General features: G+C 42.4%; 3 protein-coding genes across 5 annotated transcripts; 1 reads left to right on the forward strand and 2 right to left on the reverse strand.

Moving 5' to 3' along the window:
- Positions 1-3,435: 3,435 nt before the first annotated feature.
- On the reverse strand, positions 3,436-18,382 carry LOC142501148 (protransforming growth factor alpha-like). 3 transcript variants are annotated; one of them, XM_075610592.1, is made up of 8 exons: positions 18,049-18,382; positions 16,239-16,350; positions 8,858-8,926; positions 6,090-6,137; positions 5,341-5,461; positions 4,548-4,697; positions 4,226-4,287; positions 3,436-3,929 (listed from the first exon to the last, which is right to left on the reverse strand). In XM_075610592.1, exons 3-8 carry the CDS (start codon positions 8,886-8,888, stop codon positions 3,922-3,924), a joined length of 420 nt encoding a protein of 139 aa, XP_075466707.1. In that variant the 5' UTR covers positions 8,889-8,926; positions 16,239-16,350; positions 18,049-18,382; the 3' UTR covers positions 3,436-3,921. The 3 variants fall into 3 exon arrangements, with proteins under 3 accessions (XP_075466707.1, XP_075466706.1, XP_075466708.1); XM_075610591.1 differs by having other exon boundaries at positions 17,980-18,382; XM_075610593.1 differs by lacking the exon at positions 6,090-6,137 and having other exon boundaries at positions 17,980-18,379.
- SGPL1 (sphingosine-1-phosphate lyase 1) lies at positions 18,311-56,637 on the forward strand. Its single transcript, XM_075610589.1, has 14 exons — positions 18,311-18,602; positions 27,121-27,286; positions 29,738-29,805; positions 31,118-31,265; positions 37,151-37,230; positions 37,909-38,037; positions 42,751-42,839; positions 44,499-44,604; positions 48,250-48,348; positions 48,709-48,855; positions 50,459-50,697; positions 51,706-51,852; positions 52,308-52,428; positions 53,505-56,637. Exons 1-14 carry the CDS (start codon positions 18,591-18,593, stop codon positions 53,643-53,645), a joined length of 1,692 nt encoding a protein of 563 aa, XP_075466704.1. The 5' UTR covers positions 18,311-18,590; the 3' UTR covers positions 53,646-56,637.
- On the reverse strand, positions 56,419-64,359 carry PCBD1 (pterin-4 alpha-carbinolamine dehydratase 1). The gene is made up of 4 exons (XM_075610594.1): positions 64,251-64,359; positions 59,016-59,147; positions 58,573-58,653; positions 56,419-57,400 (listed from the first exon to the last, which is right to left on the reverse strand). The coding sequence occupies exons 1-4, from the start codon at positions 64,251-64,253 to the stop codon at positions 57,302-57,304; spliced, it is 315 nt and encodes a 104-aa protein (XP_075466709.1). The 5' UTR covers positions 64,254-64,359; the 3' UTR covers positions 56,419-57,301.
- Between the last annotated feature and the right edge of the window lie 79,820 nt (positions 64,360-144,179).

A 144,179-nucleotide genomic window follows, 5' to 3' on the forward strand; every position in this document is an offset into this window, starting at 1 on the left:
AGGCACCAAAAACAGATTGTAAGCTCTATGCCCTGCAGGCACAGGTCCTTGCAAAATATCTCTAAAGTGCTACGTAAAACTAGCAGCGCTATACAAGAACATTCTATTATCGTGGGGATTTACATCAAAAGATCTCTATACTCATTTCCCTGTGAGCCTCCCACCTCATGTTTTCTGCATTTATGTGGTTGCAACCTACAGACCTGCATGGTATATTTAGATTCAGACATTAGTCTTTGAATACCTGCCTAAATAACAAGGTGTATACAAAGACATGTTTCCGATTGTCTGCAGGACCTGGGAAGGGGTTAGTCTTATATACATATGGTCAGCTAGCAGTGGCACTACCTGTGACTAGTTCACGTTACTGTATTTGACTTTATGACCTGCCGGTTGTGATTTCATTGGGTACTTTGTCCCCAATGTTATCTTTAATTCAGGTGTATCTGTCTAGTTAGTTACTTTTTGTAGTACCTTATTGTAATTGTCTGTGTATATGTATTGTACTTTTGGAAGTTTAAGCCTGGTTCCATGTGTGTTATTTTAGATTGTTAGAGGTAGTGTATTAAACAAATTCTTTGCCTCTGTGTTTACCAGGGAAGAATCAAGTTCAATAGTAGTGCCGCAGGAGGAAGCCACAACCTCCATATTAATGAACAATTGGTTAACTGAGGAAGAAGTTCATAAGTGGCTTGAAAAAAATTAAGTAAATAAGGCACCTGGCCCCGAAGGCATACATCCAAGAGTTCTCAAGAAGTTAAGCTCAGTAATAGCCAAACCATGATATTTAATGACTCCATTTCCACAGGCTCAATACCACAAGATTAGTGTAAAGCAGATGTGTTACCTATATTTAAAAAAAGGGAGCAAGGTCACAACCGGGAAATTACAGACCGGTAAGCCCGACTTCAATAGTGGGGAAACTACTTGAAGGTTTAATACAGGATAAGGATAGATCATGTCAAACTAACCTTATTTGTTTCTTTGAAGAGGTAAGTAGGAATTTAGACCAGGGTAATGCAGTTGATGTGGTCTACTTAGATTTTGCAAAGGCTTTTGATTACGGTTTCACATGAGGTTGGTATACAAAATAAAGAAAATTGGACTCAGTAATAATATATGCACCTAGATTGAAAACTGGTTAAAGGACAGACAACAGAGCGTTGTCATAAATGGAACTTTCAGGTTGGGCTAAAGTCGTGAGGGGAGTACCTAAGGGATCGGTACTGGGACCCCTGCTTCTTAACTTGTTTATTAATGACCTTGAGGTTGGGAACGAGAGCAAAGTCTCCATCTTTGCTGATGATACTAAATTGTGTAAGGTAATAGAATCTGAGTAGGATGTAAATTCTCTTCAGAAGGACTTTGAGGCTGGAAACGTGGGCAGGTAAATGGCAGATGAGGTTTAATACAGATAAATGTAAGGTTATGCATTTGGGATACAAGAATAAAAAGGCGACATACAAATTAAATGGGGATAAATTGGGGGAGAAGGATTTAGGAGTGCTTGTAGATAGCAGGCTTAGCAATAGTGCCCAAAGTCATGCAGTAGCTGCAAAGGCAAACAAGATCTTATCTTGCATCAAACGGTCAATGGATGGAAGGGAAGTAAACATAATTATGCCTATTTACAAAACATTAGCAAGATCACACCCTGAATATGGAGTACAATTTTGGGCATCAATTCTAAGAAAAGACATTATGGAACTAGAGAGAGTGCAGAGAAGAGCCACCAAATTAAAAGGGATGGACAATATAACTTATGAGAAGCTAGCTAAATTAGATTTATTTACATTAGAAAAGAGGCGTCTAAGAGGGGATATGAACTATATACAAATATTCGTGGACAGTACAAGCTTTCCAAAGAACTGTTCATCCCACGGGTAGTACAAGGGACTCTGGGGCATCCCTCAAGTTTGAAGGAAAGAAAATTTCACCAGCAACAAAGGAAAGGGTTCTTTACAGTAAAGGAAGTTAAAATGTGGAATTCATTACCCATGGAGACTGATGGCAGAATAGATTTGTTCAAAAAAAGGTTGAACATCTTTAGATGGGGAAGGTATATAGGGATAAATCAAATATAGTTACATAGTTACATAGTAGATGAGGTTGAAAAAAGACGTACGTCCATCAAGTTCAACCTATGCTAAATTTAGACAACAGATACTTTATTCTATATCTATACTTATTGATCCAGAGGAAGGCAAACAAAAAACCCCATTAAGGGGAAAAATTAATTCCTTCCTGACTCCAAGAATTGGCAATCGGATTAATCCCTGGATCAACATCCTTCCCATGTATACTTATTTGGTATATCCCTGTATACCTTTCCCATCTAAAAAGATGTCCAACCTTTTTTTGAACAAATCTATTATATCTGCCATCACAGTCTCCATGGGTAATTAATTCCACATTTTAACTGCCCTTACTGTAAAGAAACCTTTCCTTTGTGGCTGGTGAAATTTCCTTTCCTCCAACCTTAAGGGATGGCCCCGAGTCCTTTGTACTGCACGTGGGATGAATAGTTCTTTTGAAAGCTCCTTGTATTGTCCCTGAATATATTTGTATATAGTTATCATATCCCCTCTTAGACGCCTCTTACTAATGGTCTTACTAATGCTTTGTAAAGGGGCATAATTATGTTTACTTCCCTTCCATCCATTGCCCGTTTGATGCAAGATAAGATCTTGTTTGCCTTTGCAGCTACTGCATGACACTGGGCACTATTGCTAAGCCTGCTGTCTACAAGCACTCCTAAATCCTTCTCCCTCAAGGATTCCCCCAATATATCTCCATTTAATTTGTAAGTCGCCTTTTTATTCTTGCATCCCAAATGCATAACCTTACATTTATCTGTATTAAACCTCATTTGCCATTTACCTGCCCACGTTTCCAGTCTCTCCAAGTCCTTCTGAAGAGAAATTACATCCTGCTCTGATTCTATACTGATACTAAATAAGTACATAGGAAGGATGTTGATCCAGGGATTAATCCAATTGCCAATTCTTGGAGTCAGGAAGGAATTTATTTTTCCCCTTATGAGATATTATCCAATGATGTCACTTGGGTTTTTTGTTTGCCTTCCTCTGGATCAATAAGCAAGTATGGATATAGGATAAAGTATCTGTTGTCTGAATTTAGCATAGGTTGAACTTGGACGTATGTCTTTTTTCAACCTCATATATGCAACTATGTATATGGATTAAAATTTTGTATTACTTTGGACACATCTGTTGTCTTCTACTTTTAGGAGCAGTAAATATTCCATTTTAAGGGAAAGAAGCCAAGGCCTTGCCAACCCGAGCACCACTATTCTACTGGAAGCAGGGCAGGATATTTCATAGAGGGCATAGACTCTTACAGAAAAGGTGTTGAAAGTGTCAATCTAGTTGGTTCATTTCAGCTTTGTTTAGATACCAGAATAGTACAGACACGTACAATAAAAAAAAATTGATTTAATAAATTAAAAACACATTTAAACATAAAAACAATTAAAAGTTACAATGTAATTTGCAAATGTGCATTCTTTCCATCAAATTACATTTAGTAGAAGTAGATACTGTACATAGGGATTTGCAGCTGCATTGCCCACCTGGCTTATTGAAAGACTGGATAATGGATCTTTATAGTTTATATTGTTAGTTCTCCCTCTATAAACAGAAATGGTGTCTCCATGTAAATAGGGGATGGCATTATTTACATGTACTGATATTTTGTTCATCTATTTCCAGCCTACCTGGTGCTATAATGTAACAGAGTGTAGTGTTCAATGCACCATCATTCCCTTCCAAATACATACTGTACAATAAATTTTAAAAAGCAGTAAAATCTACATAAAAAAAACTTAAACAAAATTCTAATTAAAAAAAAAAAAAAAAGAAGATATACTTCAGTCAAAGTGCAGTTTCTCCCAAGACAATTCTAAACATCTGGAGAGAAAAAAAATATATATATATTAGTATAATTTGCTATTGGAGCACAGATTAAGACATCTCCTAAAAATAGGACACATATTTGAGTCATGTCGACAGTAGATGTTCCCCATAATTGATGCCACTTTTTATACAAAACAAATACACAATTCCAGGGCTCCTTCCCAAGTTGACCAATTAGTGAGAGGTCTACATTTTGAACCCAAATCAAAGAAAAGGAGCAATTTAGTTGAAATTTTTTGTACAAGCCCAATACTGAGACAAAAGTACATTTTGGGCAAATTAAAACAAACCTTGAACATGCATGTTTTCCAGAAGGGTCAGCCTGCTTCGCGCTCTCTTCATTTTACATAAGCTACAGGAAACAGACAGATCAGGCTACTGTTTGAAAGTCATTCACATGAATAACCAATTCATTGGCAATAGAGGCACTTGAAAATGAGGTTGCACATTTCAATCTTTCAATGCTTCCTCAGCAATGTAGAGTTAATTTTGTGCTTCCAAACTATACATGGACAAGGAAGATGTTAATGCAAAGCTAGTTCCACAAATGTATGAAACCGCTGGACTAATTAAAGGTAAGTTAGCAGGAAGGTTAAGCATTTTTATACTCACTATATACCGAGGCATGTGCTACATATCAGAGACAACACAACCAGGAAAGTCACTGCCAATGCCACCACAGTGAAGGAGCGTGGATCTCCAGCCATGACCTGCAACAGGTCCACATACTGGCAACGGATACCAACATAACCTTTGAAGCACCTACAGAATGGGAGGGAGGTTGGGGGAGAGAAACAAAATAAGTGATTGGTTGGAGATTGTCAATGTTGCTATGTATAAAACACTTCAGAATATACACCTTATTTTAAACTACATTGCCTTTTGAGAAAAATTTAAACATGTCCTGTTCAGCCTATACAGGGTGCTTTATTGAACGCCAATTTAATAATATGTCTGCTACTCTATTTCATGCTGTATAATAGCAGAAATGCAATATGCACTTTTGTAGATATTCAACGTGAAAATTAAACTTGTCTTCTAAAGATATACTGTACATCTTAATTTTTCTATCACCAAGCAACGCGAGACAGCCAGATAATCTGGAGAGAAGCAGGGGTGGTCTATATTGTCTATTACTTTAAAGGAATGTACTATTTAGCTGAAGTGGTCACAGCACTTTGACCGTTACTATATTTGTAATGTAAAATAATTCATAATTGATAAGGAGACAAAAGGGCAATATTTAAAAACAGGCAACGAGAGCGTCAGAACAAGATTTGAAACTCAAATCAATATCTACATCATGGATAGAGATATAGATACATCTCTACATCTTCTCTTGCTGCCCCCTACATACAGAAAGCTATACAACTAGCCAACTATGCACGGGCCATGCTACACTTACATGCAAGAAGCTACCCACTCAGATACAAGGAACCGACATGTGCCGTGATAGCAGTAGGTTCTGTAGGTATCTGGACACACGGCAAATAAAGTCTGGGGTGATGCATTTGCCACCAAGGTTGCTGCAAAAATGAGAAAAATAAGAAAACACTACACATAGTACTAAATAAAAAATTAAAAAATTAAAAGTTTAAGTGAAAAGCACCGTGTTGGAAAAGCCAGCTGACATGGGTTAGGCTGTGTCCCTGCTGGTGCTGAGAATGTGATGGTTACTTACATATATAGATATATGCAAGTCCCTGCTCACAGTGCACGCAGGCACACGCTCAGGTAAACCAAAAAAAAAAATTATACTTTCCAGCACGCTCAGTGCCCCCCCTCCCCTCTGCATGCAAATGCCAGGACACCCGGTGCTCATGCTTAGAGCGCTCTCCAAGAATGAGTGCGGTCAGCACCAGCGGGGACTCGGCCTTAGTTGTTGGAAATACACTTTTCTTATAACTAAAGCATGCTCAGGTGTAGCTTGGGAGCCCGCACAAGATGAAACCTAAACCTTTAATTTACAGGTTATTAGCTGAAGCATTCCACACCTTTCATTAGAAAAACTGCAGGATTAGTGGTGAGGCTCACAATTGTATGTAACAAAACATTGCACACTAAACCGTGAACACTAAACAGTGAAGACTTTTAGATAGCCAGGATTACCTCACCAACAGATGCTTAAAGTAGTCACCAGATTAGGTTACTTACAGTTCTTTAATCCCGTACTGGAGATCTGACCCAAACAAGCTGAAATACCTTATTGGAGGAGGGGAAAAACACCACTTCAATCCAATACATAAACATTCCAGTTTGAATGCATTTTATTAGATTGAGACTTTGAAGAAGGAAGTAACCAATTTATAGAAAGTCCACAAATTATACCCTCTGTAGAAAAAAAAAAGTTAAATCGGCACAATAAAATAGGATTTTGTCAAAGACTACTGAAAATATATTCTAGAACCATGGGCGTCCGCAGAAATTTTTTCTGTGGGGGGGCATAATTTTAACGGCCAGTGCCCGGCGTGAAAGTGGTGGTGAGTGCACCGTGGCGAGCGAGCCCAACCAGCATAAGGGGGGTTTTCCCCCCGAGAAAATTTTGAAAAAAAAGTGGGCAAATGGTGCATTTTCAAGCAAATTTGAGAAAGCTTGAAGGTTAATAAAGCAATATTAAATATTAAAAAAACACCATTGCATGCAGTTGCACCACATTATTCATAAACACACTCTCCCCCCCCCTGCATCTCCCATCTCTCCCCCCCTGCATCTCCCATCTCTCCCCCATCTCTCCCCTCCGTCATCTCCCATCTCTCTCCCATCTCACCCCCCCCTGCATCTCCCATCTCTCAATCTCCCTCGCCCCCCCCCCCAAGCTTCTTTGCCCCCCCAACCTCCCCCCACCCCCAATCTCCCTCACCCCCCCCCCAAGCTTCTTTGCCAAATTGCCCCCCCAATCTCAGTCTCTCCCCCGCATCTCCATGCCATCTCTCCCTCGCCCCCCCCCCCCAAGCTTCTTTGCCCCCCCAACCTCCCACCACCCCCAATCTCCCTCACCCCCCCCCCAAGCTTCTTTGCCAAATTGCCCCCCCAATCTCAGTCTCTCCCCCGCATCTCCATGCCATCTGTCCCTGGTCCCACGTGTCCCACTCCCTACCTTATGCGATAATGCGGCCACACTGCCGTCTGCCGGGGTGCAGGAGGGAGCAGGGCCAGAGGGAGAGTCTGGGTGCCGGTCCGGATGGGGAGTTACAGCGGTCAGCGCGGGAGAGCACGTGGCGGCCCCCACCCCTGCGTGATTGCTGCAGCTAGCCCCGCCTCCCATCCAATCCCGGGCCGCGGCTCAGCTGCCTCTTCCTCCCTCAGCATATTTTATTAAATTAATGCTGCGACTGCGAGGATCCAGGGGGGGGGCAAGCGCCCCCCCTTGCGGACGCCCATGTCTAGAACCCTAGGACATTTCAAGACTGTTTTTATATGTTTACAGAAGGGCTGCAGTCATGAAACATTTAATAGGCATCCAAGCCAAACTACCAGATCAAGATGTGATACTGTATCATGAATTTTATATTACCCATGTGGTCAACAGCAACAGTTTGCATTACTGTTCCATTATAATGAAAGCATAAAATAACCCATCATAATAGTTGCACTTAGCAGTTGATTTTATTGAGCCCTGTCCTTTAGTCAGAAGTTTGCACAAACATTAGAATGAAGCCTTCAATTGTGCTCATTTGCATGTGATTACCCAGAATCCTTGGCTGTAGCAAAAGCACCGTTTGCCAAGCTATAATGAGGAAAAACAGGGCCACAGATTTATTAGACATGTAAATGCACCACAAGTGGTATTTTTATTTATTAAAAAAATTAATAAAAATATAATATAATACAAAGAGAAGCGCCAGCTCCATGGCATAATATTGTATGTAAGAGTTGACAATTTATTCAAATAGAGAGTGGCCGCCAGGACATGCACTCACTTCAATGGATTAAAAAAAAAAACCCCATTCATTGGAGACAATCTGTATGCCGTGAAAGACTGCAGGAGGTAGGAGCCCGGTATATGGTGTGAGAGTATACAGTTGGTAAGCAGTAGATGCTTAACAGTAGCAGGAAAATGGTCAGAGCGTCCCTTCTACATCAACAGATTCCTTTAAAAAAAGTCACTCACGTGACGAAACGCGTTGGACATCACGCCGGTTGAGGAACTGTCTCGAGGTTGCCAGTGTATACTCCATACGAGGAGGTTGAGCAGAGGATACTTCCGGGTTTGGCAGAGCCGCGTGCATCGGAGCAGGGTGTTCCAGTGACAGGTTGCTGCTATTGCGCTCTACACACGGGGTGTAACAGCATAGATCTGGACATTTTCTGCAGCCCTTAATACACCAGCTATCCGTGGACAACATCTTCCCCTCTGTTGATGTAGACGGGACGCTCTAACCATTTTCCAGCTACTGATTAGTATCTGCTGCTTACCAACTGTATACCCTCACACCATATACCTGGCTCCTACCTCCTGCAGTCTTCCACGGCATACAGATTGTCTCCAATGAATGTTTTTTTTTATCCATTGAAGTGAGTACATGTCCTGGCGGCCACTATTTTAATAAATTGTCAACTTTTACATACAATATTATGCCATGGAGCAGGTGCTTCTTTTTGTCTTTTTGTCATAGATTCCCTTGATCTGGCTAGATCAAGAAGCAGCCTACTCCATATTGTGACTGATTATTATTTCTGCATCTGGACTTTTTTCACTCATTACTGTATCCATCATTTGGACTGGTTTGTTCTTTATTTCACGTAAATGGTTTAATATTTATTTTATATTTATTAATGAATGTACATCTATAACCTAGTACTGTTATACTGGTTTTTATTTGTACATTCACAATTCACCATTATATTGAACTCATATCACACTGATATACATACATATCTCTAAACAAAACTAGTATTATGTTGAACTGCTGACACCATACCTGCCAGAACAAGAATAAGGCCTCCAAACATTGTGTCCAGTCTATTTTACCGATTATGGGAGATAGAATCTGCAAGACAGGAATTAACTCAGTTCCTGCTATATTACATCAGTATAGCAAAATAAACGGCAGATCTTTAAGAAAATAAAAGCGGAATAGAACACAAAAGCTATGTTTATAAACACTCCAGAATATACCACACGCATTTTAAACTAGATTACGTTTCTAAAAAAAAAAAAAAAAAAGCCGGTTCAATCTATCCAGGGTGATATATATGCATCTCAATATAATATTTCTGCCACTCTAAATAGGAGAAATGCAATATATGCTTTCGTAGATTTTCTAGAATCTTTGCTTCTAAATATATACTTTGTCATTTTTCTATAACCAAGCAACATAACCTTTGAAGAACATACAGAATGGGGGAAAGGGTGGGACTAATAAGAGCTGCACTTTAGTAAGAGATTGGGTTGGACCAAAACTGACTGACACCATTTTTGATTACAGCATTAAACAGCTATTCTAAGTTGGCTTGGTTTTCACATTGGCTTACAGTGTATTAGAACGAGTTGTATTCCATTAACACTAGGAGATGTATCACAATTTGTTTGATCCAAGGCTAAAAACAGCCTCATCAACTGCTACGGTAATTGTGTGGCTAGACTCTCGTAACATGCCATAGAGAGTCACCAACTAGAAAAACCCGTTCCACACATGATTTACTGCAGATGTAAAGTCGCCAAAAAATTGTTACTCTAGCAAGCTTTTTTTTTTTTTAATCAAAAACCTTTCCATATTGTGCAACTAAAGATCATATTACATACTATATACACAATTACACCTTTGTCAATTTGAGCATTAAATGAGTGGTTATTAGTGCTGATCTCAGGTCTAGTCAAGATTGAACACTGCTCATTTGTACCGGTTTTTTCACTATAAAAAAAATATAGTATTATTTATCCAACGTGAAAAGTTACTGACATATGCGAAAGACAATTGTTCCAGGAACAAAAAAAAAAAAAAAAAAAGTTACTTTGGTACAGCAGGATTATGAACATTAATAAGTGTTACTTTTGCATGTCCCTGGCTTCTGGAAAGGGAAAGAGGTACAGTATAACAAAATCTGAGTTCAGCAGCCACACTAGAGAACTTCTGGTCAAAGGGATAAATCTCCACCTTTCTGCCACAATGTACACTTGCAGTGCAGGGGCAAACAAAGTTACTCTAGGAGCTATATCATTCTAGGAATAGCCAACAATCCCAAAAGAAATTCATTTCCTTTCTAAAACCTGTCATTTACAGAACATAGTACAAAAGTCAAAAGTTCATTAAAGGTCAGGAGTATAAAGACCAAACAACTAGTGCTAATCCTTATGTTTTCCTGTGCTGGGCAGCAAGGATTTTTAATTTCCCCTAAAGCAGCTATGCATACAGTTGTACCATTTATAACAAAAAGTAACTGACTAGTTATAAAGAACCTTTCACAAAAATTTATACACCAACATAAATAAAAAAAAATAGCTGCCCAAGGCAGCATATATGTTATGCCACAAAGAGAAAGGACTAAATGTAAATGCAGAAACTAAACAAAAATAGCTCTCCAAATTATAATATAGCCCATCAACACAAAGTATCACAGTGGGGTGTAAAGACATTAGTATGCATTGGGAAAGCACCTTGCATCCTGTTATTCAAACTGCAGCATAGTAATAAGTATAAAACCATTAGTATGTATTGGAAAATTAGTAAACATAAAAATCCCTTTTAATTTTGTAATTCACCAATAAATCACAGTTGTATGTAGTCCCACACACAAAAAAGACACGCAAAGGATCCCCTCATGACTAAACCTTAACCCAACGGCCCCATATACACTTCTTAACCTGTTTATGCTGTCTTTTTGGGAAAGAACTATAGAGAGCACTGCCATCTGAGACTCTTATAGGCTTGTAGTTTAATTAACTGCTTCAATGCTGAATCAGCCTGCAATTAATAATCAATTAGAATCTTAATTAATAATTTAATTGATGTTTAACTTATAAACATACTTTTTTTTCTTCATCACAAAAAATAGCAAGTGGGGTTATATCATGGGTGGGCAAGTCCAGTCCCCAAGGGCCATCAACAGGTCAGGTTTTTCAGGTTTAGCTCTGCTTCAGAACAGGTGGCTCAATCTGAACCACTGATTGCCCTTGATGACTGGAGTTGCCAAGACCTGGGTTATATGCTAATCTTTTTAATAAGAAAATATTTGGTGAGTCATTTATCAAAGTATCCAGACTGCAAAACGAGTGCAAACACACACACCCAGATTCATCAGTCAAGAAAATCCAATTTCCTTATTATTTCTTTAATAAATCTGGTGCAATTTCTTTTCTCCAGTTTTGCAGCTGGGAAACTTTGATAACAACAAAAAAAAAAACCTTGGCCTACTCACGTCCATACAGCTGGGACCAATTTAACAACAAATGAAAGCAGACAACTCAATTATGGACAAACTTTTATTTCTGTAGAAGTTGTTAAGTGAGGGACTGAAAAGAGTACAGTATTTGAAAAAAAAAAAATACAAAGGCTGTGGGGGTTATTTTCATGATCTTCCTGTTGCTGGAAAGGAAAAACCACATGGGATATCAAATTTAGAGAAAAAAAATGTTTTAAGAAAACATCTGATATAGGTCTGAAGCAGGGACTCAGTGAGTAAAGACACTGACAACAACAACAACAACAACAGCAGCAACCACAGCAACGACAACAACCCTCAGTTTGAAGCAGGGGAGCCTGGTTCAATTCATGTTGTTAGCTCTTTGTAACCTTGGGCAAGTCACCCTAGCTCCATGTGCCACACACACACAAAAAACATAGATTGTAAGCTCATCTGGGCAGATGTCTATAAAAACACTGCGTACTATACTATAATTATGAAGAACTTTGAGTCCCATTGGGACAAAAGCACTGTATGAAATAAAATTGTAATTATTATATAAGGGTGTTCTTTATTAAAAAGTAGGAATATTTTTCTTTGACATTTGTTGCAATATTTTTGCCCTAGTTTTGCAGCTTGGAAACCTGGGTAAATAACACAATTTTGTTTACTGAAGATTAATATTGAAAACATGAATGTGTCTCTATAAGCATGGGAGAAAAGCAAAAATTACAAACAAATGCTCTACTGTGCATGTTACGTAATCAAGAACATGAATCACAGTTTAAATGTATTAAACATAGTGGTTTAAGATATTGGACATTTGCCCAAGCTAATGATGATGACGATGATAAGTTTTAAACTAGATGATTCATGCCTTACAAAAACAGATGAGTATAAGCATTTGTAAATAATTTAAATAATTTTGAATGTTATCCAGGCATAATTTATAAATATTGTTAAATATTTAGTGTGGTCTTTATCTCCTGCCGAAGATCATATTCTCTTTCTTAACTGTACTTTATAAGTAGGGAGTGTGCAAAAATCTGAACAACTGGGGTGAATGAAGCACACAAAATTCAAAATTAACTCCCTATTCAAAGGAAAACAAATGTAAGATTGCAATTAATAAAAACTGAAGTATCAGCTATAACTGAACTGTTTCTGAATTATTTCATAAAATTACAACTGAGTGAGAAAGGTCTAACACTGAATGTATCAGTGACAAAGGCTAATTTGTTAATTAACAAAAAGTTAGTGTTTTTAACTTTTTTTTGGTTAAGGAACCCTACAATTATATTATGAAATTCTGCAGAACCCCAACCCTCTCTAATCGTGTGTCTGAGATCAGATGCATTGTAAGGAACCCCAACCCTCTCTAATAGCATCTGAGATCAGATGCATTGTAAGGAACTCCAACCTTCTCTAATAGTGGGGCTTATGCAGAGAGGATAGAGAAGGGAAATAGCACCATATTTTGGAGAAAATACTTCCCAGAGAAGCTTCTCCTGCAGAGAACATGGAGAGATTCATAAAATTCTCCACAGCAGGTTTCTTTACTTTAAAAATTTCCAAACACGTGGAGAGATTGGTAAATTCGCCATGTTAAAATAGGGTGGTATGCAGGTAGCATAGATGCACTGCAACTCGCCATTCTGCCCTATATTATAGTGAGTTCAATCTAGCCAGAAAAACTTGGCAATTTTGAATCTCATCAGAAAAATTAGGTAACGCAGCTTTCTGCATACGACCATAACTTGCTCCAATTCTGTGGCTATTTTCTTGCCGTTTTCACATTAAATAACGTTCCTCTCTGCATAAGGCCCAGTGTGTCTGAGATCAGATGCATTGTAAGGAACCGCGACCCTCTCTAGTAGTGCTTCTGAGATCAGATGCATTGTAAGGAACCCCAAGTCTCTCTAATAGCGTGTCTAATATCAGATGCATTGTAAGGAACATCAAGCCTCTCTATTTGTGCGTCTGAGATCAGATGCATTGTAAGGAACCCCAAGCATCTCTAATAGCGTGTCTAATATCAGGGAAGAACTAGGACTGCTGCGGGGGGCCTTGACCCGTAGTGCAGGTCCAGGGACCATCCTCCAGCTGGGTATCCGAGCCATACACTGCATTGGGCAGACAACTGCCGTGACTGTGGGTGCTGACAGAATAAACTGTAACTGTTTCATATACCTCTGGCCTGGTGTGTGATCTTACTTGGGGGAGAGGTAACCGTTTCAATCGTAGGAGGTCGTCTCCATACACCTGGAACCTGTGACCGATGAAGGCGCTGCACTGATAAAGAATTATGCTGGGTATGTACCCCAGAAACCTGTCCCGTTTCCCCACAACCAACGGCTGACAAGTCAACCCTCCTGTTTACCAACAGGTAGCATGCACCACACACGCTGCAATGGCAGAATCTCTCATCGGGTGGGGGAAACACTGTTACATATGCAAGATGATTGGTTAAAGAATAATTATGACAACTATAATGAAATACACACTTGTGTTTATAGTGTAGTAGTAGAATTGAAATGATGTCAGAGAGGGGGGAAGGTACATAGCACTTATAGGAAGAGGTATCCAAAGCAAATACCACGTTTCAATGTTATATGGTGTCTCGTAGCTGCAAAATTGGGGAGAAAAAATAGCCCGAGATTCATCAAAGAAAAAATATTATATTGCTGTCAATTTGATTATTTTTTTTTTACAAAGGTGACGCTATTTTATGCTCCAAATTTGCAGCTGGTAGGCAATATATCCCTCAATGTTTACATACATTTGGAATCATTTCTAAAAGTAAATAAAATACCTTAAACGTCACAGACTTCAATGACCAGAATTGAAACCATTAAACACATCACTGCCTGCAGTTCACTTTGGTCCTACATAACACTGCATCTTTAACAGTCAAATTATTAGAATTTGTTTGTCTGCTGTTTTGTCCTGTCACACTCAGGAAAAATAGTATACTGGATATAACAGTTTTTCTTTTAACTTTTAATATTTTGTATTATGAAAATACGAGAAATAGAGGTTACTATGACATTATGGTATGCATATTATGACATTGTTATTCATGAAATGATATTTCAATTGAAGATTGTATGTTTGGGTTTTCCATTTCTAAATTAATGTAGATCATTACATGGACAATTCATATGAGAGTATGCTGTGATAAAACAAACGTAGTGCCAAGTAAGGGGTCAGATAGTTCTTATTCTGTCCTTTAGCACAGGGGTACTCAACTCCAGTCCTCAAGACCCCCCAACAGGTCAGGTTATAAGGATATCCCAGCTTCCGCAGAGGTGGCTCAATCAGCCACCTGTGCTGAAGCAGGGATTGATTGAGCCACCTGTGCTGAAACAGGAATATCCTTAAAACCTGAACTGTTGGGGGTCTTGAGGACTGGAGTTGCACGCCCCAAGCTTTAGCTCATGTGTTTAAATATAAGCTTGTTTCTCTTGAAAGTCAAAACATTGGCTCCATCTCAGGCCTGGAAATGATATTGATGCCCACCTACTTAGGGGCCCCACTGAAGTTAATGAGGCTTTCCGTATCAGATGGCACAGTTCGGCTAATGCGCAGCTTTTAGAATATACCCCAAAGCGTTGAAAACATGGAGTCATGTAGAAATGGTAAAAACTGGAGACTCCAGCAAGTTGCTTGAGATTTTTGTTGGCGCTTAGATAGCTTGGTGCACTAAATGTTTGCCTGACATTTTTTAGACCAGCTTTGTGCCCTTCTGCATCAGAAACTTTTTAATTACACGCAAATCAACAGGAAAGATGTGTTTTTGCAAAGTTAGTGATCAACCCCAGAAGCAACAATTAAAGGAAATTTATAGCAAATATTGATCTCTTTTTTTGCTTGTCATATTCTCCAAAGGCTTCATTCATAATTATGGATTGTGACTGTAAAACAAGTATTCCTAAAACCAGGACTAAGTTGAAAAACAAAAGCAACAGGGACTGGGAGGGTTGCATGAACTATATGGCTTCCACATGGCCCCCAATGGCTTCTCATTGTCATCTCTATGTTCTTAACTCCTCCAGAAGCTGTCAAAGGAAAAGTAAAGAAATTAACCTAGAAACTAAGGTAATTGTAGCTGGGCTTTGGCAATATGAAGGAGATTCACTAAGACCCGTTGTGGATGCAGATCCAGCGTTAATTGCCACTGACTAGAATGGCAGCTAACACCACCTCAGGTGCGTTAACCCGCAATAGACCTTAGGTGGAGAATAACTAAGTAGAAAATACAATTGTTTAAGGTTTTGGCCTAATATTACATATCACAGAACCCCAGCAAGCTCTTTTTGGGAACCCCTGAGCCCCCACAAAATATATATATGTATATGTGTCAAAATGGAGTGCTATTGAGCGTGGCATATGTATACAACAGACGACAGAGAAGCCCAATGCTACATCCAACATGACAGAAATACACAGTAAAATACCTATATATTCTCTTGAAATAGGGTCATTTAGTTTAACCCTTTGGCCAAAGCGTTGTAAGCTTGCGAGCCACGACAAGGCAGACACCCGTTTGCAAGGCCTAACACTGCCAGATAAAATACTAATATACCTCTATTAATCCTAATAGAGGTATATTAGTATTTTATCTGGTAGTGTTAGGCCTTGCGAACGGGTGTCTGCCTTGTCGTGGCTCGCAAGCTTACAACACTTTGACCAAAGGGTTAAACTAAATGACCCTATTTCAAGAGAATATATAAGTATTTTACTGTGTATTTCTGTCATGTTGGATGTAGCATTGGGCTTCTCTGTCATCTGTTGTCTAATATTACATATGTTTTATTTATTAAATTTGAAGAAATTATAACTTTGAAACCCAGAACAAAAATAAAGAGTCCTGCCTTCTGAATGTATGTGGTCCTTATTAATACTTTAGGGACACAACACAAGTTACACAACACCTTATCTGTTACACTATTACATTACCTTTGATCGATGAAAGAAGAAATCCTCTTTTTATAGTGCTGGTACATCCAAGTATCCCAGGGTACTGTGTGTAGGGTACTGTGTTTAGGCTATATTTAATGATGCAACTGATCTGTATGTTATAAAAGATAAAGTATTTGTGAAAATATACTTGCTAGGCTATAAGTGGTCTCTGAAATTACTTTCACAAAGGTAATAACTCTGTTTTTCACACATTCTTGCTTCACATCATCTTGTTTAGTACTATTGATTTACAAATGCTTACTATTGTTTTTCAATATTTTATAGCTACACGAACCACAAACAAATCCATACCAAATCACTACATATTAAATAATCCACGTTTATTGTTTTCATTTTTTTGACAGGATAGGAACGTGGGGGTCACCGAAACTGAACCGCGCTATTTCCAGCCCTGAGTTACTTACCAGTAAAGGAGCCCCCTCCCCAAAAAAAGGGGAGTTATATATAGGGAAGATTTAAGTAAAACAATGCATTTTCAAAGCCAGTATGCTGCCCTTACCTTGCAATGCATTGCTGGTGTCTCGTTTATTTTGTATTACTGCCAAGATATCAGTGATGAGGGATCATTTTTAAATACAGGTCCAGTATATTTAAAATATAATTATACACTACAATTATGTTATATTGTTTTATTTGACAATTATATTTCAATTTTATTTGACATACACTCCACACATATCCCCCTTCACACACAGCACACTCACCGTCATTCTTTATCATAAACACCATTCAGCCCGTTCTTTTACTTACTCCATGTACCTTCACCCACACTAACCTCTCTCTCCTCCACACACACAAAGCCATCACACCCTCTTCCCCACACAAAGGGCTTACTCTTTCCCTCACACCTCAAACATGTCAGCTGCTCTACGGGTGCATCCCGCGCTGTCTAGAGATGGAGACTGCTCGCACTCTTCTGTGGCGGGCAGTCTCTGCATCTCCAGGCCGCACTGGAAGCGCCCACTGGGCAACCAGCTGAGTTTTTCCCCTGGACCATGGCTCCCTTGGCAAAGGGTCACGGTACCCCAGCATCGTGGTTGAGAAACACTGCACTAGTCTGTGTCACTCACATAGGGTGACAGTCGCACTCTGTGGAAGTGTGTAACTTACAGCGTGTCACTCACAGAATGACAGTCTCACTCATTGGGCCTCCGTCACTTATAGTGCATCACTCACAGGGTAAACGTCTCACTCACTGGAGTATGTCCCTCATTCAATAACAATCTCACACACTGGGAGTGTGTCACTTATAGAGAGTGCATCACAGGATGACAATCTCACTCACTGGGAGTGTGTCATTTATAGAGTGCAACTAACAGGATGGCAGTCTCACTCACTGGGAGTGTGTCACTCATTGAATGACAATCTCACTCACTGGGAGTGTGTCACTTATAGAGGGTGTCACTCACAGGATGGCAGTCTCACTCACTGGGAGTGTGTCCCTCATTGAATGACAGTCTCACTCACTGGGATTGTGTCATTTATTGAGTGTCACTCACAGGATGGCAGTCTCACCCACTTGGAGTGTGTCCCTCATTGAATGACAATCTCACTCACTGGGAGTGTCTCATTTATAGAGTGTCACTCACCGGATGCCATTCTCACTCACTTGGAGTGTGTCCCTCATTGAATGACAGTGTCACTCACTGGGATTGTGTCACTTATAGTGTGCCACTCACAGGATGGCAGTCTCACTCACTAGGAGGGTGTCACTTACTGTATATAGTGTGTGCCACTTATATAGAGAGGGTCTCTCATTGAATGACAGCCTTTGCCACCTCCTCACCTCCCCTCTGCGCGACTCCTCCTCTCCGGCACTAGGTGGCGCTGCGCCTCAAGCCGTTACCAGCCCCCAACCCCCCCCTGCAGCCGTTGTTACGGAACGTGACGTTGGCGTCGTCTCCAAGGGGAAGCACCTCAGGGGAGAAGAGACGCGAGCGAGACAGAAAGGAGGCGGTGAGGTAGGAGACAGACAGGGACACGACACTTCCGGGGGGGGGGGAGAGGCGGAGTAAGAGACAGAAGGGAGGGTGGGAAGGAGGCTGGCAATGAGAGGCAGAGCTTTAAATCAGTGGAGGCGAACGGGTTAGAGACGGTTACGGGGGGAAAAGGGGGGGAGCGCGAGACGGTTTCGAAGGGGGAGAGCGCGAGACGGTTTCGAAGGGTGAGCGCGAGACGGTTTCGAAGGGGAAAGGAGAGTGCGAGGCGAGGACCCACTGCCCCAGTTATTGCGCGTCCTTGTCCCTCCGGGGGAGGAAGTTCACACCGGGCTCATCACTGTATGTCCCGGCGCAGTTACTGAGAGAGGAGAGCAGTCCGCCCCCCGAGATGGAGCTTCAGGTGAGGGGTTGGCTCGTCTTTCTGTCACTTAATGTGTCGCTGTCACGTTTGTGGAGAGTTTTTTTTAGTAGCTGGATTAGGAGGGGGGAGTGCAATTTAATGGAAATTGATTGAGGTGTGAGGGTCACTCACTGACAGGTGGGGTGAGGGTCACTCACTGACAGGTGGGGTGAGGGGTTTCGTTCGCTCGCTGGCAGGTAATCTGAGGTGGGGTGAGGGGCCACTCCCGACTCTTGCGTTCTGCTCAGGGATGCCTTCTCTCTACCCTCTTTGTATCTAAAGCCCTCTCCAGTCTTAAACCTTTCTCACTGACTGCCCCACACCTCTGGAATGCCCTTCGCCTCAATATCTGACTAGCACCCTCTCTATCCACCTTTAAGACTGAGTCTCCTGTGCCGGTGACCGTGTGGTGCTTGACGAGGTAAATGCTCTCTATTTAAATTTGGATGTCCCCGCTCATGTGGAGCGCGCTCGTGCGTGGGCACTGACGCTCGCCCACTCCTGGAGCTTGCGTAAACAAAAAACCTGTCTTTGAACCGTGCTCAGCTTGCCTGCAACGCCCCCCCTGTGCGTGCTTGCGAAATAGCGCGGACAACCGTCGCTCATGCTTTGAGAGCGAGCTCAGCGGCACAAGGGACTCGGCCTAATACCCACCTTAAGACACACTTGCTTAAAGAAGCATATGAGTAGCACCGTGGCTAATACTATACACGATGCATTAAGCCTGGCCCCTTCCAGACGCACTTACCAGAATGCCCTCCTACTGTCTCTATACGTTCTTTCTACCAATTAGATTGTAAGCTCTTCGGAGCAGAGACTCCTCTTCCGAAATTTTACTTTTATGTCTGAAGCACTTATTCCCATGATCTGTTATTTGTATTATTTGTTATTTATGTGTATTACTACTGTGAAGCGCTATGTACATTAATGGCGTTATATAAATAAAGTCAGACATACATACTCCTTGGCAGGCAAACTGAAGAGGGTTGAGGGGGTCACTTGCTGGCAGGCAAACCTGAGAAGCGTTGCTCAATACCCAAATTACTGTAGTTCCAACTTTTATTAAAAGGAAATTCTTTTGGCAAAACCTAATTCATTTTACTATTCCTGTTGTGGTCCTTTTTATAAGTTTTATTCAGTTTTATCCTTTGACCATGACAGCTTAGTTTCCAATCTACACAGGAGATGACCATGAAAGATAAATTACTTCTGCACTTATGACTAGTGTTCAAAGCAGTACAGATGCAATGAAATGAGGATTCAATCAGACGTTGATGGTGTAAGAGAAGTAGCTCTGTGGTTTTGTCTAGTCTCAGAACAAATACCCATTCCTGATTGTTGCAAACTTGCTGTGACTAGGTTTACAGGAACTATTTTTGGGGGGTTGCAGGACCCTTCGCTCTCCTAGTTCCAGCCCCCATGACTGTGACCTCTAATCTCGCCATCAAGTACTGAAAAATAGATTATGGCATGAAGAGATTATTCATGCATATATGTTTTACATTGCCCTTTTATATTGTAGAACAGCGTTTTTTTGTTTTTGCCACTAAAACTTTTACCTTTTATTTGCTGTGCAATGTGTTGCGGTTCCCTCTGCTAGCAACTGGGTTAGGATTAAGTTAGACACATTCATGGCCGTGCACAACATCAAGATCAATGTCACTGGAGCAGAAGATGTGCACTAGATATGGATAGTCTGTGACTGTCATTAAGTCCTGATGTATCATAAGGAGGATTCTATACTAATGGGCAAAGTGGTATGTTCGTAATGGCTGTTTTTCAAATGGGAGATACTGCCAGCTTCTTGTGACCTTGGGCATGTCACTGTATCTATTATGTTGCTGAAATATGTACAGTGCTTTGTACGCTGATGCTGTGTAAATAAACGTAAATTGTTATTACACAGATGCTGGGATGGGGTAGTATTTGTGATGCAACAGAATCATTTTTATAGTCTTTTATACTTAATTGTCCGAGCTCTAATTTGTTATAGACTGATTTTGTGGGGAAAAGTAGTTTAATACTTTCTAAAATACTCCTGTTTACTAATACTTAAAAAATATATATTTAAATAATATTGTGATGTAAATTCCAAGGTTTGAATCTTATTCGTTGCAATTTCCAGATGCGTCTTGACATATTATGTAGAAATATTTTTATGCCTATATCTGGGTTATTATTTTACAATTGCAAACTTGACCTCACTGGGGACCCACAACATCTGTGGAGATGGTCATTGCATATGAGTATATCCTGAAAACCCAAATTGAAGAGCCACCAAATTAAAGGGGATGGACATTCTAACTTATGAGGAGAGGCTAGCTAAATTAGATTTATTTACATTAGAAAAGAGGCGTCTAAGAGGGGATATGATAACTATATACAAATATATTCAGGGACAATACAAGGAGCTTTCAAAAGAACTATTCATCCCACGGGCAGTACAAAGAACTCGGGGCCATCCCTTGAGGTTGGAGGAAAGGAAATTTCACCAGCAACAAAGGAAAGGGTTCTTTACAGTAAGGGCAGTTAAAATGTGGCATTCATTACCCATGGAGACTGTGATGGCAGATACAATAGATTTGTTCAAAAAAAGGTTGGACATCTTTTTAAATGGGAAAGGTATACAGGGATATACCAAATAAGTATACATGGGAAGGATGTTGATCCAGGGATTAATCCGATTGCCAATTCTTGGGAGTCAGGAAGGAATTAATTTTTCCCCTTAATGGGGTTTTTTGTTTGCCTTCCTCTGGATCAATAAGTATAGATATAGAATAAAGTATCTGTTGTCTAAATTTAGCATAGGTTGAACTTGATGGACGTACGTCTTTTTTCAACCTCATCTACTATGTAACTATGTAACTATGTAATCCTGCTAGTGCTGAAGTATGGTATGATTTGTGCTGCTCTATTCATCAAGCAATGAGAGTTCACTACAGGCATACCCCGGTTTAAGGACACTCACTTTAAGTACACTCGCGAGTAAGGACATATCGCCCAATAGGCAAACGGCAGCTCGCACATGCGCCTGTCGGCACGTCCTGAACAGCAATACCGGCTCCCTACCTGTACCGAAGCTGTGCGCAAGCGGGGAGACTATAGAGCTTGTTACAAATGCGTTATTTACATTAGTTATGCACGTATATGATGATTGCAGTACAGTACATGCATCAATAAGTGGGAAAAAAAAGTAGTGCTTCAATTAAAGTACATTTTCGCTTTACATACATTGTCCCATTGTGTACGTTAATTCTAGTGTGAATACATTTACAAGGTGCAACACGGCATAAAGGAAATATCTGTTGGGACCTTTCTACTGTCTTTCAAATCTTTGATAAGTAGCCAAGAGTAAAATTGTGGCTATTTTGCAATGTCCATGTCATTCCATTTTGCGGCAAAGAAGTGGTCCCGTGGTCTCATTGGCCTAAGCAGCTGTTGAGAATATTTCTATTTGATCATCATACTGAATGCAGCCTACTCGGTTAGTGATACTACTTTGTTGATGCAGACTTTTTCAATTATATGGCCTTGAGGCAATAAAGATCTTGGATAAGACAGTGAGAAATTAAAAAAAAAAAAAAAACGGACTTTATTACAAAAAAGGTATTAACAATTTTTTTTTTTTTAAAGGTAAAACAAAAAACAATCCCAGCAAAGCAAACATTATTCTTTAGTAAACAATCTCTGCAAACAGAAATAACTTTACCCACCATATGAGTACCCCGCGTCCCGACTGATGAGATTACTAACTTTGAGGGGGCAGCGATGGTACCAAAGTCTGGTGTAAGTTGTCTTCTTAATTGAAACACTGGGCCTAAGGACAAAGGACCTAGGGTAGTCTGCAGGTCTCCTAAAGTCTTGACCAGCTGCAGTCCGGTTAGTCCTCTGGCTATTTGCCTTTGCCTGCATTACAGGGCACCTCTACATCTGCTCATGTTCTTGAATTTGTCCCTTACTGTACATCTATTTCATTAGGCCAGATATTATTCTTTCTATTTATACTAACATTAAATCCACTCCCCCCCCAGCTACCACATACTACGGGAAAGGAAATGTCCAAATTTAATACGTTGACTGTTTTGGGCACCACAGATGCGGTTGGTTACCCTCTTCTGGGTCAAATTACCCATTTCTTACAAACCTTATTATAACTCAATAATACAGTAGTGCATGTATGTGTACACACACACACTTACTTTGACCTGTCATGTTATGCTGGGATATGTTGTGATTATCTACATCAGCGGGGCACAAACTGGGGGGCGGGAGAATTTGCAGGGGGGGCTGTGGGCTGTTACAGAGGCCCCGCACTCTTCCCACAGGCATTTAATGCCGGGCCTCACTTACCTACTGGCTGCTAGGTCTTCGGCGACGCGTCGCCATCGCAACAAAGTATCAAACGACGCCGCGGGGTCATGTGACGTCATGCATCGCCATGGCAATGCATGTCAAATGCTGCGGTGGGGTCATGTGACGTGACCCACAACGTCATTGAGGCTGTGAATTCGGGGGAGGCGGGCACAAATGCTGCGGTGGAGAGGAGAGTACAGACAGCCCACGCCACAGAAGTCACGGAGCGAAGGCGGTGCGGTGAGCTGCGGCCTAATCCCTATCGCTCCTCATTCACTTGTTAAGTGACAAATGTTGATTTTACTTTTTTACGTTGTAAGTGCGCATTTCTAGCATTACCATAAAGTTATCCCTTGTACCATTGATTTGCACCATGTAGATTTCTTTCTATTCTTCCATGCCGTTATCCACCTGACTTCTGAGTGTGAGGTGTATCCTGTCTGCGTTTAGAAGACTCCACAGATTCCACATATCCTGTATTTGCCCATATCCTACTACTATCTTGTGAGTAGGCTGCACACGAGAGCCACGTTTATCACATGCTTCAATATTGAACCTGATTGTCTGCACTTAGTTTGTGTTTTCTCTGTTTTCTCCTCCATGCTCCCCCTGGGTTGTGAGAATATATATCGATAAACTTCAATATACAGGGGATTATTCCTTAAACTGTGATAGTGCCGATCAGGAGCCCAATCGCGCCAAAGCTTCCGTTGAAATTTTTTTTTATATTTTAATCCCCGAATATTTGCATTTGCAAATAAATGTTTGGAGTGAAATCAACCTGTTGGTGAAAAATGCTCCCATCTCTAATTATTTGCAATGTTTTATAAGAAATTAGTTATTTGTAAAGAGTAATTATAAGTCTGTTTCAGTTGTGCAATGCTTCTGCAAGGCCCATAAAAGCAAAGATAAGTATATTGTCTCAAAGTTGAGTTATTCTATGCTCCAACTGTAGTGTAAAAGTGGGGATGTCACTGCCATTTTCTAAGATTTGAACTTTAGTTTGCTCTTCTATAATTATGATTTAAAAAAAATATCAGGCCTTGGATCAACACATTGAGCTAAAGCTGCATAGTTGTCTTAATGCTGTGATATTAAATACACCAACAGGACTGTCATTCTTATACCACAAGTGGCAAACTCCTGTCCTCAAGGGCTACCAGCAGGTCAGGTTTTTAGGCTATCCTTGCTTCAGCACATGTGGCTGTCGAAGACTGAGCAACTGATGGAGCCACCTGTGCTGAAGGGGGATTTCCATAAATCCTGACCTGTTGGTGGGCCTTGACGACTGGAGTTGGCCACCCCTGTAGTTAACACGGGTGTGTTTCTGTTTTGAATCCTTTAAAACAAGTTGCATGGCTGTGAATATGCACTTTTTATTTTAGAGACAAGTCTGAATTAATTTGCTTTAACTTCCTCATCTGTGTCTTTACTCTCCTCTGCCTCTTCTATCCCTCTCACATTTAAGACCAGCGCAAAGTAAAAACTAAGTAGTAGCAGCAACTCGCACCTAACATTGTGTGATTTGCTTGCGTCAATGCAAGGAATATGAAAAAGTGATTGGGATTTCATCTCTGTGGTTTTGCTTGTTAAAAAATATCACATTACATACTAAAGACTCCACAACATTGTGCAATAACTGTAGATACATATCAAGTTTCTCTCATTCCATGCTATTTAGTATTTCAGTACAACATTATCACCTTGAAATAATGAACAGTTAAATTCAATTTATGATGCTTTAACAATGTGTTCTGCCGGGTTTTGGGACTTCATAAAGGGATGCAAAATTGTGGCAGTAGGGAGGAGTTGTACCTTGTTCCCTTCCGCATCTTTAGTAAGCTGCGCGATACGAAGAAGAAACCCTACAGCACATTAACTGTTTGTTTCTCTAAATACCCAATCTTATTTGCCATATAAGCTACAGCAAAATCCAATACTTAAAGCAAAGCAAGAATGCATATTCCGGTATCTCCACAAAATCCATAAAGGAAATTACTTATGTAATTTCTTAATAGCCTCAGAAGAATTGAGGCAGCACTTAACTGCTTATAATGGCTACAGTTTTACCTTCAAGACATTTCCCATCTGCCAAGGGAAACATACTTCATCAAGGCTGTTTTGTTTTTAAAATTTGCTATTAATGTTAATGTCTCCTCGCTAATCCAGTTCATTGTGCTAATGATCCAACAGGATTAATTTCTGGTACAATTTAGTACTCTATTTTAGATTATACTAGCTGATATACCCGGCGTTGCCCGGGATTTACCCCCCTTCACAGATGGGTTCTCCCCCCTCCTTCATAGCTGCGGTCTCCAATCCCTGCACCCCACATTACTGTCCACCCTCTGCACCCCACATCACTCCCCCCCCTGCACCCCACATCACTCTCCCCACCTGCATCCCACATCACTCTCCCCCCTGCACCCCACATCACTCTCCCCCCTGCACCCCACATCACTCCCCCCCTGCACCCCACATCACTCTCCCCCCTGCACCCCACATCACTCTCCCCCCCTGCACCCCACATCACTCTCCCCCCCTGCACCCCACATCACTCTCCCCCCCTGCACCCCACATCACTCTCCCCCCTGCACCCCACATCACTCTCCCCCCTGCACCTCACATCACTCTCCCCCCCTGCACCCCACATCACTCTCCCCCCCTGCACCCCACATCACTCTCCCCCCCTGCACCCCACATCACTCCCCCCCTGCACCCCACATCACTCCCCCCCTGCACCCCACATCACTCTCCCCCCCTGCACCCCACATCACTCTCCCCCCCTGCACCCCACATCACTCTCCCCCCCTGCACCCCACATCACTCTCCCCCCCTGCACCCCACATCACTCTCCCCCCCTGCACCCCACATCACTCCCCCCCTGCACCCCACATCACTCTCCCCCCCTGCACCCCACATCACTCTCCCCCCCTGCACCCCACATCACTCTCCCCCCCTGCACCCCACATCACTCTCCCCCCCTGCACCCCACATCACTCTCCCCCCCTGCACCCCACATCACTCTCCCCCCCTGCACCCCACATCACTCTCCCCCCCTGCACCCCACATCACTCTCCCCCCCTGCACCCCACATCACTCTCCCCCCCTGCACCCCACATCACTCTCCCCCCCTGCACCCCACATCACTCTCCCCCCCTGCACCCCACATCACTCTCCCCCCCTGCACCCCACATCACTCTCGTCCTCCCCCCCCTGCACCCCACATCACTCTCGTCCTCCCCCCCCTGCACCCCACATCTCTCGTCCTCCCCCCCCCCCCCTGCACCCCACATCTCTCGTCCTCCCCCCCCCTGCACCCCACATCTCTCGTCCTCCCCCCCCCTGCACCCCACATTATTGTCCCCCCCCATGCATGACCCCCCCGGTCCTCGCTAGCAGCGGTTTCAGATGTCCCTCTCCTCGAAATGTAAGGGATTCAGGGAGGAGAGGGACTCCGTGGTGTGGTCTGGCCGGCCCCGTCCTCCATCTGCGGCCGTAGTGCAGCATGGAGCGATCGGTGGCCGGGCAGGAGCGAGAGAGGGCCGGGACTCCAGTTGGTCTCCCGCGTGGCGCCGCCTCCCGCACCCACACCACTGACTGCAAGCGGGGAAGCCAGGGGGAGAGTGTGCTCGGTAGGAGCGGCTGCTAGTGTTGTGACCCGGGGAAGGGGGGTTTGTGGTGGGGGAGAGGGAAGGGGGGTTTGTGGTGGGGGAGAGGTGAGGCCTGCGCCGAAGAGCGGCGGCTGTTTGTGGTGTGGCCGGGGGGAGGTGTGTGAGTGTGGGTTCGCCAAGTTAGTAAGGTTGCAACTGCAAGTGAGATGGTCCTGCTAAGTGAGGTTCCAAGTCCAAGTGAGGGCAAGAGGTGCAATGTGAGGGGTGGGGTGAGGGGGCAGGGAGGGTGGTTGGGGATTGCGTCTGTGGCCAATGACACAGGGGGAACACAGGGCCAATCACACAGGGGGAAGATATACACACACAAACATTATTTCAGTCTTATAGATATAGATTTAGTTTTTTCTAAACGTGAGTTATAGAATTGTTTTACCGGATGGTTTTCTTTTTTACGCAATGAGGTAACATTGGTCATTTTTAAAAAATATATATTTATTTTTTTATTTGTATTCATTTCCTTCATTGAGATGCACAATATTTTATCTTTGCAGGAGTCTTTGGGGGTCTATAAAGAAATTGCCCTAAAGCATCTGTCTGAAGCCCGAAGCTTTGTAAATGAGAGATGCAAAGGAATTGAATCGTGCCATCTTATCGCGTTGACCTTTGGAGCCACACTGCTGTTGGTGTGGGTTTATGAATTCATATTCCAGGCTGACAGTAAGTATTGCATTTCACCTTCATGCGATAAACCAGGGGTATGCAAAGTGGGGGCACAAGATTTTTCAGGGGGCGCACTCTTCCCCAAGGCATTTAAATTAAATGCCTGAGGCCTCTGCAATGTCTCCTCCTTCATGCTCTAAACCAGCATGTTTTAACTTTTTTTTTTTTTTTTTTAAATAAGGAACCACAATTATATTGTGAAATTTACCGAAACTCCAATCCTCTCTAAGAGAACCTTTGAGATCAGATGCATTGTAAAGAACCCAAACGCTCTCAATAGCACTTCTGAGGTCCGATGCATTGTAAGGAACTCCAAGCCTCTCTAGTGGCGCCTCAGAGGTCCGATGCATTGTAAGGTACTCCAATCCTCCATACTGTGGCAGACATAGCGAACAGACTGCCTTAAGGCGCGCAGATGCAGGAGGGGGAGAAATCATGTTCAACAAAGATGTTGATTCAGGGATTAATCCAATTGCCAATTCTTGGAGTCGGGAAGGAATTTATTTTTCCCCTTATGAGATATCATTGGATGATATGACACTGGGGTTTTGTGTTTGCCTTCCTTTGGATCAATAAGTAAGTATAGATCTAGGATAAAAGTATCTGTTGTCTAAATTAAGCATAGGTTGAACTTGATGGTCTTTTTTCAACCTCCTCTACTATGTAACTGTAATGCGGCGCCATAGCAATGCGGTGTCAATTGATGCTGCGGGTCACGTGACGTTACATGACCCTGCTCGTCATTTGACGCTGCACTTGAGGAACACAAAGCAGGGGGGGTGCCGGGGGGTGCCGGAGCAAAAGTTTGCGCACCCCTGCTGTAACCAATACATCTGTTGCATTTCATAAATACAAATCCAGAGTATTTTTCATACAAAATAAGTAATTGTTCATATTTTATATTAATCAAAATACTTAGAATTTTTTTTTTCCAAAGTTTACTTTGTGAATATAATTCATTTGGTGTTAACAATAGGAACCGTTTGTTTTGTTCCATTTGTGGTCTTAAGTTAACCTATAGTATTTCTATTACTTTGAGATTCTACAGTGAGACTGACATTTTTCCTTTTGGGACATTTTTGTTTAAAGCCTTTGTTGAAACTGTAACACCCTTCCTCTCACTTCTTCTCCCTATCTGAGAATATTTCACCAATAAGAAATAGACCTTTTTTGTGTTGATTGCGTGCATGCAGCTCAGCTAAACTACATGTTTGTCATTTAGTCAAATATTGAGTATGAATAACTATGAGAACAAGAAGTGTAATGTTTATCTGCATTGGAGTTCTCCTTGAGAGCAATCGCACCTGTACAAGAATAGTTTTATTGTTTTAAATTACTGTTATTTTTGCATCCTGATTACATAAAATAACTATTTTTTTATGTTTAAAAAGTGGTCACTGATATTACTGGTAGTTAATGTGGTTTCCTTTTCAATATATTTGACTTTTATTTTGCCCCTGTTCTGGCTATAGGCTTAGGGAAGGATTTGGTGGGTAAAATATTTCACAAAACTACTGACATAGCCAGCCTAATATATGAACCAGATCACTATTATTTGACGACTGAAATCTGAATTATTGACTCCGTCCCATCAAGAAAGAAAATATATTATGGCAGTTTTAAGTTAAATCTAGGTGATTGGAACTTTAATTTATCAAAAGGGATTAATCGCCATTTATATTCAGAAGTATAGAATACATAGTAAATGGTGCTGCGTTGAAGCACCATTGACATTTGTGCAAAAACATTTTAGTGTAACCATGGTTAGAACATTGGACAATTTTTAACCAATCCAAAATGTATGTCTTCCAATCCCAAGATTTAGACTGGGATCACTTCTGTAAGTATTGCTCTGCTAAAATCTTGTGTATATATGACTAGCAATATGCGCATTCTGGAACCTTCTCATTTATTGCTGTTGCAGATTAAGGTTGGGTCATCTAGTGAACCACTGTAGATAAATAGTGAAATGTGATTGGCTTAAAGATGAGCTATGTCTATTGCATGTCATGGGAGTCCTGATTTGCTCTCTTCTTGATGACCAAAAGTAACTTTCCAAGCCCTGCCTACTGTGTACTTTGTCTCCTTTTTATTTTTTATTTTATTATAAAATGTATTGCTAATTAGGCCAGCCAAACTTGAGAAAAGGCAGCTGTCTGCCGAAACGTCGTTGCTAAGCCCAATAAATATATTTTTTGCAGAAATCCGTGTTGCTCTGTTTCCTATCTGATTGCCACTTGGGACAAAGTGGCCTTTTTGGTGTTGCTGTTTTCTCGTCTGTTTCAGGTTCTACAAAGTTGTTTAGTGGAAACTGATGTCAATAGTTCAGCTTCACAGTTAACGACCATATGTCTCTAGCTCTATTAAGTCAGTGCTAGGTGCCGTTTTGTTTAGGAATAACTTAATTTGTATTAACTTTTCTGAAATAGATAATCTGTTCATTTGCAGGTCTGCGCTCCAGATGTAAAAAGCAGTTTTTTAAGATATTAAGGAAATTGCCATTCATCGGTACACAGGTAAGTTAACAAAAGAGGACCTTTTTCTGTATACCTATATTTGATTTTACACCAAGGTTCATAGACATTTGAACTCCAAAGGCAAAGGACGGACACACACAACTTCTTTTCTTGGTAATCAATTTAAATGTCTTTGCACAATGCAGCACTCTTTCTGTTTTTGTTGGGACAAGCTACATTATTGTAAATGTGCATTAATCTTTCCAATATCACACTGGATTTCATAAAACAAAGTGACTACATTGGTAGACGGGATTTTTTTTTTTTTTTTTAAGATTTTCTAGCTGGGTAAATGTTTCAGAGTTTACTAGAGGTCAGTGCTCTAAAGTGATTGCAAAACAACAATTTAATTGCAGTCTTACTAATGGGTCCTTTTTAGGGCAAAAAGTTAAATGTTGAGTGGCCCTATCAGTTTGTCATTCTACATATGAAGAAAGTATCTCTAGGACAATTTTTTTTTTAAAAATGACCTATTACTCGAAAAAAAGAATTGTGACTATAGCGCTAAAGTATAAACACCTACTTAGTGATACAAACAGTAAAAAATATCCTTTGAATAAAGGTAGGCTGCCTAGTACCTACTGTCTAGTACAAACAGAAAACAACATGAAAAAAGAGAAAAACCTGGCGCCAGGTTTTTCTCTTTTTTCATGTTGACCTATTACTGTAAATTGTTTTTCGAAATTAGAATGATTACTCGTATAAACTTTGAGCCACAAATATGATTGGGAAAAAAAAAATGTTTTTGAACTTTTACCCTGTGTGTGTTATCGTTTCATATTGTGACCATTGTCCGTTTGGACTGATAAAAGATAAGATAAACATATCAAGGCTGCTTTTTCCTGACTGTACTGCAGTTAAAAATAGTGTAGCAAAGCTTGCAACAAATACCTTCCATAGTTGAAGACTGCTAAAAACACAGCAATTTGTGACTTTTCTGTACAGTTCCCCTTTTTAGTTAATTTTTCAATAAAATGTGTTGGCATGGAAATATTCCTCATTGATCAATTTATCTGGGAATATTTAATCTTTCACTTAGAATAGCGCCCAGGAAGAAGAAATTCTCAACAAAAGTTATAGAGGGTGTTCCTGCCCTTATTCTAAATGGTAGCATTGTTTTTGTGAAATGTTTACAATAAGCTTTTTGACCCTACTCTGTGACATGTATCAACAGTATTTAGCCTTGTTTTGGAACTTAATGTATAGGAAACATTATTTTCAGGTGGGGGGAATCGTGGCTTGATGCTCCTTTTTGCCCTCTTTCAAAATGTGTTCAGCTTTTATTAATCTCCTTTATGATTTTTATTTTTAGATACAGACACAGTTAAATAAGGCCTTGGAAGACATGTCTGAAAGAATGCTAAACCTAAAGGATGGCATGAGCTACATGAAGGCACTGCCGCCACTGGGATTAAAGCAGGAGCAAGTCATGGAAAAGTTGAAGCGGTACTCGTCCATTGGTATGCAAAGGGTTCTCCTTGTATCTTCTGTTTATCCTAATCTTTTTAGTACTTTGGATTTTTATGTCTGGTCTGTCTCTCTTTATTTTCCTCCTCCTCTTTAGGCCCGGGCCATAGAGGGGTGAGGCGATCCGAGCCGCGCTGACGCTGAGGCTCGCCTGCTGAAATCTGGGTGATTTCATGCCCATACAGGCGAGCCAGCGGGCGCGATCGGAGTTGGGGGGAGGTGGTTGGAGGCGGGGCAGTGACGTCGCTGGGCCAATCGCCCGCGACGCACTGACGTCGACGTCACGCGCCGTGACGTCGACACTGCTGTGCTGTGATTGGAGGTTTTCAGCCGACAGCGCACTGAAAAACAGCTTGGCGCTCGGCTGAAACCTCCAACTCTCCAGCACGCCTGCGGACGCTCGCGTGAGCCCCCTCTCAAAGCATCCTCATTGAGGATGCAGGGGCTCAGCGCGGAGCGTCCGCACGCCTCAGCACGGCCTGTCCGTCTATGGACTCGGCCTAAGAGTGTTTCACTTAACCTTAATGAAGTAGAACATCAACCCAATACTTGGTAATTTCTTACTCTGTTCAGTACATGAAAGAGATAACAATGTGAAAGACCAGCCTGGATGGGTTACAATTATTGATTTGCATCTATTTAAATGTGTGCAAAGGGACATTTAATGCATGCCCATCTGTTACTTGCCATGTTAATTATATGTTAGATTTTGTGATGGCTATATTAATCCAATTGGAATGGTAAATGGTGTACTTGTCATGTTACTACAGCTGAACCCCATTCTAACGCGGTGCTCAGGGTCCACATAATGAGACAGTGTTATAACCGGGATCGTGAAATGGCCGCCACGAGACGACATACCGGCATCTGCAGCTCTCTCCCCTCTCCCTGCTTCATCAGGCTGCGTCCACGTGCGGGGCACACATCTCCAAGCATTTATTTTTTCTTTATAACATTCAATGCTTTATTGCTAACGGACACACACACACCTCCCCCTCCCCACTAATTTTAGAATACCATGCAGGAATCGTAATAGAGTATATGACATCACACCAATCATATGGTGCAGTGATAGAGAATCCCTATTAGTGTATGAAGGGTCATGGGTTCGATTCCTGCATGGTATGCTAAAATTATTAGTGGAGGGGAGGGGTGTGTGTGTCCGTTGGCAATAAAGCATTGAATGATATATATATCTCTTGGAGATGTGCGCCGCGCACGTGGACGCAACCTGATGCAGGGAGAGAGGCGAGCGCTGCAGATGCCGGGTAAGTCCTTGCGCAGCGGGCATTTTGCTTTAAAAAACGTTATAAGCGTTGTAGCGGATTGCTCTATAACGGGTTGAGCTGTACTTGGATCTGTAGAATGTATTTTTAAGATTAGCTTTTTAAAGAGCTATAATTCTAACTTGATACAGTGTAGCACTTCCATAATATCTTCTGTAATACAAATTTAAATAAAGAAGAGTCTTAAAATAAGTGTGAATTACTCTGATGGATTTAAAAAGGTGTGTACACTTTGAAATTGTTTTTTTTTTTTTTTACACCCCAGAAGATTTGTACTCCACATTAGCGAGACACAGTAGTGGCTCTCAACCTTTTTTGAGCAGGGGCACCCCTGGTCGTCAGATCTTAATCATTCCACATACGCTCCACATTTATCCCCCTTTCTCACACTGTAGTCGCCCTGTCTAATCCTAAACACATTTACCCCCCATCTCTTACTTATACCACATACATTCTCCCTCCCCACTAAAATTACTAGCCTCTTACCCTCCACACACAAAGCTCTCACTTCCCTCTTTCCTCCCACCTTCCCACACACCTCAAACAAGTCAGCTGCTAAGTGGGCGTGTCATGTGCTGTCAGGAGATGAAGAGGCTACTCTCTCCTCTGTGCCAGGTTGAGAAGGGAGATGCAAATCGCAGTCTCTGCATCTTTAGGCCATGTGGTGGTGGTGGTGATTGGGGGGGGGGGGGTGTCTGCTGGGCAGCCATTTGAGGATTATTTCCCATGGGCCTTGGCAGAGGGTAGCAGCACACCAGGGTTCCCCAGCTCCCTGGTTGAGAAACTGTGCGTTGATGCATAGAACAGGGGTGCTTAACTCCAGTCCTCAAGCCCCCCCAACAGGTCTTGTTTTCAGGATATCCCAACTTCAGCACAAGTGGCTCAATCAGAACCACTTGTGCTGAAGCAGGCACTGATTGAGCCACCTGTGCTGAAGCAGGGATATCCTGAAAACCTGACCTGTTGGGGGGGCTTGAGGACTAGAGTTGAACATCCCTGGCATAGAATATTTAAATATTTTGACTTTCCATTATGCTTTTCATTTTAGCAAATACCTGAACAGTGTAGTGGTTCTTTCACTTTCTCCATTCTCCATGACAATATAAAAAGTTGTGGAGGTGACTACGGCAAAAAAACAGTATGTGTTTAACCAGGTAAAATATTGCAGAATGATTAGAATTTTATTTGCTCTGACCTTTTTGGCTTCACAAACGTTCATACTGTAAGCCTATCCAACAGGAAATGTAACTTTACGGCGATCTCTTAAACCTGTTCTGCTTTTACTTAAAGGGGAAGTCCTACTAGGATGGAAACAACATACAGTGGCCTGTTTAATAGGTTAAATGCAGCTGATTGACACAATCCACTACATGTGAAAAAGTAAAAAAAAAAAGTAGAAGTATTTTAAAATATTTTTTGTTTACTTTTAACCTTTTCATAGAATTTTTATTTATTTTTAAAAAAAATTTTTTAATGCCCTTTGCTGAGAAGACTGTTTGCCAATCCTCAAAGTAATTTATGGGGCCATCATTAGTCAAACAATGATGGGACCATAAATAAGATAAAAATAGGGAAGACAAGCCAGTGGGGCTAGACTGGATACATTAAAGTACTGGAAAAACTGCTGACATTAAATTATTTATGTCTAAAGTCCAGCTACTTCAAAGATTCCAAGCAGCCCGGATTTACTCGAGGGAGATAAAAACATAATTGACTTTTTGGACTGGGTGCCCAATGTAATAGATCACGATGGAGCAGTAGATGTAGCTGTTCTAGATTGAGCCCTTTAGACTGATAAACAAGTGTCAATGCTTGGGATTGGATTCGAAAGTGGTTGATTTGATAAGGCATTGGTTGAGGGATGTACAAAGTTGTGGTAAACTGAGTATATTCAGAGATGTAACCAGTGTAGTACTTCTGAGACACACACACACATTTGGAGTTCCCCAGAATTTCACAATTCTAGTGTTCCTCAACCAAAAAGGTTGAAAGCCATTGGTGTAGATTGTACACAAAATGTATATTTACCTCATTAAAACCATACGATGTTTGCACTTACAATAAGTACAGCCTTGACTGCATCTTGTAAAAACACAATTACTGAGGAAGCTGACCACCAGTAAAACGCGTTGTCTGGCGAGAGAGGAGAGCGAGAGAAATGTTCCCTGGTCTCGGGCGGCTGCTACCAGACGTGACAGAAGGCACCAGTGTGCGAGATGCCGACACTCATGGAGGCTGGAGTGGGTCTGCGATTCAAGAGATTTGGCTCAGATTCTGTTATTGTGTTATTTGCTGGTTTTTCCTTGGTGCTATCCATATTTCTTTATTAAAGGGTTTGAGTGGAGATTTTTATTGAATCACATGTTGATACTAAATAATTTCACATTGGTATTAGATTATATTCTGATTATTTTATTCCTTGTATTGCACTACTTCACTGGGAGTGCTGACCTAGACATTTGTCTGCTTTAGGGGTTTGGTCAGGCGGTGCGCATGGCGCGTGCGCATTCCTCACCAGCAGGGGTATCCTCCCGAGCCAGTCCCAGTCCCCCCTGGCTGCACGGCTCACTACGCGCTGTGATGCGTCAGCCGCCAGGGGATGCAAGAAAATTGCGATCCCGAGCGGTGACGTGCTGGTGAGCCTATCAGCGGCGGGGGCTGGAGCTGTCAGAGCTTCCCCCATCTCCAAAAGGTAGGGGGGGGGAGTATGTGTGTGTGTGTGTTGGAGTAGGGACAGACGGACCGACGGAGGGATGAGCACGGAGAGGAGGGCATGTGTGGGGTGGAGCTGCTTACCTTCCAGCATACAGCCGGCAGCAGCTCCCTCCTGCAGCCCGAGAGACCGACCCCCACTGCAGCCATCCGCAGGAGGGAGGGGGCGGAGTAGCAGGGAGAGCAGCAGAGGGCATGTGGGGGTTCCTCCTGCAGCCCGGGAGAACCCCGGCCGCTGCTCCTGCTCCCTGCAGACCGCAGATAGCGGTCAAGTGCCTCTCCACACGCCGCCTGTCTGCAGTGCGGGTGCGTGGTCTGAGGCAGCGGGGCCTTAGCCTCATAAAGCAATGGGGAAAGCCAGATTGTATAGCGAGATGTATTGGCAGCAGAAAGAGAGAGGTAGCGATGCCGCATTAAAGTTCGTTGGGAAGACAGAGTACGGTCCGTCCACCCAGTCTATTTTCTTCTGTAGATAGCTACATCTCTAGAAGGACACAAATAAATTAGAGATGATGCAAAGAAGCGCTGTTTAAATTGGTGCATGCTCAACACCTGGGGGTTGCTATATTTTCATTGGGGGGGGGGGGGGGGGACGTGACGCTTACAGAGGCCCAGCGCTCTAACTTAAACATTTTAATTAAATGCCGGGGAGTGTGCACGAAGCCCTTGCAAGGTCCATTATCTGGTGGCTTCTGGCGACGTGGTGTCACATGACACCGCATTGCCATGGCAACATGACGTCGTGATGTCAACGCCGGAGACAAGGTAAGTTGGGGGAGCGTGAGCAAGGGGGGAGAGCAGGCAGGGGAGTGCACTAGAAAAAGTTTGCGCACCCAGTGTCTTCACCATGGAACTTATCAGGAAAGACAGAGGAGCCTTAATATGTACATCTTGGAAGAGAGAAGGGAGAAACTTTCAAATACATAGTTTCATCAAAGTACAGGAGAGCGCATATTTCAGAGAGAGAAATGCTAGAACATGCACTGAAGATGGAGGCTGGCAGACTTTGGGAAAGATGAGGGTGGTGGATGAATAGCCTCACAATAGAGTTGGTAGAGGCTCATACAGTAAGGTACTTCAGAAATGCTTGGGATTGGCATAAGGCTAATCTAAATATAAAAGAAAGCCAAAGTTCAAATGGAGTTTGCAGTTTTCAAACAGGTGGAAGAGGGGGGAAGAGACACTAGTAAACTTGGTGGGCCAGGTGGTTCTTATTTGCCATCAAATTCTGTTTCTTGTTTTCCTATTAAATCGCAAGGAACATAATGTACAGTATTAATATGTGGCATGTGGCATTACTAGATGTTTATTTATTTTTTTTCTCCTCTACAAGTATCCTCCAAAGGATGATTTCATTTGTTAATTAAAAATTAAGCCCTAAGTAATATGGTTATGGTTGGGAAAAGTAAATTTGTGTTTTCAAACTGTTTCAATGTTGAGCCAGAATGTCAGTGTAATTATTTTTAATACCAACAATGTTCTGATCTGCATCGAACAGTTACTTTTTCAGGCAGCCTCACCCATATATGTATATAGATATCTATTACTTTTTATATATTGTAATAATCTTTTAGTGTGTAGGATACACTTACAGTACATGTTCACGTAAAATAGTTAGTTAGAAATTAGGCATTAGCGCTTCACACGCCCCTTTCTTTGCACTTCTAATTATTTTTAATGACAAATTACCATAAATGCTTTTAGCTTGCAGTAGATTAACCTTTTTTAATTTGGTGCTTTTATGTCACAAATTTGCACTTTTTTTTCCGCTTTAGTTTAATGTTTGTTTTTCTGTACAGTCGTTATTTTCTTGTTTTCATTCTCTTCACTGTTCATATCCAGTGACTGAATGTGAATCTGGAAGTTGTTTTCTATTTCAGGTGAGGTATCGTGGGAAACAGGAAAAGTCTCTGGGACAGTTTACAGTGGAGATCAAAAACTGACCCAGTTATTAGTAAAGGTAAATATATGCGATTAGGTAGTACTATTACATCCCTCTATTTACTGTGGCCTAGTGCTGTGCATGAGCCTGTTTTGTTTTCTTCAGATAATGCCTTTCTTTAATGGGAAGTTTTTTTCCACAATTAGCAAGGTCATAAAATAATCAAAGTTAATGCATAAAGGTCTGCTCTGTATCTTAGACTGTCTTGAAAAAGTGGGAAGTGTTCTGCAGATGCTAATTTTAACCTAATAAGTGTGTTACTGCCAGGCTTTGGTTTGTTCAATTTGCCACACCTGTATCTAACTCTATTTTTGTTGGGTTTTTTTCCTCGTGGGTAGGATATTGGTTTGCTGCTGTTAAAATATTCTGAAGATAACATTTTAGACCTTTTAAAAACAAATGCATTTTCTAATGTATAATTACATTTGTATCCATTAGAAGGTAAATCTGTCTGCAAAAGGATCCAATTTTCTGCTGTTAGTTTACTTAAATATCCTAGCTTTTATGGTGGTAAAAATGTGTAAATCGCTCAAAGTATTACACTTTCCAATGGTATTGAAAGGTGTTGTTTTATTACTGGTACACATTTCTTGGGTAGGAATAAAGTAATTCTACTTGGTTGCAGAAAAGGTCCTCCAGGGTTTTTGTCAAATCATTTGTGTTGATATTTTCATTGCCTTTTTTTTCTCTCTATAGGTCTATGGAGAGTTTGCATGGTCCAATCCTCTGCATCCTGATATTTTCCCAGGTGTACGCAAAATGGAAGCGGAAGTAGTGAGAATGACATGCACCCTCTTCAATGGCGGTCCAGGTACTTGTGGAACTGTAAGTTTGTGCAAAATACAAATCAAATGTAATTATTTGAAGCCCATGAACTAGATCCCTAAATTAAGTTGAACTCAATCTGAATTTCAGAAGCATAAAAGTCTTGTTTTCTGAAGTAGGACTGTTGATTTATTCAAAGGAAAGTGGAAGCATTACTGTCCAATTAATCCAGTCTGTCCTGGAACAGGATTGTGATATTTTCTGTATATTTTTCTCTGCTCTCACAGTGCCAGCTCTCCCCAGGGAAGTTACATGTTTTCTCTGCTCTGAAGTAGCCAGAGCTGTGTATATTGCAACATAGTTGTTACAAGTAATTACCTTTTACACAGCCTTTAGTCAATTGCCCTGGCAACCTACCAATACTCACAGTTTGAGATTGGTTTAGTCCTCTCCCCTGCTTTATCTGCATATTGTTATGCCCCTTAGTGTGTTCCTGTCTGACAGGAAAGTGTGCTCCCTCTTTTCAACAAGCAGCCAAAGTGAGTAGACACTTCCACTGCTCCCTCAGAAAGGAAATCCTTTTTACCTTCCCCTCAGAGAAGCACTTCCCCATAGCAGAACACCTTCCTCTTACAGGTTATTCTCCTTACAAGAGAAATCTGCTAGCACCATCTACCTATAAGAACTTTTATATTTCTGTTAACTCCCCTCAATAAAGTTGAAGAAAATAGGACTTGGTGTTCTTTAAGAAGGGGACGAGTTAAGCTACATGGACTTACTCACATGCTACATATGAGCCTGGGTCCAGATACAGTCACTGTTAAAACTAAGCGTAAACTTCCAACGTCCTATTTTACTGTTCTAGTGTGTCTAAGGCTGAGTTCAGGGTAGAAACTACAGCCGCGAGCTTCCGTGCGCGCCTCCACTGCGCGCTCCTGCAGCCCAGCGATCTGTGCCTTAGCTGCAGGAGTTGGGTCGCGGCGTTTGGGGACGTGGCGAACGTGTCACGGAGCTGGTTCACTGAACCAACTCGCGTGACGCGACTGCATCCCCAAAAAATCAATTTCTGTTGTGGCGGCAAAATGTAGCAGCGTCAACCCGGTACTTTGCCGCCGGGTGTAGTTTTCAGTTTGAAAACTCCCACCAAACAAACCGAAATTGTGGCGAGCGTGTGCACGTCACGTAGTATTCACCCTGAACTTAACCTAACTGCTCAGCCAGACCTTTCCCCTAAAATAACTGATTTTCCACTGCTTTGAAAAGCTTTTAGCATGCTTTGTCACACTTTACTACAATTACAGATAAGTGCATGTAACATTATTCTTCCATGGATAATGTTTTTATTTATGTAACAGCCAGTGTACGCAGTGTTCTACAAATAAAAACCTACACAAACCCCTACAAATAACCTACACAAACCCTTACAAAGTTTTATTTATAGCAGCAATTTTCCCTACTTGTGTGTTTGTTTGTTTTTTTGTGTACGAGATGGACCAGGACACTATTTTCAGCTTTGCACGCCCAAGCTTGCCGAGATACTTACCAAATAAGTTACCTGTTTTTAAACTCACTCCAGTGGAAACAAAATATAGTTCTTGCAAGTCTCGCAAGCCAAACGAAAGCTACTACGGCATCCATTGCGGCTTCCTATCGGAAAGCAATTTAAATTACAGCAGGAACACCGGTAACGTCATCAATGAGTATCTCGGGAACTGGAGGGGTACCTGGAGCTGAATAAAAGATGGTACAGCTCTAAAGGACCTCCCCGGGAAAGTTTCCATTTTGCTAGGATTGTGACTTTGAACTAAATTATTTTCTATGTGTTTTTCTTTTCACCCATTTAAAACGAATAAAAATGGTAGTCTATTTCTTAAGGTTCACACTAGTGGTGTACCGAGTACCCGTTACCCGGCACATTTCCAGCTACCCGGACCCGGCAACTGAGAAGTGGGCCCGGCGCCGGGTAATGTCAGGGTAGCTGAAAATAATCACATCACTTACCTGTGGCAGCATCAGAAGTGTGTCTTCAGCCGGCGTGGGACAGCAGGAATCCATTCCACAGCACCGCAGCAGATAAGCAGTGTGTGTGTGAGCCGCCGGGGAACCACGTGGCTGGGCAGGAGACGGAGCGTTTCTATTGAACAGCCAGCTGTCCAATAGAAACGCTCCATCTCCTGCTCCGGTCATGGGGCTCACACACACACACACTACTTACCTGCTGCGGTGCTGTGGAATGGATTCCTGCTGTCCCACACAGGCTGAATACACTTCCGATGCTGCCACCGCCACAGGACCGCTGCTGTTCCTAGGTGTCGCCGCCACCCTGCAGGTAAGTTAAAAACTGGGTAACCGGGTTCCCGGCTGGGTAGAACTATTGATTTTGGCCGGGTACCCGTTACCTGTTTTTTTTTTTTTTTTTTTCAAAACTCACTACCTCACAACACTAGTTCACACAAGGCTTCCCTCTCAATTTGAACCTTCATATGGAAGAGAATTTGGGCCAGTACCACCAGGTAGGGGATTGCGAGTCTTTGCAGTATATGTAATATCATTCTATGTCTGCAGCCCTTCCAGATAAAAATTTAGTTTAGATTAAAAGTTGTTTCGCATATCTATGGGTACAGAGATTTTATTTTGAAAAAGGCATACAAGTTGTAGTAGGATATGCATCTTAACTGTTGCTATGCGGCCAATCTAGATATCTCCTTGTTTTTAGCAAAAGAAAGCTGGCTAATTAGCCTTATAAGACTTCCAGTGATCGCGACCAAGCCGAGGCGCTGTCGTCGCGTCGTGCCTACTATAAGCGCACGCGACTGCGTCAATACATTTGTTTTGACTCGCCGGCACTATAAGCGCAGCCTTACTGACATCTATTAAAAAGCTGCTTATTACAGTGGTATTGGAAAGTAATTTGGATCATTACAAGCCTGTGTTATAACTTCCCCCTACATATGTTGTATAAATGATTTTCTGCTTCTGTTTTTTCATTTGCAAACTGCCAGTCAGCACAAGCATGGGCTGACCAGCTGACAATGTCAAGGCTTCTTGCAATGTTAGGCAATGATGACTCAAGGGCCAGACTGCTGGCGTACTGAGATACAAGGCAATGTTTGAGCTATTTACCAGCCACCAAAAAAAATGACAAATCCTTAAACGGGGATTTCCCACACACTGCTTTGTACTAACCACAAATGTTTACTTCCTCTTCCTTTTTTTTTTTCTTTTTTTGTTTATCAATATTGTACTTTTTTTATTAAGTATAGAAAAATGATAGTGATGGGTGATAAAAAAAATACAATGACGAAATGTCTTGTAAGATGTTGTATATTAAGAATTAAATATATTTAAATCTGACTTATAATTCCTTTTTAATGCCCCAGAACAAATTTAATGCATACAATGTATTTGCAGTAAAGCAAAAAGTCATGCATTATTAATGTATAGTTCATATTTTAATGCAGCCCTCCCGGCTGGATTTTTTTTTTTTTTCCTCCCTGTGTAATGTTATTTCTCAAAGTGGAAATTTGACTTTTTTAAAGTTTAGGTAAGACTGGGGCTTTAAGTGATTTATGAATAACCTATGTAACCTTTATTTTCATGCACAGTTATTGTAACTTAGTCTATTCATATTGTAATATTGCTTCGTGCTTTGGATGCTTTTTTGTTTTTGCTTTGGATGTGAGACAGGGCAATTTTTTTTTATATACTTAAAGCTGATTCACTTCTGGATAGCGTTTTTTGCTTTTGTCTGTAACCTGTGGGTAAAACTGTCAACACGGGGTCGTGGATAGCTGTTCCTTGCTGGTACGGAGCTTGAAATAAACAGAACATTTGCTAAGAGGCGACTAAACTTTGTGCTGTGATCTCCATCCAGACTGGGTTACACAATATACAGTATACAAAAAAAGCCTATACCCAACCTCAGGCAGCTTTTCACACACTGGATTAATACCTTTTGTTCAATTGTCTTTCACTGCAGTTGTCACATTTATCTATTGTATCTTCAGCTGCTTCATATCTTTCACATGTTCTCCAAATGTTTGTGTGTTGTACATGGAATTAATAGTGTAATTTTGCTATAAAGAGACCATCCTTATTACCTGGTACAGTAAGCAGGGGGTCTCTGGAGCTGAACCCTGTTAATTTCAGTTTGGGGACCCACCGCTTCTGAAGACACTCCCCCAAAGGGGGTGCTGGTATCTCCTGCAGTTTTTTAAAGCCCCTGATCACAATGGCCAATAGAAAGCAGCACCGGATTACGCCATGCTTCTTATTGGCCCACAGGGCTCGGGAGCTTTGAAAAGCGCCTATAATGTGAGCCCTGTAGTGGTTACCGGCACCCACTACGTAGGTATGTACCTCTGGAAGTAGGGGGTTCCACAGCTTAAATGATTCAGCTCCAGGGACCCCATGCTTCAATCCTGTATGAAAAGAAAAAAAGATGCTTGGTTTGCCTCTTTTTAAACTGAACCTCCAATTAAGATGAGGTTTTGTGTAGTGGTGATGTTTCTAACATTGATGCAGGGGAACCTGGTTTTAATCAAAGTATAAAACCCTTATCATTTGGTAAATTACTATCTTTATTTACATCCAGTATCAGAAATGAAGTGTAATCTATTTGGCAGGATCTAGTGCCTGAATTTTGTCTATATATTTATTTAACACTTTATTTTTGCTGCCTTGTAAAGCTGGAACAATGATACTTTCTCCTGATTTTAATCTGTCCATTTCCAGTGAGTTGTTTTCAAAGACAACTGTTGCTCTTTATTGTAGGTAACATCTGGTGGCACAGAAAGCATTCTGATGGCATGCAAAGCTTATCGAGACTTGGCTTTCGAGAGAGGGATTAAACACCCAGAAATGTATGTATGGAGTTACATTGCTTTGGTATAGCAATTCCATGAATACAATTGTTGAGACCACCTTTTTTTTTTTTTTTTAATCTATGACACAGCCATCATAAAAAATGTATTGGTGACAAATAGCTAGATAGAAAAAGGCTAAAGCGCTCCAATGCAGATATATGAGAATTAAATATGCCTTTTTTAACCACTAAACAAGGTATAAGGAATGAGTAATGATATTAGTACTTAATATCCAATGGTATGGGTACTATCCTCCTGAAAGACAATATAAGAGAAATGCTGCACACCTCAAAAAGAAAAATAATGATACAGTTACCGGTGCTCCAGTGTTTGCAAAAAAGCCTGCAATTAGTCCTGAACAGATGAACAAAGGAACATAGGGCACAACGTGTTTAGCGAATCAAACTCATTTATTGAGCCAACACTGTTGGCTCAATAAATGAGTTTGATTCGCTAAACCCATTGTGCCCTATGTTCCTTTGTTCTTCTACTATCCTCCTGAAGACAGGTGGTAGATGGTACTTGCCCACCCACCATCAGTCTCATTGTTGGCAGGTTCCCCTGAACAATATAATACTCACATTCCCTTCAAGTGGTAGGCAGGTCGTGCAGCTTCCAAAGTATTGTTGATAAGATAAATAACTGAAGGAAAAAGCGCACTAGCAAAAACGGAGCAGGAAGGACCCACAATCAAAAAATGAATTAAAAGGGCACTTTAATTTGACAAAGACCCATCCAACGCGTTTCGAACGTCACAACGTTCTTTTTCAACGTTGTGACGTTCGAAACGCGTTGGATGGGTCTTTGTCACATTAAAGTGCCCTTTTCATTCATTTTTTGACTGTGGGTCCTTCCTGCTCCGTTTTTGCTTGTGCGCTTTTTCCTTCCCTTATTTATCTTGGTGACAAAAAGGTCATGATATTTTCTTCCTTAATAGAGTTTTTTAAGCAGTTTTAGTTACATGGGCTGATGCTATATATTCCAAACTGCCACTGCCTGCTATGACTGAGCACTTCACTGGATATAGAATTTGCCCAAATACTTGCACCTTGTTGTTGTTAACCTTGTAATGAATCCAGCTGTGTTTTAACACTGTTTGGAAATTACAACAGCGTTGTCTTCATGAAGAAGCAAAGAACACTGTAAATATTGGTAAATTATTCAATCAAAAAATATACTATTATGTAACGCAAATAAGCAGTAAACCTTATACATGTTGTCAAGTACTTAATTTTTTTATTTTTTATAGGTAGCATCTTAGTTATTTTTTTTTTTTTTTTAAACCATGATGTAGTTTGACTTAAAACCAGCCTCAAATATGTAGCGCTATAGCAAAGCTTTTGTAATTTAAGACTCGCCTCCATAAAAAGCACCTTCCTAATAAGCCATTCATAAATTGTAGGATACATTCTGTGAAACAAAATCTTTTGCACTCATGAAGTATTCTAGTCTGCCTCATTCCACTAGGGATTTGGTTAGTAACCTTTTTGTCAAGTTGATTTAGAATTAAAAATTATTTAGGACTAGATATTGTCATTTGTAGCAAAGTATGTGTTAAGCAAATGCTCGCCCTTTAATAAAAGTTTCTTGTATTCTGTGTTTTTACTATATTTCATTAATTGTCATCACCGGTATTCGATTATTCCTGTATTCTAGTTTGGCTCCTGTAAGTGTCCATGCCGCTTTTGATAAGGCGGCTCATTATTTTGGGATGAAGATCGTACACATTCCACTAGATAAGACCATGCAAGTGGATGTAAAGGTACTGACACTGTATTTGGCCATTTAATAAGTATACATATTGCTGGCATATTGTACAAATGGACTTTAAAACAAATCTTTCGCTTACTATATTACATGTAGAAAACAATAAGCTGCATTATCAAAGAGAAAAGGGGGGAGAGACACCCGCTCAACCTCTAATGGGTAAACGGATGGGTGCAGTAGGGGCAATAAAGGGCAAAATGAGTGTTTCTAAACGAGAATCTCTCCAAAGGCGGAGATTGGGTATAGAGAAGCCCACAATAATGTGCACTCGCTAGTAGTCTATCAAGATAGAACATAGGCATTGTGTGCAAAGTATGGATGAACTAGAAAGTAACCAGTAGATGTGAAGTATAACAAAGTTGGGATACTGTTACAACCCCAGACACGGGTTATAATGTATGATAAATGAGCATAAATAAATAAAATGGCAATTTTTAATGGGACTGTAAAAGGGACTTATCACTGTTGGAAAAAAATTGCCTCTAATCCAGCAGTGTGCTGGTTAATTACACACCAGGAATCAACCAGACTCCACCTGCCTGATTAAGACTGTCAGAAAAAGCCTGCTCTGAGAAACAGGAAAGATTCCTTAGCCCACACCTGGGCTGAACTAAGGAAAAGAAGATGTCTTGATGCACACAGGACTGTATGCTGTCAGCAAGACAAGGGGACAAGACCTCTATACCTGGACACAGAGAATGCCATAGCGCACAAGGATGCTGACCCAGGAGAACAGATAGACCTTCCCCTACAAAAACCCCAGATACAGATAAGACTTTCTTTTTGGACTGTGGGGTGTTTATGTATGTATGTATGTAGTAAGAAGCTTAGCTACCCACCCAGCTAGATAGGGCTGAAGTAAAATGTGCAGTGATTTCTCCAAGTGGAGTAGGTTTTTCTTTTGTTTGTGATTACAGTGTTTAAAGGAACAGGCGCAATAAAGCCTCATTTTTATTGTCGCCTTAAAACAGTCTCCATTGCGTACTTCTGCACACATCTCTTACAGGGTCCAACTAAAATAAACTGGGACAGTACTACCAAGAACACAAAGTGCAGATAATATACAGTGCAAATGAATGGAATAAACCACTAGCAATTTAGCCGTGTGATGCTCTCCTCAATGTGAATGTAAAGAACCATTGGGAGGGAGCCAAAAGATCAGTGCAAATAATGATCTGTAGTGAATGTTGCACGTTCACAGAGCCGTGGGGTGGCCAACTGAGGACTGCAGACACTAATACCGCTTTGAAGTTACAAAAACGGAAATCTCAGCAGGTTGAGGCTAGATGGCCTCTCTATAATTACAGGTAAGATATGCTGTGATTAACTGGTTCGGTAGGCTGAATGGCCTCTCTGGTAACAGCTAGGATATGCTGTAAGGTAAACCTAGGTGGAGCACAGCTGCATGTAAAACCCAGGGTAGTTTCTGCATATTGTATATACCTACAGGGATGATACCTGAGGAACAGAGGGTCCACAAATCAGCGGCCAGTTAAAACTAGGGTGACCAGATTTACAAAAGTAAAAACTGGGACACATTAAAAAAAAATATTTTATAAAACAAATGACATCACCAACTGCGCCCCTTCTCCTTTGTCTCTCCTCCCCGCTCTTTCTCTCACACTCACACCCCATTCTCTCTCTTTTTCCCCCCCTCCCCCCTCATCATCTCTGTCGCTCTCTCATCCCTCTGATCCCTCCACTCTGGTTCACCCTCCATTCTCATTCCACTCTTCCCATTTTGTGTCTCTCCCCCATTCTCTGTCTCTCCCCATGCCATGCTGTGTCTCTCTCCCCATGCCATGCTGTGTCTCTCCCTCTCGCCATGCTGTCTCCCTTTCGCCATGCTGTCTCTCTCCCCATGCCATGCTGTCTCTCGCCATGCTGTCTCTCTCTCCCCATGCCATGCGGTCTCTCTTGCAATGCTGTGTCTCTCCCCATGCCATGCTGTCTCTCTCTCCATGCCATGCTGTGTCTCTCCCCTCCCCCCCATGGGGAGAGAGACACGGCATGGAGAGAGAATGTTGTGTGCGTGTCCATTCTTCACCCTACCTTTCACTGTGGAGAATGGGTGGGGGGGAGGGGAAAGCCATCTTGAGCCCTGGCAGCAGACACTGCTGAGGCTCAGCGCTCTCCTCCCTGCATTCTCTGCTCTCCTCCCTGCATTCTCTGCTCTCTGCTGCCCCGCTCCTCCCCCCTCCCTGCTTTCTTGCTCTCTGCTGCCTCATCTGTTCTGATGGTCAAAATCGAGACAGTCACAAAAAAACGGGACATTTTACAGAATGTCGGACAGCCGGGACAGACATTAAAAAAAACGGGACTGTCCCGGCTAAACTGGGAAATCTGGTCACCCTAGTTCACACAAGTACACAAAACATGGTAAGGAAAGAGCAACATGCTAGCAAGGTGACATCAGTGGAAGGCCCCATAGCTTAAGCAAACATGGAGCACACTGGAGAGACGACAGCCACAGTAAAGGCAATCGTGCCCGCAAAGCAAATTTAAAGCGGCTGGTGGCCCAAGTATTAGCAGCTCTCTGTGTGCTGAATGCTGACCCCAATGTGAACTATTCTGTACCCTGCCGAAAGGAAAAACTGAACAGAGTGGAGAAGGGTGGGAGGTATGTTCCTTAACGAATCGACCTGAGTAACAGAGTCTTAAGTGGTGCTACGGCAGTTGAATGCATAGGAGAGGCACAAGTGACCTAGGAGCTACACCTGTATTCTTATAGCGGTGTCGGTAGTCAGCTCGGAGCTCTTGACTGCTAGCGGTAGCTGTGTACGTTCCGAACGGACCAACGAAGCTGATGGAGTGACGTCAGCGGGATACCCAATGTAAGTTTCACGTAGGCTTTCTCAAGGGTATGTGACAGTTACTTACTGTGCAGCTGCCCTCCTAATTGTTCTTTACATTCACATAGAGGAGAGCATGACACAGCTAAATCGCTAGTGGTTTATTCCATTAGTTTGCACTGTATACTATATGTACTTTGTGTTTTCTGTAGTACTGTCCCAGTTTATTTTAGTTGGACACATTAAAGATTGTTTCATTTCCTTCTGCTCATTTATCGTACATTATAACCTGTGTTTGGGGCCCTTCACCTTTGGTTGTAACAGTATCCCAACTTTGTTCTACTTTATTACACTTCATGTCTACTGACTTCTTTCCAGTTCATCTATCATTTGCACAGAATGCCTGTGTTCTATCTGATGGACTATACTAGTGAGTGCATATTATTGGAGCCTTCTCTTTACTTACTCTTCACCTTCGGAGAAATCCTCTGGTTTAGAAACACTCCTTTTGCATTATCAAAGATGGCAGATACACCAGAAACTGGTATTCTACTATTCGCACATGATTTGACAGTTTGTTTATCGCTTTTTTATAACTAATTAAACCATATTGGATTAGAGAAACATCCAGCCTTTTGGTACGTTCCTATAACATACAAGAAATAACTGAATTGCATTGTGTATGTGACGGAGAAATCCCCTCTAATGTAAAAGCAATAAATAGAGATTTGTATCCAGTCATTTAAAGATTGGGATTTTTCACCATTTTTAACTCCTACATATTACACAACTTTGCACTGGCATGTTTTGTGTATTTCTGGTTTGTTCAGAGCTTTTGCACTTTTCAGGCAATGAAAAGAGCCATCTCTAAGAACACTGCTATGCTGGTCTGTTCGGCTCCTCAGTTTCCCCATGGCATCATAGACCCCATTGAAGAGGTAGCAAAGGTAAGGAAAAGCTGTCAAGTTATAGACCATCCCACCAATAATCTCCAAACATAGGTAACAATCTTATTTAATCTTTTTTGCATCACCAATGTAGCTAGGGCATTAGTAGGCCTAATGTTACTAAATTACCTTTAAATTATTCTGTGCTGTATATTCTCTTTTATAGTCTAATACATTGTCTAAATTTAACAGGTTAATCTCGATGGAAATTATATTTTGTTTCTGTCAGCCTAATTTACGATCTGTTGGAAACACATTGATGGTAACTACATGAGTTGGCAGTGGATTGTACGCTGTTTTAAAAAGTGTAATTTTTCTTGTGTACGCAAGTTGTTGTATTTTTTCCCCCCCTATGTGCAGCTTGCATTGACGTATCGGCTCCCGTTTCACGTTGACGCATGTCTGGGTGGTTTCCTCATTGTTTTCATGGAGAAAGCTGGTTTCCCTTTAAAGCCTTTTGACTTCAGGGTAAAAGGAGTGACAAGCATATCTGCAGATACTCACAAGGTAAGACTTGTGTAAAGTGCAAATGTACAAAACTGATGCGTCTTTGTTGGTTTGAGACCGTCACAGAAATAGCGGGATTGTATTATTTGTTTTTAAAGCGGCAATCTCACCCCTCCCAAATACTATAAATTGAACTCCTATAAGTATCTTGCCCCTTAAGTTATGTCCTACTCCCTTTTTTTTTTTTTGGTTAAAAATCAGGATTATCCTAATTTCTAGCTACTGGGCTTGACATGGTAACATTTATACTGCTCTAGGGAGAGCTCCATTTTAGCCTCCCGGATACTTTATATTTAAAACGTTTGTCTCTGAACGAAGCATCAGATTTTAAAAATTGTGTTTTGAAAGTGAAAAAAATATATAGTAAATTAAAAGACCATACAAGAAGCAGATCAGCACAGACTGTTGCTTTAACCATTCTGCATGCAACAACCATTTTAAAATAAGGTTGGTCACATATTTCCATAAATTACAAATCCGATGAATTGTGTGAAAACAAATAGTGCAACAAAAATTAGATATATAATTTGTTTCTTAAAAGAAAGTGTCATTGGAAGAAGTATTTTATGGCCGTGATGCAGTACATCTGTATTACTGGTATAAGTCTCCTTCATAATTGACAACATAACTCCACCTTGCATTTGCTTAGTAGTTTAAATCTTCCACTTCGTTAGAAATTGAAAAATAAATATATATTTTTCTGTAGAAGTCAGTCATCCCAGTTACTAAGGAGTGTAGGCACGTCTTATTATTCGCACTGTGTTTTAATGACTCTGTTAATATTTACTGCATATTTTCCCCTCTTGTCTGACTTTCTTTGCTATTTCTGTAGCTGAGCTGTCAGGGATAGTTGATAAAGTTTGAGGCTGAAGCCCCAGTACCTCTGCTGCACGCGCGCCCGCGAGACTGGTGGCACGTGCAGCCGATTCCCCGATCTGCAAGGAGCTGCAGACCAAAAGACCGGGGGGGGGGGCGGCCATGACGTCACCCGACAGGTTCGCCCTCATTGGCTGAACAGCCGGGGGCGTGGCTTAGCGCTCCGTAGCGAGTCCTGCTCTCAATTCTATTGAGAGCAGGAGCAACTCGCGCTGCGGCTTCCCCTCGCAGCAGGCCCAGCGCCATTGAGGGGAGGGCTCTCGTCCCTGCAGCGGGCGCTGCAGTAGCCAGCGGGGTCCAGCCCTTAGTTTTATCTGTTAATCCTGAATTGGTAGTAATCTCAGTTTATGGAATAGACACCCATACTTTATCTCTCAAAATAACACTAAATAGTGTACACACATGAATTCAACTAAATAAATCCGAGTGAGCTTGGATTGAAGAATTTATATTCCAAATATCTGAGTCTGCATGTATATCTTTATTTATATAGCACCATCCATGTACATAGCGCTTCACAGCAGTAATACACGTGACATAATAATACAGCGCATAATGGGAATAAGTGCTTCAGACATATGTAACATTAACAAAAGGAGTCTGTTTTTGTACTATAAGCAGCTCATCAGTTTAATGTGCATAGGTCCCAGAATATACCATTTTAACATTCTAGCAAAGGTTATGACTAATGTTCTAATGTAGAAGTCTTTTCCTTGCCTCCTTGCAGTATGGTTATGCACCAAAAGGATCCTCTGTGATATTGTATAGCGACAAGAAATACAGACATTATCAGTTCTTTGTTGCCCCGGATTGGCAAGGAGGCATCTATGCATCGCCTGCTATCGCTGGGTCTCGCCCTGGGGGTATAATCGCTGGATGTTGGGCCACGATGATGCACATGGGAGAAGATGGGTATATAGAGGCAACAAAGAAGATTATTAAAACGGCACGTTCCATCATCGCAGAGTATGTTTTAGTAATGTCAAACTTCTATATATTTTGTATTTTATTTTGTGCAAGTTAAATTCTTATATAGGTCGGTTGGTTATAGAGCAGGTGTGGGCAACTACAGTCCTCAAGGGCCACCAACAGATCAGGTTTTCAGGCTATCCCTGCTTCAGCATAGCTGTGCTGACGCAGGGATATCACCAATAACTGGCCCGTTGGTACCCCTTGATGACTGGAGTTGGCCACTCCTGGTATGAAACTTCTAGTGCCATATCCTATGGCACAAGTTGTATCTAGGCTTTAACCATTTGGCTGCCGGAGGCGCAAATCAAGATCATGTGATTGCAGAGTCCTTTAATATGGAAGAGGAATCTTCTTACATTTGTTTCCTATGGGCGCAGTACGCAATGTTCCGGGGGGGAGGGGAGAACAAAAAGTGCATTAGCTAGCTACTGTACTAGACCCTATGACATACATAGTACAGGCATACCCCGCATTAACGTACGCAATGGGATAGGAGCATGTATGTAAAGCGAAAATGTACTTAAAGTGAAGCACTACCTTTTCCCCACTTATCGATGCATGTACTGTACTGCAATTGTCATAACGCATTTGTAACAGCCTCTATAGTCTCCCCGCTTGCGCACAGCTCCGGTACAGGTAGGGAGCCGGTATTGCCGTTCAGAACGTGCTGACAGGCGCATGCGCGCGAGCTGCTGTTTGCTATTGGGCGATATGTCCTTACTCGTGAGTGTCCATAAACCGGGGTATGCCTGTAGTTTCGTCCTGGGGATCCAAAGGGTTAAGACCTGAATTAATTTTTCTATCAGACCATATGTGTATATATAACGAGTCAATAAAAAAATAAAGGCATTGTATAGTTACAAATAAAGAAGCCGGTGTTCACGCAATTAGTACAAAGGCAGTTGATTAATTCCTCCCTAGTTGTGATTGTACACCTTTTTTTTTTTTTTAAGGTTTCTAGTATAATTATTTATGTATATCCTTTTTGTCTATCTTATGAAGGTTGCAGAAGATTAAAGATATCTTAATTTTCGGAAAGCCTGATGTCTCCGTTATTGCGCTTGGATCAAAGTCCTTTGACATATACCATTTATCAAACGCTTTGACGGCAAAGGGCTGGAACCTGAACACACTCCAGTTTCCGTCTAGGTAAGTGTTGCATTTAGAGTAATTTTTTATATAGTGGCATTTGAAACTATAACTATTTAAAAAAAAAAATTAAAACTGGGTTGGTGGGCGTTTTTTTTTGTTTTTTTTCCTGATTTTGCCTTTTTCATCTGATCACACACTTACATGAAACTGCTTTTTTTTTATTTTTTACTTGGTATTGATCATTGAAATTTAGAAACTGCAGCTATATTTCTCTGGTTCATCATGAAATCTTAACTATATCTTAAATGTGGTTGTATTGTTGTTTGCTGTTGAATTTCCTATTAGTTTAACCTTTTTCGCCCAAAATCCTAATAAATCTAGCTAATATTCTGGACCCACTTGAAATCTTTTGCATGGCTGAATATGCTCAGTTTTGTCACTCCAATAAATGAGACTATACATGCAGTTAGGATTTGCATGCATGTTTAACATTGTTTTTCCTTCTTGAACAGTATTCACATCTGTCTTACGCTGTTGCATACGAAACCTGGAGTTGCACAACAGTTTGTTAAAGATGTCAAAGAATCCGTTGCAGTGATCATGAAAAACCCTAGAGCCAAAACCACTGGATTGGTATTAAAACGTTTCTTTTTGGTTTAATATCTGTAGCTTAATCAATATGTCCAGTGAATTTCTTGCTCGGGCGGGACCTTTTGACACTAAACACTGTTGAAACAAAGCACCCTTCAGACTAGTCTTGCACCTTAGTGGCTATACAACCTCTCTTTTCATTATTTATTTTAAACTAGGTTTGAAGCAAGGAGTCTCAACCTGAAAAATATATATATATATATATATATATATATATATGTTTTTTTTTTTTTTTTTAAAGCTCTAGGGTCTTACTGCTTCCAGAGATCCATACATTGGGAGGGGCTGCTGGTAGCTGCTCCAGCTGGAGCAAAAAAAAATGTCTACTTACAGATTCCACAGTCCAATAGGAAGCTACAATGTCATCCCTTGCAGCTTCCTATTGGCCCGTGTGACCTTGAAACAGGGCTGAGATACAAGCATCACCTGTCGGGGAGCAGGGAGTCGCTGGAGCTGAAATTAATGCGGTTCTGCTTCGGAGACACCCTGCTTCTCACCTAGGGGGGGAGGGGGGGAAGGGCAATATTTATTTTTAGGGGCTCTTGTCAAAAGAATATATTCTTTCTGAATTATAAACTGTTGTATAACAGAATTCATGCAAAGTCTCTGTAGTAGTGAATATTTTAGTCATTGTTACCCTGCTTTTTATGAAATAGAAGTTGTGATTTAAAATTTAAGGTACACACAGTTTCCTATATTTTATGTATGACTTTCATCCGTCTAATCCAATAATCGTTCAAATTGTTTAAGATCCGGTAACACTTGTTTTTTTTTTTTTTTTGTTTGTTTTTTTCATTCTCAAAATTTGTATAAACCTAGTTTTTTGCTTTAGATATATGCTAAAATATTACCTTCTACTTTTTTTTTTCTTTCATTACCCTTATTATATTTTTTGTCTTAAACAGGCATGCAGTTTTGCATGTAGCTGTGATGTTTTACCCAAGCTTTTGAAAATATAGAAAATCAACCTGTTTAGTGCAACACCACTCATTGCAGGTACCTCCACCACTGAAAGGACGTGTTAAGCATACTGTATGTTTCCTTTTGTCTTTTAATAGGGTGCCATTTATGGCATGGCACAAGCCATTCCAGACAGATCCATGGTGACAGAAATTTCCCAAGCATTCCTGGACTGCTTGTATAGCACAGAAGACCCTTCCAGCAGCAAACAAATAAATGGTTCACATGGATACCACTAAGCATTGCCATCTTCCTCTGGATGGTACAACAGCACAAAGGCGAGGGTGGCAGCGGCTCACCCTGTGATATATACAGTATATATTTTTGTAAGTGTTACCTCTTATGTGATGAGAAGGATAGATTGGATGATAAAGCCAAGCCTGACATCTATCCCAATGAGTGAGGTACAGATCCAGGCAAAAAGATACAGGCCATGCCCTATAAGCATATAATAAATCTGGCTTTTTTTTTTTTATGGAAATCCAAATTTTTTCCATAGGCTAAGTAAATAAATTTGTTTAATTTATTGGTAACTAAAATACTTTGTTGAAAGCGCTAGAAATTAAACATTCCACATTTTCATTTATAATGGCATTTAGCAATGTGCCTTTTTAAAAGGCCGGAATTCCTAAGGTACGCTAATGGGCTTTTTCAACAAGCACTGATGTGGCTGATAGCACTGCGATTGGCCAAAATCTCCTATTCAAGTCAGTGGGAACTTGCAGGAATGGCCTGCAAAAGTGTGCTCTGACACTTTTCCGTCTGATTTTATAAGTAATATTGATTGTCATGCACATAACAGATCTTCATTTACCTCACCCCAAATCAATAAATTAAACATTTGCACTACTGTAATCCTGTGAATAGGTGTCTCCAAACAGAGCAGGGTAGAAATGCATACATTATTTTGTCAAGCTTGGATAGTTTGTCACCAATCTGTTAGCAGCTTCCTGTATATGTATAATTGTTCTTGTATGTACATGTTGAATATGTGCGAAGTTTGATTTCTTGACTGTATTTCATCAGGCTAAGTGTGATTTTAGTCACAAATAGTGTTATTCCGCTGTTAGTGGAAAAAAAAACTGAAATGGCTTACTCTTAAAGAAAAATGGTTTGGGGGTGTGTAATGCGTACATGCTTGTTTCTAAAACGTAGGTGAACAAAGTATTAGCATAAAGTAATTTCTTTGAGTAAGTTATATATGCTGTAACTATTACCATCTACAATAATTGCATTTAATGTGCCAGTCTCCTAGAATGAAAGTAAACAAACGACCGCAGCATGTTTAATAGGTTAAAAATTGACACTTGAACAAGCATTAATATTTAAAAAAAAAAAAAATTGTTTGGTGGGTTTTTTCAATGTGTCTGTCTTTTGGCACTGAGATGTCGTTATTTGTAACACAGATAAACGTAAGTATCTGGTATTCTTAAATTTAGTGTTTACGGAGAAAAGAAACACTTCCCACAAGATGGAAATGGGTAAAACCAGTACTTTAAGGATGATTACATCTTTCTTAAACACACGTTGTTACCCATTAGGTTAAAAGAAAAAGATAGCGGTCCCGTGCCTTAAGCAGTAATCTACTTCCTCCTTACCTCTCCTAGGAGTTTAATGCCTGTAATGTTAGTATTGTTTGTTTTTTGGGGTTAAAAAATACGGGGTTTTCTGTAACTTCTGAGGTTTGCAGTCTAAGGATGAAAATCAGCTTGAACTTAATTTTAATATTTCAGATGCTTATTTCCTGAACAAATCATTTAAAAAAAAAAATAACAGTTTGAAGAGGGCAAAACAAGATTTGAAGAAAAATAAATGCAATCTGTGCAGACTGCTGCTTTTAAAGAGAAGTTGGTAGTCTCTACAGAAGCATCTTTAGTCATTTATGATACTCCTCACACCTAGTAACTCACTCCATCATACTTGGTAACCACTGTTAAAGTACAAAAACTTGAACACCACATCCTGCATTAACATTTTTTTTTTAAAAAGAGACCGGAAGGGTAATTATCACAATGACTTATCTATATCGGTTCAGCATGTGCAGTTTTAGAGAAAAGCATTCTTTTAATTTTGCTTTAGAGCGGTGGCATTCAACTCCGCTCCAATGACCACTCTGTACTATAGGTTTGAATGGTGGTTGGTATATTTTTAAATTTTTTTTTCTAGGGTTGGTTGTTTTACCATTCACACAAATGATCAATGTAAGCAGTTTAAAGCAGCAGTCTAATTAAAAATGCAATATTTTTGCATTGAAATAAAATTTCATAATAGCTTCAGTATTTTACGATACTTAATAGTTCCTGGGTATGTGGATATGACTTGTAGACTTGGACTACTGTTTAATGGTCATTGGGGAAAAAATAAAAATACTTTAACTGGTGGTAAACAACTTGTGCATATAAAGAAAGAATAATGGTTATATGTGTTGATGGCTATTTTAATCCATCCATTGTACTCTTTGCGTACATTTTTATTACAGAATGTACATCTAGTGAACCGTCTTCATCAATGCTAACTATTGCAAACGAACTTGCATTTGGTGATGTAAAGCAGTCAGATATACTGTATACATGTTAATTTGAAAAATAACCATTCAGAAATGCAATACAGGTAATGCAATTTTATCCCTATAATGGCCATATGAACGTATTGACAATTTGACTTAACATTGAAATTCTCACACTAGTGCGCAGTACATACAACTGCTCAATATTTGCCATTTTAACTCAAATGGCCAGTATGGAAATAAAATTCCTGCATATTCATGAGCAGTTAAAGTAGCAAGAATTGTCCTTTTTTTCTGGGTCCCCCACAGTTGATCCAAGGGTCCCCTGATGCCTGCAATTGGTTTATGCTGGTTTCTGACACGCACGGACAAAGTACAAAGCTAGCTGAGCAGTCACTAAAACTTCAACAGTACCTCTGTCTGGGGACTACTGAGACTCAGACACCCTGGTTCACATTAGCACAGACACATAGGTGGCACTTCTTGAAAGCACTCCAGTTACAATGTTTAGTTGTTCATTATCTGTATTATGTCAAGTAATTACTGTTTGTTGGTCACAAAATATTGCATTCTCTTTTTCTTCCATTATGTAGTGTTAAAATGAACCAATAAGCAACTCCTAGGCAGGACTAAACCAAGTGCCTTGTATCACCTGATGGGTTATTGTTTATGGGGGATAATACATTTTATAGTATTCTGATTATGAAATAAAATTTGTAAATGTGTTTCAATAATTTTTCTTTAGGAAGATGGTACACAGTGATGTTTACAGAGTGGTTTTGTAATAGTTTGGTAAGGACTGAATAAACTGCACATCAGAGAGAGTATGTACAGTATATTACTCCTTTTGTGAAGGAATGATTAAACTGGAGAGAACCACACTATTAGGGGGCACTATTCCTTCCACACTTCCCCACTTGCAGTGAGTGCTGACTGTTTCTATCCCACCCCCTGCTCAACAAAACACCTATGTGGATGCTAGCAACATTAAACTAAAGTATGCCAGGGAAGAGAGAACAACTTATTCAAATCAAGATATTTTCAGTTCCTGCTTGAAGAGTTTTTGAAAATGCATATCGTTTAATGTCTAGAACAGTTCAAACATAATACTGTTAAAATGGAAAGAGCTTATATAAAAAATAAAACATTCACAACTATGGTATCTTAATAATATTGGAGCCGAGAGTGGTGGCATCTTCGCAGCTTGAGGTAATTTCCCTTTGGTTGTTACTGGAAGAAAAAAACTTGTAGAAATCTTCCTGATGGATCAGCAAATACATTTACACAACAATCACTTTATATCAACAACAGAAATGAAATCTCAGCCATTGTAAGATCTTTGCATCATTTGAGCAGGTTCTACACTGTGCTTCTGGTGCAATGCTTTCTTTAAGAGAGCGTAGCTGCGACTTGTTCGATGAAACTAGCCAAGTTGATGTCTCTCTCAGACAGACCCCCACAATCATGGGTGCTCAAAGTTATGTGAACCTACAACAAAAAGTTACACATGAATGAAGCAACTCAACTTTAAGTTAACTATAAACTAGTTATTTCACAAACCGCTATGGAATGTTCCTGAAATATGGAAAAGTATTTAGTAATACTATTACTCCCTATTAGGGTTGCAAGGTGGCTTGTCCAAAAATACTTGACATAATGGTAAAAGATGCAACCTTCTCCTCCCCCCCCCCCCCAAATAAATATACACATGCACCCAAATACATACAAAAAAGATGCCCCCCTCCAAATACATAAACAAAATACCCCCTCCCCAATAAAATTCAGACTTACCTTGGGGATGTCAGGTTGGGCCGGTGGCTGGTCAGCAGTTGCTGCCATGCCCGGCTCTCCCCCGCTGCAGGCTTCTCTCTCCCTGTCTGTCCCATGCCAAGGTGTCTGAGGCTGATGCGTGCCGGACAGAGGGGGAGAAGCAAGCCTGTAACAGGGGGGAGCCGGGCATGGCAGCAACTGCTAACCAGCCGCCAGCTCTCCCACATCCACCCTGCGTTTGGAGAGAGGTAATACCGGACACATACATGTCTGGTATTACCTTTCATTTTATAGCAGATGCAGGGGCAAAATACCAGGCTGTCCAGTTCAAAACCAGACACCTGGCAACCCTATTCTCCATAGGATTAGCCAGCAAACCCAGTAGGCCTACTGTTGACTCATTACAATAAATATGTTACGGCTTCTCTTGGCTGGGCCCATTGCAGCCCAAAGATGCATCTAGCAACATTATAAAATATTTTTTAGGGGTATATCTATCAATAATATTAATGTCAATAATAACTATCAATAACAGTATGTCCCAGGACATACTTGAAAACGAGAGGTAACTCTCAATGCATTACTTCCTGGTAAAATAAATAATAATGGCTCTTACAATTTTATGAATACATGCACAAGCCATCTCTACCTATAGCTTTTGGGGTAGCCAATAATTTTGCAATTGGCCCTTATTCAAAACCATTGTAGTGTAAATTAGTATTTTCATTATTCAAAATGGAGATTCTCAGTAGAGTGCTGAATCATGAATGGACTTGCGCCATACAAGAGTTCTTGATTGCACCTGCTATTCAGACATCTGTTCTGTATGAGGGCGTGTTCAGAAATGCATAATTAGTGTTGACATTCTAACAGACCAATGTTTTCTTTACCTTGTTATAGACATTAAACCACTCTGGGTGGTGGTCCAGTTTTTCAGCTTGCAGGGCCACCCTGGTCATAAACCCAAAAGCCTAGAATGAAAAGTAGAATGTTAGACTATGGCTTAAAGACAGTCACTTGGGAAACCATACTGTACATGGACTTTGATGGGTGATGCTTTGAGCATTATCACTGGAAAGTTACTAATCTAAGCACACAATATACTCCTTAATACTGTTTGCTTATTGCCATTTTTTCCCCTATTGGCATTTGTCTAATATTGGAGGGCACTATTCAATTCTTTCCCGTTTTAATGATTGAGGGAAAGTAATTTTTAGACCCGTGCTAATACTACATACTCATAACACTTCAAATAAGATCTGACTTTCTGCAAAACAAAAGTCCAGATTTTTTAGGTAACATTACTATGTACTTTGTTTTTCCTCAAGCTTACCCGGTTGAAGTCTTTGAAATGGAATTCTTTGCAAATAGCATCTCTGCCATCCAATTCATTCCACCCTACAGCTCGCAGGTTCGGCAGGAGCTGTTCCCTTTCCTCGCCACTCAGCCTGTGCGCTTTCCCCGCCTGTAGGCAAAGAATTATGTTTATCCCAGTGGGTCTCAACTCCAATGATCTTCAAGACCCCCCCAACAGGTCAGGTTTTCAGGATATCCCTGTTTCAGCACATGTGGCTTAATCAGTGACTCAGTCCTTAACTGAGTCACCTGTGCTGAAGCAGAGATATCCTGAAAACCTGACCCATTAACGCATCTTGAGAACCCCTGATTTAACCACACAAAATACATTATTACCATTTGTGCGAGTTTAAACAGCATTTTGTATGTTTAGACACTACACCAGTGATTCCCAACCTGGGGCTCCTTGAAGCAGTCTCAGGGGTTCCTCCTATGGACCACAGACACCCCCCTCACCCAGGGTGGGGGTTTTTTGGTATGTATTTTGTCAAGTGGATTGCTTGAGTGTGGGGTAATTGACGCAAGGTAGGGGCGAGTGAGAGAAGAGAGGGCAGGAGGGAGTGAGGAAAAGAGGGAGTAAGTGAGACGCAAGGGATAAATACATGCGAGGGGGGAGAGTTAGTGAGATGGATGGGAGAGAAATACATAGGTAGAGGGTGGGAAATAGAGTTGGCTCGTGGGGTGGGAAATGTTGTGACTGACAAATGTCGAACCTAATATGTGTCAGCCAGATAGGGGTTCCCTGAGATTTTTCAAAATACTTCCAGGGTTCCTCCAAACAAAAAAGGTTGGAAATCACTGCACTACAGCAATAGGAGACATTCACACTAGTTCAGATTGATAAAATTCAAGTGAAAAGAACACAGATTAGTCTGAATTCAACCATGTCATGGCAATGACAAGCGTACACTAGATTATTTTTAAAAATGTAGCTGTAAAGCGGAGCAAACCCAGAACCTAAATTGTCACAGAAAGAAAAAGGTCATTGCATGTAATCATTTTTTATTGCACCAGTTTGAGTCGAGAGACTGAAATGACTCCCATGGTTAGGCATGTTCGCATTGTCTTTTAGTTAGCAACTTAACTAACGGTTACAACGTAAACAGAACAAATTAATAGATGTGTGCATGTATTGTGAAAAGTCTTGTTTACTATAGGATATAAAGTTTATGCCTCCATAGTAAATATTTTTTTTATGAAAGTCTAATCTCTGAATGTAAAAGTTCACCGCAGGTTGTATTACATGTTGGCTGACCAGCATGAGGGCTCTTTAGACAGTACACATGACTTGCACAATGGGTTGGTTAAATTAAGAGGACAAACAATGTGTTTGCACAAGTCTCTGACTAAAACAAGTTAATCATTGTGAGATGTGGTTCATCATTAACTTGGAGGCTCATTTTTATCATGAGCATGCATAGAGATCCAACATTGTACACATCAAGTATAAGGCCTCGGGCATAGTCAGCGCTTATGCGTGCTGCTGCTCGGCACTGAGCCCCTGCAGCCGCAATGAGAGCGGCTTTAGCAGGGGCTCGCGCCCGCGTCCGCACACTTGGGGAAGCGTGTGTCTGACGGAGTTTTGAAATTTCCCCGCTTGCCGGAGCGCAGGGCCGGTCACGTGAGCGGTTCGCCCAATGAGGGCGAACCAACTCCGTGACGTCACTGGCTCGCCCCCAGACCCACCCCCGACACGCCCACAGACAGCACGCTGTGTAAGGCCAGGGAAAGCACCGCTTTCCCTGAGCCTCAGCGCGCCTCCGCACGGAGAAAACCACTATGTCCCAGGCCTAAGGCTAAGGCCCCCACTCCCTCAGTCAGCCCCTCCCCCCCCTCCCGGATGGCTGCAGCGGATCTCAGATTCAGGGAGCGCGAGATACAAATTTTCTGCCTCTAGCTGGGCGCACCTCCCTCCTCCCGAGCCGGCCAAAAGTTAACCACAAAAAAAACCAAGAGACATAGTTTCCCTCCCTGCTCCCCTCCACCACACACACACACACGTGTGAATCGGAACGGGGAGCAGAGTAGAGGGGGGAAATCGAAACGAGGGGCGTGGGATCGGAGCAGAGGGGCGGAACACGGTTTGGCTCCCTTGCGTGTCACGTGACGCGACACTCCGAAACTACAAGCTCCGGCTGGCTGACGCGTCACAGCACGCAGTCAGCCACGCCGGAAGGAGCCAGTGGGGACCTCCAGAACGGAGGCAAGCAGCTGGTGGCCCGCGGCCCGCCAGCTGCAGCGGGACCAAGGCCTTAGAAGATGTTCTTTATGTGGCGTCACACAGTATCTCAGGTGTGGGCAACTCCAGTCCTCAAGGGCCAGCAACAGGTCAGGTTTTCAGGATATCCCAGCTTCAGCACAGGTGGCTCAGTTGAAGCAACATGTGCTAAAGCAGGGATATCCTGTAAACCTGACCTGTTGCTGGCCCATGAGGACTGGAGTTGAGAACCCGTGAGTTATGCAGTTTCACCAGTGGCTTTGTAAATATTTTCAACCTGTCCCTAGTGTGAAGTCTCCATGAGTACTGCATTCAATTACAAGTAGGAAAGAATATTTAAAACATGTTTTACAGCTTGTTTAAAATGAAGTGCAATGTACACCTTACTCGTTCATATTATACACTGTAAATAATTGAACTAAACTCGCTTCTTGCATATATATTTTATTGGGAAAGATGAACAAACAAATATTTATAAGCCAGAAGACTACAAATAAATGTATCATTTTCCTTTCCACTGTGTAGACCACAGTGAAATAGATAAACATCTTGTATCTTAGCAACTAGATCGTAGAGGATATTGGGCCTATCACCACATAACAAGCAGATGCAATAACCCCACTGTGTGAATGCAAACATTATGAGCAGTAGTTATAGAAGTTATTTAAACAAAGCACAGTAGACAATCAAAATAAGTACAAGTCTAGAGCCATTTGTGCACCTCATAACACTGCTATATAGTTGCAACCTACTGGATACAAATGTGCTGTATTCGTCTTCACTAACCATAGAGCTGCTCACAAATTAAAAGAATAAAACAAAAATCTAACTCATGTGGGAAGTGCCCTAATTTCACTAACAGAAGATACTGGTCAGCTGTATAATCTTAATTCCAACATGCATTTCTTTTAAGAAAGAACACGTTCACAATAAGGACCTGTAAAAACAATGAAAGGAATGTGTGGGGACATCACGTCACCTGTGAATGTATATGGATCTTTATTGTTCCTTGTTGTAAGACACCACTCACTGGGGTTCTAATACACAGGTTCTATGCGTGTGTTTGAGATAAAATAAACTATCACAGGTAAACAAACTGCACAGGCTTTTGAGAAGACATTTTCTGCAGCTGCATCTTCAATAACAGGAGAATCTACATCCTGGAAGATGCACTGCTGATTTCAATCAGTATTACTAAATAGCAGGCACTCTGATACGTGTAGTCCATGCATTTTTACTGTATACAGCTAGATAAAAGACCAATAAGCTCTTATATCTCATCGGAATTAAAGAGTATGGCAGTTGGGTTACTTAGCCACAGGGCTGCAGTGCACTGTATGGCGATACAGGTCAATCTGCCTAAGCATTGAAGCAGTTAAAGTGCTTTGTCCTTTGAAGATCTACAAAACCACATGGACGTCATAAAAAAAAAAACTAATTGAAGCATGCAGTCATTTGGAAGTTATTACTGCAGCAGCAATCAAGAACCATCCCACAAGTGGAATTAACATTATGCAATGTAAAGCATTTTAGAATGCGATTACTCAAGCCTATAAAACTTATTCCACTTTAAGTCCCAAAAAGGCATAGGCACAAACCTTGCGTGACAGAGTAAGGAGTTTGTGGGCCACGATACAATGTACATGCACATGTAAATATCTTGTGTCCATCTTTTGTAATTATTCTCACTGCCTGCATCAGTGAACTCAGGTCGTAATAAGTTTACTCAAAATCAGAACTATTCCATGAAACACACTCAGTCCTCAAACTCGACTCATTTCGGCCCATATTCATGGACCTACTGTATACAAATCTCTCTTTGCATATAATACTCTCCTATAGATATGTTAACCCAGAAAGTCAAATATTTTTTTATAGAACTTTGTTGACAAATACAGATAGTGTAAAAAGTAGCTTTACATCAAAAGAACATGTGGTTTTCATTTGTTTTTCCATCTGCTCTAGAAAATACATTGAGGCCTTCCTCCCATGTTTCAAATTAGTCTAAGGTTTGTATTGTGCAATTTTCATGCAAAATGTTAATTAAACCAACTCAAAGTTGCAGTTCATTTCACATTAACCACTTTACTGCCAAAAGCTAACTAGCTCTCTCTCTCTCTCTCTGAAAGAAGACAACAACATGGTTACTGTAGAATTGCACATACGCTGTGATTTCTGTGTTCTACCACAATTATTTTGGAAAAACTACTTTTGATACTGTTATCCTTCCTAAAACTTATGGCGATTAACTTTGTTTGCAATTTCACAAAAGTATCAGATCACTTTACAATAAAATAGAAAGACTATTGCATATGCTGAGAAAGACACAGCCACAGACAATTTGAAGCCAATGCAACACAACAAATACATTATGTAGATTGCCATTTATGGGAGTACACATAGTTCTCCAATCACCACGAATGTATTGAGCCTTTGTGCATACAGAACCCTGTATAGTTTAACAAACATAAGCACAGCTTGTAGCAATAACGTCTCGCCATCCCCCCATAGAAACATTTGTGAAAGACAGTTCCAAAAAATAAGGTACTGTCTTGATGCATTTTTCATGTGAATGCATTCCAATAATGGAGCAAAAGCATAATAAACACATTTAAAAAAAGCAGTAAAGACAAAACTGCAGCTCGCACACAAAAAGGGGAAAAAAATGCTTTTATTTTTCTATGGCAGAAAAAAAAACCTGACTTCAAGTGCCATGAAATTAAATTTTTGTCCCGCAAGAGAAGTCTGCGCACTGGCAAAAGAAATACATGATAACGTTTATTTTCCCCCATCTTATCATGCTACATCACTGCCTTCGCTATTCATTAACTAAATGCTCTTTGCCTGTTGCCTCTACCACTCTTTGTTTTTAACACAATGTTGAACCTTGCAAAATAACTAGAGCATATTTGTTTCCCCTTTTTGCTGCATTAAAACACCAGGGTTTCAAAACTCAAAATTTAAAAAGAAGTCCATTCTAGTAAATCACCTTACCATGTCTACCCAGAGATGACAAGAGATTTAGCAACTGGTGGATCAGCAGTGTGTGTCACTGGCTGCACAGCTCAGCTGTTGCATGACTAGCTAAGTATCTGGAAGGAGGGGTGGACAGGGAAGTCCGCCCATTTCCAGCAGGCTGGGCTGAGCTATAATGAATTCACTGAAGCAAAGAGAGTGATTCAGCACCAGAGCTTTCAAAATCTCCAAAGAGCTGGTGGCCATCTTGCTTGTGGCAGCCTTTATAACAATGTATAGTGATCATGTTAGGAAACCACTGCCTTTGTATAGTGTAGGTACTGATCCTGCTTTAACCCTACAGCTGCCAGAGGGCTCTGCATCAATATTCCTCACTTTTTCCATATCTTCAGATTCATGTAAGCATGAAGCAGTTGGAGTTACTGTGATCACAAAAGAGAACAAAATAAATGTTAAAGCAGCAATCCCGCCCGCATTCATTTTATTTCTATTACAACATTGGAACTCGGGGGTCGTCCAGAGTAGAATTGTGCTATTTTTAACCCTGGAGACCACCCAGTTCTTGAGATACTAACCACATACTAACTTGTGTTTCCTGAGGAGATTTAAGTGAGTGTCCAATATAAAGCCGCAAATTACAATATTGCGGTTTCCTATTGCCTTGCGAGACCCTCAAAATTTGGTGGCCATTTTGTTTCCAACAAAAAACAAAGAAGCCCAAAGCTACATCCAATATGACAAAAATACACAGTGAAATACCTATATATCGCTTGAAAAAGGTCATTTAGTTCAACCCTTTGGCCAAAGCATTATAAGCCTGCTAGCCACATCAAGGCATGACCATTAGCAGGTCCTAACACTAACTGATTAAAATTCTTATTTACCTCTATAATCAGAGGATTCAATGATCGCATTGGACCTGTCACGACCAGCTGCATCCAAGACCTGCTCACTTGGAAAGTGGGAAGGGTCGAGCTTAAACCCTGGGAGGGGCCACTGACCTCCAAAACAGCTGAGACCAGCTGGACAAAGTGTCTATTGGAGTGTGAGTGGGCGTGGCTAAAAGTAGACAACAAAAAACAAAGAAGCCCAAAGCTGCATCCAATATGACAAAATTACACAGTGAAATACCATTTTGTTTTCCCTGGAGAAGCAGAGACACTTGTAACATCAAAGGTAAGTATCTCAGGAGCTGATAATAGTGTGCATGAAGTCCAAAGGATCCCCAGTTCCCACAAAGAAACCAAGGTTCCTGCTTATAATATACAGGTTATGGAATATACAAGGGGAGTCTGACCACACAATACATACACAATTCTACAATAGAACGGTAATACTTCTTATTTTCTCCCTGATTTTTGCACTTGTTCCCAACTCTGTTTTGTCTACCATCTCATCAGTCCCACTCAGCAGTCTCATGGGCCATATGAACTCTTTCAGAACTGGAGGGATCAGCAATGAATATCCTGCCTTTGCCAGCAAAGACGTAAATCCTGCTGGATCTGCAAGCAAGCCCATTAACCGCCTGTATAGAGCACTCCATTGTAATTTGTTTCTTTTTGCTGTTATCTTTTTACATCTCTCCATGTGCGCATCCCCACGCACAGTCCTCCTCTTCATTCTGATCTGTTAATTCCTGCAAGGTGCAGATTCTTTACAAGTGTTTCCTCTCATATTTCTTGACAATTCTCTGCAGTAGAGACTTTCAAAGCCCCTGTTTGCTTCTTGAATGTTCCCACAATTTGCTAAGCTGCAAAACTTTAGAGCAGTGTTTTTCAACCAGGGTTCCTAGGAACCGTTGGGTTCTCCGGGCATCCCTAAAGGGTTCCCTGCAACTTTTTGGTCATTTAAAATTGTATCAAAAACAGAAGAACTTACAACGCATCTGATCTCAGACACGCTATTAGAGAGGGTTGGGGTTCCTTACAATGCATCTGATCTCAGATGCGCTATTAGAGAGGGCTGGGGTTCCTTACAATGCATCTGATCTCAGACGCGCTATTAGAGAGGGTTGGGGTTCCTTACAATGCATCTGATCTCAGACATGCTATTGGAGAGGGTTGGGGTTCCTTACAATGCATCTGATCTCATGTGCGCTATTATAGAGGGTTGGGGTTCCTTACAATGCATCTGATCTCAGACACGCTATTAGAGAGGGTTGGGGTTCCTTACAATGCATCTGATCTCAGGCACGCTATTAGAAAGGGTTGGGGGTTTCTCAGAATTTTACTTGGGTTTCCTTAATCAAAAAAAGGTTGAAAAACCCTGCATTAGAGCGATGGATAGTTGCTGATTTACAGGATCAAAAAACTGCATACTAGTAAATATTTTTTTTTAACCAAATTCCACCAACTTAAAAAACAAACAAAAAAAACCCATTTGTGCGTACATTGGGGTCAAAATATATATATTTTTAAAGTTCTTCAGGTGATTTTATATATTCTTTATGCAGTCTCTCATGATAAAACTACTTGAGGGTAGGGTTGCCAGGTGTCCAGTATTGAACCGGACTGCATGTATTTGGACACTGTACAGTAAAAAATTAGAGGTAATACTGGACATGTATGTGTCCGGTATTACCGCTCTGGATATAGTGACCTGAATGGTTTGGGGGGGCCGCAAGATTTCCCCAAGCAGGGCATTCTGCTTTCAAACCCTACTGTGTACTAGCCGAGACCAAAATGGAACCAAATCATGGAATTATGACCATTATATGTTTGGACCTGTTTTGCAGAGGAGAATTATGTCTGCAATTATTTAGTGGTCATATTAAAACTTGAGTTCCAGGTTAGTCTGATAAATTCACTCAACCTAATCAGTGCCAGAGGGAAAATAAAGTGAAAACCTGTTATGGGTAATGTAGGATCTTGGACAAATAGAGCCATGATAGGCATTGCAGACGTGCCAGCTTTTAAAAGATGCCCCCTGTATAATGCCCCATGCCCCTACAAGAATGAGGTGGTACACATCATCATGCCCCCACTTCCCCGCCCCACCCCCCACATATACATAGTCTCACCCCCCTTTCAGGATATCCCTGTGTCAGGTTTACCATCTACTAGGAATATGATTCTGCAATATATATAGCAGGACTATCCAAAAGCAAAGGGGTTAATAATAACAGCCAGAGTAAGGTGTCAAAACTGAATCTGTACATAAACTCTATTAAGATGTGAGAATGATCCTGCTGGTTGTGTATGGCTGGTGGTGTCATCAGACATTAGACTGAATCAATATGCAGTCAGTCCCTGAGAATTCTTTGTCAAACATAGATGTGTTACATACTGTTTTTACACAACCGTAATAATATAACCAGTCGATTGCAGACACTGAGCTAAAATATGTTAGAAGCCCACAACATTTTACCCATCTGTTAACACAGTGGTGTACCACGAGAGTAAGCTGAAAATGAAAAATGCCACTAGACATGAACACTGCTTGAAATCAGAAAAACAAACATACAACATGGATGTAAACTGTGCCAATTTTAAGTTTTGTCATCTCAACGAAGAATAATTTATGGAGCCAGTATGTGTACGTTGATGCCTAATATCACTATTCTGTGCAAAATCTTTATTCTTAGGCTATGTCCCAGGGCATTCTACAGCACACGGCTCGGTGTGCGCTGCACGAACAAGTACCGCCCCCCAATGGGTCTTGGCCCATTTGGTACCTTGGCGCGCATTTAGCAGCTGCGCTCTACGCCGGGTTTATGCAAATACAAAAAAAAATGTATTTGCAACTTGCAACGGAGGTGTGGCCACGCCCCCCTGGCCGTTCAGCCAATGGGGGCTCCTGCAAACCCCTTGCCCCCCGCCCGTCGCAATCTCTGCCTCTCTCCACAGACCGTAGATTGTGGTGAAGCGCTGTGTACGCTCCACCACCCCGCGGGGCGCGCTTGCTACAGTGCAGACTGGGACCGCAGCCTTAGGGTGATGGACTTTTTAAGGGCAATCACTCTTCTTAGGTGCAAAGTGCACCAAATAAAGCACAAGTACTAAGGCTGCGGCTGCTCTCCCCCCTCCCCAATTCACAAGGAAGGCAAGGGTTAAGTTCTATTGGGGGACTATTCTCAGGCAAAACCTTATAAGGTCTTACCTGGTGGTCTTCCAGTAGGCCGTCCCACTCTCTCTCGTTTTTTAATATTCATACATATTTATGAATACAAAAAATGTTCAAACAAAAGGGACTTTTAAGTAGAAAATAATAACATCATTTTGTTGAAGTGTGTAATTTGTCACAGTTTAGCAGAGTTAGCTTGCCAGGCGGTGGCCCAATGCAGGGCCGCAGGCCGCAGACAGCTTTCCTGGGGCCCAGGACTACAGTTTCTGCTCTGTGCCCAGAACATACTTGAAAACAAGTATAAATATATAAATATACACACACACACACACACACACACACACACACACATATATACACACACAAACTGCGAACCTGTCGCTCCTGGCACCATGCACTGTACACACAAAAAGTGTGCGTCACGTGCACGCACAGGAGCGCGTGCACGTGCACCCGCACCTACTATAGAACAAGCCTAATGCCCCTTCCCTGTCACATGGGGCTGGGGTGCTTCAGCAGAATTTAATCCCCACAACCTTCTGCCTGGAGACAGTGACATCATGCAAGGTTATAAATAGAAGGGGGTAGCTTCTGGAAGGTACATCCCAGGAGGAGCTGAAGAAGAGGGATCTCATTGTGTATAGTTATGTAAGCCCCTATTTATATTATAGGTTCCCCATCCCCTTTATTGTTTTCAGTTAGGGAAAGTACCCTGTTTATCTAGAGACGCACGGTGAGGATCAGGCGCAGGCTCCTCCCCGGTCAAGCTCTGGTCGCTTGATTGGTTCCAACCTTGTTCCTGCCTGCTGTGCAGCTCTGCGCCTGATTGGCTCTTCCTGCTATTTAAGCTCAGCCTCTTCCACCAGGAAGTTGGCTGAGCATAATCTCTTGTGACGTGTGCTGGTTGCAAGCACTCTGCCTCGCCTCACCTTGCCTTGTTTGGACCCCGCTGACTTCTCCAATGCTCGACCTCGGCTAGTGTCCCCTACGATCTGTACCTCTCCACTCATCGAATTGGTTTGCTCTCCTACTACTCTGCTCTCTACTACCCTGACCCAGCTACCCACGGACTATGCCCAGAAGGGGCTCCATCAGCCGCAGCCCCTTGGCATAGTTGGACCCGCCAGCAGGCCACCCTGAAATGAGGAGGCTGATCAAAGAGGGAGTAATACTAATCCCGCCAGTGGCCCCATGGATATGGAGCGCTACCTGTGCTGCAGAGCAAAGGGACTCTATAAGTAGTAGATACAAAGTCTCAGCACCTTCCTAGAAGGCCACGTTTGGGCAGCTAGAAAAGCCACCCATACAGCATAGGCAAATACACATTACTGGAAATACAAGATGCCTTATGTATATTACATGTGAGACTGTGGCTACACGATTATAAAGCTGCCGTTTGAATGAATAAAGTTCCTGGCGCCCATCATTGTTCACCAACGCCCAGCCTGCACAAGACCTGCCCCCTGTATTAGGTAATGCATCCTGAATAGCCCTAACACCGACACTGATGTAAACTCCCCGAGAGCTAGGCAGGGAGGGTTACAAACATAGTGAAGATTACTGGCTTTTCAAAATATGTCCATAGGGTTTCCAGGTGTCCTGAATTGAACTGGACTGTCCTGTATTTAGATCAGGGGCGTAGCTGCAGTCCCCGGGCTGTTGAGGGGCCCGCTCCCCCTCCCCCCCTGTCGGCGGCACATAGCGGGCCTGAGATGCAGGAAGAAATCACAGTGGGAAATCCCTTCCTCTGCAGGTGGGCGGGGCATGGGTCAGGGGGCGGGGCCCTGAGATGCAGTAGAGGGGACAGAGGGGAAATGCCTTCCTCTGCAGATCCTCCGTAGGTGGGCGGGGCCTAGGTCAGTGAGCGGGGCCTCAAGTAGTGGGGCTGGAGCTGCAGCCAGAAAGACAGGCTGGGAAAGGTGAGAGGAAGGGGAAGGGTTAATTCAAGGGTAAAAACAGGCATTAAGGGGAAAGGATACAGGAAGGAAGAGACAGAGAAAATGAAGTACAAGAGAGAAATAGATAAGAGGAAAAAGAAAGACATGAGAGAGCAGAGAGAGAGCAAAGAGAGCAGAGAGAGCAAAGAGAGAGAGAGAGCAAAGAGAGAGAGAGAGAGAGCAAAAAGAGAGAGAGCAAAGAGAGAGAGAGAGAGAGCAGAGAGAAGGGAGAGAGTGAACAGAGAGAGAGAGCAAAGAGAGAGAGATTGCAAAGAAAGAGAGAGAGAGCAAAGAGAGAGAGAGAGAGCAGAGAGAGAGAGACAGAACAGGAGAGAGAGAGACATGAGGGGAGAAAAGAGAGAGAGAAACATGAAGGGGCCCGCACATATCTAGCTACGCCACCGATTTGAATACTATGTTCAGTTAAAAAATGAGAGGTAATACTGGACATGCACAGTATGTATCCGGTGTTACCTCTCTGAACATAGTGACCTGACCGGGTTGGGGGGCTGCGGGATTTCCCAGAGCAGGGAGAGAGCAGGGCTGTTGCTAGGGGGCTGGGCAGCTTCCTCCATCCTGGTTGGCTGCTGCTGGGTAATGCACCCAATCAGGAGTCGCACCTTTCACCATTGTGTCCAGTATTTTTGGAGAAGCCACCTGGCACCCCTATATAAAGTCCAATGTATTATTCCGCTGTGACCTAGAATCGTTTCTGCGCAATACTGCAGGGAAAGCCGCATATTTTTGTGTTGTGTCGTTATGGAGTGTGAATTTTACAACACGTTGTCACAGCATTGAACCTTCCTCTTAAGTGTAAGCTGCAGGGTTGACCAGAATAAACTATACCTAAATACAGTAATGTTATTGATGCCAACACATAAACATTAATAAATAGAACTAAAATAGCTTAATATTAGACACGCTTGACACACCTTCAAAAACGTTTCCTGATATTCTCATTGACCAATAACAAATAAAAGCGGGGTGGTCCTAGGCAACTGTAAAAGTACCGGGAAGGTTTCACGTCTGCTTATAGGTAGCGACCAGGATGGTTTCAGGCCCTCATGGCATCCCTCCCCACATCAAACACTGTGTACCTAATATATTTACATTACCTTAAAGCAGCAATCTAAGAGGGACGTTTTTCTTCCCTTTTTTTTAAGGATTGAAGCAGGGGGTCACCGGAACTGAACCCTATTAATTCCAGCTCTGGGTACCCCCTGCTTCCGGAGATACTTACCTCCATATGGGGTGCCGGTAGCTGCTCTGGCCTGTTAGCTGGGGTCCACATAATGGCCGCTCGTCACAGCCCCCGCGTCCTGAGGGCCAACATATCTCCAAATAGATTAAAACAAGGGTGCTCAACTCCAGTCGTAAAGACAGCCCAACAGGTCAGGTTTTCAGGATATCCCTGATTCAGCAAAGGTAGCTCAATCCTCAACTGAGCCTCTGATTGAGCCACCTGTGCAGAAGCTGGGATATCCTGAAAACCTGACCTGTTAGGGAATCTTGAGGACTGAAGTTGAACACCCCTGAGCTAAGCTATAATGAGCTAATTTGCATGTAATTTACAACGCCGTCCGTTACAAATAACGTCATGCTTTGTACGGTAGGAAATCCTGATGAAAATCAGGCTATTTGCTTTAGTAAATACTGTGTTATGATTACTGGGCATTACTGAGGGTAACATCACATTACACAGGATAAAGGAGCTTATTGAATCTAGCCCATACCATGCTAATTTCAGCACTACCACAGTGTGGCAGCACAACCTCACATATTGGCATTTTCATCCTGAGCAGTGAAGCATATTCAAGATTTGAACTTTTGTACAACATGTTTAACCATGATAATTGTTTAATAATTGAAAGGTGCAGCATTTTAGGAACAATTCACTAAATTAGTATTTGGCTTTATATTGTATGTATATCTCTATATAGCACCATCTATGTACATAGCGCTTTACAACAGTAATACATGTGACATAATATTATAACACGTAACGGGAATAAGCGCATCAGACATAAAACAATAGGAAAAGGAGTTCCTGACCCTAAGAGCTTACAATCTAATAATATTGCTGGATATTGAACAATACCTACCCAGGTATTAATGAAAACTACTTACCGTACGGTCACAAAGAAACCATTCTCGATGTTCTTTGCATTATCTGTAATCTATTTTAGATTATATGGTGTATTCATAGCGGGTCAATTAATTAAGAAATTAGATTTTCAAGGTATATTCTGAATAGCAGTGCTTTTGAGAAAGTGTTGTGCAAATTAATTGACAATATATATATATATATATATATATATATATATATATATATATATATATATATATATATATACACGTGTGTTTATGTAAAATAAAAATGTGATTTTATTTAGGCTTAGTTTATATTAAGCTTTTCTTTATTTTAATGGTAGTGTTTTATATGATCTCACTGATGTTAAGTGAAAATGGGTGATCCTGATATGAAGATCGATATTATGCTGAGTTGATGAACTGATTTATGTGACATGTTGATCAATTGAAGTCTATGCGGAAACATGTACACGTAAAAATGTTATGTAGCCATGGCTGGTCCAGACTGCCTCTCTGCCTCCTGTCATGTAAGTCCTGATAGCTACAGGCTGTGGCAGGCTATCCTAGGGGCATTGACACCCCTCATGCTGACTCTCTGAGTGACTGAAGAGGTGGTGCCACAAGGATCTGTGTATAACCAATCATGGTGCAGACCTTGTGCCCTCCCCTTCTTGTGCATCAGAGAGGAAGTGCTAAATTATAGGAGTTCTCTTCCACCCCTCCTAGAGAGAGGAGGTGTGTCCTGCTCTTCCCGGCTGGGCGTGAGACATGCAGTCAGTCCCTCATGGGCTGACTAAGCAAGAGAGATAGGCCTCAAGTCTACCAGATTACGAAAGCAGGGGGTCCCCGGAGCTGAACGTAGTGGGGTTCAGCTCTGGAGACCCCCTGCTTCAATCCCTGGTTGAAAATAAAACAATTTGCTGTAAAAGCATGATTGGATTGCCTCTTTAAGATAATGGTTCTGTTGATTATTGTTTGGGCATGTATGGTGCAGAAACATAATCTGACTAAAACAAGGGTGCCAGACTCATAATAAGAGTGAGTTTAAAAAGTCTAATATAATGAGATAAAGGGACAGACTAATTAACTCATTACAAATGATGAGAGGCCTTTATCTGGGCTCTGGAAATAAAGGTACCACCAGTGTAATATTTCCCTGGAGTTTAGCACATTCTAACTTGCCATTACTTCAGGGTAAATGATGTTGCTTCATTTGAACTTGGTATTGCAGAGAAATGCAAGCACGTATTGGCAAATCGTTTTGACATAATTAACCACAAAATTAAGAGAAACAAAATAGCTCCAGGAAGGTTAGCTAACAAGCTGATTGATTAAGACAGACAAGCAAGGACATTGACAGGCCCGGTAATTATTATTTAAGACAATGACTTATCAACTCAACAATGCCTTGCATTGTTCTGTAAGCAATGACTATACTAAATACAATATTTCTGCTCACTTATTAATGGCAGAATTTTTCAATTAACCTAGTTCCTTATACTTTAATTTAAAAAAGGGATAATTTTATGAAATATATTGTAGCATTTTGCTATTCTCATAAAAATCCAATAATAGGTATTTCAGTTTCTGACAATTACTGTAGCTTAGTATGTACTATGATGAGGGCGGATGTAAACCCTCCGTATCCCACACATTGTTTTCTTTTAGCAAGACAGCAACAAGATTTGTTATTTAGAATTAACGAATTTCTCCCCAGACAAAAACTTGTGTGACTGGACATGCCAGTTGTTACATGCCACATTGATGATGTAATTGCTTTGTTACTATGTTGTCATTATGTTGTGATGTTCTTCTTATTGGTTACATATTAAGGCAGATTCCAGATGGTTACTGCCATGGAAGTTTAGGTTTCAGTTTGTTGTACACACAGATGTTTGTCTTTTGTGTTTTTGCCCAAATCTGAAGAGCAGTGTTTTTCAACCAGGGTTCTTGGAAAGCTTTGTGTTTCCTTATAATGCATCTGATCTCGGACGCGCTATTAGAGAAGGTTGGGGTTCCTTACAATGCATCTGATCTCAGACGTGTTATTAGAGGGGTTTGGGGTTCCTTACAATGTATCTGATCTCAGACACGTTATTAGAGAGGGTTGGGGTTCCTTACAATGCATCTGATCTCAGACATGCTAGGAATGGGCATCGTATGGCATCTCCTGGATTAGAAGGGTTTACAGCGTTAAGATGAACCTTCTTCCCAGATTATTATATCTTTTCCAGACACTCCCCATACCTATAGATAGGGCAGACATTAGAGACATGCAAACACGGATCTTTAAACTCATTTGGAAAAACAAAAAAGCAAGAATAAAGGCAAAAATAATGGTTAGGCCCAAAACAGCAGGCGGAGTGGCGGTACCTTGCTTGTTCTCATATTATAGAGCGGCCCAATTTAGTCAAATTATCCAATGGCATTCAGATCCGAAATTACGCAGATGGGTGGAGCTGGAGAGTGAACTGTATGCCCCATTGGAGATGCAAAACTTAATTTGGTACCCAAAATCTAGATTAAAGGAGATCTTGAGACCGCTATCCTCAATGACCAATTCAATTGCAGTTTGGGAAGCAACTAAATTTAGATGTGCCCTGACCACTAGGAGTTCATTGATGACCCCACTGTTTGGAAATCCGGATTTTGCTCCGGGGATGGACGAGGGACACTTTATACTCTGGAAAAGGAGTGGCTATGGGAGGTTGAAGGATCTGGAGGGGAGGACCACGATTAAGACATTCACACAGATTCAGTCAGATAAGGGCATCCCCAACACAGAATTCTTTAGATACCTCCAGATCAGGGCATTTTACACCAAACACTCTAACCGTCCTAAAGTGACTAATTTTGAAATGCTCTGTGTGCGTGGACACGACACACAGGGACTTACACATAGATTGTACAGAGAAGTGATCGATCCTGGAAATGGAGGCGGACAAAGACTTGACTACATGACACAATGGGAAAAGGACTTAGGGGAAACACTAGAGAACGAAGCCTGGACGGACATTCTGGAGGCAGTAGCAAGAACCTCGATATGTACGACGCTAAAGGAGAACTCATATAAGGTATTAATGAGGTGGTATCTCACCCAAGTTAGATTATCTAAATGTGTTCCAGGTTACTCCCCCTTGTGTCCAAGACAATGTGGAGAGCCTGGTGACCTGTTACACATGTTGTGGTCTTGCCCTCAATTGCGCCCAATCTGGGACCAAATTCAGAATTGGTTGGGTAGGATTTTGGGCCTCGAAATTCCTCTGGATCCCTGGTTATTCCTATTAAATAAACCACTGGAGGGCCTGTCGAGAGCAGGGTACAAATTAATCGCACATTTTGCAACGGCAATGTGGTGTGAGACAGCAGCATTGTGGAAACAAAACGCAACCCCATCTATAGAGAAGATTCGGAACAGAATTTGGTTTGTATGCCAGATGGGGAAACTGAGAAGTTTGGTCAATGACACTGGCTCAAATTTTCAAAAAGTTTGGCTGCCATGGCTAGCGCAAACAGACATATCAGGGGTGAGCAATGCCACCATTTGGCTATAATAGTGCAAGGTGAGTTCTCCTTTGACGACTAGCAGTAATCAATAGACGGTGACTGAAAGGACAGATAGGGGTTACCCGGGACCCATATAAGGCGTTCAGAAATGGTACACAAGATACATGCAAAAATCATGCAGGATAGGCAGAAACACCCAAAATGGAGTTGAAACCCAGGAAAAGCAGAGATCCACGATGGAACCAGTTGGTGTGAATCCCTCCCCCCCTCCCCCTCCCTTTCTTTCCTAATGTATCAGCCTCCCCCCCCCCCGAGTTTGTTAAATGTGACTATATGTGAATTTGTCTTGTTAAAAAAAAAGGTTGCGGAAGTATAACGCATCAGACTGAAAGAGTTATAATGTTTATTACAACTGCTATACCTTTGAAAAAGTGAATAAAATATAAAGTTGAAAAAAAATGCATCTGATCTCAGATGTGCTATTAGAAAGGGTTGGGGTTCCTCATCTGATCTCAGACATGCTATTAGAGAGGGTTGGGGTTCCTTACAATGCATCTGATCGGAGACATGCTATTAGAGAGTGTTGGGGTTCCTTACAATGCATCTGATCTCAGACACGCTATTAGAGAGGGTTGGGGTTCATTACAATACATCTGATTGCAAATACACTATTTGAGAGGGTCGGGCTTCATTACAATGCATCTGATCTCAAACACACTATTAGAGAGGGTTGGGGTTCTGCAGAATTTCACAATATAATTATAGGGTTCCTTAACAAAAACAATGATTGGCACCCACTGCTGTAGATAAATATTACTACATGGGTGAGTTTATTTTGAATGTTTTTGCACCTTCAATTCATGTTTTCAAAGGAAACGTCATATTTGATGCATCAAACATAATTGACAACATACAGTACTAATACATACTATAGAAGAGGGACGGACAAGTGGAGATGAACAACAATATTGATGAGTTTCTCACCCGAATGTGTACTGGGTTTAGAAAGGATGCCGACACAAATAGAAGTCTTTAACAGATTATCACATGATATCCACCGATTTAAGCCTGCTGTTGCTTTTTTGGGAATCCTTTTTGAAAACTCACTGATGCTTCGTGATATTAGACTTAAAAATGACCACTTGCCACAAAAGAGATTTTCACAAGTATGGACAGTCCCTAATATACTTCACTGAGTTTAAAACTAATTCTGAATGGGGACAGACATAATAATGGATTTAAGGGTCATTCACTTGAAAATGAAGACCAATTATTATTGTTCTCACTCTCGAGCTGCAGGACCCATTTCTTCTATCTAAAGCAGAATGACAAAAACAAGAGATAACAGCTTCTTGCAGATGCTGAAGGACAAACTGTATCTTAAATTAGAGGACAGATATCTGGTTGGGCAGTTTTCTATCTCTAATCCACTCAGTTATTAATCAGCTCTTCTTGTTGTAGGACTTGTCCCGTAAACCTTTTATCATTATTATCCTGGGTCCAAATGCCAGAAAATGTCAATTTGTGTTTATTACCTCTCTGGTTTCATTTTTCAAAAGGAAAGTTGAGAGAGAGCGAGAGGTAGAGAGAGAATAAAAGCAGCTGCCAGCTTAATTTTATCGTCTACTTATGCATTCAAAGAGAAGCCCATGTAGTGTGGGCCACATGTGAACAAAAGGAGTAACTTTACTCTGACTGTCTCTCTTCTTCGGTCTCCCCTGGGGCTCCTCAATATGGCCTAAGAAAATAGAGCACCACATTTTGCAGGAGTAGATAAATAATGCAAAATTACCCTCATTTTGTACGTAATCTAAGAATGACTCCCCGGATCCAGAAGGAAAATGGGAAAATCAATAACTATCGATGTCTCAATTACATCCTTTTGGATTAAAAATGAACTTCTCCACTAGCTTTATGTAGTGCACATGTTCAGTACAGTTGGATAAAGGTATTGTTCAAGTGCATTAAAACAAGAAGTGGGGCTGTTATAGGAATACAAGGCTTTGTAAACAGTTTTAAAAAGGTTTATGGTTAAAAACCCTGGGAGAGTTCAGTGCTGTTGTTTTGGGAAACAACGTTTCAATAATGAATATAGAGTATTCACATCACATATTGATTACCTGCAGTATTTATTCCCCTTTCTTTTCATTCAGCTGCATTTTTGACACCAATTAAAAACTTTATTTTGATTGAGTCCCCTGAAAGGTTATGTCAGGGACTAAAAAAAAGTTTAGCTGGTGGAATGGTTTTTGTAAAGATCCTGGTAAGAACCGTGCAAACATGAATTTCGAAACAGAGCACAAAGCAGTGCGAAGGCTTCATGCTCCCTTTGTGCATTAATACATTCTCGTGTATCCATCTTTACAGCCATGGCCAGAGTCTCCAGTCTCTGATATTGGTCAGAGAACACTCAGTTCCTAAGATATAAAGTCTACACAAAAGGGTCTCGCCAATTTGAGTATGTGGTGTGGGTTGGAATCTTGATTGAGTCTGCTGTGTCAGGTACTGTAGAAAAATAGTTATAGCAAATCCCTGAATGAGAGATAAGACGCATGATAGACCTGAATGAGAGATAAGACGAAAGATAGAGTTCACCTGCAATGTAAATAACAAACACTCCTCAGTAGTACACAGTATTTAACATAATGCAGCTGCGGGTCAATAGCAGATATATTAAAATGTTGAAACAGAAGTCCTACTTTTTTATTCATTAAATGAAATGTAAAACTGTGGAGTGCAGGTCAAGTAATACAGTCAACCATTAGGTTAACAATTCTATTGGTCATTATTCTGGAATCCCTTCAATTCAGTGATATTTGGGGTTGCAGACTTTAATGGACAGTCCCCACACCTTCTTTTTTTTAAATCCCATTTATGAAAACATGACAACTAGCCCCTTCCTGCCTGCCTGACAATGAGTCACAAATGGTCAAATAATTGGAACATGCTTGTGAAAAGTAGGTAAACTTTTCTCCCTGAACTGAACTTTTCTCCCTGAACTCCAGGAACAAACACATTAGATAGTAATCAAGGGTGTCCATAAGCATTGGGTTCAAAGCTGTGTTCAGTATTGGCGTTATAGAATAAACATTATTGAAAAATACACAGTATTAACTATTACAAAAATACATTAAAATGTCAGATTAGACATGCAAATGCCTTTTGAACCATTCACCCCTTAAAGTAACCAACTTTTTGTTAGCAGGTATGTTTATTACAGCTGACTGGTCCATCTAAGAAGCCATTGATCAGAAATTTAATCTCCTAAAAGCCTTGCAGTGATTCAACTTGGATCCGCTCTCTCGATTTGTCAGTCACAGATCAGATGTGATAATGACATTGTATTAGTGAAAAGAATAGGTTTCTGAAAAGTTAGAGGAGGCAGGAGAAATGAGCAGGTTTAAGCTTAAATAGAAAAATGACCAGACAGGGCATCTGAACACCATGACCTCTGAACAGTTCTCTCAGCTCATAACCAGGAAGATGGGAGATTGATGAAATACAATTTCCTGAATTTTGCTCTGTCTTGCAATAACAGTACAATAAATAAGAAATATAGTATCTTTCTTATACACATCTATACTGTCTTCCCAAGCCATTCTATAGGGGAGATTTGTGGGGTACCCTCTGGCACGGAAGGAATTAACGGTTTAGGGAATAATTTCAAGTACGCTAGACTAGACCAGGGGTGGCCAACTCCACTCCTCAAGGGCCACCAACAGGTCAGGTTTTCAGAATATCCCTGCTTCAGCACAGGTGGCCGAATCAGTCAATGACTGAGCCACTGATTGAGCCACATGTGCTGACACAGTGATATCCTGAAAACCTGACCTGTTGGTGGCCCTTGGGAACTGGAGTTTGCCACCCCTGGACTAGACTATAGTTAAAGGAATCTTGAAGCAAGGAAATGCAACCTGCAAAAGTTGATGTCAATCCCTAGCTATAGTGATATTGTGTGTACAAGAAACGTTATCTTACATTCATCTGTGTAAACTGGAAACTCTGTCCAACTCGACATGCTTTTTTGTCAGTAAAACCCATTATTATTGTGATACATTTGCCATATCATATTTTACCATGCTACTCTTCTCTTCCTCTCCTCAGTCACTACTACCCCTACGCTGTAGCAACATGTCTCCCAAGGCCCTTCCCACATACCAATCCTCTCACATCCCACACCCTGCCTGAAAGTCGCCTTCTCACCATGCAATGCTGATCACTCCAACCTCAACCCCATTATGTCAGGACCGCACCTCCGGTCTCCATGCCTCCTTGCTCACCTGCCCCCACGTCCCGCCGCAACGGTCTGTGCGGTCGTGTCTTCCGCCTCTCCCCTGCCTCACGCTCTGTCGGCGCACCGCCCCCGCCTTCAGGGAGCGCGCAGAGCGGGTCCCATCTGCGCACGCACCTCGGCGCGTCACGCTCCAACCTTGGACGTGTGCACAATTTATAGGGACCAATGCCTGCACTAATCTCAGGTGGGCTACACCTGAGCCACATCCAGCCTCGGCCTATCACCATTCCACACATATCTGACCACTCCTCCTCTCTTCCCTCTCATTGGCCCTCTCCGGTATTTAGGTTCACTCTGCCCTCTGGTTGTTGCTGAACATAGACCTTTCTATGCACCGTGCTCATTTGCAGTATCTGCTCCTGTCGGTTTCTGTACCCCTGTTCTGACCCTGCTTGTGCCTGACTTGTCTCTTCTTGTTACCCTGGACCACAGCTTGTTTAACGGACTTCTACGCTCTCTACTCCATGACCACGGCTTACGGATCTCGACCATTCTATGCTCTCTACTCCACGACCTCTACTCAACGACCTCGGCTTACGGACCTCGACCATTCTACGCTCTCTACTCCATGACCATGGCTTACGGACCTCAACCATTCTACACTCTCCAACCCCGGACCATAGGCAAGTACCCGCTACCCTCTCCACTCTCTTACCCTGACCCGGCTACATGTTCACGGCCCTGCAATCCGGACCCACCCCCGTGGCTTAGGTCGATGGTGTTATATCTTCCCCACCTCAGCTCCACGGCCCAGTCCAGGTTGTAGTGAGCATCCGTGACACATTACACCTCTCCCTTCCCTACAATTTTCCTGTGCTCCATGGAACGCACCATCTGTCTGCAACAAACTCATTGCAATACACGACCTGTTCATTTCCAACTCTCTCAACCTTCTAACCATTACAGAAACCTGGCTCATCCCCCAGACACCGCCTCTCCTGTTGCATTCTCCTACGGTGGTATCTCTCTCAACCACACTCCAGACCAGGGAAAAGACAAGGCGTAGGAGTTGGCATACTACTTTCCCCACATCCAACGCCCCTCCAACCCTATTGGGACCAGCGGTGTGGCTGGACCAATCTCCCCCCTATGTAAGCCCCTCCCCAAAAAAAAACCATAATAGCTTCAGCTGTCAGACTGAGCCATAGTCCAACCTGAGCCACACCTTATCTTACAATGAGCAGCCACTTTACCTTCTTGTTTCAACATTGTCCCTCATTCCCTCTAAATTGTAATCTCTCACGAGCGTTTACGTAATATACATAACCCTGTACCCCATTGTACCGCGCTACAGAATACGTTGGCGATTCACAAATAAACGATAATAATAATAATCTTAAAACACACCACTTTAATGAAGCATTTGGGTAGCTTGGTTGGCTTATATTACACATCTCATATGCATTTTCCAAGGCCCCTTGCGGATGCACTTATCAGGACACCTCTCCCGAAACTGTCAATAAGCTCTCCCTACCTACAACTTAGATTGTAAGCTCTTCGGGGCAGGGGTTCCTTTTCCTAAGGTCTACTTTTATGTTGAAGCGCATATTCCTATAATGTCATGTGTATTACTGCTGTAAAGCACTATGTACAGGGATAGCGCTATATAAATAAATGTTTATGGAAAGCCTATTCCCCCTTAAGCCTTTCACTTTGCAATGTATTGCTGGCCCGTCTAGCAGTGAAGGGGTTACCTAATTCCTTCCTGAATTTTAATGTTCTGAAAGCCCATAGATTAATAGTTGTGAGAGGTCTGTGCTTTTCTCTACTGTGACAGATACTTGATAAATGCACTCAACTCAGACCTCAATGGAGTAATTGAATTATTGTAAACATATTAAAGAGTAAAAAGAGTCTGCGTTCATTTATCACTAAGCGTACATGAGATGGATGCACCTGTGAGCCCTTTTCGGGTGCCTTAAAACAGGGGTGCTCAACTCCAGTCCTCAAGTCCCCCCACTAACAGGTTAGGTTTTCAGATATCCCTGCTTCAGCACAAGAGGCTCAGTCAGAGACTCAGTTTTCGACTGAGCCTCCGATTGAGTCACCTGGGATATCCTGAAAATCTGACCTGTTGGGGGGCTTAAGGACTGGAGTTGAGCACCCTTACCTGAAAAAAAAGAATGACATTATAGAGAGCTTGTGCATCCGGGATCAGATGGGTTGCTGTACTGTGTCATACAACTCTGTATTATGCTTCCTTCCCTAGACACTTGTTGAATAGAATGTTGCCCTTACGTTGCTGTAGTCTGCGTAATGCAGCAGGTAAAAGCTCTAAGGAATCCATGCACAATATGGATGGGAAGCTAAAAGTAACATGCTCGCTCATGTTCATGTGGATATCACTACCTAGAATCTGCAGCTTAACCCACTATATGACATGTGACAAAGGGGGAAATGAAGCAGGTTTGTGAATATGCTATCTGCGCAGTAATCTGTACGGTGGAAGTTTTTGTCACTTTGTTACCTGCCATGTCCTAATTACAGTATGTCTGGTTTGCAACTACACAATGGAGAATCAGTTACCAAGTTCAAACTGCTTAGATATTTAAGCTGTGTAATGCATGAGGTAAAAGCTCTAGAGCAGTATTTTGTAACCTTTATTGTGGGGTTAAGGAACCCTATAATTATATTGTGAAATTCTGAGGAACCCCAACCCTTTCTAATAGCGCGTCTGAGATCAGATGCATTGTAAGGAACCCCAACCCTCTCTAATAGCGTGTCTGAGATCAGATGCATTGTAAATTCTTCTGTATTTGGTGCAATTTTCAAATGACCTGGAAATTATGATTGAAAAACACTGTTCTAGGGTATGGCTATTTCAGCATATTTGCAAACAAGAAAAAATGGGTTTTATTTATAAAACTCACACAAACCTCATTGATTTAATTTGTTTTTCTTTCCAAACCAGGTAATATTTTTCACAACACTTTTATGAGTATCAAAGCAACAAAACAATTTAGGAAAATATACTGAAATTGCAGTGATGGAAAATAACTCTTCAATAGTGTTTTCTAATTTCAGTTGGTAGAAAACTGATTTCTTGAGTAGTCTAATAAAGGACTCAATACTGTTTACATGTGCTATAAAAAGTCAAGGAAGAGAGAAACTAACAATGCAGTACTAGGACAAATGCAATACAGTATATATGACAATATTTCTTGTGAAGAGACATTCCGCAAGAGAGGAAATATTTGATTGTACTGATTTAGTCCAGAAGTGTCAAAATCCAGTCCTCAAGGGCCACCAACAGGTCAGGTTTTCAGGATATCCCTGCTTCAGCGCAGGTGGCTCAATCAGTGGCCAACTCCAGTTCAAAGGGGCTACCAAAAGCTCAGGTTTTCAGGATACACCTGCTTCAGCACAGGTGGCTCAGTCAAAGAAGGAGCCACCTGTACTGAAGCAGGGATATCTTGAAAACCAGACCTGTTCCTGGCCCTTGAGGATTGGAGTTGGCCAACCCTGATCTAGTCATTCTCGTGATGTGTCTTCAAGGATTTGCTCCAATCTTTTGCATTATGTTTACCAGACATAAGGTATCATAACGTTAGCGATTGTATCACTATCATGCACTGTAAAGAATTACCTGCACAATCTGCTTAATTGTATTATGCTTATAATCCTCCCTGTAAAGGGAGGAAGATGTAAACTGACAGAAAATGTGTTTCCTTGTCCACTCGGGGCTCCTAAATACCCACAGCACAGACTGCTGTTTCATGTTTATGATGCTGAGAACTGGTTTGGGGACCTTTGTGTGTTTGCCTTTTCTTTCAGGCGTACCAGTGATTAAAGAGCAGTTCCACATAACAAGCACTGGCGTAACTATAGGGTAAGGGGCCCCCCGGGCATTTCACTTACCTACCTGCACTTGTCCCACGGTGTCGAGACATTGCTGCGTCACATGATGGCACGTTGTCATGGTAACACGCCAATATGATGGTGAGTCGCCATGACATGCTGCGACGTCAATGCTGGACTGGTCTATTTCAGAGGCCCCGCTCTCTTCCTCGGCAATGAGTTTCATTGCTGTGGGGAAGAGCGTGGGGCCTCTGTAACCGCTTTGGGGGGGGGGTCATCACAAGTCAGTAGGTGCGGGACCCAAATCCCTTAGCCGCGCCCTGAGCTGGAGCCCCCGTGACCAGGGTTGCCACCTTCTATTGAAAGCTGACCCGGAGATAACAGTTTTTTAGATTGGTCTTTTTCTTACATATTTATTTATCTTACCTTCTGCTGTGGCAGAGTCTCCCTGCTTCCCACATGATGCCCATTGCCATGACAACAAGCCACTCCAAGACGTCGCGGTGTCAAGTTGCCATGACAATGGGAGGCGGCCCGTGATGGCAACGCGACACTTGTGACGTCACGGAGCGTCTTGTTGTCATGGCAACGGGACACCATTTGACGTCGCGCTGGCATGTTGACTTGATTTGCAGGCGGAGATGCCACCGCCACCCCGGAGATCTACGAGGTAAGCCCAGAGATACGTGGCGGAAACTCGCATTCTCCGGGTCAGACCCGGAGTGGTGGCAACTCTGCCTGTGACATGAAAAAAATGCAAGCTAGTTTACTTAAATGACTTCTTTAAAAAGGTTAAATCTCTTGCTGAGTTAAATGTCGTGTCAAACAATACTATAATTTTTACTTTCAGCTGATCTTGTGAAACTCCTTTTCCAATAGAAACATGCTGTCCCCTGCATAGCTAATGAACGCATCATAACTTTACATGACGAACAAAGACTTACAATAGGGATTTTCATGTAAAGACACACCAAGTCTTACCTCAAAAGAGATTTAATAAAGATCGTAAACAACCTTCAAATCATTCGTTACCATGGGGACTTTGCAAGTGAAAAGGGTTATAAAAAAAGAATGATCATTTTTTTTTAAATTTATCAATAATTTCCTCGATTCTAAAACGCACTTGATTTAATAAAAAAAATTGGGGGAAAAAAGAAACACTACATTAAAAGTGCAGAAAAATAAAAAACCACACACACACACCCTGTATTCTATAAAGTGTTGTGCAGATACAAATACAGATATATTTGTGTTTTACATGTGACTCTCCCTCACTCTCTCGCACCCCGTGATTCCTGCTCTTACTCAAACAGTCAGGTGGGGGCCCGGCCTGTCTCATAAGCCCCTGGTGGTTGTGCTGGATGCTGTGTGTTGTCTCTATGAGGCCGGGCTGTCGTGCTCCACTCACATGCTGGGCCCGGGGTGTACGGACTGTCCGCTGGGGTGTTGGGAGGAGAACGCGACACAGCACGGGCCTGACCCACCGGCCACCACGAAGAAAGCGGCCAGGGGGTTGCATGGGAAAATGGGGTGAGAGCTCGGCGGTTCAACAAATGAAAATCCAGAACACAGAGACGGAGAAGCGCATCCAACCAAAGTGCGGGAAACAGAACGTGGCAGCAGCGCGGCCAACCAGGATCCGGGAGACAAATAGTAGAAGGCGTGGCAGCATCGCAGTCGTGGTCATATTGGTACAGGGACCAGTTACAAATACCGGTACCCGTTTTTCAAAGAAATAGATTCTAAGATGCATCTTGATTTCAGACAAGTTAAAATGTGAAAAAAGGGGCGTCTTAGAATCGAGCATATAGGGTATATATTTAGTCCATTAAACATATTACTACTAGTACTTTCATTCAAGGTCTGTCTGATTCTTAGGGCCTTATTAACTAAGGGGACCGTGCTGTTAGACACCTGGAGTCAGAAGACATATGTCACATGCAAGCCAATAGGCTATAATATGTCTTCCAGGACCAAATTGGCTTCTTATTGCATAGAACTGTTGGTAAACGCAGTCCAGCGACGATAAAATACTCTTGAGTATATCTGCATGTCTTTCACAGGTCCCCAAACATGCACCATTCACCCCAGAATAATGCCAGCATGGTTTGTGTATAGCCACTAGAGGGCCCCATTGTTTTTCTATTTCAGTAACATTCATGTTGTTTAACCTACCGATTAAATTTTTGTTTTTTTTAACTTACAAAGATATTGTTTTGCTATGTGCAATGTAACAATTTTCAATAATTTCAGTGAATTCAGTGAAAATTAACAGTCCTTGATGTTCTATTAAAGAAAAAAAAACACTCATATCTTGGCTTTGTAAAATGATTCTTTACTTTCTGTTATGATTTACTGACCTGTTAGCAACTTTGGTAAAATAGAGTAAGGCATGAAGAATGGTCAGTCTGGACCACCAAGTTAGCTTGGGGTCAGTTGCCTGGCATGCTTGAGAATACTGGGTTTTGGTCTTTTCTGTGTCTACAGTTTTTTTTTTTGGTTAATACTGCATGATGTTCTTCAAGTGCATTATTTTATCATCCATTTACCAACCATAAATTGTCTTGCTTGTTTTAGTTTCTTAAGGCACAGTACGTTTTAGGAACAAAGTGACCCAAAGGCAGACTTTGGTGAAATGAAAATAAGTATTTGTAACATGTTTGTTCCTGGTAGGTTGTGTGATTCCATGTAAGTCTTTATCCAATTATAGTGTGCACAGCATACTGCACTTAAAGAAGAAACATGTGAGGTTTTAAAAGCTCTGCACCCTATAATTTAATCTATAAAGACCTCTAATGTCGCCTTCCTAAAGTTATCAGGATCTACAATGAATATACAGCACAATATCTACTGCTTTAATTCTAGACTAATTAGGGACTCAGGAAACATTACATCGCCGTCTCACATTTGCAGCGATTAGCTTGAGTTATGAAGCACATTTGACAATATCACAATTAAAGTGGATACTAAAAAATTATTTCCCATCAACATTTCCCACAGCAGAACGTTCCTGGGAATGTCACCGTGTTCCAGGTGATCCGGATGAGAAAGGCAAGGCTTAGAGACAGTTTGCACAACACCTTTCCTAGGATAGTCTAGACCAGGCCTGCCCAACTCGTAAAGCGAGAAGGGCCGAACTGCTCCAAGGAAAAAAAATTTGGGCCGCACAGGTTAAATCATCATCATCTCTCCTCCTCATCATCATCCTCATATCTCCCCCAGAACCCCTCACTATCAATCTTTACGATACTCACCATCTATCTCTCATACCCCCATCTCTCCCCCTCACCCACACAATACCCCCCTCCACATCAAACACACAATACCCCCTCCACATCAAACACACAATACCCCCCTCCACATCCCCCCAGCCCATTCCATGTCAGCATCCCCCCACAAGTCAGCATCCCCCCCATGTCTCTCTTCCCTCAATATGACACTCTCTCCCCCTCCCCTTAATGACACTCTCTCCCCCTCCCCTCAATATGACTCTCCCATTCCCCCTCACCTCAATGTGACACTCTCCCCCTCCCCTCAATGTGACACTCTCCCTCTCCCCTCAATGTGACACTCTCCCCCTCCCCTCAATGTGACACTCTTTCCCCCTCCCCTCAATGTGACACTCTTTCCCCCCCCCCCTGCAACTCACATCACACCCTCCCCCTGCAACTCACATCACTCTCACCCTCCCCCTGCAACTCATATCAGTATCTCCCCCCTGCAACTCACATCACACCCTCCCCCTGCAACTCACTTCACTCTCACCCTCCCCCTGCAACACACATCACTCTCACCCTCCCCCTGCAACTCATATCAGTATCTCCCCCCTGCAACTCACATCACACCCTCCCCCTGCAACTCACATCACACCCTCCCCCTGCAACTCACATCACTCTCACCCTCCCCCTGCAACACACATCACTCTCACCCTCCCCCTGCAACACACATCAGTATCTCCCCCCCCTGCACCTCACATCACACTCTCTCCCCCCCTGCACCTCACATTACACTCTCTCCCCCCCCTGCACCTCACATCACACTCTCTCCCCCCCCTGCACCTCACATCACACTCTCTCCCCCCCCTGCACCTCACATCACTCTCTCCCCCCCTGCACCTCACATCACTCTCTCTCCCCCCCCTGCACCTCACATCACTCTCTCCCCCCCTGCACCTCACATCACTCTCTCCCCCCCTGCACCTCACATCACTCTCTCCCCCCCTGCACCTCACATCACTCTCTCCCCCCCTGCACCTCACATCACTCTCTCCCCCCCCTGCACCTCACATCACTCTCTCCCCCACTGTCCCTCACATGTCAGCAGCCCAGCCCCCCCTCACTTGTCAGCAGCCCAGCCCCCCCTCACTTGTCAGCAGCCCAGCCCCCCCTCACTTGTCAGCAGCCCAGCCCCCCCACACTTGTCAGCAGCCCAGCCCCCCCTCACTTGTCAGCAGCCCACCCCCCCCTCACTTGTCAGCAGCCCACCCCCCCCTCACTTGTCAGCAGCCCACCCCCCCCTCACTTGTCAGCAGCCCACCCCCCCTCACTTGTCAGCAGCCCACCCCCCCTCACTTGTCAGCAGCCCACCCCCCCTCACTTGTCAGCAGCCCACCCCCCCTCACTTGTCAGCAGCCCACCCCCCACCGGCCCGTTTTTTTCATCCACCCACCCCCCACCAGCCCGTTTTTCTCATCCACCCACCCCCCACCAGCCCGTTTTTCTCATCCACCCACCCCCCACCAGCCCGTTTTTCTCATTCACCCACCCCCCACCAGCCCGTTTTTCTCATTCACCCACCCCCCACCAGCCCGTTTTTCTCATTCACCCACCCCCCACCAGCCCGTTTTTCTCACACACACTCTCACCTCTCACCTCTCTCTTAGATCAGCTCAGCACATCCTCTCCCCGGTACTAAGCCCCGCCCCCTGCATGCTCTGACCTCCCCGGCAGCAGCCTGCTATTGAAAAAAATAAAACACACGGCTGCTGCTGCCCCCGCGCACCGCAAAACCTGGGGACTGGGAGGGAGAGGGAGAGGGAGGGAACTGGGAGGGAGAGGGAGGGGGCTGGGAGGGAGAGGGAGGGGGCTGGGAGGGAGAGGGAGGGGGCTGGGAGGGAGAGGGAGGGGGCTGGGAGGGAGAGGGAGGGGGCTGGGAGGGAGAGGGAGGGGGCTTGGAGAAGAGATGAATCGCCGCCATTTTTTTTAAACTTTTTTTTTTTTTTTAATTTATTTAATTAACTGGCGCCCGGCCAGAGTCATCACGGGCCGGGCCGCACAGAGAGGCCAGACGGGCCGCATGTTGTGCAGCCCTGGTCTAGACTCTAGGGGGCCTAGGCAGGGCTGGGGCTATTATAATGCAGGGGTTATTATCAGTAGAAATAGCCCATTAATTGAAACTGGGCAAGTGAATGCAAGATTGGAATAAGTTTAGACTTGGAAACAAATAGGATTAAAACTTTGAAATGCCTCCTACAGTTTTGTGTTTGAATGGAAATTAACTAATTTCAAAGCCAGCGTGACAGGCTTACCACGTATTGCCAACTCCTCCTGAATTTCAAGGAGATCCTTGAAGTAAAAGGTCAGTGCTCCCAACGCCAGCAACTCCGCAGGTCAGTTTTTCAAGCACAGGTGGCGGAATAAGAGGCTCAATAGAAGACGGAGCCGCAGATTGACCCACCTGTGCTGAAGAAGGGACGGATTGAGCCACCTGTGCTGAAGCAGACACTAATTGAGCCACCTGTACTGAAGCAGGGATATTCTTAAAACCTGACCTATTGGGGGGGGGGGGGGAGCTTGAGGACTGAAGTTGAGAACCCCTGCAGTATTAGGATATATGAGGAGAAGGAGAACAGAGCGCAGCTGCAGAATGACAAATAGGACACATTGAGGGGAGTATAGGATAGAGACTCAGAAAGACAGAAATCAAATACAGCAGTATATATATATATATGTGTGTGTATATACTGTATATATATATTATGTAGTGGTGTTTCCTGGCCCTCCCTCTGTACCTCCGCTGCGTGGGGGTGATCGTGGGCGCTGGCAGGGACGAGTGTCAGACCTGCCGGCACTTTAGGAAGGTGGGGGCTGAGCAGGGAGCGTTCCGTGGTGGCCCGATAGTACAGGGCGCTGCCATGTTGTGTCTCGCACATGCGCAGTACCAATGCGCGATGGGAGGGTTTGAGGAAGTTTGCGCATGCGCAGTGTTTAGCGTGTGAAGGCTGGCCAATAGAAGAGAGGCTCTGAGCTGGGACTACAATTCCCATGAGCCTCAGCAGGGACACGTGATGCCGGAGAGCGAATAGGAGAGGAGGATTGTGAGGAGGCAGGAAAGGGAAGCATGGGGGAGAGGCCACGCTAGTTAGTGCGCCTCGGGGAAGCAAGGGGAGAGGAGGTGTGTGTTGCAGGGGGTCAATGACCCACCTGCATAGGCCAGAGATTTCCCTTAGGCCCCAGTGCAGACCTTGAGTCACCACCAGCTTTTGGTACTGCAGGGAACAGCCATATATATATATATAGGGACAGCATACCCTTTACTGTACTAGTACTAGACAGGGACACAGTATTCCTTCTACGCTGCTGTGCGGTCAGTGGTTTGGGAGCAAGCTGCTGGAGACAAGCAACTACTTGTAGGAGACTACGATGGATCAGCAGATCCTTTGTGAAGCTCATTTACCGACTGCGGACGCGGTCGGAAGGTATTATAAATAAGTGCACCAACACCGGTACCTGCAGGCGCTGATCCCTCCTTGGGGGAGGGTTCTTTGGTGACACTGGGTTGAGTGACCAAGGGACTGGTCCAGTACATTGGACACGGTGTGGGGTACACGCGGTGGTGGGAAATGGGGACATTACTCCAGTGGAAGTGTGGCAAAGCCACAGGTGTCTGATTGCTAATACCATCCATTCATGCACTGTGATTATATGTGTTATATGTGTGATAAGAGTATATCTAAGTTTTACATTTACTGGCTAGTAAAAGGTTACAACGTTGTTGCTTATTATCATTATTCTTGCCTAGGGGAATCTTACTTATTGGGGATCCTGGGTAAGTGGAGGCGCTGCCAAGTACATATAATTATCCCAGGCTCCCAGTTAGCGGAGGCCCAGATCTCGCTGAGCCAGCAGGTACATACAGCACTTGTAGTCTTTCTATATCAGCAGGAAAGAGGGCTACATATATATTTATATATATCTATCTCAAATAAAAAGATCACTTGTGAGCACATCACATGTCTTAGGCTAAGGCCCCGCTGCCTCAGACCACGCGCCCGCACTGCAGACAGGTGGCGCGTGGAGAGGCACTTGGGGCTTTTTCCGGTCCAAAGGGACCATTTTTGCGAGCGGGGGGGCGTGGCCAAAACGGGTGGGGGCGCGGCCATGACATGGGGGGCACGGCCATGACGTGAGGGGGCGGGACCGCTGCTTTTCCCTCACACTCTCCTCCCCGCTCCCCGAAGCCTCCCCTCCTCATTGGCTCACAGCCACACCACGTGACGCGTCGCCGCTTGGGATTACGATTCTCTTGAATCCCCTGGCGGCTGACGCGACACAGCGTGTAGTGAGCTGTGCAGCCAGGGGGGACTGGGACCGGCTCGGGAGGATTCCCCTGCTGGTGGGGAACGCTCGTGCGGCCGCCCGCGCCGTCGGGCGCAGCGGGTCCCAGCCCTTAGGCAGGTCTGCAACCCTGCCTTTCACTGTTATCACCCAGCATACAGCACTTCCGCTGCAGCAAGGGATTCTAGGAAATGACATGCAAATGAGCACACAGTGTGTCACCTTTTGTCTGAAAATCCATTGTTACATGGAGCCCATATAAGCTAATGCTCGCTGTTCACACAGCTTTAAAAGCACAGCATGGGAATCAGATACAAAGCCAGAGAAACCTCTCACAGACATGTTTCCACCTTAATGGGTATCATCAGTGTGAAGTTAGTTGTACTGCTGGCTTTGCATTTTCAAGACTGTAGGTTTTACCATGACGTTTTAAATATATATATATTGACCATTTCTGGATCAGAATTTAAAAACATTGAATGGGACAAATATAAAAATAGTGAGCAGTACTATCTACATATGGTGATACACTATATAATATCTAAAGGTGATCTCACCTCTATCATTAAAGGAGCAATCCAAGCCATTTTTAAAAAAAACATTAAAACAGGATTGAAGCAGGGGGTCTCCGGAGAAGAACTCTGTTAATTCAGGGGACCCCCTGCTCCAGAGATACATACCTATGAAGGGGGTGCCAGTATCTCCTGCATTTTAAACCTTCCTCGTCACAGGAAGCTGTGATGTCACTCGGTGTCGCTTCCTATTGGCCCACAGGCCACCGGTGCTTTGAAAAGCAGCCATAATGTGAACCCAGGAACAGCTGCCAGCACCTACTATGCAGGTAACTATCTTCAGAAGCAGGGGGTCCCGGAGCTCAAATTAATGGGATTCAGCTCCAGAGACAACCCCCCCCCCCCTGCTTCAATCCTGTATTACTGTATTAAAAATGAAAAACTGAACAGCATGGATTGCCGCTTTAAATGCATCCCAATAAAATAGTGGTTAAATGAACATAAATATCACAGACAGTTGCCTAAAAGTTATTGTAACTTAGGGTTAAAATCATGAGGAGGGCTATAAAAGATAAACCGTACATAAAAAAAATAATATATACAGTATGTGTACATGAAACACGTATGTAATCGAAAGGAACCACTTATAAATAAGAACATACACTATTAACATATAAATATACAATGCTAATAAACATTAAAAAGGATCAAATGAAAGACTGGCTGAAAAGAAATATACAGTATCAATGAAAATAACTGGGACTGGAGCACGGCGATCTCTTCCCTCTGACGAGCTCCATTCTTCACATATGTTTGTGAGTGCATACACTTTTATTATTATACCCTTACACACACCATTACTACACCCCTATCACATGCAGCACTTATCATCTGACATCAGACTCCAAAAGACTGTTCATTATCCCACAGCTCAACAAAGTATCCGGCCGTTCCTCCTTCTCTTACCGTGCACCCCAAAACTGGAACAACTTACCGGAGACTCTCACAGCCACCACCAGTTCTTTCAAAACTGCAAGGCTGTCTCACATTTTAATCTGGTCTGTAACTGTTTCATACGCCTATAATATATTTTTTCTTTAACTGTGCATGCAATGCCTTGTATATAATGTATACCCTGTTCATTTATGTAACTGTATTTGTAACCATGTATTATTTGTCATCTTAACTCTGTGCCCAGTACATACTTGAAAACGAGAGGTAACTCTCAATGTATTACTTCCTGGTAAAACATTTTTATAAATACATAAAAAATAAATAAGGTTGGTGTGTGCACAGGCTTATTATATAACGATGAAATTTACGGAATTTTAATTAACTCCTTCAGTACATCTGCATAAGTATTCCCCTCCAACAGTGAATCATGCTCGGGACAAAATATTTTGGGGTGAAATGTGTCTTAATGTATGTGATTCATTGTTACTTTTGTATTGCTAGTGTATTGTTGCTATCCATCTTTCTGCAAACGCCTTCACTAAGGGGCGAGGAGTGAATGCATTTTAAAAACTCGCCAATTATAGGATAACTTTGCAGGTATGTTTGGTTTCACCCTTCCTCCAACTTCTTGTCATTACTGCATGAATGTGCATGGTATGTTCGATCTGTAATGGGAGATCATTATTTCTCAACTCCTGTTCTCAAGGGCAAGAGAAGCACTGTGACTCCGTTCTGGGTTGGTACAGTATGTTATATTGTAATGCATTACTCCTGAAATGACAATTTACCCAATGCAAAGAGCAATCATTTATTTTGTGTTGAAGGTGCAGTGTGACTTAGCCACATATACTGTATTCAAGTTGCAATCAAGTGAAATCACTCTCTGTGTAACAATATATGTGCCATTTGTAATGGTTCTTTAATAATTCAGTGAATTTTAGGCTGCAAACATCTAATTGTGGAAAGCACAATAACTGATATCAGAGAATGACCTTCTGCAAGCTACTTAGCTAGTGATTACAGCTCAGTAAGTCTAACTAGGACAATGTATGCTGTGACAACTTGTAGATGCATTTATTGAGGCTTAAATGTAGAGCAGTGGTGCTCAACGTCAGTCCTCAAGACCCCCCAACAGGTCAGGTTTTCAGGATATCCCTGCTTCCATACAGGTGGCTCAATTGTTCCCTGCTTCAGCAATGGTGGCTCAGTCTTGAAGGACTGAGCCACTGATTAAGCCACCTGTGCTGAAGCAGGGACTGATTGAGCCCTCTGTGCTGAAGCAGGGATATCCTGAAAACCTGATCTGTTGGGGGGCTTGAGGACTGGAGTTGAGCACCACTGATTCATCAAACATAAACAGACCTCTCTGGCGCTGAGGATTGAAAAAGATGGATCTGGGATGGATTGAATCAGGATCCTCATAAGGATCCATCCCAGATCCATCTTTTTCAATCCTCAGCGCCAGAGAGGTCTGTTTTTGTTTGATATCTACAGTATGTACTGGACATTAGGCACCCAGAATACTTTTTAGGCTGCTTTTGGACATTTTCACAGGATCACCACATCTGGGGTTAATGACTTTATGATTAATCAGCATTCACTGTGTTGGATTCCACAATTTATGTTTTATTAGTAGATGTTAGCGCTTTTGGTACACTAATTATCCATATATATTGAAAATTTTCTTTAAAAAAAATGGCGATGAATCATTGGTAACCAAATGGATAATTAGTGTACCAAAAGCGCTAACATCTACTAATAAAACATAAATTGTGGAATACAACACAGTGAATGGTGATAAATCATGAAGTCATTAACAAGTGTATTACTGTATTAAAAATATATATATATATATATATAAAGAATTTCTTCAAGAAAAAATATTTTTATGACCATTTTAGTGAGACTACAGCTTTATCCAGCTTATCCAACATTATCTTTGAATAAATGAAAATTATAAAAAAAATTAGGCTATATAAAATTAAAAGCAATATACTTAAAAAAAAACAAAAAAACCCCCCCTGTTAATAAGTAACATTTGCAACGTTCAGTTAGAACTACGAATGCAAAATTCAATTTTGGGCATTGTATTTGGGGAGCCTATGACTTTGTGCCATTTTCTTCACAGATATGCCCTGCTTGGTCCTTGATAATGTATGCATGATATAAAGAATACTCTTAATTGCCCCACTTTAATTTACACTTTATAAGAGTTTTGAAAGTTTGTCTTTCCCCATCTGCAGGAGCATAGCAGCTGACCCGCAGCGAGCGGGACAGTTATCTGTTAGTGTAAGCCGAAGGCTGACCTTTTTCAGCTCTGCTTGTTTAGCTGATTGCATTGCTTTTCATTCATACGTCTTATTACAGATGGAAAAGTGATTGTGAATGAATACATTACAATAACATATGATGTGAAAAAAGTCTCATTTCATTGAAGCACTTAAAAGATAAAGATGCTTTATGTTAGAATTTGATTTTTTTTCCGAAGGATTTGGAAATGTATGTAAAAATATTGACCAAAGTAGCTTTCATGGCAACATCTGAAGCATTTGGTGGTTCTGTCATGATGTTGAAAAGTTACTGCAGCAAAAACATATTTATGTTGACCAACACAAATTCGTTTTTTGTTAGGACTGTAAAGGAATTGCCTTTGTTCATGTATAATGAGTGATCCCTCAATCTGAGATGGGTGCCCTCCTCTTCACAAAATGATTGAATGACATACAGTACTTGAGTGAAATCACTCTTGACCACCACTTTATATTTTGGAGTGTTTGAATGTCAAGCGTGAAATGTGTCTGTCAACCTTTGACGTATCACCTTTGACACATCCAGTCTTCCAATGTTAATGCCTCTTGGCGATTTACATATGGATCTTCCTCCAGAACCTTCAACTCAATACCTGTATGCCCGGACAGAGTCTCTCATCCTTTCAACTACCTAAGCTCTGTTGCCTCATTATACATCATACTGAACCGCTGTACCATCTGCCCAGTGCTTTATTAGGTTTGTTAAAGAGGCAATCCAAGGAGGTGATTTTTATTTTTTATTTTTTAGCATACGATTGAAGCAGGGGGTCTCTGGAGCATTTTATCTCCGCAGACCCTCACTGGCCGGAGATACTTTCCTCCATAGAGGGTGCCGGTAGCTGCTCCACTCGGCAAACAGAGATCATGCAATGGTCGCTTTTCATAGCTACCACACCCTGTTGGCCATTAGGAAGCTGTGACCTCGTCTGTTGTGTCTTTCTATTGGCCCACGTGATGCGCGAGCTGTAAAAAGCAGAGAGATACCGGCACCCCCTTTGGAGGTTAGTATCTCCGGAAGCAGGGGGTCCCCAGAGCTGAATTCAATGGGGTTCTGCTCCAGAGACCCCCTGCTTCAAACCTGTATTTAAAATTTTTTTTGTAAACAAATACAAAAAACACCCGATTGGATTGCTCCTTTAAGCCTTGTATTCATCTAGAGAATAAGAAACGCTTTTAAGTACTATCCAGGAGTTTTGCCAATATCAGCAGGATCATGGTATATAAAAAATGAAACATTGCAGACCATTGGGATGAGTAACTATGTTGATGCACCACTGTGCTCTAAAGAGAAATGCTATGCTTCTGACAACCTGATTTGTGGAACCGGAGGCACTTTGTCTCTCACTGTATCAGGTAACAAAAACAATACACGTGCTCTGTGGGGAAGGAATTCATTGTGTCTGTATTGTTTCACTTTATGCTGCACAACAGGCACTGGAAACTAACTGAGAATATTGTCTGGCTTATTGTTGCTGCTGATGTTGGATGCTACATTGAAGACATACTGTTACACCATGGTGCTGGGCCTCATTGCAAGCCCCAAAATGTATTTAATTAATTTAGTGGGTATTATTGGGGTACCACTATGAGTGGGAACTACCTCTAATGCAGGGACATACATAAAGACATACATACATACATACATACATACATACATACATACATACATACATACGGGTGGCCAACTCCAGTCCTCAATGGCCACCAACAGGTCAGGTTATCTGGATATCCCTGCTTCAGCACAGGTGGCTCATTGTGACTGAGCTAACTCTGCTTAAGCAGGGATATCCTGAAAACCTTACAGACCCTAAGGACTGGAGTTGGCGACCTCTGCGCTAATGTAATAATAGTGGATCACATGCACTGGGTTCTTAGAAGCGAGTGTTTAGAACATAGAAATGCAAAGCTGAAATGGGTGTGTAAGATCTTTATTTGCACCATCTAGTTTAATTTGATCTGGATCCTGATTGCATCAAATAATGAGGAAGAATGACTATGGTTGCAGAACTGCCAGGGTTGACATTTAGCACAGAGAAAGTAAATATTGAAGGGAGCTTAAGGTCCTTGTAATCAGGGATAGATGACTATTATGTACTGTATTAAAAAAAACTAAGAGCTTTAAAACATTTTTTCAGCTAGGGTAGTATTTGTCCAAAAAAGAAAAGTAACAAACATGTACCTTCCTTACTCTATTCTGTATCAGATATCACTTTCTATTATACTGACAAAAACCCATCTGCCATTGTATTCATTTGCCCACAAGTTACTTGGTGTCAAACAGAAAATGACATAGTCTCATCTTATTTTTCACTCACGCTTTCAAGACCTGAAGTAATTACAGAAGAACCATGTTTTTTTTACACCTACTGCTTGTATAATGTTTATGGCTGAGGGAATGGAAATTGTCACAAGAGGATGAAGTGTTGAAACAAGGATAGTCTTTTACTGGGCAATAAGTATCATTATTGTTAGGGCAACAAAACAAACAGGATTGTATCACAATTTATAATCAATATTTACAGATGAGTGTCTGAAGTGGTAATTATGACTGTATTTTGTGATGTATTGATCAAGCATGAGCCTTTATTATGAGCACTTTAACTGTGCTGTTCCCATAAGTTGATCCATTTTACGAACAATTCTATTACTTTTCCTCTTTTATCAAGTAAAAAAACCATACAGTGAAATTCTCCAGTCTTTTAGATTTTTGGCGAAATGTACTTTTAGTGATGATTCCTAATTATTTATTTGTCACCATTTTGATTTCTAAAAAATAGCATTTTTTTTACTCAGCCCGGTTCACTGAACTTTACTCTGTTACGGGGCCGCCAACAGGGGGGTCTGCCGGGGGTTGGGGCCCCCTGCGCAACCGTAACCGTGACCGTGTCATAAAAAAAAGCGCAGTGAGGCGCCCAGTGGCAGGTCTCTCTGATGTCAGTGCCGGAAGTGAGCTGGGCTAAGTTTGCGGCGCACGTCAGCATCAGACACCTCGTGGGACAGACTGAGCCTGCAGCGGGGGAGAGCTGAGGCCGGCGGCAACTGCTGTGACCTGCCGCCGTCCCCACCCCCCAGCCATCCTGCAGCCACCGGCCTACCGGCCCTCCCCATAGCAACGTCCCCCCTTCCCATGGCAACGGCACCCCCTTAATAGTCACCAGCCCTCCCGCAGAACCCTCCCCCCACAGCAGCCCCCCGCAGCAATGCCCCCTCCTTTGCAGCCACCGCCCCCCCTTTCCCCATAGACGCCACCGGCCGTCACGCAGCAACCCCCCCACCCCCATAGCAGCCACTGGCCCCCCCATAGCAACAGTCCCCCTTTGCAGCCACTGGGCCACCGGCTCTCCCTAAGCCACCGGACCACCGCTCATCCATTTGCCACCAGCCCACTGCCCCTCCCGCAGCCACCAGTCCACCCCCCACCCCGCAGCCACCGGGCCTGACCTGAGACCATCCACAAAGAAAGTCTGATTTTTATTTGTATTGGGGGGGTGGGTGTATTTTAATATGTATTAGTGGGTGGGGTATATTTTTATATGTATTGGGGGGTTGGGCTATATTTTGATATGTATTGGGGGGGTGGGGGTGTATTTTTATATGTATTGGGGGTTGGGGTATATTTTTATATGTATTGGGGGGTTGGGCTATATTTTGATATGTATTGGGGGAGTGGGGGTGTATTTTTATATGTGTTGGGGGTGTATTTTTATATATATTGGGTGGTGTGGGGGCATATTTTTATATGTATTGGGGGGTGGGGGTGTATTTTTATATGCATTGGGGGGAGTATAATAAACAGATTGCATTGTAATTTTTTTCTGTATTACAATAAGAAGAAAATAGTTCAGGAAAGTTGCGCGCTAAAACATAGACAACCAAATGATGATGGGTTTGCTATCACCCAATTACAATTGGGTTTACTCAGGCACACAATGATAAAGTGATTCACACAGAAACGGAACCCTCAACCCTATGTCACGCTTCCTTCTTAAAATAATATATTAAATGACAGCTGGATGTAAGAGGATGTTAGTTACTGAACCATAATAGGTCAACAAAATATAAATAATTATTCAATGCCAAAGTAAACTTTTTTTTTAAAGCAAACAGGACAAAAGTTTGGATCTCCAAACCATAACCCTTCTCAACCCCCCCCCCCCCTCTTAAATTTCTCACTTAATCAAATCACAGTCCTAGGCTGGAATTTGTCCTTTTTTTTTTTTAATACCTAAGCCTATGTATTTGAGGTAATGATGAACATCCATTTCTGGCACAACTTGTGATTTGATAAATAACCAGCTGGTTACAGAAGTATAACCATTAGAGATTCACAACTTTGCATCTTTCCCCCCACCCCACTTTTATCACATTTGAGGAAAACCCTTGAAATGTTTTGCCGTGTTTCTGGTACAATGGATTCCAATGTTTTTAAACGAATATATGGTAAATAACAAGGTAAACAAGGTAAGAATCCCTTTCCCTACAGCCTCTTAAAAAACCTCCAATAATCTATATCAGGGGTGTGCAAAATGGAGGGGGGGGTGCAGTGCTTACAGAGGCCTTGCGCTCATCCCCAAAGCATTTAAATGAAAAGCTGGGGGAGCACGCACGAGGCCTCTGTATGTTAGTTACCTTGTCTCCGGCGGCTTCTGGCAAAGCGTCGCCATTGCAATGTGGCATCAAATGACTCCGCTGGGTCGCATTGCCATGACGTTGTGACATCTGAAACGCTGGAGACAAGGTAAGGGGGAGGGGGGAGTGAGCAGGGAGGAGAGCTGGCATGGAGGCGCAGGCGAAAAAGTTTGCCCGCCCCTGGTCTATATAATAAATGTAATATTTTTTAATTCTACATGTCTGTATTTTAATGCAGTTTATGGACAACCCTTTACCAGCTTTATGAAAGATCTGCTACTCCCGCCAAGGTGATTGGCAAAATAAATACAGTGATAGGAACAAACCACAAAGGCTTATGCCATGATTTGATTTACCTATAGCTTGTTTACTGCCAATAGGGATTGCAATCCATTGTGCAGCAATGTGTTGATGGGACCTCCAGTAGCAAGAGGTTAAATTAGCAATACGTGCATATGTAAATATGGGGGGGGGGTCAGGCACCTTATTTCTAATCTGGATCCTTGTCTGTCTCCTTTCCTCCTCACCACTTACTTGCAGGAAAGCTCTATCAGGCCTGAACTTGATGTACAATACGGTGCCGGTCATGCAACAATGCTTTTGCTACTGCAGGTTATAAATGAGTCGATTCCCTATTCCATTATCTGTGCTCTAAATCCAGCCCTCAGGTGTGTAGTTGGATGGACAGGCCACCTTCTAATTACTGACAGTACAGTTCCTTCCTATTAACCAAGCATATTGCAGTAAATAAACCTGAGTTCCCATGGTATTCTATGTTGTCAAGGTAAAATCACTACTTCTTGGACATTCTAAAAGAGCACTATATGTCTGTTTGCTGTATGTTTGTAAGTAATTAAATGACCAAAATCCATTCCCGACCCATTGCTGCGGGAAGCACAAAATACATTGGTTGATTGAGGAGTGCCAAGCACAAGAATATTAGGTGAAGGTGCTTTATATCAATGATAATAAGTTTATCGATGATCCAATCAACAGCTAACCACGGGGAGGGATACTGGATTGCTATGGTCAATTATCTGGAACAAGTTATGAACCAAACTACTTTCTATGAAAGAAAACAAGCAAAGAACTTCTTGGCTTCCATTTATTCAGAAGGGGTTATAGCATGGCTAGTTTTTCGTGTCTCTCTCCCCCTTCCTGAAATTCGGGAGCCCCTCAGGCTTAATAACAGTTGTTAACGTAACACTCTCGAGTCTTGCACAACACATGTCTGTAAAAACATGGCATCCAGCCAGTCTTGTGGTTTATTGATTTAATTAGCAACAGTCTTGCAAATACGCTCTAGAGTTGGATATTCCTGGCTGGGCAGGGGATGCAGAGGGAATCATTTCAGGGTTTCATAGGCTTTGCTGCAATAGCCATAGAATTTGTTGTTATTATTATTATTATTATTATTATTATTATAATATAATTAACCATTTTACTGCTGGATGTGTTCTTGGGCGGAAGTAATTCAGTGGTGGCACCTGGCAAGGGAACAATTGCGTCCCCTGTGCTGAGCATTACTCTCTGCACTTTAAAGACAAATTGTTGTTGTTGATTTAATATATGCAGCCTTTGATTACCTTTAATGAAAATGAATTACCTAAGCTGCCGATCGATTCATTCGCACGTGGTCGATCGGCACAGAGACTGCTTCTCCTGGGTTCACGTAATGACCGTCTTTCTGTTTCAATCAATCCGTCAGTGTGCTAAATGTATCCTTACATTACTAAGGTAACATTGTCTATTGTTACAGTTTGCACCACAGACACAGGACCTGTTGGGAACATTTGCAACAAATTAGCCTAAACAGAAAAGTGCTGCAGGATTTGGGAGGTGTGCTAAAATCTGCTATAGCCAGCAAATGATGCTCAGTAAATGAAAACACCAATAAGATAAAACAATTCAGTAAGTAGTATCTAATGCTGCAGAACTGATATATATATATATATATATATATATCTTCATAAAGGAGCCGTTGGGAGCCGAAACGTTGAGAAATAAATGTCACCTTTGGATCTTGGAGTGTTTGTACTGATTTCCTCTATCAGATATACTGTCTTGCTGACACCTGGACGGTCTGCACCCTACTACTACCATACTACCTGTATCTATGCAAATGTGAAATATTACTGTATGTTAATTTGCATGTCTTAGACAGGTCTGCAACCCCGCCTTTCACCATTATCACCCAGCACACGAGCATACAGTAATATTTCCATTTGCTATATGCTTTGCTGTGGAGGATTTTTTCCCCACCTTTTTTACTCACCATAACTTAACTAAGTATGTTTAAACCTATCCCTTGCTTCATTTTTTGCATAGCTAGTATAACCACACACTGAGGAGACCCATTAAGGTCAAAACAGTCTGTCTGTAGGTGGGTTTGCTGGCTATGCATCTTAACCCTGGCTGTACTCAAAGCTGTGACCATGCAGCAAGCTTAAGCCTATAGGGAACCATGTTTATGGTTTTGAAGCAAAAGGTGGCACTGTGTGCTCATTTGCATGTCATTTCCCAGAATCCCTTGCTGCAGTGGAAGTGCTGGGTCATAATGGTGAAAGGCGGGGTTGCAGACCTGTCTAAGACATGCAAATGAGCATAAAGTAATATTTCCATTTGCTATATATATATATATATATATATATCCTTGAACTACCAATGTTTCTTGATTAGTGGACATTGAATGAAACGAGGCGAGGAGGTGAAAAGCATCTCTGATTCATCTTCGATTTCTTCCTAATCTCCCTTATATAAACTATGACATTTCCTCGTTTAAATGGTAGTGTTGGCACGTAGGGAAAATGTCATTTGTTAGCATATTACTCCAGCTATGAAAACTACATTGGCACTGTGCTTGGGTGTCACTTTGTCCCATTGTTCTGTTCCAAGGAGCAGTCTCTAGTACACCGCTGTGAAAAACATAGTGCTTTGGGTTAATATTATATCAACCACTGCTATCGTTCTCCTAAGCTTCAAAGACAGTCATTTTAAAATTTAATCAGCAACTTTATCATCGCCTGCAGGCAAGAGGTAGCAGTGCAAAAGTGCGTTGTGCTCAGACAATCCAGTCTGTGATAGAATTGCACCTCAATCTCTTTCCCTTTTCAGCTTTTTCATTTAATCTTGATTTGAAGAGAAAAATAAAATAAAAGTTCGTTGAAAACCATTTTCATTTTCCAGTTACAAATCTCCCAGGACTGTCCTCAGCAATGTTGGGCTCTGCTGTCTTCTTTACGTCTTATTAGAACTAAACCTACAGAACAAGCTGTTGCTGGATATCAGCTCTAATGCTAAGAAACTCTCCCGGCTCAAGGGGCCGGCCACGGAGGTTCAAAGGCTTATTCTTTTGTGGAACACATCTTCACTTCCTCACTCTCTTACATGCACCACCACATGCCTCAGTCTTCCGAGGATTACAGAAGTGTATATAGATATTTCTTCAGTCAGAGCTGAAAATAATTCATCACGTTGAAAGAAAAACTCTTGATCAGAGGTTCCGTACTGCAGTTTCTCGAGGAACACTAACCGTGCAGGTTTTAAGGATACCCCTGCTTGAGCACAGGTGGGTCCGTCAAAGTGAGTGTGCTAATGAGAGGATAGCCTTAACACCTCCACTGTTAGTGGTCCTTGAAGACTGGAGTTGGAAACCTCTGCTCTAGATATTCACATGTAAATGTTACAGGTTTATTAATTGCCAACTCCGAAGCAATCATCATAACACTAACATCAATTACTCTGTTATGTCATTTGATTGCCATTTCATGTATACAAGGGAAGATCACTATGCATATGCCAATGGTCAGCAAGACATTGATATACAATTTATTGTTATTGTTTATCTGTAAACCGCCAACATATTCCGCAGCGCGGTACAATGGAGGAGCAGCGATTTGATAATTGCAAAACAGCTATATACATATAGCGATGGCTGGTTCTAGTAAGACACAGACAGTGACAGGCTGTTTGGTTTTCCCCTCCGCATGTGGACTTCCTGAGGGACTGGAGTGGTGGTGCATGTGCTGGGCCCTCCCTCTTTGAGCTGCAGAAAGGAAGTGCCTAAATTATAGTAGGAAGTTCAGCCCCTTAGGGGTGAGTCCTTCAGTCTGTGATTGGGGGTCCAACTATCCCTTCATGGGGTAGGAGCTCTGACCTCTCCTCCCGGCTGGGAGACAGAGAAGTGCTCAGTCCCTCATGGGCTGAGGCACTAATTCAAGCCAGAGAGGCCTCACTATTACCAGCAGGTCAGTGCTATGCAGAAGCCAGGGATCGAACTTCTCACTAAAGCATTCGCTGTAGCAACATCGCAGTGGCTGCTCTAATAAAGACCATCTTCATTTATACTTCTGGCTCCACGGCAGTCTGTTTGGAGGGAGTATTGTGAGTAAGGACTGTCATAGCGGGGACCCCTTCAGCCTTGCTGAAGCCCCCTAAGTCTGGAGGCGCTGACACCAAGAAGAACCAGAGGAATCCATAAAAGTCTGCCTGTCTTCCCCCACACCATCACAGGTACCTCAGCTCTCCTGTGCCAAACAGGTAACCAGCACTACACCTAGCAATAGCCATGACTAAATCTCCCAGGGGAAGGGGGGTTGGACACATGTGCTACATAGAAATAAGGACAGGTGTGCACAAACAGATACAAAGGGGCAATGAGGGCCCTGCTCTTGAGAGATTACAGTCTAGAGCATGGGATGGCAAACGCCAGTCCTGGTGTCACCAACAGTTTAGGTTTTCCGGATATCCCTGCTTCAGTACAGGTGGCTTAATCAGTGGTCTTTGATTGAGCCATTGATTGAGCCACCTGTGCTGAAGCAGGGATATCCTGAAAACCTGACCTATTGGTGGCCCTTGAGGACTGGAGTTGTCCACCCCATGCTCTAGAGGGCAGAATGACAATCATTTTAGCACTTTAGCAAGTAAAGTTGAATGTTCTTGATTGAGAAACCGACAGTGTGTTACCATGCAGCAGCGAGATAGCCAATCCACTCTACTTCCCTATTCTATCCCTTGCTTTCCTCAAGATCAAGGTAATGTTGGGCCATATTCACTAAACCATACTAGTGGTTCCAGTGGGTTAGGATATGCTACTCACCCTACTGAATTGAATGGAAATAGAGTACCCTAAACAATTAATGAGGTGTATTAAATGAGGAGGCCCCAAGTAAGCTGTTTACATTTTATCACTCCGTTCTGTGCTATTTTATTACATCTCATACACATGTGGAGAAGAATTTATCAGCAATGCGGCTTTTCACCATTACCTCTTCGCATACCATGTGTTCACTGCAGCCCGGGATTCTGGGTAATTACATGCAAATGAGCACACAGTGTCACCTTCTTGAGACGTGTGAATGAGACACCTGTCCTAAACATGTGAATGTGCTCACAAGTTATATTTTTATTTACTGTACACTGTATGGGGGAAGGTTTTTCTCCCTTTTTTACCAACCATAACTTAGATAATGTGTGTTTTTCAGCAATGGTTATTACTGATTGTTTTCTTCTTTAATTGCATATTGAAATTGAATGGTGTGCTAACTGCTAATTGCTAAATTGCCCATCACACTACCTGAAAAATCTAATCCAGGTTTACTTACAACAAGATTAATTTCTATTCACCATTGTTCTACTGACAATAGAAAACCAAAAGGTACTTATTTTGCGTGGTTGATGCTCTTATAATGTAAAATTGACTTATATAAAAGTAAATACATTTGCCTTTTTTTTTTTTAAATTATTCATGCATGGGGACTGGGCTGAAGTTAGGAAAAATATCCTCATAACAGTGAAATGAGAGGCAGAAAAGGAAAAGAGGAAAAAGTAATACACCGTTGTTTCTTTGTGTCGTCGCGGTTGGACAACGGGAACGCCGTATATGTAAGACTAACGTTGTGCCTGACGCGGGGGCTCCAGCTTGTGCAGAACGTTGCCGCTGCGATGCCGAGAAATTTTTCCTGTTTTGAGTATATTATTCCCATCCTGCGCGATCTGCACTGGCTTCCGGTGATCATCCGGGTTCGGGTTCACGTTGGACGTTATGGCTTTTAAAGCTGCAGACCAAGCAATATAATACATGTTTTTTTAGTTAAAAATAAATCAGTTCTGTACTATGAGAAAATACTTCTAGTATTTTTTTTTTAACAACCCTAAATTACATTTTTAATGTATTATAATGTAACAAGCATTTTTGGTTTCTATAGCAACCATTTACAAAGTCACATCCCCTTCCTCTTCTGAAACAGGCTCTGGCACACCCCTTTGTGAGCCCTGCCCTATCTCTAGCAGTGCACCAATTGTATCTAGTGACTGCCTGGTCACATGATCTTCCACACAGAACTTTGCATCTTTGGTCCTATTCTGCTGCACTGACAGCCATTTAGTGAACCTCTAAGCCGAATCTTTACCGATCGATCACAGGAGAACAGATCGATCAGCAATTTAGCTAATTACTTATCATTGTGTGGATTGTATTGATGCACATATGCACATAGTAAAGGGGGAGGGGGGGGGGAGAAGGCAGCTTGGACTGCTGTTTTAAAACTTTGCAAGGCCCAGGGTTTGCCTACCTGCAGTTTCTTTTGGTGCCTCGGAGGGATACTGGCTATGATCTCAGGTACTCAGGTGTGGGGGGTGGGGGGGGTCCGCCTCTGTGCCAAGGGTACTGCACCCTACGCTGGGTGGGCCTTCTCGTGTGCAGCTTCAGAGGTCTGGAACTCGCTACCACCAGAGCTTAGGTGTACAGTATATCGACTTCACCACTGTTTCAGGCTCGGTGTAAGACTTATTTCTTCCTTCTGACTTTCCTTGTCTAACAAAATAATTGCATAGAATTTTAGTTTGTTCTTCAACTGACTGTAAATTATTGCGGTGCCCCCTTAACTGGAGACGTGCTTTTACTTAAAAATGATGATGGTGATGATAAAACCAAGCAAGAAAGAAACAATTTGGAAAAATACAGGTGCAGAAAACAGCAGCACATTGGTCAAAGGAAGACATCTCATTAAAACCAAATATGACTTTTTACTAACTCTTTTTCAATGTAAGGTTTTACAGCAGGGGTAGTTTAGTAAATAACTGCTGAATGCTGGTGACAGAGCTGTTCAAACAGCACCATGTATTGAGTAACTACACAAGTGATTCCTAAATGATGCATCGGAGTGAAGAAAAGGAATCTATTCCGTATAATTGGAGGCTTTAAAATATCAGACACGTATGTAGCCATGCCTGGTTTTGGCTACCAGTCTGCCCTCCCTGTCATATAAGCCCCTAATAACAGTGCATGCAGTGACAGGACGAATCCTGGGTTTTCCCCCACTGAAGCAGTTTCCTAGAGTGACAGAGGAGGAGGTGGGACTAGGCCTGTGTTCTGTCCAACCCTGGGTTCAGATCTGGTACCTTCCTCCCTTGTACTTAAGGGGCTGCACTACTAAATTTAACTCTGTTGTCTCTACCCTTGAGAGAGACAGGTAACACACAGGGATATCTGTGCATTGGCATCTCTTGTTCCTTTTCCCCTTGGGGAAGAGTGAATGATTACCATTCCCCTGGCTCTACTAGAGGGTCCGAGAAGAGTAAGGACTGCTTCAGGTGCCCTTGGCCTGGAGTGGAGGTTCAGGGACCATCCTGAGTTTGGAGGCCTGTATTGAGCTGTGTTGGCAGAAGCCTGTGTTATACTGTGGATGCAGAGGAATAAACCGGTTCCAGTTAACAATAACGCCTGCCTGGTGTGCAATCTTTCTGGGGGGAGTGGAATACGTTCTTCTGTAGGAGATTGCCTTTGCACTACTGGAGCCTGCAGCAGATGGAGGCGCTGTACCAGCAGAGATAAAGACCAGTGATGTACCCCAGAAGCCTGTCCAGACGTCCCCAATGCCACAGGCGGACATCTCGGCAGTCTGTGAGCCAACAGGTAGCATGCACCATACACCTGGTAATAGGGGAATCTCCCAGAGGGTGGGGGAAACACCGTTACATGTAATAAAGTAAGTATCCTAGCCATTGGCCCAAGGCTTGTCTAAAACAGAATACCTCCATTTATGAAGAGGGGATTGGCATGATGTACCCTGTAGGGTAAAAAGTAATAAAATATTCCTATTAAAAAATATTTTTAAAAATATGGGCAATAGTCACAGGATACACCATCAAACTCAGGCACCAACAAGTTCTGTCAGAGACTTCAAACACATGCATCAGTGTCTTCTATAACTTGTCCCTTTTTAGCATTTCGTTTGACTTAAATAACTGATATATATATATATATATATATATATATATGTGTGTGTGTGTGTTAAATTCCACCTTTTTGAACTGGATTGCCTGTCCCTTTTGCTTCTTCATTTATCTGTTTTGGACAGTATGCACCCAGTATTATTAATGTTGCTTTGCTTCATTAGTGTGTGCTTTGTTGCTGTATCATATATATATATATATATATAATTAAACAAGGGCAGAAGGCACACTGTAAACAAAAATATACCGATGCTTGTCTCATATGCACATGTAGAGCAGATATTACCAGATGGTGATCCGGAAAGGAGAGACAGCACACAGCCAAGTAGATGAAACTACTGTATTCGTAATGAACAATACAAGGCATCCCTAAGGAAGGTCACGTTTAGCTGACCGAAACGTTGGATGTAGTGCCTTGTATTGTTCATTACGAATACAGTTGTTTCATCTACTTGGCTGTGTGCTGTCTCTCCTTTCCGGATCACCATCTGGTAATATCTGATATATATACACACACACATTACAGTCAATATACAGTCATATAATTAACAGTCATTATAAAACTTATTTTTAAATATGTACGTACCCTGAAATGTTAGCCTTTTCCCCACTGTTAAATTACACTAATTCTGTAAATAAATAAATGACACTGTACATTTTTACATTTGTTAGTGTGAAATCTGACATCTGCTGCCACTTAAGCACCTTAGCTGTGATTTATGTGTAGAGTTATTTTGACAGTAATCTGTCTACTTATATGTATTTGCTGTGCAAAGTGTAAATAAATCTGGGGTTAGTTATTCCACACAAACCTGGAATGCATATTTCTTCATTGTACATTTACACTGCTATCCTAAAGGCTGTGCCCAGAATTAAACCTGCTTGGAATTATTGTGTAGTACATGGGTGCGCAAACTGGGGGGCGTTAGATTTTTTTTGGGGGGCTGGGGCATGTCAGTTACCGAGGCCCCACGCTTCCCCGAAGGCATTTAAATTAAATCGCGCGAGGCCTCTGTAACTTTACTTAGCTTAACAGCGACATGTGATGTCACACATTCGATCCCGGAAACCGAGAGGGGGGGGGGCACGAGCAAGGGATGAGAGAAGGCAGAGAGGCGCAGCGAGAGGAGCTTGTGCACCCCTGGGGTTGTACCCATGTTTTTTTCTGTCTCCTGCTATGTGACCTGCTGTTTCAATATCCAGATTACCACTAGTTATATCCAGTAAAAGAGCCAAATATACAAATCTTTAGAATACTGAATACATCCAAGGATAAGGTAATTAGTAAAAAGGCAAAAGTATGTGTTGAAAATGAGATTTTCTATATTCATCTATTTCGGAGAATCCGTCAGTACTGAAAGAAAAGTGGTTTACTGGGGTAGAGAGGTATATACTTACTAGGATATAAATAATTTTGTACACACTGCAGGGGACAGATTGACTGTCTTTGCCAAGAGGTCAGGCTGGCAAAGCATTTAAATAAAGAACTTTTTCAGCATGTTCTATAAACCGCCTCAGGGATTTTGAAGAGACTTTTGAATATTTAATACAAGAATTCTGGTGAAAGCAGACTTAAGGTTTCTGTTTAGACCTATTTTTTTTTTTTTGTAACACAATTATAATAGTTTTACTCGCTGATCATCTGGATAAACCTGCTGATCTTTGCATTGCATGTTCCATCTCTTTCAGGCAATCTAGAAAAGTTGGGGCATTTTTTAAATATGAACAGGGCTTATTAGGGATCAATTAAAAATTGTGGCTTAAAAGTGCAGGGCTTGCAGAATGCTATTTATTGCTGCTTTATATTTTTATCCCCAGTTGGCAACTGGAGAGTTTAAATTGACAAAAGTGCACGGTTTCTACCTTTATAAAAGCACAGGGCTATTATATACATACTGCACATACTATGCATTTACTCTTGGACCCAGACTCACTAAACTCTCTTAAGCCATTTAAAGCGGCAATCCAAGCAGACGAAAATTTCTAATTGCTTCCAGAGATACAGACCTCCGTAGGGGCTGCCGGTAGCTGCTCTGCTCGGCAAGCAGGGTTCAGATAATGGCAGAATTTCAAAGCTCCAGCACCCCCTGCGGGCCAATAGGAAGTTGTGACATCATCAGGTTCGGCTTCCTATTTGCCCACGTGATGCGGGAGCTTTAAACTTGCAATGAGAGGTGGCCTGATACAGTAGGAGGTACAGTACTTAGACCAATGAGAGAGACATATATAGGATCATTGAGAGATACAGGAAGCTTGTTCTGGGGCTTTATCCTAAACTGCTAAAAGTGCTAAAGCAGCAGCTACTGCCTGCTTTTCTTGATTCTGTGCTCTTGCTGCCGGTGCCTCCCCTCTACCCCTCCTCCTCCTCCTCCCTCGCATCAAATGACCCTGCGGGGTCACATGACATTGCGTTGCCATGGCAACATGGCGTCACATGACCCCACGCGGTCATTTGACGCCAGAGCCGAGTAGGAGGGGCGGGGGGTGCCAGCAGCAAGAGCACAGAATGAAAAAAAGCAGGCAAAAGGGAATTAAGAAAGGTAGGATATATTCTGCTTAAATCGGGCGCCAAGCTCAAACTGCCTTACTTATATGCGGAGCCACGTTGTAGCGGATCACGCTATAACGGGGTTGAGCTGTACTATGTCCCCATAGTCTATAATTGACATTAGCATCCTCGGTGCGATGTGCAGATATTTAAAACTAGTGACAGGTGGCTAGGATAGTGTTAAAGTTGGTTCTGATCTGTAGCTCTGTCGTTAGCTCTGTCGGTAGCTTTAGAAATGTAGCCTTAGTCTAAATAATATAGTTACCGTTTCATCAGCATTTAAACAGTTTTGTTTTGGGAAATCCAGTATTAAAGACTTGTGAAATCAGAAAGCTTCATAAGCCTGCATGTCAACGTCAAGGCATAACCAAATTTGCAGGTCCTAACACTACACTGTGAACCATAGTAGGTCCTGTCCATACAACAAAATGAAAACACTTCCCAAGTTAAAAAGGTGGGGAGGAGTGAACTCTGGTAGGAGGGGCAACCTACCTCAAACAACTGTTGCCAGTTAGTAATTGAATTAACACACACATTCCCAGCAAGCTCAAACCCCAACACCCAACACCCACCACGTTATATATATATATATATATATATATATATATATATATATATATATATATATATATATATCTATCTCAAATAGAGTGCTACTGAGCGTGGCAAATGTGTACAACAAAAGACAGGGGTGCCCAATGCTACATCCAATTGACAAAACATATACAGGTATGTTAATAAGTATAAAGTTAAATACTTCAATAATAATATTTTCTTTGTCATTTAGTTAAACCCTTCAGCCAAAGCGTCATAAGCCTGCATGCCAACGTCAAGGCATAACCAAATTTGCAGGTCCTAACACTACTGTGAACCTTCCCTTTTACCTCTGTATGAGGGGGAACAACCATAGTAGGTCCTGTCCATACAGCAAAATGAGAAAACCTCCCCAGTTAAAAAGGTGGGGAGGGGTGAACTCTGGGAGGAGGGCCCAGTTACAGCCATTCCTTGTCATAAACTACTGATGGTTGCATAAGTATAACACTTGTAACACTAAAACCTCCTCTCTACTCCCTATGCTTGTTTTATAGCAGATGCTTCAGTTCAGTCTGTTTTGCATTCATAAGCACCTTGTGAGTGGCGTAGCTCACTACCAGCTGTTTAGCAACATCTGTCCTTATCCACCTCATAATCATTTGTTTTGTTTCCATCTTTGTTCTTTTTTCTCATACTTTAATGGTTGTAAAGGTTCCATATGACTGATGGTGTTGTCCCTGTATGCAAGTGCAAGTATGCTCCTTTTCAAATCTTTGCTAGCACAGCAGAAACGACCACCATTTCTTTATACCAATTTGCATGTAGACAAGTTTCTAGACACTCATGTGATCACTTTGCTCCGGTGAGTCCTAATTTACAACACCAAACAGAACCGGATTATTAGTTATTTGGAATCTTTTGAAAAAAAAAAAAAAAAAAAACACGTTGCATGTCTTGGTGAAAATCAAGCCAATACTTCTGGTAAGTAACGTTTAATCCCAAACCCTTGAACATGAAGTGGTCTATATTTCTGTTCGTTCATCAAGTTTTTTTTTTTTATATATATAACAACATACAGGGGATCTATGCTCAACTCCTACTTGTAGGCCAATCCACCACTGAAGTGATTAATTCTACCGGTAGACTCAGCTAATTCAGGGGTGCTCAACCAGTCCTGAAGCCCCATCCCAAACAGGTCAGGTTTTCAGAATATCCCAGCTTCAGCCAGGTGGCTCAATCTGAGCCTCTGATTGAGCCACCTGTGCTGAAGCAGGAACTGATTGAGCCACTTGTGCTGAAGCTAGGCTAGCCTGAAAACCTTTACCTGGGGTTGAGAACCGGAGTTTAGCATCCCTGAGCTAATCCACTCATCTGGTCAAATACACAGGTGTTACCTTCTGGCTGCTGTAACCCTCCTGTTGTCCAATTTCTGTTCTTTGAAAATTGAGAGAAAGATAAAGACCATATAAAATAAAAGATGCTTTATTTTTTTTTTCGTGCCGCCATCTGTTCCATCTAAATAGAAACCTGTATTAGCCCAATTTTAAATAATCTTACCACGAGCTTTGAAACGTATAAAATTGAGATGTGATGAAAGTGGTGTGGCTGTATTAAAGTTACTTGCACATATTATACTTATTCTATGATTTACAAATAGTGTGCTTTAAGTCATTTAGGAAAGACTATTTGCATACAATCATAAAGGTGCACTTCCATGTCGCAGGATGAGAGCACTTAGCCATATAGCAGCTTCTGTGCCATTTGTAACAGCTTGTTTTAGTAAATTAGAATATATCAACAAGCTTTCTGAATCTAAAACTGATTAACGCTGAACAGCATCGCTACAAATATTGCCTAATATGCAAACATGCTGCATTCATTAGTGACAATGTAACAGCTTATTTTAAAGGAGGAGACAATGCAGGCGAAATCCCAAATCGTATGTCTTTGGAAGTGATTGGGCACTGAGATTTAAAGCAGAAAGCACAATAACAGGCATTTTAATTCAGCCCTTTATACAGTATATGGGAGTTGTTGTGAGCAGGGCAGCTTTCATGGTTTCATTATTAGTCCTTTGGTAGGTGTAGCGGGGTAACCAGAGGCTGGACACCAGACTCAGAATAAATCAAAAGAGCTGTACTGCAGCATAATAGGAAACACAACAAAAAGGCCATACAGTGCAGAGAGCGTGGTACAGTATAATGGCAGTCTCTGGGCATTTAAGAGAATATTTGCAGACTGTTGGTGTCACAGTCCTTTACTCCTAGTCATAGGACTAACAGAGTAATGTTACAGCCGCCAGATCCTAGTCTCACAGGAAGGCAGCATTAAATCAAACAGTGTCACTGAGTAACAGTAAGTACAGCCACATCTTACTCATAAAGTCTCTCTGAGCTCCCTGACTAAGCGCTGATATGTCTAACACCTCTTCCCCCGGCCAACAGAAGAGGGCCACACCAACGTGTCCCACTGTCTATTCTGGTGTTGCGTATGTGCAGGTGATGCTCAGGTCTCTTAGGCTACGGCCCGCTGCCTGCGCTGCACTCGCGTCTGCCAGGCTGGCGGTGCGTGCAGCCGAGACCCCCGGTCTGCAGTGTGTTGCAGGGGGAAAGACAGGGTGGGGCGTGACGGGGCACGGCCGTGATGTCACCCGGCAGGTTCGCCCTCATTGGTTGAACCGCCGGGAGGCGTGGCCTTGCGCTCCGTCGCGAGTCCTGATCTCAATTCTCTTGAGAGCAGGAGAAACTGTCGGTGCAGCGCGGTGGTCCCCCCTTGCAGGGCCCGGCCCTATTGTGGGGCAGTTCTTGTCCCTGCAGCGTCCGCCACAGCAGGCGCTGCAGTAGCCAGCGGGAACCTGGCGTTAGGCTGCGCTCATGGTGGCGGCGAGGGCGGCATGGTGTACATTTCCAGCTAATCAGCAAGTGGCGGTCTTCCCCTTACAAATGCACCCAGTGTTTTGAGAATTACAACGGAGTGCACCAGTGACTTTGGGACAAACTGCAGAAGTCCCCTGGTGACGGAGGAGAGGACAGGATTTGTTGCTATAGTTGGACTCGCTCGCTTGTTTATACCTGCTGTGTTGTAAGTAGGATTCTGGTTTTACACCAGACCATCTTCAACATGCCATCTCCATTTTATGGAACTTGGTTGTCTTTTTACAATCTATTTTTAATAAATTAGTTTAATTGTTCTTACAGCTTGTGTTTGTTTTTGTGTTATATGTTGTTTAGAGTTGGAGTTTTGTTTTTCTGTCTTTGGTTATGTTATTTGTGTGTTAAGTTTTAATTAGCAGTATACACTATGATTTTCTTTTGTGTTTGATTTCACGTGACGTTATCCACGGAGCACCAAGCAGGTCCAGGTGTACAGGATTGAAGAACCCTTTAGGATTCCATGCCATCCTTCTGGACATTTCCAGGTAAATTGGGAGGCTGCAGCAGTGAAGAAAAACCACAGACATCAACTTCAAGTTTTGGACTCTGGGAGATTTTCAAAAGACTGATTTTGTTTCTTATGGACAGTGTTATTCTAAGCGCCAGGTATCCTTTTTTCCATCATCTTATCATTGTATGCAGGTTTGAGATAATTTGCATTGTGGGAAGCCTTTGGCAGTTTTGGCCTCTTGTTATCACAACTGGTTTTTATTGTTTAATATTGCTTATTATTGCACATTGTTTGTTTCACGTGTAATTCACACATTATAGGTTAAGCGCTATTGTCAGGGTTAATTCCAACATTTGTTTGAACTCATTCTAAGAAGTGCCGGTTTGTATCTGTTTTTTTATTCCCACAGGGGTGCTTCATAAGGCTAGCAGAACTGACTCAGACAGAGGCATAGAAACATAGTCTGCTCATTTTTCTATCTGCTGTAAAACCGCAAACCTTATTTCCTCTATGGCTTTGTTCTATATTTAGAACAGATATCTTTCTATTTTAGGAATTTTGTTAATCCCTTACTGTATTAGGCTATACCAAACAAGTAGTACACCTTAGGTACCCGGTGAGAGATATGCTAATGCAAATGCAAAGTATATTTAAATAAGTCCCATCCCACACTTCCTAAAATGATTTCCATACCAACTATATAGAGTTAATAAGCCTAAGGCACCAATCATATGACTGGAATGGGTGTATGACCCAACAGGGCTAGCGCCCACAACCACTGCTTTTCTAGGCCACAGCTCTAGCAGTGTGAGCTAAAGCAGCGTATGGCTAGCAGTGCACCGCTGTGTACTACTAGCATACTATTTTGCTGATTGCAACCTTGAAACGATTTCAAGCACAAAGTAATAATATGTACTGCGGGCTATGAGTTACTGAGGCCAGTTGAGGGGAAATAAAAATCACATGTTTAAGAAAACACACAAGGAAAAACAAGGTGAAGCGCAGGAAATAAAGCAGACACATCGAGAAAGTGATATTACAAAGTGACCTGGTGATTTGAGTTAGTAGTTATTGTATTATTAAGGATAAAGAAAGTAGGCCATATTTACTAAGCAGTGTGCATAAGGCACCTTGTATGCTGGAATACATTACAGCCTATTCAAATAAATGGTAAGGTGTTTTCCCATGCCAGAAGGTGTCTCATGGCAGAAGACTGCTTATTAGATATGCTTCTCTGTCCCAGAAGAGGGTAAAGTGCTTTGTTCAGTTATGAACACTCAATGAGAAGTAGAGCTCAAAACTAAATATGGTGTAATAGTGGTCCTAGCCATTGACTGGTTTAGCTCACACTGTTAGACCTGTGGTCCTGAATAACAGAGGTTGTGTGGGTTCAACTTCTGATCCAGTTGGGTCTGACATGATACCCCACTGAAAGTCTCACTCCAGATTCTTAACAATGAGGCTTCGGATTTCGGATTAAATCTGAGGTCGGATTCTTAAAAATCCGTCTGGGTTGTCTTCAATGACGGATTTGAATAAATCAGCTCAGCTTGTTTAGTACCCAATCCACAGACGGATTGTGGTGGGGGGGGGGGCGGATTTGGTCTAAACATTCTGCAGAATCCCGGGAAACGGATTTGGACGTTCTACCATCTCTACGTATAATATCATTGCACCTACAGGTTGGCGAATTTTTAGGGGCGAATTTGAATCTGCAGCGGCATGGCCGGCTTCTTTGGTTCGCAGATTTCAGTGGATCAATCTCAAAAAGAGCGATTCGCAGTTGGCAGATTTCTATTATTATTACCAATACAGTCCGCGTATTCCGCATCCGGTCCACGAGTGGTATCCAATGGCGGTTTTTGATGAGTCCGTGCAGATTAAAACCAACCAAGTCCATTTGCAGATTTTACACAGCGAAATTGATGTTGGGGGGAAAATACGAGAAAATCCGGGAAATGGATTGATGCGGGTTTGCCCGTCATGCATTTAAATCACTGGGCTATAGACAGAATCAAATGTTTTTTCATAATAGTGATCACTGAGTGGTTCGCTGCAAATCACATTTGAATGCAAAGATGGGAAGAATAAAAATTATTACAACGAAGACAAAATCAATTAACATCAAGAACCTCAAGAATAACAGCAGCAAGGAATTTCAACTACAGCTAAAAAATTGCTTCACCTTGCTCGAAATGCATGGGGACACTTTAACAAAAAATTATGAAGACAAAGCTGTTGTTGAGGAGACGACAAGGTATGAATCAATCCCAAAATGCAAGAACAAGAATTGAATATGTAGAGCGGTTTACGACGATCTGCAAACGTATTTTCTGAAGATGTTAGATGTCACTTTGATATGGGGAAAAGACTATTGAAAATAACAAAAGCTTAAAGAAGACAAAGCAGGGACTTATGACTGGGAAGAACCAAATCATTGCACTCAAACAAGACGATGGATCAACAATAAAAGACTGTGCACTTATCATAAAGAGAGTTGAGGACTTCTACATGAAGTTATATAGGTACATACAAAAAAATTCTAATAAGAATGGGAAAGCTCCTGGAGAAATTGGAATTACAACTGAAATCTTGATAGAAGTTGGGGGAAGAAGTAGAAAAAAAATCCTTGCAAAACTCTCAACATACTGCAGGAAGAACAGACAAATTCCATAACAATGGAGCAATGCCCTAGCGATGTATTCGCATCCACAAGAAAGGAGACAAAGAAGACCTTAAAACTACAGACCAATTAGTCTACTTCCAATGGCTTACAAGATTTTTACGAAGATACTCATTAATCAACTGCAACAGACCCTGGATTTCACCCAGCCTAGAGAACAAGCAGGGTTTCCCCCAGCCTAGAGAACAAGCGGGGTTTCCCCCAGCCTAGAGAACAAGCGGGATTTCACCGAGCCTAGAGAACAAGTGGGATTTCGCCCAGCCTAGAGAACAAGCGGGATTTCGCCCAGCCTAGAGAACAAGCAGGATTTCACCCAGCCTAGAGAACAAGCGGGATTTCACCCAGCCTAGAGAACAAGCGGGATTTCACCCAGCCTAGAGAACAAGCGGGATTTCGCCCAGCCTAGAGAACAAGCGGGATTTCACCCAGCCTAGAGAACAAGCGGGATTTCACCGAGCCTAGATAACAAGCGGGATTTCGCCCAGCCTAGAGAACAAGCGGGATTTCGCCCAGCCTAGAGAACAAGCGGGATTTCGCCCAGCCTAGAGAACAAGCGGGATTTCGCCCAGCCTAGAGAACAAGCGGGATTTCACCCAGCCTAGAGAACAAGCGGGATTTCACCCAGCCTAGAGAACAAGCGGGGTTTCACCCAGCCTAGAGAACAAGCGGGGTTTCACAATGGATGCAACACAATGGGCCACATCCAAGTCATACAAGACGTGATTTCCAGAAGAAATGATTATGATCTACCACTCATATTAGGATTCGTAGATTACACACACACACACACACACACACACACACACACACACACACACACACACACACACACACACACACACACACACACACACACACACACACACACACACACACACACACACACACACACACACATATATCCTTCTTGTTTATCAGGATTAAAATCTACCTTATTGCTGTGTTGCACATGACGTTTATCTTTATGCCCCCCAGGCAATGGCTGTTACTGGCATGGAGTTTGTATTAAAGCTTTGTTTAGAAAGATACACATTTTGAACTGGAATATATCTGGTTTATTGGGCATTGATTTAATTTCTCAGGCTATTAAACCCAGCTACTCATCTCCACTGAGATTTGTTTCTGTACATGCTGTATTACTTCAATGTACCATTGCTCACTTATTTTTGTACTGTAACATATTGTATTTAGACCAAAAGTTAACCTTTTCACTGCTGCAGCACCTAATCGCTGCCAGAGCTCAGGAATTGGTGTCTTTGGTGGCGATCACATGTCTGTGACTGCCAAACGTTTCTGGTTAAACCGGTCAGCCTCTACTAAAATTAGCATGTTTACAATGACGCAGCTGGTACGGTGCCAGGGTCTCTAGCGTTACCAGGTTACATGCCATACTAAGTACGTCAGGGCACCGTAATGGTTAATGGTGTATACAGAATTACAAATCCTTTGCTATAAAGAGCTATGTGGCACAAACCTGCACATCATTTTACAAGTGGCTCCCATATAAATACCTGCCGCTTGTTCATGAGTCAGATTTGTGCGGCAGCATAAATCAGAGCAAAATGTTTAGTGGCAATTTATCACTGTGTTCAACCTGAAATCCATGTCCTGCTCTCTAGCATGAAGCTGCTATGTGAACAGCCGAACACAATTCTCTGTGTGATTAATGTGTTCCTGAACATTCACCACAGCACTGTAAGAGCAGCAGGTGAGTGATTAGGATTTTCGTTGGAGTGAGTATCCTAGAAGAAATGAGCTCCCTTACTCTGCCTGCTGTGAGGCCGTCTTCCCCTTGTTTAAAAAGATTTCAGCTCCATTCAAATCAACCGATGACTTCAGAGCATATTGAATAGGTGCCGATGACCTTGATTCACTAAGGTTCATTAAGGAATATACCTTAAACCAGGGGTGTTCAACTCCAGGCCTCAAGCCCGCCCAACTGGTCAGGTTTTCAGGATATGCCTGCTTCAGCACAGGAGGTTCAATCAGTCCCTGCTTCAGCACAGGTGACAAACTCAAACAGTCCGTGCTTCAGCACAGGTGGCTCAAACAGAAGCTCAGTCGACTGAGCCTCTGATTGGGCCACCTGTGCTGAAGCTGGGATATCCTGAAAACCTAACCTGTTGGGGGTGCTTGAGGACTGGAGTTGGGCAATCCTGCCTTAAACCCCCACAATGGGGTTTAGTTTGATCTGGTAATTCATTAACGTGAGAGTATAAAACAGCACATAATTTCCTGATGCGACATCAATTTAGCGCAAACATGCAAATGAGTAGTTAGTGCTAAGTAATGAATTCACATGCTATTTACTAAGCTCCAATGCATAGAGACATCGTACTACTGCAAAAAAATAATAAAAAATCGCCACGTTTTATCCCCTATAGATGTGGTAAGACACCGCAGACGTGAGGTCGTGGAACCGGAGGATTAATGCTGCATGGTTCTCCCATTCAGAAGCATGGAACCTCCTGCAGCTCCATCAAGGCAGACCCTACGCACAGCGCCACAGGCTTTTGCTTGTTAGTCCACGGCGATGGGGACAGTATGTTATCTTGCTACACCTGTACCAGAGGCTGGCGTTAAACCTATCTTCCTTCTTCTTCTTTTTTTCTTTTAACCTTGTGCGAGATTAACTCAAGTTTAACGAAGGTCAGTAAATCTGGGCCTATGTACTATGCTTCATCGCAATCACATGGAACGTGCCATTAAATACAGTACTGTATGTGTAGCGCATAGGAGCAGGGTTTGCTCTGTGAATGCGCTATACAAGACATTGAGATAGATAGATTGATAGATATTGACTTCAGCATACAGAATAAGACCAGTGTATTTTAAGAGTCAAGATGCAATTAAATCTTAGTAAGGCTTTCTACATATTAATTAGAGGTAGTTTAAAGATTGCAGTTCAGATCCAGAGCTAAATGACTCTTGTTTCAAACCAATAATGCAAATCATATTTGGTTCATTTTACAGCTAATATCAGGTCTGAACTGACACTTAAATGCTTTTTTTATTGATTTTAAAACACCACTCTCTCTAAAACTATTTTGGCCAAACTTGAAATGACACTATTCACCTTTATGCCCATGTATATTCTTTACATTAAAAAAAACAAAGTCATAAGAATCTCAAACAACTGGCATAAATAATAGTAATACTTCAATATCTCTTTTAGAGAGGGTGGTAATCTTTAAAACATCCAGTCTCCTAAATATTTCACTTACTTTATCAAACCCAGCCAAATAAAAACAACTGCAGAAGCTGAAATAGCATTAAAGTGAATTAAACCAATACATGGCTTAATAAGAAATACTGTAATTGGGTAAATTGATATAACAAACAAGTGCTTGAACCTTGCAGAGCTGAATTAGCTTTTAACTGATCCAACTGTTTTAATTGAACCCCTTGGCTTCATAAACAAAACAGGCTAATGCAATCATATGTATTCCTAAACTTTCTGTTTGTCTTTCACAATTCCATTGGGTTCCTAAGCTCCTAAGGGCACAGATTCACTTGTCCTTATTTTTCCATCCATGTTTAATGCTCATATCCCTAAATATGTATTTGATTCGCTATATTTGAAATAGTCTATATGTATGAAAAATAAAAAGGTAGTTTTTAGTAATAATAATGATAGTAAAGCTCCAGGAGCCTTGATATTATATCATGTAGTAGAGTGTGAAACCGGCTTAAGAAACTCGTGTAAGACAGAAATCCATTCTTCGGCTTGTTTTGTCTTCACTATAGCTGAATAAAACGACTCTTAGCTTAACATGTATGACAAAACTAATTAGCAAAGTATTAGAAATTGGTTGGAATGGGACTGTTTTTTAATTTCCGTTGATGGAAAAGGGATCACAGGAGCAGGTCAGAGCCCGCAGGGCACAATCTAGTGACCTATTTATAGTGAGCTCAACAGAATTATCTATAAAGGGGCAATTTTAGATTTTACAATGTGATTTACAGTGTTACCAACTCAGACATGGTAACTGTAGGTGCCCTATACACCTACAGTATGTTTGAATAAGTCCCGTGTTCACAGCTCATTGCATGATATCTCTGTTTGTAGCAGGTACCAAATGTACACATTATAAGTCAGCGATCTAAATAACAACAGTGTTTCAAAGTGACAGTATAAAATAAATCAGAATTATATGAATTCGGCATCTGCTTTGTGGTAGCTGAATAGTTTTAAAACATCTTTACAGTACGTCTGGCCTGCCCCATGCACCCTTAGCACCTGTAAACACCAGAAGGCAGCCTTACATGCCAGGACCTCGAGATGCTATTACTGTGGATTAGAAAGCATCACAAAACTTTATGCCTAAGATCTACCTAATATGAGAGAGTTTTGGGGACTGTAACAGCTGAGAAATACCCATTATGCAGTACTGCATGTTCATTTTCAGGGGAGTGAATATAAATACCTGACCATGAACTATTACAGTCAGGCACAAAAATCAGTTAGCCCAAAATAACACCGGGACTTAGTCTATATTGTCTAAATTGGCTATTAAGGCTATTTTCAGCTGCTTCAGAGAATTACCTAAGTAGTCTGGGTAATATTGAGGCACTTTGTCAAGAATCTGCGTTGTTGTTGCCTGTTACATGACCACAGATACAGCTAGGTCGAATTGAGTTTTGACATAGATCCACAAAGTCATGTTTTCATATTACTACTCCTGCAGGTTTGCAAACTTATTTGAGGAATAGATTTCTGAGCTTTACTTTTTAAACCTATGTTCTAAGTCAGGGGTGGTCAACTCCAGTCCTCAAGGGCCACCAACACGGACAGGTTTTAAGGCTATCCCTGCTTCAGCACAGGTGGCTCCGTCGTTGACTGAGCCACTCATTGAGCCACCTGTGCTGAAGGAGGGATATGCCCAATACCTGGCTTGTTGGTGGCCGTTCAGGACTGGAGTTGGCCACCCCTGTTCACAGAAATACGAAGAGCTGCTTCAATTATTTAAAGGTACATATTTATGATCACAAAAGGAAACCATCCATTTGCCGGCTTCAGTAACATTACTAAACTGAGCCGTGCATCTGCATAGAGGTATGTTACGAAACATGATAACTTCAGGAAACTGAATGGAAAAGAGACATTTAGCTACGGAGGAGCAGGATGCAAGGCTGAGGTAGTGGAAAGAAGAAGCTGTTATTTTAGCCTATTATGAAAGTTTAAAGTTCCACTTAGCAACAAACACTCAAGTTGCAATAAAGTGAAAGCACTTAGATGTCTGATCTATTCTACCATTTTAAAGGAGCAACCATCTCCAAAGTCAATATTTTTACCAGGAAATATTGGCAAGATATTTCATTGTTTACTTTAGCTAGTGCTTGCAAGGACAAAGCTGGCTTCCGGGTCACAGCTTTGGCTGCGTCCCTGCTGGCGCTGACCGCGCTCATGCTTGAGAGCGGTGACGTCCCCAACTCTCTAAGCATGAGCGCCGAGTGTCCTGTCTATTTTGCAAGTGCGGACGGGGGGCATTGGGGACATGTTGAGCGCACTTCAAAGTCACTTTTTTTTTGTCTCAAGCGCCAAGCCATTAACAGCACGCACCGCGTGAGCGGGGACGCTAACATAAAGAGTACAGAAAGTAAAAGCGGCAAGCGCCAATAGCACAGCACGCTCAGCGCCAGCGGAGACGCAGCCTTTCTTTGGCTGTCAGACAGTAAGGTGCCCTGCGCTCAAGCACAGATGCCTCTGACTCACCAGAAGGTTTTTTTGTTGTTGTTGAGTAGAATGGGCCAATCAGAGAAGGAGAGAACCGGGACCTATGAAGATGGGACAAATCAGAGGAGTTAAGGGGCGGGACAGAGGAACAGAGAAGACCAATAAGAGGAGGAGCATGGCAGGAAAGAGAGAGGCAGAATAGAGCAGGGGTACTTAACCACGGGTGATTTCACCCCCAGGAGGGGATTGAAGGGTGTTCATTGGGTGATTGAGAAGGTGTGGGGATTTGTTGAAGATTTAATTGTTTGATTATTATGTAACATGGCTGGCCCAGATTGCCTCTCTGCCTCCTGTCACGTAAGTCCTTTGTAGAGACAGGCTGTGACAGGTAATCCTGTGGGCCTTTGACCCCCTCATTCTGACTCCCTGAGTGACAGAAGTGGTGGTGACATAGGAAGTTGTGTACAGCCTATCATGGTGCAGATCCTGTGCCCTTCCCTTCTGATGCCTCAGGGAGGAAGTGCAAATTTGTAAGTAGTGCTGATCAAGCCCTCCTAGGGAGTGGAGGCATGTGGCTGGTCTCCTCCCGACTGGGAGAGGGACAGGCCAGTCCGTCCCTCATGGGCTGGCTGGCCAAGAAAGATCAAGAGGCCTCCATTAACAGAGCGCCAACACCATCCAGAGGCCTGGGATCCACTGACCATCATGCATCCGCTGTGTAAGACCATCTGCAGTGACTGCAGCACAATAAACCCCTTTGCTTTTATATACCCCTGTCTGAGTTCTCAGTCTATTGGGCAGAGGGGAGAGAAGTCTGTTCCAGTGGGAGACTGGAGTCTCTGGATCTCCTGGAGCCCAGTGGAGCTGGAGGCACTGTCACCAGTTAAAGAACACCCACCAAGATCATCAGAAGCCTGTCCTGTTTCCCCACTACATCGCGGAACACTCAGCTCTCCTGGACCCTCACAGGTATGCCAGCACCACAACAGCTGTAGCCATAGCAGATGGGGGTGGGCAGGTACATGTGTTACAATTGGAGGAGCTGCTGAGATCAGGACATGCTTTCAGGACTTTTCAGCAATTCAGTGCAGCAGTTTTAAAAAGGGGGTTTATAGCAGCAGTGCCAGAGAATAGAAGACGCCGGGGCCAGAGCCCCTGATGCTACCCCAGGGATCCTTGCACACCCATGTTACATAAAGGGAAGGCTGACGTTTCACCCCAAGGTGACACCGGGGAGTATATACCCTTCCAGATACATCCTGTTGAAAGGCTAGGCCTAGGGCCCTTATAACGTACCATTAAGGACCCATGGGTACCTATTGCAAACTAGCACGACGTACTGTGATGTGGGGGAGGCGCACCAGGATCAGTGTCTCTGGGAGTGTGACCCCCACGTTCCTGTTCATTATGAGGGCGACCACCCCCCCTCCCCAGGCCATGTTACGGGGAGAGCTGTTACCTTATCCATATTCCTCCTTTTGAAAGGTTGGAAGTCTGGGGCCAGGGAACTTGCATTGTATGCTGAAGGACTCTTGGGTACCCGTAACGAAGAAACTAGCATGACGCACTGTGCTGTGGGGGAGGCGCACTAGGGTTCAGCTGTCTCTGGGAGTGTGACCTCGCCATTCTGTTCACAAGACCGTGTTTTTGGGGGCGTACCCGGTAGGAAATGTATCCTGGGAGTGTGAACCCCATCTCTGCTATGAAAGGGACAGGCCATTACAGTGAATGTAGGGACTCCAAAATGGCGCTCCCGCCAGAGAAGCAGGACCGCATGGGATGCGATCCACAATTTGCAACAGTTGCAAGCTCGCAGTGCCAAGCTCTGGCACCGCCCACCCAAGTGACTGGCTCATCTGGAGTCAGATCCTCCTTCAACCCACACTGCCATACCTCTAATTCCACCCAAGGGAGGGGCATCAACCCATTCAGCCAATCGGAGCCTATCCGTGATCTGGGAGGAGTTTGCAAGTGCTGCACCCAGCTTGGTTCCACGGAGCTGAGTGCAAATGAGGAGCTACAGAATTATGCTGCTGTATTCACGAGCTGACAATTACCTACCTCATGGCTTCCAACCAAGCTATGGATGATATGGAAATCGCCAACTACTATCTCCCTGGTGGTTACCTTGTCGAGACCCACATGCGGTGCATCTGCCTGCACTGCCATCTACCCGGAGGCACTGTCGGCCTCGATGCGCAGTGCCAGCACTGTGACACCTTCTATCTGCAGCCTGCCAGTCCTGTACCTGCGGATCTACCTGTGTCTACTTCCAGGGCCTCCTCACCAACCGGTGTTGTCCTAACAAATTTCCCTGTCACGGACTATGTGGGTCCATGTGCCCTCACCATCATGTCCAGATGCTCAAGTGATCCATGCCAGTCGTATCTACCGCTGATTGGCCTGCTGTGGGCCCATGCGCCCTGTTGCTGACGTTCCCAGGACTGGGATCCATGGTGGCTGCAGAACCGAAGGGTTAGTGGACATCTCCAGGGGTGTCAGGTGCAGTTCCCCAGGTGACCCAGGAGCAGGCAAGCTCCATAAGACTGGTCGCCCGGACGAATGAATTGCCCCAGCATCGGGTCCTTGTGGAGGTGTCCTCACCTATCCCCAGCAAAGATGACATTAGCCGGAGGAACCTGTGGAGTAGAGCCCACCCCTTACCTGTCATCTGAAGAAGAGCTCTGGTCCAGACACGTCCATCCAGAAGGCTGTGGAGGTTCCATTCACATGCCCGAACCAGCAAAGCCCCCTATCTTCCAGCCGCCGCAGTGATACTGTGTCTCCGGGGTTATCACCTGATATAAGGGATTGGTCCTTTGGAAGGTGGGATAGTCCCTCTGAGTACTCGGAGGGTGCTATATCTGCTTCGCATTCTGTAAGAAGACCTACGTCTAGGGGCTCTTTCCAATGTTTTAGGGAGTCCTCTAGGTCACAATCCCAGCAGTCCAGTACATCTGATATATTTTCTCAGGTGTGTGCCAGGCTCCACGATCAGAGATCTGAGCCTTTGCCCGGGGAAACCCTTACGTGGTGGGACCCTATGTTTCAGGGATATGTCGCCATGATATGTACATATATGGTGTGTGTGTGTGTGTGCATTTTAGGCCTGGGAGTCTAACTCTGAGAAGCAGAACAGATATCAGATACTATACAACATACAGTATAGCGGTATTGGTAATGGCTAGTTAGGGATTTATACCTAACTGATACAATTATTCTGCAGAAATTGTTACTGTGAAGGATGGTGAAGCAGAACAATTCCCATTGGGGACCTTTGGGCCTGGGCCAAATATTTCTCCAGAATGCAATAAACGTAGAATGTACTGTAGGCTTCACAATAAAATAAGTGTGAAGTAACTAAAATAGTTAATTCTCATGTAATGGAATAGTGATTGCTTACATTGGTAAATGACTGGTCTTTGCATCAAGGAATTTTTGATGCATCACCAATAATATTTTATTTCCAAAAATGAACTTTAAAAGAGTTCAGTAAATGTATAGTAAAATATAGGAGATGATCCCTGAGCCGGTGCTCTAGATCAAGGCAAAGGAAAAAGCAACATTGCTGTATGTGATCCACAATGAGTCAATTCTGTATCAATCAAGGAGCTTTGTAAACATTCTGTAATAAACCTTTAAGTGTAAGGCGCTTTTAAACAGTGGACCAATACTACAGGTAGGGGGAGGGAGAGGAGAACAGTCAGCTCCAAGTGACCCACTATAAATGAGCCGCACGATGCCGACTTAACCCCCCACCCACGATTCCCCAAATATCCTTCTGTCACACTCATCTCCTTAATGTGCAAATAATTGAAGTAATTGAAATAACTCACGGGTCCTGAATGTCTGTGGCGCCAATTCTAGTAGCCTCGATAACCCACTTATCGCGGCTTTTAACCAGTCATCACACAAAAAAATCTCTTAGCTATTCAGAAAGCTTTGATAAGTGCATGGCGAAAGCAATTAATCGCCTATTTTTTGCTCTCACCCAAACACACCGTGCGGTGTGCAGCGATGACCCCCAAATCGCAATTTTGGGAGAATCGTGCGATTCTAGAAGCCTCAATAATCTCATCTGGGCTTTAGAATTGCGATTTTATCCCAAATTATTCTCGCCAGAATAAGTTGGTGTGAAGCTGGTGAGAAGGCAGCGAGGGAGGGACTGAGTTTTTCCTGCTTCGGATTGAAGCCAGGAGTCTCCGGAGCTGATACACATTAATACCAGCACCGGAGACCCCCGGCATCAATCTGATGCAGGAAAAATGCATTTACAGGCAGCTTCATTACCTTAGCGGCTAACCAGCTAATGCTTGTTTTGAATTGATTGCTATTTTTTCAATTTATGTTTATTGTTTTGACTAAATTGTTATGTATTTGTACGGCTTGTTTTTATTACCTTTTTGGATTGGTTAGGAGTTGAATTTCTTTGTTTTGTTGGTTAGCTGTTTAATTTCTTTTATTGTTCTGTTGGTTAGGTGTTTATTTAATTGTATTCTTGTGTTTTGAGATGACATAATTTTTATTCTTTTGCTGTTTTGGTGTTAATTTTATCGATGTGTAGTTTAGGCTTTTTAGTTCTTTTATTCTTATGGTGTTTAGGTGATTGTTTATTTCTTTGATTGTTGTGTATTTTTTGGTTTGTTGATTTTTTTTTAGGTTGCCCATTGACTGCTATAGTCATATATTATATGGGTATGATGTACCACTGTGGGGATAGTGGCCCCAGGGTGGGTGGTTAGGCTCCTGGGTGGGTAGTGGGGGAGGGTAGGTTAACCCCTTAATTACTTTAGCATTTATTAACCGCTAAGGTGATTAAGGGGTTAGGGCCATTAGATTGTATTTTTTATTGTACTCTTGCTGCCAATGGAGGACATAGACCTGGAGGATGGTGATGAGGACACCCTTCATTATGGCAGGGGTAAGTGCAAGTTTTATTTACTTTATTTCTGCTGGATGGCTAATGTTTGATTTTAAATGGGCAAACGAGCTATTATCCATATCTGTATGTGTTGGGGGGAGGAGTTGGGTAGTAGAGTTTTTATGTTCATTTATATTCATTGGGGGCAGAAGGGGTGGATGAAGGGGGTAGTTGCCCCAAAGGTGGGTGTTTAGTCCTACCGGGTGGGCAGCGGGACTGGTTAATCCCTTTATTACCATAGCGGTTCCTACCACTATGGTAGTGAAAGGGGTAACTTCTCCTGCAACCTTTCAGGCAGGCCTAAACACCACCATGGGGCTTTTACTCCCTTCATCCACCCCTCTACCCCCGATAAACAGGCTATTCAAGTTTAACCCCTTCATTGCCTTAGTGGTTAGCCGCTTAGGTAATGAGCGTTTTTTTATAAAACTGTAACACTAGGGTACGCGAGCAGGAGGTCTCCAGAGAAGAATCGCGTTGATTTGAGGTCCGAGGACCCCCTGCTTCCTGAGATACAGGCCCTGTTATGGGTTGCCGGTATCTCCATGCAGTGTTTCCGGCGGTAACATGCCAAACTTGCGATTTAGCAGCGATTTTATCAAGGCTGCTAGAATAGGCCCCTTTATCCGTCCACGGTATGATGAAAAACCGGTCCTGATAGATGCGTGCTCCAGCCGAAGAGAAGTGTATAAAAAGGGGAATTGAAGGCGTGCACTGCAAGCCGGTACGAATAGCTGGACAAAAATCCGTTTAAAAGAAATGTATTGTTTGAAATACAAAAAACACATCACTCCACGAATCCTCTGACGGTATGAAAAAGCATCAGACGGTTCGTGGGGTGATGTGTTTTTTTGTATTTTAAACAATACATTTCTTTTAAATTGATTTTTGTCCAGCTATTCATACCGGCTTCCAGTGCACGCCTTCAATTTCCTTCTGTGTGTACAGCAAATGCACTTGTGTTCTTATTTAAAATAGTATAATTGATTGCTTATGCGGACTCATTCAATGTACAGAGCAATTTACAAACGCAGTGTCCTTTATATATTCAAATAATATTTATCAAGCCTTTTAGGATGTTTTGAATTGAAACCCAGGTAGATTGAGCAGTGCTTTTAGTTGTAGTAGACCCCTGAAGGGGTTAAATGTATTTAACCTGGTGATATAAAACCTAATAGCTCTCATGGTAATTAGCTGCCTAGTGACTCGCCTTACGTTTGCGGAAAATGATAAATGGCACGTGGTCCTGCATATTAGAACCAGTGAATCTTGAGACCCCTAATGCAGCATTTGATAAATGAGGCTTGGGTAATTTCAGGTAGATATTAAACCCTCAGTTAGAGCAATGGGTGCTTTAATTGGCTGAAGTCGATGCAAAATATGGGGCTCGCTATCGTCCAGGCTCAGATATACATGTTCTGGAATGTGGAAGCTCATATTAAAAATAGGTTCAATGTAAACAAAATACTGTAGTAATAGTAACCTGCATATTAGTTGGCTTGAACAAACAGCTGAGTATGAGAGGTACCTTTACTTAGTTAATGGCTGCCATAAATGAGAAAAAGTAACAGCTACTGTGGTTCCACTGATGAATATGTACATAATAGTCTTTTTACTAATTATTTTGTACATACTGTTGGTGACGCATTAGTCTATAGCTACATCTCAGTCAAGAGTTTAGCATATTCATTTTAGTCAACGAGCAGAACACATGTTATTTTAGTGTGAGCTTTAATGCTCTGATGAAGCAAGGTCTTCTATCCTTAGATGTTTCCCTTCACCCTTCAGATCTCCATTCACGCTTCTATTGGCTTCCATTGCCAATTTGAGATTTCTGGCCCCAGTTCCACTTGCAATTAAAAGTGTGTTACAAAAACCTATTGAATTACAAAGAAACGAACTAAGATCATGTATCCAAGTATACATTTGATGAAGAACCTAATTATTGCATAACACATCACGGTCCATAAGAGATGTTATTCCATAAGACACCTTATTTGAATGGGCTGTAAAGTATCGTATGGCTCCAGAAGTTGTCTTACAGATTAGCATCACTCCGTAAATATTGCCCCATGTGCTATAGCATATGAAGTGTCATGATGTGATGTCAACATACAATTGGAATATTTTTGTTTTCACCAGGACAAAATGGCACGTTGGTTGGGGATGAATTCTAGGACCTCTCTTAGTTTTTGTAAATGTCTTCCCAGTTCTCACCTTGTCGTAGGTCAGCGTGATATTATGAACCTAGATGAGCATGAACTTGTGTTGTTATCCTACCATCTTCTTATGCATATCACACTTATGAAAATATTATCATATGTGCCGTACCTTGCCAGTTATGTTTTCAAAACCAATTCATCAGAGCGGTATAGGTTTCTTTGTCTGCTGAATAATTTAAGGTGCTTTGGAAAATGCTGTATGTGAAATTGCTACATTCTGCAGTTTGCTTTAAATAAGTAATTTAACCCATTTACTGTCAGCGGAGCCAGCCACAAATTGCTCTGAGTGCTTTACTGGCTCCTCTGGAAAGAAAGGGGTTTAATAACATTGAGGAAACATGTTCTGGCAGCACACATGCAGTAGTACAGTACATAAACTGCCCTTAGCAGTGGGGCTGCCACCTGTCCATTCCTTCCACCAGCTGTCCTCTTCTCAAGCAAAGTAAATGTGTCATGTGTTCAGGGAAGAAGTCCAGATGATGATGTCTGAGGCAGCAGAAGATGAGTAATATATATATATACTGTGCCACTACATTGCTCTCTTCTTGCAAACTTCTTTACTATTGTGATTTTAACCCCTTCAGTGACAGAGGGACCAGCTTACTGAAGGACTCTTTGAAGGGTCAAGAGGCCAGAAGAATCATAGTATGGTTCCTTATATGAAACTGTCTCTAAGGCAGTGATTTTCAACATTTTTTGTTTAAGGAACGGTATAATTATATTGTGAAATTCTGTGGAACCCCAACCCTTTCTAACAGTGCATCGGAGATCAGATGCATTGTAAGGAACCCCAACCCTTTCTAATAGCATGTCTGAGATCAGATGCATTGTAAACTCTTCTGTATTTGCTACAATTTTCAAATGACCTGCAAATTGCAGGGAACCCTTTAAGGATGCCCGTGGAACTAGGAACCCTGATTTAAAATCACTGCTTCATGGGAATGTTATGGGTCTCTCAATTGTCACATAGGTTTGAAAGTTCAGTTAGGGATCTCTCATCTACAACCATGCCCCACTCTCATCTACAACCATGCCCATATAAAACCTCTGCTGCAGGATTCTCTCATAGATGACATCAGTATATTTATAAATGTTAAGCCTTTGACATTGACATAATACATGATGTGAGATAATGCAGTTTGAAATGTTATTTATTGGTAAACACAAAGAGGATCAGAAACATAATGAGTTGGAGTACCATAATGTGGCATTTGCAATTCCTTTTTACGTTTGACATGCACTACTTTCTGTTATTATGAATTTGTATCTGTCTATTTTTATTCAAAGGCTAATTAAGTCCAGTGAGGTCAAGGATTTGGTCCCAAACTAGAGCATCCTAATCTTTAGGCCGCGATAATACTGGCCCCGACGGCACGCGCGTCACGAACCACATGCTTCAATCCTATGAGGTGCGTGCATGATGAGGAGTGACAGGACGAGCGTGTTTTGGACAGACAAATCAATTTGTTTTTCCAAGTGATGGCCATGTGACGTCTGCATCACGTGAAGCGGTTCAGCCAATGAGGGCGAACCGCTCACGTGACGTTACGGCCATGCCTCCGCCACACCTTCCCATCACTTGAACGTCGCCTATAAAATTATATGTCTTTTGGCAAGGAGTTCCCAACTCCAATCCTCAGGACCCCCCCACAGGTCAGGTTTTCAGGATATCCTTGCTTCACACAGTTGGCTCAATCTTTGACTGAGCCACTGTCATGGTAGAGGGGGTCTGGCCTGGGATTAAAGGGGTTACACCCCATTTGGCCACCCCCTACTCTCACCTGGGAAGCAAGGGGTTAACTGGACTGTGGTCCAGTAATGTGTTTTTACCTTGCTTCAGCATCCTAATGTATATTCCCCTGTAAAAATGTATTGTTTCTGTTCCAGTATTTGCACCAACACATACACTGGGATTGATGCGGGAGGCTTAAGGGATTAATGATCTGCAGTTTAGGAAAATTCAAATATGTGTGGTGTCTTTTCAGAAATATCTGGGCTTCAACAGGCTTGATTGAAGTTGGGTGTGAAAAGTACAGAGGGGGTTTAGTGTACAGTATGTTAATACCTAATTGGCAGGCCAAGGGTATATTGCTGGTAGAGACAGCTAGGGCCCAGGTCTGGAGCATTGGGTGTGAAATATAGCACCTGTGACAAATGTTCGCTACACACAGGCCCAGCTTCAAAGGATTTCTTGACAAGGGGTTATGGGGGCCAGGGGTGCGGTTACGCAAGGAGATATCAGAATGAGTGACCTTATTAATTATAAGAATACCATGAGATGTCCTCGGCTGAACATGCTAAAAATTACATATGTGTAACCGCGGATCGAGCCGCAAATAACGATTACAGACACATGGTGTCTAGCAGGTCCTAAGAGACAGATATTAATATCTCTCTTAATTTTAGTATTACACGGTGATATTTAGTCTCATTGGGAGCGTAATGCATGCCGGAATGTATTAATATGTCTCGCGTGCCAGTAAGTATTACTGAAATGAAGTTATGAAGTTATTTATATAGGAAAAGTCGTTTTTAAACGTCCTTGGGTGGGAGGAGTTTTACTCTGGGGAAAACTGTCAACCTCACCACTGATTTATGAGAGGGGCTGGGTTTAGGTTGTGTTCAATGGGAAATAATTGTATAACAACCAGGCTCAGCCCATGGCTATTGTCTTTCTTGTCTTCTGTGATATTCAAGATTGCTGTATAAACTGCCAGTCAAGATTTGACTGTTTCATCATTCCATCTTAAGTAAGTATCTATATTTATAGGGCGTGAGCCGTTTGCTGCCGTTCGCTGATGTTAGTTGATGTTAAAGTGATGTTGAAGCTGCTCTATTTCTATCTGAAACACATAAGCCCTTTATCCCCTGTACCCAATTTTCCAACTTTATCTGTCCATGAAATGTCTATGAATTACCTGTATAACCCTGTTCTTTTATCGTAACCATGTATTTTTTATAACTCTGTGCCCAGGACATACTTGAAAATGAGAGGTATCTCTCAATGTATTACTTCCTGGTAAAACAATTTTATAAATAAATAAATAAATATTTTGTCTGTTATTTGTATAATCTCGTGTGTTCACCTTTTTCAAGGAATAAATTATATTTTATCATATCTAAGCCTCGTTCAGTTCAACCCAGGTATTTTTGGTGTATTATTATTTCCTGTCACAAAGTTACCATCACAGCCACTGTTACCGTCTCCAGCCGCTAACCTTCTTGTGGGCCCTCACAGTATAAGTCCTGTTAGGTACAGGCTCTGGGAGTGATAAGCTCTTTCATAAGGCCTAGCCTGTTATTGCAGCCTGGATGCATTGTTACTATATCCAGGGGCGGGCCTAGCAACAACCTGAGGGTACAAGCCTTGGGGGGATACTGGCTGGGTCACATGACCTAAATGTGATGCCTGTCAGTATCAGACCTCCCCTGTTATGGGACAGGGTTACAAGCCACACCCTGGGGATAGATACTTACACTGTTCCAGAAGTTAGGCAGTCTGTCTCCCCTCTCCCTGTGGAGTGGGAGTATGTATTATCCTGTGTGCCATCAGGGATAAAGGAGCTGGATGGGGCCTGCAGGGCCTTCACCAGAGTGAGTGTGATTCCAGGACTGTCAATGCTGTGAACCTGACTAAGAATAAAGACAAGTTGGATTAAACATGGCCATCTTTATTGAACATCCTGGCTGCCTCAGGATCCTTACTGGCTGGAGGCGCTGCCGTATGCAAGAACAGTACTGAGGACCTGCCCTGATGTCTCCCCATACCATCGCGGGGTATCTCAAGACTTCCTGTTACAGCCTCACAGGTATGCACCGCACCAACAACACAAGGTAGCAGCAAGATCTCACACAGGGTGGGGGAAAAGGTGCTAAATAAGAAAAAAGGAATATTAGGTAGCACATTAAATTGTCAGGTGCTCACAGAAAAATGTAACATGCCCCTAAATATGTATCTTGAAGCTCAGCTTTACAGGGAAATGCACATGGCAATGTGATGCAGGTACCAGCAGTTTCCTGAGTAATTTTGTATTTCCACCAGCGTCAACATCAAAATAGAGTAAAAGGGGCCATTAGTACAATTGCCACATCTCTGGATATTTGTAACAGGAAGCTCTTATTCACAGGGTCTGTGTGTATACATTTACCACTAATTGTTCTATATAAAGTAATCTACACCGTATTGTTGTATATTGTAATGAACAATGGAATATGCTGGTACGATATAAATAAATGATGATGATGATGATGATGATAATATCTAAAACAGCTGCCATATTGTTTCATTTGCTTGGCTGGATTTACAATGAAGAAGCTTTAGTCCCTTTATACTTGAGAGCCACAGTGGTAAATGAAATGTGATAATATTCATGGGCATTTATATGTGACTATTATAGTAATAAGACATTCCAGGCTGCTAGGCATTTAATTACCTTGAAATGAGAGTCAAGGGGAAGGAGTTAAAACAGCGTACAATTATGTGTTGTTTTGTGCTGTTGAGATAACAATTCCAAACAAAGGAAAGAAGTCTTCAGGTCACTTGAAGGCCAATTTTTCCCATGAGCCCAAGTGCAATTGAATTACAAAAAGATCAGGACGTAGAGAACCAGCATACTTCCAAATCGGAGTCAAATTCTTCATGACCCCAAATGCTATTATAAATGTTTCTCAGAATTTGAAAATATAAAAAAAAAATGATGTTGTCCGGCTGCAATAATGTACTCTTGCAAACGTTACATAGTAGAGAGGGGTGAATCCGGCAGATCCGTTTCCTGGATTTTCTCGCATTTCCCCCTCCCCCCCCCCCCCCCCAAATCCATTTTGCGGTGTACAATCCGCGGATGGATTTGTCCATTTTAATCCGAGCGGATTCATCAAAATCCACCATTGGATACAATCCGTTAACAGATTTGTAGAATGTAATCCACTAATTCCACAACCAATTGGCTGATGGTTAAGACCCGCCAACGGATTACTGAATCCGCGGATTGGATTCTGCAAATCCATCCACAGGTTGGGGAATCCGTGGAGTGTATTGGTAATAGTAAAAATCCGCAAAAGCGTATAGCCCTTTTTGAAATTGATCCATGGAAATCCGTGGAAATCCGCTCTGCTGTGGGTCCAAATCCACCCAAAAATTGCCCATCTCTAAAAATAGGCAAAATATTCAGATCTAAAGCAGCATTAAATTATTAGCACTATATTCAAACTAAATCCCACTTACATACAGTATTTAATGCATACTCCTATGGGTTATGTATCCTTAATCTTAGCCGATCGATCACAGGAGAACGGATTGGTCAGCAATTTAGCTAATTACTTATCATTGTGTGGATTGTATTGATGCACATACAGTATTAAAGGGAAACAAATAATAAAACAAAAATGGCAGCTTGGACGGCTGCTTTAAGCTATCTGAGAAATGCTGCGAGTGTGCCCGACAGTGGGGAGACTAAGGGGTTAAATTCTAGTTCTAGTGTAAGACCCCTCGCTGGAGGAGATTAGGGGATGCTAAAATGGGGTTGTGACTAGAAAAAAGTGGATATTCCACTGGACAGAGCCGGGAGCCTCAGGAGGTTTTAAGGGATCTTCACCGACAATTGATTCATTGGGCCAAACGGGCTTAGAGGGAAGTCCTGGTCCACTTATCAAAAGTGAGTATGCTGTCCAACTTCTGGTTCCATTTCCTGCCGTTTCCCCAATATCTTGACAGTTACTGTATGTTCTGGGATTGCCATAGTAATGTACTGTATGTACTTCCTTTTATTTCTCAGTTGTTTTTAAATGCCATGCAGGTTCCTGCAGCACAACCAATGCTTTTAACATACAGTATACGACGTAACATTCTACGGATTTCCTCTGGCAACATACTGGTGATGTATGAGTACAAAGGAAGCTGAATAAATGTTTTCCTCTGCACTGCAAAAGAATGGGAATGAGTTGAATGAGAAAATAATGAGCATTCTGAGCTACACTAGTACACAAAACCTTGAATTCTCTGCGGAATGCATGAGATTCCTGTACAGTAGACTCGTGCAGATTGCCAATTTTGCATGTTGTGTCTGTGGGATGTTTGTTCATCTTCCTTTTGTTCAAGATATTTTATAAGGTTGCTGAATCCATGTAACATGTAAGTAAGCAATTAGTAGGTATTGTATAACCTTAACATACTCCTGAAAACCACAAAAGTCTCATTCATTACAACAGCACATACAGTATATGAAACATACAAACATTAGGATTTGAAAGCATTTGGCAATGCAGGATCCCTTCACTGATAAAGGATGGCATTGCGATGCATTGTAGGCTACTGGCAGTAAAAGGTTTCTCCCTTACATGAATAGATTTTATTCATTCCTATTGGCAGCGGGAGAGTTAAGTAAAATGCACAAATCATGATACTGCATTAGAGCCCTGTTACTTATAATCCCATCTCGCTGGCTGTCAGGCCTTTCTATGCTCTTCAGTATCTACAGTACTGTATGTCCCTATCTATTTTCTCTGTCAATGTCTCTGCTGTCTCTGTCCCTTTCCTGCTATACGCAAGACACATCAGGGAAGTCCGGGGGTGGTGGGAACACTATCCGAATCCCCTTGGGTCTCCCTGAAGTTCAGCTGTCATCTATGAATTAGCGTAGGCTTAATGAATCAGTAGCATTATTTAGTATCTATAAAAAGTAAGTTATTAGAAATATGAAGCCAATATTCATTTTCTGGCAAATGAGCCAAACTCGCGGCTTTAAACACCCACACAGATCATCTTCTAAGCATAATTTGCAGCCAGAGAGCTTAGAAACTGTAACGTTTGCTAGCAAAATTTAAGAACTGAATTAAAGGGAGAGTCACATCTCCCCAAGGTTTTATTGCAGGAAGATTCATGACATGGAAGTGTTAGTTGAAGCGAATTTGCAGTACTTTTATCACATTGATGGCTGGGATAGATTTTGCTTCGCAGAGTATCTTAAAGACTTTTAATTAAATGGGGGGAGCGTTCTCCGGGCTTGCTTCCTGCTGCCACTGTTATTTTTTTCCCCAACTCTGATTCATTAACCGGCATTACTTTTTTTCATTTTCAAATCATCTTTAAAGACCTACTATCAGGGAGATTAAAGTTCTAATATGTCATAAATAAACTTGTACAGCGTGCACTTTTCCATCACACACACGCACGCACGCAAAAGGATTCGCTGTGATGCTTAATGTAGCAAATAAACAGTTTGCTTTATGTGTTCAATGTCCATTTTTATCATTTGATGGAGCACACTATATTCTGCTGATCCCTTGATCCTGAAATGGTTTCTTCATTATGGAGTTCCATATAGTAGGCATTTTCTTCTCAAATGCACATATAAGATACTTTGGTAGGTCTGTATTTAATAATCAAGCTAAAATTAACAGCACTGCATCATATCATATATTCTCTCACCTTTTTACAATCTGACACTTATTGGAAGGAGATCCTGATTAAGGTTCTATACTCTGCTCTGCTGTACACAGATTCTCTTTCTGTTTTTGTAAGGGGGTTTACTGTACGTTCAGATAAATAGGTTGCATTAATTAGAGCTTCACCTAGCTGCCCTTTTTTTAACGGTGTTTGAACCAGGAGGGCCCCTTGAGCAGAACCATGCTATTTTTAGCACCAGGGATCCAATAGATCCCCTGATACTTACGGTTTTTGATGCTGGAGTCTCCTCTCCATCCCGGGGAAACAAAATGGCCAACAAATAGAAGCAGGCCAATAAGGATGATGTTGATGCTTCCTATCGGATGACTGTCGGCATCGTCTTTAAGGCAACAGGAAATTAAAGGGTACAGAAAACTGTAAACTCCTACAGTAGGAAACCAGGGAATACCCAGAGCTGAAAATAGAGATGTTCAAAGAGTGCAGGAGTGGCCAACTCCAGCCCTCAAGGGCCACCAACAGGTCAGATTTTAAGGATATCCCTGCGTCAGCACAGCTCAATTAGTGGTGCAGTCTGAATGACTGAGCCACCTGTGCTGAAGCAGGGATATTCTTAAAACCTGACCTGTTGGTGGTCCTTGAAGATGGGTTGGCAACCTTTGACCTACGGCCCCCCCTTTTACAGACAAGGTCACAAAATAAATTCCACATTTGGGCGGGATTGATGATTTAGTGTGATACTCCATTGTGTTTTGGGTTTGTTACCTTTTTTATTTGGACTAAAAATTGCTAGCAGGGCCAGCGAAGGGTTTCATGCGCCCTAGGCGAAACTTAAAATTTGCGCCACAAAAATAAAATAAACTTACATAGCTATCGGGGCTGCAGGGGGTGTGACTGCACCCAAGTGCGATGCAAAATTAAAATAATAGGGCGCCACAATACCCGACATATACTGTATATATATATATATATATATATATATATATATATATATATATATATATACTGTATATATATATATATACTGTATATATATATATATATATATATATATATATATATATATATATATATATATATATATATATATATATATTTAAAAAAAAAAAGATAAATAAATATAAAATTATAAGAGGAAAAAATAGTAATTAATATTAATGCGCCCCTAGGACCTTTTGTGCCCTAGACGACCATTTATGTTCGCCTAATGGACGGGCAGGCCCTGGTTGCTAGTGATATCACCATAGTTAGATAGAAGGGAATATATAGCTCCACCCAATGTTCAAGAAGCAGGTTCCTCAGAGTTTTGGTAGAGGATCCCACTGTGAGTCCTGTAAATATGTTCAAGTGTATATAGCTATGTATATTATCCATGTTTATTCTTTTTAGTTAAGGACGTGCCCTATATGGTTAGCACCTATATTAATCGCCCTAGATTGTTCTCTTGCAAGCAGAGGAGTGGGCATGTGCTTAGCAGGAGCTCTCAGAGTAGTAACTTCAGAGCATAATCGGATAGGCCCAACCGGAAGGTCCTTAGTGAACTCCCAATTTGTCCCTCTTCTTCTCTCTTCCAACTTCTGCACTGCACATACGCCTGCTTAGGAGGGGGGCGGGGAAGGGTTAAACTTGTTGGTGAAAATACGGAGAGGTCCCGGCTGAGCAGGAAAAGAAAATTAGGTGTGGCCTCATTTTCATTTTGAAAGCCACAGCATGCGGATTCGAGCCTCGGATTGAATTGTCTTCCAATTCACTCAGTTCCAGGGGTGGAGGCACCTGGATTTCAAGAATACGGACTCGCTCATCTCTAATATCAAGTGCGTCTTGTTTTATCCACTTGCTCACTTTTTGTTCTTAGGCTACCCTTATTTTCAGAGAAGAACAATATGTTTCTCAAACTAGAATCCTAACTTTGCAAGTTTTTTTTTATTCGCAATCCCAAAAAGTAAACCCAATGGTCTAAAAATCTTGCTCAGATTTGATCGTTTGTTTGAAAGTTTTGCTCGAAAATCCGAACACCTTTGAAGTTTTTGAAGTTCACATTTTGAATCATTACTTTTTTTTCCTCCACCTCAGTACGCGTTCCCTCTTTCTTTTCTGTCATTTTCGTACTATATTAAAAGTGCAGATGAGCTGACCCTTTTTTACCTTTTCTTTCCTTGTACTTTAAAAAGCCAGTCACATTTTTTTTTTCCTGCCAAGGTTAAGAATAACTGAAATCTGTTCAATACATAAACTCCTGTCTTTACAAAGTGAATTTGGCCTTGCAGAGATTTTTTAATGCATTCTGTCATTCCGGCTGCACCACTATTTGGTAAGTTAAAATCATCTTCGAATTTTGCAAGTGCAGAGTGTTTATACTGGGGAATGTTATCCATTGATAATGTGCAATCAATAGATATGAAAATATGTTTTAATGGAAACATGTTTTTTTCCCCCTTGAGTCATTCTCGTACAACAAAAGCTGTATCTGAGGCTCTCGTCCAGCTCTTTCATACGACTATTTGCAGAAGGTTCTACAATACTGAAAGAAATAGGAAAAAAAAAAAGAAACTGCCCACAATGTAAGTTCTGAGTCTCTTCTGCTTAATGGAACAGAACATTTCCAAAAGGCATCTAGAATTTTTTTTCTACTCCTCCCATTCTATAAGTTTTTTTTACAATATTATTATAAATGCGAACTCCGGAAAAAAAAATACATCCAACTCAATCTTTTCCTGCAACTTTTCTAATTCACCATTTCAGCAATTTACAGACCTGCCAGAGCTACGATGTGGAACTGTTGGACCATCACTGATTTTAACTGGCTGGCTCAAAGTAGGACCAGGAAATTGAGTATTAAACACCAATATTTTTTCCACATTGATGTTCCAGGTAAAGCGCTGACATACACATTAATTTGTACCCACGCTATAGAGCAAGCTTTCATTGTGGTGCTGTGCCTTTTCTGCAGGACTGAGGGAGTTTGTTTAGCAATGGGACACAGTAGTGAACAAAGCAGAACTTGCGTGAAATGTAATAACATCTAGTAAATTATTACAATTTTATCAGAGAAATTATTGCAGCCAATGGAAAGCAGTCAGCACATTTTTGGCACTCTTGTTTGCAAGGATGTCTCAAAAGAAGAAAGGTCTGAAAGCAGTTATGATATAAATACAGTGGCGAGAAATGTTCTGAAACCCAATGACAATTACGGAAATTCCATAGTTTTCCCATGATAACCTTCTTAAATTAAAACCAGTCTTTTCTTACATTAGGGTTTATATTAACCAATTCCATGTCTTTTGAAACAAAATGATGTGTGAATTAGACAAACAATGAGTACTTAAGAATCGGGGTATGTGCAAAAGTAAGTGAAACCCTGGGTTTATCAAATAAATGAAAGGGGATAATTAGAATCAGGTGTTTAAATAATTAGGTTGATCTTCAGGGGTGCGTTTGGGAGGCCCCACGCTATATAAAGATCAGAAACTTTGTGAGTTTGGTCTTCTCCAAAAAGTGTGGAAAAATGTTATGCCACGATCAAAATAAATCTCTGAGGACCTCTGAAAAGCAGTTGTTGATGTTCATCAGTCTAGAAAGTGTTACAAAACCTTTTCTAATGATTTGGGGCTCCACCAATCCACTGTCAGACAGATAGTCAACAAATGGAGAAAGTTCAAGACCACAGTCACTCTATCCAGGAGCGGTCGTGCTGTCAAAATCTCTCCAAGAACAAACTGGCAAATCCTCCAGGAAGGGACAAAGAACCCTAGAGTTACATCCAAGGATCTGCAGGCCACTCTCGCCTTGGCTAATGTGAGTGTTCATGACTCAACTATCAGAAAAATACTGAGCAAAAATGGTGTTCATGGAAGGATAGCCAGGAGGAAACCACTTCTCTATATGAAGAATATTGCTACCTGTCTGAAGTTCGCAGAATAGAACGTAGATGATCCACATGACTTCTGGAACAATGTTTTCCGGACAGAAGCGTCAAAGGTAGAATTTTTAGGCCTCAATGAGAAACGTTATGTTTGGCGAAAACCAAACACTGTGTTCGAACAGAAGAATCGCATCCCAACCGTCAAGCATGGTGGTGGGTTTGATGATTTGGGACTGCTTTGCTGCCTCAGGACCTGGATGGCTTGCCATCATTGACATAACCATGAATTCTGCATTGTATCAGAAGATTCTAAAGGAGAATGTCAGGCCATCCATCCGTGAGCTGAAGCTGAAGCAAAAGTGGGTTATGTAGCAAGACAATGATCCTCCCTCCTCTCTCCCTTTCTCCTGTGCCCTTTGGAATGCTCGCTCCCTCTCTAACAAGTTCCTCTCTGTGCATGACTTCTTTCTCTCTCACTCCCTGCTTCTCTTTGCTATAACTGAGACCTGGCTCACTCAGTCTGACTCTGCTCTGGAAGCTGCCCTCTCTTATGGTGGCCTTTCCTTCTCCCACACTCCGCGCCCTGATGGCAGGGGTGGAGGTGTGGGGCTCCTGCTCTCCTCTCTCTGCCGTTACCGAACTCTTCCTATTCCCCCATCTCTTGCTTTTCCCTCCTTTGAGGCTCACACTGTCCAGATCTTCTCTCCTCTCCCTGTTCATGTGGCGGTCATCTATCGCCCACCTACCTCTACTCATCCCCCTTCTGCCTTACTCTCTCACTTTGAATCCTGGCTCTCTTTCTTTCTCTCCTCAGACTCCCCTGTTCTTCTCCTTGGGGACTTCAATTGCAACATTGATGACCCCTCTCTCCCTTGGGCTTCCCGCTTTCTTTCTCTAACCTCTTCTTTTGGCCTTCAACAGTGGACTGCAGCCAGCACCCACAAGGATGGCCACTACTTAGACCTGGTTTTCACTAAAAACTTCTCTCTCTCTGATTTCTCCATTTCCCCTTTTCCTCTCTCTGACCATCACCTCATCTCATTCTCTCTATCTCGCTTCTCCCCTTCTCCACCTCCATCTACCCCCCGGTTCTGCAGAAACCTGCGCTCTGTTGACTTACCTGACTTTGAGTCCATGTTACACTCCTCCCTCTCCTCTCTAAGCTCTGCTACAGACCCTGACAACCTGGTCAGGAACTACAACTCTGCCTTGTCCTCCTCTCTTGATCTACATGCCCCGCTTTCTCTCTGCCGCACTCGCCCTTTTAACCCTAGACCCTGGTTAAATTCCCACACGCTCATGCTGCGTTCCTCCACTCGTTCCTCTGAACGCCTCTGGAGGAAATCTCATACTCTTGCAGACTTCCTTCACTACAAATTTATGCTATCCTGTTTCAACTCTGCCCTCTCGCAAGCTAAACAAGCCTACTTTTCTGCACTAATCAACATGCACAAGTCTAACCCACGCTGACTGTTCTCTGTCTTTGATACTCTACTCAAACCACCCTCAGCTGCCTCTCCTTCCTCCATCTCCGCTCAGGACTTTGCTGACTATTTTAAGGAAAAGGTGGAATCCATACGTCAGAACATCCCCTCTGTTTCTTCCTCCCATCCTACACCTCTTCCTAACTCTCCTCCTGCCTTCCTTGACTCTTTTTCCACTGTCTCAGAGGAGGATGTGTCGCTGTTGATCGCCTCTTCTCCCTCTACCACTTGCCCTCATGACCCCATTCCCTCCCATCTCCTAAAACCTCTTGCTCCTATTATAATCCCTACGCTCACACACATTTTTAACTCCGCCCTCTGCTCTGGAACCTTTCCATCCTCCTTCAAACATGCAACAGTCATACCATTACTCAAAAACAGCAAGCTTGACCCTACCTGTCTTTCTAACTATCGGCCTGTCTCCCTCCTGCCTTTTGCCTCTAAACTCCTTGAACGTCTTGTATTCGCTCGCTTGCTCCATTTTCTCAACACCTATTCTCTCCTAGACCCTTTACAATCTGGCTTCCGTACTGCTCACTCCACGGAAACAGCCCTCACTAAAATAACTGATGACCTCCATGCTGCCAAAGACAGAGGTCATTACACTCTGCTCATATTACTCGACCTCTCTGCAGCATTTGACACCGTGGACCACCCTCTTCTCCTTCACGTTCTCCATACTCTTGGCATTCGGAACAAAGCTCTATCCTGGATCTCATCCTACCTCTCCCATCGTACTTTCAGTGTCTCTTCTGCTAACACCTCCTCCTCCTCTATTGATCTCTCTGTGGGGGTACCCCAGGGCTCTGTCCTGGGACCTCTTCTCTTTTCTCTGTATACACTCTCTCTAGGTGACCTAATAACATCTTTTGGGTTTAAATATCACCTCTATGCTGACGACACACAAATATATTTCTCAACACCCGACCTTACACCTGCTGTACAAACCAAAGTTTCTGAATGTCTCTCTGCTATATCATCCTGGATGGCCCTCTGCCGCCTTAAACTCAACATGGCTAAAACAGAGCTCCTCATACTTCCTCCCAAACCTGGCCCTACTACCTCCTTCCACATTACTGTTGGAACTACGATCATTCACCCAGTAGACCAAGCACGCTGCCTTGGGGTCACACTCAACTCCTCTCTCACATTTGCCCCTCACATTCAAAACATTTCTAAAACCTGTCGCTTTTTCCTCCGCAATATAACAAAGATATACGCCCTTTCCTCTGTTGCTCGACTGCTAAAACTCTGACTCAGGCCCTCATTCTCTCCCGTCTTGATTGCTGTAACCTCCTGCTGTCCGGCCTTCCTGCCTCTCACCTGTCTCCCCTACAATCTATCCT

This window comes from Ascaphus truei, chromosome 8 (genome assembly GCF_040206685.1).
Source record: "Ascaphus truei isolate aAscTru1 chromosome 8, aAscTru1.hap1, whole genome shotgun sequence".
In the NCBI taxonomy this organism is placed as follows: Eukaryota; Metazoa; Chordata; class Amphibia; order Anura; family Ascaphidae; genus Ascaphus; species Ascaphus truei.

Bases quoted from the DNA above. Each gene is read 5' to 3' on its own strand.
- PCBD1 (XM_075610594.1), bottom strand. The intron at 58,654-59,015 runs GTAAGCTTGAGG...TTTTCATTCTAG, and splicing joins ATTTCAAAGACTTCAACCGG to GCTTTTGGGTTTATGACCAG. The intron at 57,401-58,572 runs GTAAAGAAAACA...TTTTTGTTGTAG, and splicing joins GGTTTAATGTCTATAACAAG to GTTCACATAACTTTGAGCAC.
- SGPL1 (XM_075610589.1), top strand. The intron at 31,266-37,150 runs GTATGCAAAGGG...TTTCTATTTCAG, and splicing joins GAAGCGGTACTCGTCCATTG to GTGAGGTATCGTGGGAAACA. The intron at 37,231-37,908 runs GTAAATATATGC...TTCTCTCTATAG, and splicing joins TGACCCAGTTATTAGTAAAG to GTCTATGGAGAGTTTGCATG.
- LOC142501148 (XM_075610592.1), bottom strand. From the start codon at position 8,888: ATGTTTGGAGGCCTTATTCTTGTTCTGGCAG. The intron at 4,698-5,340 runs GTAAGTGTAGCA...CCCATTCTGTAG, and splicing joins GAGTGGGTAGCTTCTTGCAT to GTGCTTCAAAGGTTATGTTG. The intron at 4,288-4,547 runs GTGAGTATAAAA...TGTTTCCTGTAG, and splicing joins AGCACATGCCTCGGTATATA to CTTATGTAAAATGAAGAGAG.